The 144,179-nt window shown below is 38.9% G+C and overlaps 2 protein-coding genes across 2 annotated transcripts in view; both read left to right on the top strand.

The window, feature by feature from the left end:
• Window positions 1-35,177, top strand: part of HSCB (HscB mitochondrial iron-sulfur cluster cochaperone) — a 50,990-nt gene extending 15,813 nt beyond the window's left edge. The window contains exons 2-6 of the mRNA XM_053702078.1: window positions 2,125-2,221; window positions 11,188-11,277; window positions 12,495-12,642; window positions 25,215-25,262; window positions 33,288-35,177. Coding sequence (XP_053558053.1) covers window positions 2,125-2,221; window positions 11,188-11,277; window positions 12,495-12,642; window positions 25,215-25,262; window positions 33,288-33,376 — 472 coding nt within the window. The 3' untranslated portion in view covers window positions 33,377-35,177. The remainder of the gene's footprint in view (window positions 1-2,124; window positions 2,222-11,187; window positions 11,278-12,494; window positions 12,643-25,214; window positions 25,263-33,287) is intronic.
• A 37,897-nt stretch (window positions 35,178-73,074) lies between these two features.
• LRRC74B (leucine rich repeat containing 74B) lies at window positions 73,075-134,759 on the top strand. Its single transcript, XM_053699803.1, has 13 exons — window positions 73,075-73,245; window positions 76,219-76,393; window positions 79,857-79,999; window positions 83,964-84,096; window positions 87,337-87,543; window positions 100,050-100,159; window positions 108,457-108,572; window positions 112,639-112,717; window positions 113,880-113,975; window positions 120,168-120,284; window positions 132,765-132,893; window positions 133,464-133,549; window positions 134,618-134,759. The coding sequence occupies exons 1-13, from the start codon at window positions 73,075-73,077 to the stop codon at window positions 134,757-134,759; spliced, it is 1,704 nt and encodes a 567-aa protein (XP_053555778.1).
• The last annotated feature ends 9,420 nt before the right edge of the window (window positions 134,760-144,179 follow it).

Below are 144,179 nucleotides of genomic sequence, written 5' to 3'. Positions count from 1 at the left end.
ATTCCAATTCCTTATTTTATATGCTTTCGCACTTTTTTATCACCCCACTTCTTGGCTATTCGTTAAACTGAATTGTGGGTGTGGTGAGGGGTGTATTTATAGGCATTTTGAGGTTTGGGAAACTTTGCCCCTCCTGGTAGGAATGTATATCCCATACGTCACTAGCTCATGGACTCTTGCTAATATGAAAGAAATGAATTTATCAGGTAAGTTCTTACATAAATTATGTTTTTATTGGTTAAACAATTAAAATTGGGTAGAAATTAAAATCATGAAGAAGTGTTATCATATAAACCCTGCTAATAATAACTAAATAGGCCTATGTGTAATATCCTATGATTAGTAAGGGTTAATTAGATAACAGAAGCATTGATGAGGATGGAGGAAAAATGGTTCTGAGCGTCTAGGAATATTTCCTCAATTTATTCCTCTAATCTCATATCACCTCTATATGGTATAGTGGTACATTATCCATGCAATTCCATTTTGTCCATAAATGGAGGATAATGCAGTGCTGTGATATAGAATATAATAAAAAGCTAGAATGTCTTAATGGACCACTAAACTAGGAGGTGAAATTATTATATGCTTAGTCGTACACAGAGATTAGCAATCAGTTTTTGTGCTACTCCACCGTTATGGTTTTAACCATAATAGATAGCAGCCTTGCTTCCTATATATAACATTGATATGGGAGTAGTATGATGATTAGAAAGTGTTATGCTTTTACACATGTGTATAAACCCTTCCTGGGGTTCTTGCAACAGTTGACATCAGTCTCAAGTCATTATAAATAATGCCTACTATAACAGAGTAATAAGGGTAAATTCCCAATATTCTTACTCAGATATTAGGTTCACATTTAGTATTAGTGATTCTTTACAAAGTGTGCTGAGCTGAGGATAATACGTATTCCAAGTAATGTTCACTAGTCAGTCTCGAGTAATAATATTTCAATCTTGGTTAGCTACAGTGTGCAAAGTGTTCTGATACTTTATTGCAAATTGCTATATATGCTGATGAGCCCCGTAGGAGTGCTATTGGTCCGGCGTTGGTTAGTAATTTGCAGTTAGCGGTTCATCAACATAATATAGGTATAGTTGGTACTATTCGCTAGACTTTAGATTATCTTAAGTTACTTAGATTTATCAACAGTGTCTCTATATAGCACTTGAAAGATGCAATGTAGTTAGTAATACCTCAACAGTCTATAATAATAGTTAATACTGATGGCTGGACCTAAAGCTCTGTAAGGTTACCCAGAGTAATTTTCAGTGTAACTATATGGCATTTTTAAAATATGATGATAAAATATTAACTTCATAAATGGTATGTAGGCTTGACTAATAATTAGCGGTTAAGCTAAGCAGTAAATTTATTAGTGGAATATTGCTCCAAACTATAAAGTTAACAACTCCTTCCTTTATTAAAAAGGAGCCTTCATATGCTCCCTTAGCACCTCAGAAGGCTATAATAGTTAGGAGCGCTATTGATCCGGCGCTTATAACCTAGTGTTGGTTAGTAATTTGCAGTTAGCGGTTCATCAACATAATTTAGGTATAGTTGGTACTATTTGCTAGACTTTAGATTAAAACTTAGACTTATATCTCTATCTATATCCTCATCCTCTAGCATAGTGGTTTAGAGTGGCGTAGCAGCAAAGAGATTTTATAGATTTTTTGGCTCTAATGTCAGAGTCCCTTTAAAGTACCATTTTTATTATGCTTATGTAAGAGTAGTAGCAATCATTTCCTGTCTTTTTAGGGCAAATGCCACATTATCATTAGCAGGTAAGACACACGTTCACTTCAGCTTTAAGAAAATAAAATTGAACTTTTGTCTTTCAAAATAACTAATACATTTTAATATTCAATCTTTTTGCTGCAACTAATAAAATTTAGTTAGAATTTTTTTTCTTACCCTGAATACATTGCACCAATGTATTCAGGGTACATTGAGGGAATAAAGTCCAAAAATCTGCATAGTTCTGTAAAACATGAAGATTTGTGGTGTCTGAATTGCATATTAATTTGGCACATGGAAAAATCGTAGTTATCAAAAATAAAAAGTACTGTATTATATATAAATGTGTATAATGTGTTTACACTCACTTTGCCATTTCAGTGATAAATCCTTTACCATTGATATTCTGGATCTGCAGTTAAAATATCGGAATCTTCAGAGGTTACTTCATCCTGATTATTTTAGCCAAAAGTCCCAGGCAAGTAAAATGATATGAATTCTTATATAATCATCCTTCATATTTTGTTATAAGCTTTAGATACATCTTTAAAGGGACATGAAACACTTGGATGTACTTTTAGGAGTCAAACAGTGGTATTTGCATATAGATATATGGAGAATAATCCAGAAAGTTAGGAGCCATTGGCTCCCTGGCTTTTGGGATTGGCAAGCCCTGTTTTAAAATATTTAATTATGTGTAACAAAAAACCTTTGCAATATACTTTAACTATTATTTTATTCCCATTTCCTGTCATTTAATTTTAAAAAATTATGGCTTTCAAATTCCTGTTACAAGTGGAAGTGCAGACACTAGTTAAAGGGACAGTTTACTAAAAAATGTTCTCCCCTTTAATTTGTTCCCAATGACCCACTTTACCTGCTGGAGTGTATTAATTTGTTTACAAGTATTTCCATTACCCTTATACAGGCATTTGAAATAAAGGTATAAGCAAACTTGATGCGCTGTCTCAAAACAGCGCACCAAGTTTGCTTATACCTTTTTTTTCATTTATGCACCTGGATCACTTCAACATTGACACACTTATATAGACACTAAGTTTGGAACATAACCATGTTTTTTGTTCACTTTACCACTTCAACTTTGAACATATGTCTAGCTATTTGATAGTCAATTGAAAACCAATATTTGTATCATCGCAGCCAGCGTGTGACTAATATGTTAAGCACATAATTGAAGCACACGTTGTGAGCTTTCTTTTTTTTTTTTCCACCATCTGCGAACGTTCCTTTTTTCCTACATTTTGCATACACCATTTTTCATTTTCATATGTATTGAAATGAACCTTTATATCATCAGAGTCCACCTGTGAATTATTTTATAAGCACATGATAGAAGAATAAGTTGTGAATTTTCACCATCTGTGACCGCTCACTATTTGCCAACTGTCACTCCATTCATCAAGATTGTTTAATTTTTTATCTTCATTTTATAATATTTACTGAGCTGTTTTTATTAGTATTGTTAATTTCATGGATCCATGATATATATGTACTGTTTTTAACCACATGTAAAATAAATTGCTATTTAACTTTATTATTGTTACGCTTTGGTATATTTCTGACTACTTACCTAGTTGTCAACTATAGATTAGGCGTCAACACATCAGAGCCAGAGGTCTGTACTTAGCAGGCGCTTAGTGTATCCCTTTTGGAAACGCATTAAGGGAAAGAACAATTTTAAAGGCATACTTTCCCTGTAACACCTATAGTTGTACTCAGTTGGTCTCAGCAGAAAATATAAGATAAATGATACTAAGGTTACAACATGGATGCACCCATTAGATTATGGGCACTAAAATGTTATGCTTGTTTTTTTGATAGTTAAACAAAAAATATAAATTTAAGAATACATCTACATATTATTCTCTGTTAAATATTTGCTTTGAATAAACCTATCTAGGATTTATTTAGTGTTTAATATCCCTATTTCTCCAACATTGGTGTGTCCGGTCCACGGCGTCATCCTTACATGTGGGAATATCTCTTCCCCAACAGGAAATGGCAAAGAGTCCCAGCAAAGCTGGCCATATAGTCCCTCCTAGGCTCCGCCCACCCCAGTCATTCTCTTTGCCGTTGCACAGGCAACATCTCCACGGAGATGGTTAAGAGTATGTGGTGTTTAGTTGTAGTTTTTTTTATTCTACTATCAAGAGTTTATTTTAAAATGGTACTGGTATGTACTATTTACTCTGAAACAGAAAAAGATGAAGAATTCTGTTTGTGAGAGGAAGATGATTTTAGCAGACAGTAACTAAAATCCTTTGCTGTTTCCACATAGGACTGTTGAGATGAAGTAACTTCAGTTGGGGGAAACAGCAGACTTTTCTGCTTAAGGTATGACTAGCCATATTTCTAACAAGACTGTGTAATGCTGGAAGGCTGTCTTTTCCCCTCATGGGGACCGGTAAGCCATTTTCTTAGTCTCAAGCAGAATAAAGGGCTTAATATGGGCTATAAAACTGGTAAACACTTTTATGGGCAAAATCGATTGCTTTATTTGGGCATTTTATACATGTTTATGCTGGTATTTCACACTTATAAACTTGGGGAACGTTTTTTAATGTCAGGCACTATGTTAGACACCTTTTCCAGTCAGGAAGGGCCTTCCCAGTTGTAGGCTGAGCCTCATTTTCGCACCATTATTGCACAGTTGTTTTTGAGAGCAAGACATGCAGATGCATGTGTGAGGACCTGAAGATAGTTGGAAAAGTTCCTAGAAGGCGTCATTTGGTATCGTATTCCCCTCTGGGCTTGGTAAAGTCGCAGCAAAGGCTGTAGCTGGGACTGTAGAGGGGTTAAAACTGTAACCGGCTCCGGTTTCGTTATTTTAAGGGTTAAAGCTCTGAAAATTGGTGTGCAATACTTTTAATGCTTTAAGACACTGTGGTGAAATTTTGGTAAATTTTGAACAATTCCTTCATATTTTTTCACATATTCAGTAATAAAGTGTGCTCTGTTTAAAATTTAAAGAGACAGTAACGGTTTTGTTTTAAAACGGTTTTTGTGTTTTACTGACAAGTTTAAGCCTGTTTAACATGTCTGTGCCTTCAGATAAGCTATGTTCTATATGTATGAAAGTCAGTGTCTCCCCCTTCTAAATTATGTGATAAGTGTGCAAAAGCGTCCAAACAAAGTAAGGACAGTACTGTCACAGATAATGAGGTTGCCCAAGATGATTCATCAGATGAAGGGAGTAGACATGGTTCTACATCATCTCCTTCTGTGTCTACACCAGTTTTGCCCACGCAGGAGGCCCCTAGTACTTCTAGCGCGCCAATGCTTATTACCATGCAACAATTGACGGCTGTAATGGATAACTCCATAGCAAATATTTTATCCAAAATGCCTGCATATCAGAGAAAGCACGATTGCTCTGTTTTAAACACTGAAGAGCAGGAGGGCGCTGATGATAATTGTTCTGTCATACCCTCACACCAATCTGAAGGGGCCATGAGGGAGGTTTTGTCAGGGGAAATTTCAGATTCAGGAAAAATTTCCCAACAGGCTGAACCTGATGTTGTGACATTTAAATTAGAACATCTCCGCGCACTGCTTAAGGAGGTGTTATCTACTCTGGATGATTGTGACAACCTGGTCATTCCAGAAAAATTGTGCAAGATGGACAAGTTCCTAGAGGTTCCGGTGCACCCCGACGCTTTTCCTATACCCAAGCGGGTGGTGGACATAGTGAATAAGGAATGGGAGAAGCCCGGCGTACCTTTTGTTCCCCCTCCTATATTTAAGAAATTATTTCCTATGGTCGACCCCAGAAAGGACTTATGGCAGACAGTCCCTAAGGTCGAGGGGGCAGTTTCTACTCTAAACAAGCGCACTACTATTCCTATTGAGGATAATTGTGCTTTCAAAGATCCTATGGATAAAAAAATAGAGAGAGAGTTTGCTTAAAAAGATTTTTGTACAGCAAGGTTACCTTCTTCAACCCATTTCGTGCATTGTTCCTGTCACTACAGCAGCGTGGTTCTGGTTCGAGGAACTAGAAAAGTCGCTTAGTAGAGAGACTCCATATGAGGAGGTTATGGACAGAGTTCACGCACTTAAGTTGGCTAACTCTTTTATTTTAGAAGCTGCTTTGCAAATAGCTAGATTAGCGGCGAAAAATTCAGGGTTTGCAATTGTGGCGCGCAGAGCGCTTTGGCTAAAGTCTTGGTCAGCGGATGTATCATCCAAGACAAAATTGCTTAATATCCCCTTCAAGGGTAAAACTCTCTTTGGGCCAGAATTGAAAGAGATTATCTCAGACATCACTGGGGGAAAGGGCCATGCCCTCCCACAAGATAGGCCTTTCAAAGCCAAGAATAAGTCTAATTTTCGTTCCTTTCGTAATTTCAGGAACGGACCGGGCTCTAATTCTGCATCCTCTAAGCAAGAGGGTAATACTTCACAGACCAAACCAGCCTGGAAACCGATGCAAGGCTGGAACAAGGGTAAGCAGGCCAAGAAGCCTGCCGCTGCTAACAAAACAGCATGAAGGAGTAGCCCCCGATCCGGGACCGGATCTAGTGGGGGGCAGACTCTCTCTCTCTCTCTCTCTCTCTTTGCTCAGGCTTGGGCAAGAGATGTTCAGGATCCCTGGACGCTAGAAATAGTTTCTCAGGGTTATATTCTGGAATTCAAGGAACTACCCCCAAGGGGAAGGTTCCACATGTCTCACTTATCCTCAAACCAAATAAAGAGACAGGCATTCTTACATTGTGTAGAAGACCTGTTAAAGATGGGAGTGATACACCCAGTTCCAACGGCGGAACAAGGAATGGGATTTTACTCAAATCTGTTTGTAGTTCCCAAAAAAGAGGGAACTTTCAGACCAATCCTGGATTTAAAGATCCTAAACAAATTTCTCAGAGTACCATCGTTCAAGATGGAAACCATTCGAACGATTCTACCCACAATTCAGGAAGGTCAATTTATGACTACCGTGGATCTAAAGGATGCGTATCTACATATTCCTATCCACAAAGAACATCATCAGTTCCTAAGGTTCGCCTTTCTGGACAAACATTACCAGTTTGTGGCCCTCCCATTCGGGTTAGCCACTGCTCCAAGGATTTTCACAAAGGTACTCGGATCCCTTCTTGCGGTTCTAAGACCAAGGGGCATTGCAGTAGTACCGTACTTGGACGACATTCTAATACAATCGTCGTCTCTTTCAAAGGCAAAGGCTCACTCAGACATCGTTCTGGCCTTTCTCAGATCTCACGGATGGAAGGTGAACATAGAAAAAAGTTCCCTGTCTCCGTCGACAAGAGTTCCCTTCTTGGGAACAATAATAGATTCCTTAGAAATGAGGATTTTCTTGACAGAAGTCAGACAGTCAAAACTTCTAAACACTTGTCAAGTTCTTCATTCTATTCCTCGTCCTTCCGTAGCTCAGTGCATGGAAGTAGTAGGATTGATGGTTGCAGCAATGGACATAGTTCCTTTTGCGCGAATTCATCTAAGACCATTACAACTGTGCATGCTGAAACAGTGGAATGGGGACTATACAGACTTGTCTCCAGTGATTCAAGTAGATCAGAAGACCAGAGACTCACTCCGTTGGTGGCTAACCCAGGATCACCTATCCCAGGGAATGAGCTTCCGCGGTCCAGAGTGGGTCATCGTCACAACCGACGCCAGCCTAGTGGGCTGGGGCGCGGTCTGGGAATCCCTGAAAGCTCAGGGACTGTGGTCTCGGGAAGAGTCTCTTCTCCCGATAAACATTCTGGAACTAAGAGTGATATTCAATGCTCTCAGGGCTTGGCCTCAGCTAGCAAAGGCCAGATTCATAAGATTCCAATCAGACAACATGACGACTGTTGTGTATCTCAATCATCAGGGGGGAACAAGGAGTTCCCTGGCGATGAAAGAAGTGACCAAAATAATACAATGGGCGGAGAATCACTCCTGCCACCTATCTGCGATCCACATTCCAGGTGTGGAAAACTGGGAAGCGGATTATTTGAGTCGTCAGACATTCCATCCGGGGGAGTGGGAACTCCACCCGGAGATCTTTGCCCAGTTGACGCAACTATGGGGCATTCCAGATATGGATCTGATGGCGTCTCGTCAGAACTTCAAGGTTCCTTGCTACGGGTCCAGATCCAGGGATCCCAAGGCGACTCTAGTGGATGCACTAGTAGCGCCTTGGACCTTCAACCTAGCTTATGTGTTTCCACCGTTTCCTCTCATTCCCAGGCTGGTAGCCAGGATCAAACAGGAGAGGGCCTCGGTGATCTTGATAGCTCCTGCGTGGCCACGCAGGACTTGGTATGCAGACCTGGTGAATATGTCATCGGTTCCACCATGGAAGCTACCTTTGAGACAGGACCTGTCAGCCGTAAAGGACCAGCCCAGGATTCAACCCAACTGCTAGAGTGAAAAGTAAAAAACACACGCTAGCACACTGAGAAATATCCAGGACGTGACCCACACAGGATTGAAGAAAACAAATGTCCCTTTAAGCAGGTTAGCAAATAAACAGGGATTCCATCTTGTAGATCTGGATAAAACAAATGACCCTTTAAGCAGGTTAAACAGAGATTCCTTTAGCAGGTTTGGATAAAGCAAATGTCCCTTTAAGCAGGTTAGCAAATAAACAGTGATTCCCTCTTGTAGATCTGGATAAAACAAATTACCCTTCAAGCAGGTTAAACAGAGATTCCTTTTAGCAGGTTTGGAAAAAGCAAATATCCCTTTAAGCAGGTTAGAAAACAAACAGAGATTCCTTTTGCAGGTTTGGATAAAGTAAATGTCCCTTTAAGCAGGTTAATGAACAAACAGAAAGGTCTTCCTCTTATTAGATTTGAATAAAGCAAATGTCCCTTTATGCAGATTAGCAAACAAACAGATATTCCTTTTAGCAGGTTTAAATAAAGCAATTGTCCTTATATGCAGGTAGCAAACAAACAGGTATTCCTTATAGTAGGATTAAATAAAGCAATTGTCCTTATATGCAGGTTAGCAGACAAACAGATATTCCTTTTAGCAGATTTGTTATAGCAAATATCCCCAAATGCAGGTTAGCAAACAGAAAGAATATTCAGGCAAGGTGATACAGGCATAAACGAATTTACTCACTCAGGTCCGGTCCGGAAGGTAAGTAGGAGATAAGACAAACGGGCGCCAATTCAGATCTCCCGCCGAGATTTGAAGGCAGGGAGACTCTGACGTCAGGAGGAGAGTCAGATACCGCGTCACGTTGCTAGGCAACGTGACGTGATACAGAGTGGATCTGTGAGCCGCGGCGACACGGCAATGAGCGGATCCAATTCATGACAGGACCTTCTTGTTCAGGGTCCATTCGAACATCCAAATCTGGTCTCCCTCCAGCTGACGGCTTGGAGATTGAACGCTTGATTCTATCAAAGTGTGGGTTTTCAGATTCCGTGATAGATACTCTGGTTCAAGCCAGAAAACCGGTAACTAGAAAGATTTACCATAAAATATGGAAAAGATATATCTGCTGGTGTGAATCCAAGGGATTCCCATGGAATAAGATAAAGATTCCTAGGATTCTTTCCTTTCTACAAGAAGGTTTGGATAAAGGATTATCTGCGAGTTCTCTAAAGGGACAGATTTCTGCTTTATCTGTCCTACTACACAAACGACTGGCAGTTGTGCCAGATGTTCAAGCATTTGTTCAGGCTTTGGTTAGGATCAAGCCTGTTTACAGACCTTTGACTCCTCCCTGGAGTTTAAATCTAGTTCTTTCAGTTCTTCAAGGGGTTCCGTTTGAACCTTTACATTCCATAGATATTAAGTTGTTATCTTGGAAAGTTTTGTTTTTGGTTGCTATTTCTTCTGCTAGAAGAGTTTCTGAGTTATCTGCTCTGCAGTGTACTCCACCCTATCTGGTGTTCCATTCAGATAAGGTTGTTTTGCGTACTAAGCCTGGTTTTCTACCAAAGGTTGTTTCCAACAAAAATATTATTCAGGAGATAGTTGTACCTTCTTTGTGTCCGAATCCAGTTTCAAAGAAGGAACGTTTGCTACACAATTTAGATGTAGTCCGTGCTCTAAAATTCTACTTAGAAGCTACAAAAGAGTTCAGACAAACTTCTTCTCTGTTTGTCGTCTATTCTGGTAATAGGAGAGGTCAAAAAGCAACTTCTACCTCTCTTTCCTTTTGGCTTAAAACCATCATCCGATTGGTTTATGAGACTGCCGGACGGCAGCCTCCTGAAAGAATCACAGCTCACTCCACTAGGGCTGTAGCTTCCACATGGGCCTTCAAGAACGAGGCTTCTGTTGATCAGATATGTAAGGCAGCGACTTGGTCTTCACTGCACACTTTTGCCAAATTTTACAAATTTGATACTTTTGCTTCTTCGGAGGCTATTTTTGGGAGAAAGGTTTTGCAAGCCGTGGTGCCTTCCGTTTAGGTAACCTGATTTGCTCCCTCCCTTCATCCGTGTCCTAAAGCTTTGGTATTGGTTCCCACAAGTAAGGATGACGCCGTGGACCGGACACACCAATGTTGGAGAAAACAGAATTTATGCTTACCAGATAAATTACTTTCTCCAACGGTGTGTCCGGTCCACGGCCCGCCCTGGTTTTTTAATCAGGTCCGATGAATTATTTTCTCTAACTACAGTCACCACGACACCCTATGGTTTCTCCTATTTTTTCCTCCTGTCCGTCGGTCGAATGACTGGGGTGGGCGGAGCCTAGGAGGGACTATATGGCCAGCTTTGCTGGGACTCTTTGCCATTTCCTGTTGGGGAAAAGATATTCCCACAAGGATGACGCCGTGGACCGGACACACCGTTGGAGAAAGTAATTTATCAGGTAAGCATAAATTCTGTTTTTTTTCTTTTATTTTCTGTCAGCTGTTCCAGGAACTTACTATTGTGGGTGGCTTCTTATATGTCTGTAGTTCTTAGTATTTTTTTATTTTTATGTTTTCTTTTACAAAAGGGGTAATCAAAAGGATGAATTAAATATACAGGAGAATACAATTTGAAACAACTTTCTAATTTACTTCTATTATCTAATTTGTTTCATTCTTAGTATCATTTTTTTTAAGGAGCAGCAATGCACTACTGGTTTCTAACTGAACAAATGGGTGAGCCAATGACAATCAATATATATATATATATATATATATATATATATATATATATATATATATATATATATATATATATATATATATATATATATATATATATATATATATATATATATATATATATATATATATATATATTATAGAGAGATCCACAAATCGGCAGCTAGAACCTAGGTTTTTTTGCTCCTCTTTAGCTTGCCTCGATAATCCTTTCCTTTCATTGTATTCTTTATCTGAATCATGAAAGGAAAATTTTGGGGTTCCATGTCCCTTTAAGTATGAACTTCCATTCTAGTGATTTTTTTTTTTTTTAATTTTTTTTTTTTGTAACTAAAGATTTGCATTTTCTTTAGAGTGAACAAGAAATATCCGAAAATCAGTCTTCTTTAGTTAACAAAGCCTACAATACACTTCTATCACCTTTGAGCCGTGGGATATATTTGGTAAGTGTTTCCTGTATGGTTCAGTAGCTTAACATAACATTCATAAGGGCAGCCATTGTTGTAGAACTTTTGGACGATTTCAACAATTCTGTGTTTTTTTTTATTTTTCTGGTCCCCACTAGAGTTTGTTAAAGTGAATGTCAACTTTCACAAATGAAAGCCCTGTTTTTAAAAATACTATTAAAAACAGGGGCACTTTCATTCATGAAAGTTTACATTGAAGCCATTTTTTTTAAAATACTTAGCTTTTATTGTTAGCAATCGTCGAACACTGGAGCAGCGATTCCTCCGCCCCAAAGACGTCTCTTCTTCAGAAATGACTAATCCGGCTTCCTCCAATCACGGCGTGGCCTCAGGCAATGTTTGCTCTGGGGGGAAGCCAATATTGGAGGAAGCCGGATTCGTCATTTCTGACGTAAGAAGAGACGACCTGGGTGTGGGGGAATCGCTTCTCCGGTGTTCCACGCTTGCTAGGAATAAAAGGTAAGTATTTTAAAAGAAGGGCTTCAATGTAAACTTTCATGAATGAAAGTGCCCCTGTTTTAATAGTAATTTGACATTCACTTTAAGCCTTTCATACATCATTTTACTTCTAATTTAGTTATCTGCCTGCTATTTGCATATTTTAAAAATGTGGTTCTCCCAAAAACCAACTTTTTTTTTTTCTTTATGGCTTTTTAGAAGCTTTAACATTCATGTTAATATGGCAGTAAAGTCAAAATTAAACTTTTATTATTCAGGTAGAGCATGTAATTATAAACAACCTTACAGTTTTTCTGCTGTTATCTAGTTTGCTTAGTTGTCTTGGTATCCTTTGTTGAAAAGTATACATAAGTAGGCTTAGTAGCAAAAATGCACTACCAAAGAAATCCGTTTTTCTACTCATGATTTGTTGTGTGTACTGTTAAGCAAAGCTTTATCTCCATTATGTTGTGTATTGTTTTTTGTTTGATTTTTAAATTTGCTTATAATTGTCCATTATCACCTTCAATGTCTATCATTTGGTCTCCGGTCTTTTCTTGTTGTGAAGGTGTCCTAATGTTTACATGGCTTAAGACCGTTTTGGTTTAATCAAAGGGCAGAATTATTTCTTCCAATATATGTTCAAATTTTGTTAAAGATCTAGAAGCCAGGCTACTCATTTAAGATATAATATGTGTGTATGTGATGGTGTCCCTGTAACACAAGAGTAAGCCTTCAGTTTCTTCCTCCTACAGCTGAGTCTGAATGGCATTACCTTTAAGGATGGAGCTGAAAGTGGTGATGTGGACACTGAATTCCTTTTTGAAATATTGGAAATCAATGAAGATCTGAATGAAGTAAGCACAGACTCTGAAATCGAAGAAATTGGAAAAGATGTGCAAGGTAACATAATCCTTATGTTAAACATTTTAGTCCTGATGTTTAAGAAATGTAAGCTTGCCAAGAAACATAAATATATATGTGGAATGAATATACACGTCTCATGACCTGAATGTGAAAAAATTGTATTTCTGTGTTTTGCATTAAAATATCCAGCTTGGTGGCCATCTGTTTCACATCAGCAAAAGCCTATAGATCTTAGAATGGGCAGGATAGAACTCAATCCATATACCAACCATTACTTTAATATGAATTCTAAGTTTGCTGATAGTCTGATCAAATTCAAGAGTCCTTAGGAATATCATCCGATTACTTTTATTAAATTATTTTAATTGACAGATTACCAGTGTCTTCTAAGGCAAGACAATTTTGACTTTAAGCTTCTCTGCATGTCCTTGTGGGAAATATTCAGTATGGTTTTATGGAAAGTAGAAAAATCATAATTTACTTTTCTTATTGCCTCAATGTTTCCTTTTGAAAACAATTAACTGGGAAAACCTAGAATACATGCCCAAGTGAACTGCAACAAAATACATTTTTTCTTCTTAATATAAGGAGAGTCCACGACTTCATTCCTTACTGTTAGGAAATACTGAACCTGGCCACCAGGAGGAGGCAAAGACACCCCAGCCAAAAACTTAAATACCTCTCCCACTTCCCCTATCCCCCAGTCATTCTTTGCCTTTTGTCACATGAGGATGGCAGAGAAGTGTCAGAAGATTTCGGAGTTGTTCCTTAGGAGTGGTATCTGCCCTTCGATATAGGACTGGAGTTTTAAGTAGTCTTATCAGCCTCTCAGTGAGAGTATTGACAAAAGCTAAAATCTGGAGATGCAGGGAGAGTCTTTCTGCAAACCCATCCAGACTGCCTGCTAACCGCTCCTTAAGCATTCAGTGTTTACAAGTTTCACTGCCTGCTTTTCTTCGCTCAAGTCCATGTCAGGATCGATGCTACAAGACTGTCACACTTGAGAGGCTGTGTTTCTGTTCCACAGGATGGATTCTGGTAAGATCTTTTAAATTTTTTACATATGTTGACATATGTCACAGTGTGACTCCTTTTATCTTAATAGAATCATGGGTTAATATCTCCTGAGGGAGGTTATTGAACAGTGGGGATTAATCAAATGTGATGCTTTAATTTACACTGCTTTATGTGTGAGATTTCTTGGGCTCATAGACTGTTTGTTAGGTGGCTGGAACACACAGGTTTTACTTTCACTTTGAACGCTGCGCAGCTTGTAGCTTGGTGCGCTTTTTCTCATAGCAGGGGCGGTCCTGCCTTGTTCACCACGTGACCGAGAGTGGTCACACTTTCATTTCCTCTTTCCTGACCAAGCTAGCTGTCGAAGAAGACAGTTTTTTTTTTCTCTGTTTGTCTGGGTCTAGGAGGTGGTGAGTTCCCCAGCCATTGGGAGTATAAAGGTGCTGTTTTTGTGAGAAATAAAAAGATTGTTTTTTTCTGTGTCCTACTGTCATTAGCGCAAGCTATGGAGGGTTCTGATATTCTTGAGGGTTACTCCCTCTATTCCAAATAGTAATACCTGTTTATATTGTGAGGAGGCCTTGGTATGCCCTCTCTCTCAACTGTGTTCCACATGCATCAGCAAAGTTATTATGTCTAAGAAGGTTAACCCCTTTAGTACCACTGAGCCGTCCACCTCTGAGGACTTGCCGTCCCGTGAGGTGCATACCCATCAGTCATCTCCCTCTTTACATGCACCTTCCCGTGGCATGCCTGATCCTCCATCTGGAGGGAGCCTTTTACCATCAGACTTTACCGCGCAGTTAAAAACGGCAGTGTCTAAGGTTCTTAGTGCTTTACCTTGCCCTGTCAAGCGCAAGCTAAAGGTTAAACATAGCTCTCCGTTCCAGGGGTCTTCAAGTGATTTATCTGTTTTTCAATTATCTACGGATGGGTCACAGTCTGAGTCTTCAGAGGGTGAAATTTCTTGATCAGAGTCTGCTACCTCTAGGCCTCCTGCTGCGGAGGAACAAGCCTTTAGATTTAAGATTGAATACTTACCTTTTCTTCTAAAGGAGGTTCTGTCTACATAAGAGGTTCCAGGGGCCAAGCTGCCTGATTAACCTTTGATTCCTGTGCCGGTAGTGCTGTTAACTTTTCCTGTACCTGTAAAAATGGCGAACAATATTAAGAATGAGTAGGATAGAATTGTGTCTTCCTTTTAAAAAATGATTCCCGGTCTTGGACTCTTAATTGGAGTTGTGGGGTTCTGTCCCTAAGGTGGATGGTACTATATCCACACTGGCTAAGTGTACTACTATCCCACTTGAGTATCCCTACTGGTTCGACTCCTTATCTGATTTGATCGAGGTGGAGGGTCCCCTCGACGTTATCCAAGAAATAATTAATTAAGGCCTTGATAATTGCTAATTCTTTTATCTGTGATGCAAACATGCAGATCATTCGCCTAAATGCTAAGATTTCTGTTTTTTCAGTGCAGACCCGTCGGGCGCTCTGGCTGAAATCCTGGTCTGCGGATATGACTTCTAAGTCTAGACTCCTTTTGAGGGAAAAATGTTATTTGGTCCAGGCCTGGACTCCATTATCTCCACGGTTACAGGGGGCAAAGGTTCCTTCCTACCGGAGGATAAAAAGAACAAGTCTAAGGGACAAGGCTCTAATTTTTGTTCTGAGAAATCCCAACGATAGCAGTCCTCTTCTAAGCCCGAGCAAGCCAAGAGTACTTGGAAGCCGGCTCAATCCTGGAATAAATCCAAAGAGCAAGAAGCCCGCAGAGACCAAGTCGACATGAAGGGGAGGCCCCCGATCTGGTGCTGGATCGTGTAGGGGGCAGACTGTCGCTGTTTTCAGACGCTTGATTTAAGGACATGCAGGATCCATGTGTCCTGGAGGTCATAGCTCAGGGATACAAGATAGGTTCCAAATCTCAACCACCCAAGGGCAGATTTCTCCTTTCAAGCCTGTCTTCAAAGCCAGAAAAGAGGGAAGCCTTTCTGGGGTGCATGCAGGATCTGTCCTCCCTAGGGGTCATTGTCCCGGTTCCTATTGAAGAAAGAGGTTTGGGATACTATTCAAAACTGTTTGTGGTCCCAAAGAAGGAGGGAACTTTCTGCACGATTCTGGACCTGAAATGCTTAAACAAGTTTCTAAATGTCCCCTCGTTCAAGATGGTGACAATAAGGTCCATCCTTCCTCTAGTTCAGGAAGGACAGTTCATGACCACTATAGATCTGAAGGATGCTTACTTTCATTTACCAATACACAAGGATAACTACCAAGGTTTGCGTTCCTGGACCAACACTTCCAGTTTATTGCACTTCCGTTTGGTCTAGCTACTGCTCCAAGAATCTTTACGAAGGTTCTAGGGGCTCTTCTGGCCGTTGCCAGAACCCGGGGTATAGCAGTGGCTCCCTAATTGAATGATATTCTGGTACAAGCACCATCCTTTCGTCTGGCGGGGGACCATTCGGTATCCTTCAATCTCATGGATGGAAGATAAACTTAGAAAAGTGTTCTGATTCCAAGCACCAGGGTAGAATTCCTGGGTACTATAATAGACTCCATATCCATGAGGATATTTCTAACAGACCAGAAACCGCTTTAATTCATCAAAATTGACATTTCAGTGTTTTCTTCTTTTCTTTACCTTTTTAATCCTGAATGCCGCGCCAGTGATTACCCCGGCCGTCGGAAGCCTCTGCAGATGTCAAATGATGAATCGGGCTTCATCTAATCACAGCTTTCCCTTCCCCCCCCCCCCCGGGGGAAATCTTGGCCTGATGCAATGCTGTGTTTGAAGGAAGTTGGATTCGTCATTTTGGACCTGCGAAGACGGCTTGCGTCGGGCGGAGGAAGTGCTGGCGCGGCTGCCAGGATTAAAAGGTAAGTTTTTGAAGAAAACAGTGTAATGTCAATTTTGATGAATTAAAGTGCCCTTTTTTTTTTTTTTTTTTTTTTTTTTTTTTAATAGGTTTATTAAAAACCGGGCACTAATTCATCAAAATGGACCTTCACTTTAAGGCCATCTGTGGCTCAGTGTATGGAAGTAATTGGTCTCATGGTGTCCAGCATGGACATAATTCCCTTTGCTAGGTTCCGTCTCAGACCGTTACAGCTGTGCATGATGAGACAGTGGAACGGCGATCATTCGGATCTGTCTCAACAGATTTCCTTGGACAACCGGTCGAGAGAATCGCTCACTTGGTGGCTCTGTCCAGATAATCTGTCCCGAGGGACATCCTTTCTAAGACCATCCTGGGAGATTGTGACTACGGACGCAAGTCTATCTGGATGAGGAGCTGTTTGGGGTGCCAGGAAGGCACAGGGCCTGTGGTCTCAGGAGGAACGCTCCATCTCGGTCAACATTCTGGAACTTCGAGCAATCTTCAATGGTCTGAAGGCTTGGCCTCTTCTGGGTTCGTCCCGGTTTATTAGATTCCAATCTGACAATATAACCTTGGTGGCTTACATCAACCATCAGGGTGGAACAAGAAGCTCCCTAGCAATGAGGGAAGTATCTTGGATTCTGGAGTGGGCAGAAGCTCACAGCTGTTCGCTGTCAGCGATACACATTCCGGGTGTGGGCAACTGGGAAGTGGGTTTTCACAGCAGACAATCCTTTCATCTGGGGGAATGGTCTCTCCATCTCGAAGGGTTTGCAAAGATATGCTGCAGGTGGGGGACACTGGAGATAGACCTCATGGCGTCTTGTCGCAATACCAAGCTACCCAGATATGGGTCGAGGTCCAGGGATCCTCAGGGAGAGCTAATAGATGCATTAGCTGTGCCTTGGAGGTTCAATCTAATCTACCTTTTCCCGCTGTTACCACTCCTTCCTTGTGTAGTGGCCCGCATCAAGCAGGAGCAGGCATCAGTGATACTGATTGCTCCATCATGGCCGCGAAGGGTGTGGTTCGCGGATCTGGTGAGGATGTCATCTTCACCTCCATGGAAGTTACCTTGTCGCAGGGGTCTGCTGGAACAAGGTCCTTTTTGTTCATCAAAATCTAGATTCTCTGAGGCTGACTGCGTGGAGACTGAACGCTTAGTCCTAGCCAAGAGAGGTTTTTCATTCAAGCTCGTAAGCCGGTTATTCGTCGCATCTATCATAAGGTGTGGAGAACCTATTTATTCTGGTGTGAAGAGCGTGGATTCCCCTGGAATAAGTTAAGGTTGCCAAGATCCTACAGTTTCTCCAGGATGGACTGGAGAAGGGTATTTCTGCCAGTTCCCTGAGGGGACAGATTTTGGCCCTGTCTGTTTTACTGCACAAGAGGCTCTCAGAGCTTCCAGATGTACAGTCTTCTGTTAAGGCTCTGATTAGGATCAGGCCCATGTTCAGATCTAAGGCTGCTCCCTGGAGTTTTGTTTTTTTTTTTTATATTTTTATTCAAGGTTTGTTGCAAGGCATACATACATAGGTCTTAAGGTAATAACATAGTAGTATTAAAAGACAATTGTGAGACAATATGTTATATGAACATTAAACAGTCTTGGTGTAAGGATCTTCTAAAAAAAAAAAAGAGAGATAAAGAGCATACATAAATTAGCTGCCCAATGTACTATATACCTTAGGAGTGATACAAAAGGCCATTTTTGGACCTAGTCTATGAAAGTTCAGAAGTTAGAAGGTATTACCAGATAAAAAGATCACTTTTGGATCTTAATGACAAACCTTTTTTTATCTTTATATTAAGAGCTATAAAACATGCTTGAGTAAATACTTTTTAACGTATAGCTATGAGAAAACAAATAGCAACTTCCTTAAAACAAATTTAGGTATTTAGAGTGTAACAAATATACATAATGCAATGTAATATATATTATGATATTCACCTCCTTTAATGATAAATAGAATCTGAAATTAAAGAGATTATTGGAGCACCCTCTGTATAGAGACATAATAATAGTTTGGAGAAAACTATCTAAATCTGTTGGAACGAGGCAGAATATCTCAAAATGGTTGCCGATAATTGGCAATACACATTTCCCTTTAGGCAATATGGTGGACATTTTTAAAAAATGGTCACCAGAGAGACCACTGATAGTGAAAGACTTCTATGATTTCAAGTTTAAATAAAGTATATACATTTGATAGATTTCAAGAGATTTTTCTGGAAATACAAAAAAAACATATATTCTATTTTATACAAGCGAAAAGCTACATTCTTAAATTAATGAGTCTGGCTCCCCAGATGTGGGAACAACATCCGCTGGTTGATGTGGTAAAAGTGAGGAAGGGATTGTTATCCTTTATTTACAAATTTTTATTGTCTTTAGAAGAAACATCAGTAGTAGTAGATTTGACTTCCCAGTGGACAACAATGGTCGACTTACCTGATCTCGATACAATACTTTTAAAGAGTTTGAAGACTACTCAAAAGTTGTTTTCTTCATCTTATTATAGGGAAATTCAATTTAGAGTGATACACAGAGATTATTTAACCACATGGAGAGTGGCTAAGTGGAATAAGAATGTACTCAATCTCTGCTCCAAATGCCTCTCTCAGGATCCAGATCTGAATCATTTAGTTTGGGGTTGCCCTAAGTCAAACCAATTTTGGATGAAGGTGGAATATTTTCTCTCTAATATAGTAAAAAAAAATTCATCTAACAAGAGATTCTATCCTTTTCTTGAGATCTCACGTCTCTTGGGACAAAGATGTTAATTTTATATTAGTAGCAATAATAATTATTAGAACACTTTTTTTTAAATACTGGATTTCCTGTAAGACACCTCCCATTTCAGAAGTGAGGAAAGTATTACTAGACTCATCAATTAAAGCTGCTTACGAATTAAAACTAGGGGGGTCCTCAAGAGAAAAATTCTGTAGAAAATGGAAGGTCTTTGTGTGTTTCCAGGGAAATAATTTTGTACATTACATAGAACAAATTATTAATATTAAGCTAAATTAGAGAAGGGATTGGGGGACATGGGGCGGGGGAGAGAAATATAATAAATTTTTTCTTTTAGAATTTGAAATGAAATATTGAAGCTAGCACCTCAATAGAGACAACCAAGAACTGCGGTAAGAATATATGTTTAGGTGAAAGGCAATAGTGATCAGTCCTGCTGATCTAGATGGGCCTGTGGATTAATTTCTTTGATGTTATGTAGGAGTGGAAACTTAGGAAGTAGTTGTAAATATTAGATAAGTTGCGGTATAGACCAGACAAACCGCCTATTGAGTCCCTCTAAAATAAAGGGTACATTATCATGGGGGGGGGGGGGGGGAGGTGGTAATATAAATATATTAAATGAACCATAGCAAGAGTGTTCTATGTATTGGCCTCTAAGTATTCATGGGTTGCCATAACATCACTGATCTAGAACTAGGATATTGCGCATGCAGTCACCTGGCTCAACTTTTCACATTAAAGAACATTTGTTGATAACCAATGTTAAGAAAGATACAGCTCTGCCTATAGTGATGCTGAAAAAAACAAGTATTACAGTTAAGAGTGATCTGTAGTATAAGTATACATATCAGGATAAGGTAGGATAAAGGGAGTTGCTTATAGAGGAGGGTTGCAGCTAGAATTTGATGGGATACATCAGATTTATGTTTGTAAGATCGCATAAATACGGGAACAGTTATAAATATAATATTGGTAGTATGCCAGAAGCTTTACCATGGAATAAAATGAAAACATTGCTTGCACAAGCTGATTTGCATTTCGGTGTAAAGCTATATTTGAAATATTTCCACTGAGCCATACATTTGTAAAATATAGGCGTCACGCTGCCCCGGCCGCAGGCGGTAGTGCGCCATGCCTAATAGTTATACCAAAGCTCCAGGGATATATATGAAGGTCAATACTTGTCTTTTAAACTAAGGGATAAATAGGGGGATGATAATTTAGCTTAACTTAAGAAAATGTGATAGCGTCATATAACTTAAATCCTATATGCATCATAGCGAGTACAGATAACAGTAAAGGGCATGTAAATATAAGGCATTAAATATTTGTGAGAACAAGGGTTCATGAGACACTCAGATCCCAGAATTATCAATGCTATCCTAACATAATAACAATGTTAAGTGTAAACTCCATTAGCATTCCAGTGGGTGACACAGAACTGAGCCGTGACAGCGTGGTCTTTTCTCACTTATCATAGGTGATACATTTCCTGTGTACCAGCTAAATATAAAAGTTACATCTCTCTCAGTGTGCGATCAAAACACTAATGTATAACACAAAAACTTTAAGCAAACATAACTTTCGGCCCAACTTATATTGGACAGTCCAGAAACACTCAATCATGCTGCCATTATAGCCAATGTCACTCATAAATCCTCAGTAAGTGTAGTGAACTTGGTCAAATTCAGGTCTGTTCTTTAAATGTATTGTAGCATAACAGAAGTTATATACCCATAGCCAGGAATTGGAGCCTCACATCCTAGTCTACAGAAATATGATATATAGGCAAGGTTAAGCTGTGGATATGGCACAATCTGGGAAAACTAAGCAGTATCTTGTGGCTGATGATATGCTTAGAAACCTGCATATTTGATTTATGATAATGAATGGACATACACAGTTCTATATTACAACTAGTGGACGTTAAGAGTGCATAGGCAACAGACTGAAGGCAATCAGCATAATAGGGAAAGGCTCACTGTTCAGACACAGGCAAGCAAAACGTTGTATGGATCCAGTACATAAAATGTCTCTGCAGCTGTAAAAATTTCCCCTGCAATAAGCGCTAAAGCGATGTTCAGACTTGTGGCTAGAATACATCTTTATTCTTTGTGGCCAGAGGTGTTTCTTCTGCTGGGGACACTGCAGCGATCGCCAAATTAACCAATGCCTTTCCTAAGGTTAAGTGAGTTACTGGCCAGCCTGAAAGATAGCTCCATGAAAAGTTTCTGGGGGAGGGTGGCCACCAATCTCCTGCGCTGCATTGTACCTGTAAATCCACAGAGCTCCGGTTTCTGAAGGGAACCACCTACGACCACCTCGGGTAGTGGGATTGAATCAAAGCGGTGCTCTAGTGAAACGAATTGCCCCCTGTTAGCTGAACACCCGGCACTGGGTATATAGAGAGATTGCACAATAGGGCAGTCAACTACCATATCGCTTGTCAGTCCCCCCAGATCATCATGTATGGGCTCAACGGAATCCGCCTCCACATATTGCTGCGTGGTATCTAACTCGGCGGTCTGCATCGCGCCTGTTAGCCATGTTATAAGGCACTGCTCTAGGGCTTGAAAGCAGAGATCCAGCAGTCGTTTAACTTCCTCCTCCCATAAAGTGGCCGAATCCATAGCTCTGACAGAGTAGATTGCTCTCTCAGTATCCTCCTTACCTCCAGTAGGATGATCAAGCAGGGCCTGATAGACAGAGTAGGCCTCCATGGCGTAGACAGCTGTGTTGCATCTGATTGATCGCTAGGGCTAGTAAACCTCTTCAGAGTTAGTTCAAAATTCTTCCCAAGAGGCAGAGGTATCCTCCCATGTAAAGCATAGCCATAGTTGGTATGGTATAGCTCACATAACCAGACTTTCTATACAGATCTAGACGGAGCTCACAAGAATGCGTCTGCCATGATAGGTTGCTGGCTCCGCCCCCCGCCTCTCCCTGGAGTCTGAATCTTGTTCTTAAGGTTTTGCAGCGTGCTCCGTTTGTGCCTATGCATGAAATTTAAATTGTTGTTTTCCTGGAAGGTTCTTTTTCTACTGGCTATTGCTTCTCTGCACAGAGTATCTGAGATTGCCGCCTTGCAATGTGAGCCTCCTTATCTGGTGTTCCATGCTGATAAGGCTGTCCTTGTGGTTCCTTCCTTGTGTCCTAATCCTCCTTCTTTGAAGGAATGTTTGCTTCATAATTTGGACGTGGTTCGAGCTTTGAAGTTCTATCTTCAGGCTATTAAGGATTTTAGACAAACTCCTTCCTTGTTTGTTGCCTATTCTGGGAAGCGTAAGGAGCAGAAGGTCTCTGCGACTTCCTTGTCTTTTTGGTTAAGGAGCGTTATCCGCTTAGCTTATGAGACAGTGGGACATAAGCCTCCTCAGAAAATGACAGCTCATTCTACTAGAGCAATGGCTTCCTCTTCGGCCTTTTAGAACGAGTCCTCTATGGATCAGATTTGTAAGGCGGTGTCATGATCCAGCCTAGAATTGAACCTGGGACCTGTTTCTATTTCTGCTGCTGTTCTTTCCCAGCCTGTTACCTTACCTCTTTTCCACCAGATGGCTTGATCGCAGCCTAAGAATATTGGATTTTTCTGTTTGCTGCAACTTTGGCTCTCTGGCTCCACCTGCTTACCAGCTGAAACAAATCATTTAATCAGCAGCCTGCTATATCTGGGAGGTTTGCTTTAAGTTCTGGGCTTTGACATTGAGTGTTATACTCTGACAGACCCTCTGGTCCTGTTTCCAGAGTGAAATACAGATTTGTTTGGATTTCCTGGTGCCTGGTTTCTGCTTCATTTACAGACTGCTCTTCTTGATTTTCCCTTGGCACTGTGTTCTGTTTCTGGACTGATTTCCTGGCAATTGATCTTGGCTAGTTCTCTCCTAAGGACTGACTCGGGTACTTTTGCTTGCTTGTTACCTGATACTACAGAGTTCCAGTCTACAGCATATGCAAGTATCCTGTCTGTTATCACAAGGCCCTGCATTCCTGCCTGTTACTACAGAGTTCCAGTCTACAGCATATGCAAGTATCCTGTCTGTTATTACAAAGACCTGCATTCCTGCCTGTTACTACACAGTTCCAGTCTACAGCATATGCAAGTATCCTGCTTGTTATTACACAGTTCCAGTCTACAGCATATGCAAGTATCTTGCCTGTAATTACAAAGATCTGTATTCCTGCCGGATACTACAGCCTATAGACTTTGCCTTATCTAGTTTGCATATCTCTGCATTGCTAATTATCCTATCAATAAAACCATCACCTTTATTTTCTAAAACTTTGTACCTGTTTAATTATGCCAAAAAGGAAAGACTCACGCAGACAAAACACAACTTTAATCCAAGAACCTGAAACCTCTGCACAACAGCTTCCAACTCCTGAACCTGCACCCTTGCAGAGTATGACAGGCGACTACCTGGTCCTCCTTATACTTTTTCTAAATTTTACAAGTTTGATGTTTTTGCTTCTGCTGAAGCAGCCTTCGGGAGAGGCTTTGCAAGCTGTGGTGCCCTAAGATTAGGGTCTGCCTCTCTTTTTGTCCTTCCCGTTTTCATTCAGTGTCCTCTAGGGCTTGGGTATAATTTTCCCAAAAGTAAGTAATGAAGCCGTGGACTCTCCTTATATTAAGAAGGAAAACATAAATTATGCTTACCGTATAATTTAATTTCTTTCTGTATAAGGAGAGTCCACAGCCCCCACCCGTGTTCTCCAATGGGAGGCCCACTAAATTAAATTTTTCTTCTGGCACCTTTTATACCCTGATATTTCTTCTACTGTTCCTTCTTCCCTCGGCAGGAGAGGTATTTAAGCCTTTGGCTGGGGTGTCTTTGCCTCCTCCTGGTGGCCAGGTTCAGTATTTCCCAACAGTAAGGAATGAAGCCATGGACTCTCCTTATACAGAAGGAAATGAAATTATCTGGTAAGCATAATTTATGTTTTTAGCCTACCTTCTGGAGAACAGTATGCCATGCCTGCATGGCCCCATGTAAAATAAAAATGTATGCCATTATATAATGGCATACTGAGGATTATAAAGATAACTATTCTGATTTTAGTCCTATCAACCAGCAGGTTTGGAGAACTGCAGGTATACGCTAGGAACATGCCATCTTTTGTATTGGCAAGCTTAATCCTCAGAACAGTTCTATGTGAAGTATGTGTGGTCCATTACTAAGGGACTGCCCAGCCCCAAAATATCAACCAGTCCTGTTTTTCAGTATTAGATTTGTAAATTTAGCATCAGACATATGAGTTGATCACAATCTTTTAGAAAAGTTTTATCAAATGATTTATATACAGAGATACCTGTAGACTTTAATAGTGAGCTTCTTAAATCATTAGACTTTTCTGAAGGATTGTAATTTTAGCCTAATGCAGGCTATGTCTCTGTTTATTTAATTGCCACCTTCACCTCTAAGAACCATTTGTATAAAGTACAAATTGAGAACGAGGCAATCAAGAGGTAACACTGTGTAAGGGCAGAAAGACTGTAATTCTATGAACCTAGATGATAATGCCTATTTCTTTATAAAAAACCAATTGCAATTGTTCCTGGGCGCATAAACACCTCTTATACAAGCGCAATATCCTCAATGTAAATAGAAGTTTTAATTTCAAATAGTTATCAGAGAAATCTCTCTCTCTCCTTTCTCTCCTTTCTCTTCTTTCTCTCTTTCTCTTTCTTTCTCTCTTTCTCTTTCTCTTTCTTTCTCACAATATTAAATGTATAAGAGAATGTATTTTTATTTTCTGTGATGTGTGTCACCTCCATTAAACAACATTTCGTGCATGTGTTCTATGATTTTGGTACTTTATACTTATATTGTATATGAAACAAATCCGTGCACAACCCTGGGCATTCATTTATATGTGAAACATGCTGTAAGGAAAAAATATATATATTATTTTTTTCTTATTATTGTTTTATTATTATTGTTTTATTTTCACAGACAAACTTGATATATTGACAGAAGACGTAAGAAATGCCTTTCATGAAGGTACTATATTTGTTGTGATGTTGATTAACTACTAGAATGGTTTGAGTGCAAATCAAATATAACAAACTTCCAATATTAGTCACACATTTTTCCTATTCCATGCTCCTTGGTGTATGATTAGTTCTTTAATACTGAGATGTCAGTGACATTTAAAATATAGTAACAGTGATGTTCAGAATATTTCATGTAGCAGAGCCTTAAAGGGACAGTCTAGTCAAAATTTAAACTTTTATGATTCAGATAGGGCATGCAGTTTTAAACAACTTTCCAATTGACTTTTTGAAAAGCTAAACCTAGGAAGGCTCAAACTGATTTCTAAAACCGTTGAAAACCGCCTCTTAGCTCATAACATTTTAAAAGTGTTTCACAGTTATAGTAATAGTTCATGTGTATCATATACATAACATTGTGCTCACTCCTGTGAAATTATTTAGGAGTCTACACTGATTGGTTAACCTGTGTGTCTGTCAAAAGCACTGATATAAGGGGGCAGTCTGCAGAGGCTTAGATACAAGGTAATCACAGAGGTTAAAAGTGTATTAATATAACTGTGTTGGTTATGCAAAACTAGGGAATGGGTAATAAAGGGATTAGCTATCTTTTTAAACAATAAACATTCTGGTGTAGACTGTCCCCTTTTAAAGGACCAGTAAATACAGTAGATTTGCATAATCAACAAATATATGATCAAAAGACAATGCAGTAGCACTTAGTCTGAACTTCAAATGAGTAGTAGATTTTTTTTTTATTTTTTTTTTCTGACAAATTTCCACTCCCCCCTCTACCATGTGACAGCCATCAGCCAAACACAGATGCATGTACATTTATTCTGTGAATTCTTGCACATGCTTAGTATGAGCTGGTGACTCAAAAAGTGTAAATATAAATAAACTGTGCACCTTTTGTTAATGGAAGTAAATTGGAAAGTTGTTTAAAATTGCATGCTCTATCTAAATCATGAAAGTTTAATTTGACCTGAGTGTCCCTTTTCAATAGTCTAACTCCACCCACCCCATGTGCCAATCCAGTGTTGAGTCTGCAGCTGACAAGGCTAGCTATGGTTATTATGTTAGTATAAAGTGCACTGGTTTGCAGTTGTTATTAGCTTAAGCCAAATAGGGAAGTATATATGTTGCAGGGTTAGCCTTGAAAGGTCAGCCGTGTGCATTTCCAGCTTGAAAAATTATAAAATAAACTATTGTCAGAGCAAAATTACATGAAAATAAATATATAATGAAAGTATATTATAGTGTTGTTTTACTACACATTACTAAACATTGTATATAACATAATGCATTAAGAAGCCAGAAATACAAATACTTTGTTTAAAGCAAATAGTTGTTGAATAGTTGGTATTAAAGGGGCACTGTACTGTGTTTTTTTATTTCCCCTTGATGTATTTACATTGACTTGTTATACCATCTGCAGGGTATGAAATTTGTGTGGCAATTACTTTTATTTTTATATTTGAAATAGCTGGTTTTGCACATTTAAACCACTGCTATTTGTTCTGAGAGAGAGAAAAAAAAAAAAGAGAGAAAGAGAACTCAATGCCTCATTAAAGGGTTAGGAAAGTCAAAATGAGGTCTGCATGATTCAGACAGAACATGTCATTTTAAGACACTTTTCTCCTACATTGGTGTGTCCAGTCCACGGCTTCATCCTTACTTCTGGGATATTCTCCTCCCCTACAGGAAATGGCAAAGAGAGCACACCGCAAAAGCACCAGTAACTAAAATCCATTGCTGTTCCCACGCAGGACTGTTGAAACCAGAGAACTTCAGTTGGGGGGGAACAGTTTGCAGACTTATCTGCTCCAGGTATGACCAGTCTCTTTTCTAACAAGACATAGTAATGCTAGAAGACAGTTTTTCCCTTATGGGATCGGTAAGCCATTTTCTTAGACTCAGTAACAGAATTTAGGCTTATAAATTGGGCTCTATGCTGGTTGACACTATTGTGGGCTAAATCGATTTGTTTATATCATATTTATATGACATTTGGAGTGTTTTGTGAACTTTGAAACACTTTTGGGAACGTTTTATTTCGCCTGGCAGTTGTTTAGACGCCTAATCTAGTCAGAAAGGCCTCTTCACTCTGGTATGCAGAGGGAGGAGGTCTCATTTTCGCGCCTCAGTTGCGCAGTTACTTCTAAAGGCAGTGCATGTAGCTTCATGTGAGAGGGTCCTGTGGCTGAGAAACGGACTCAGGAAGGCTTATTTCTGTGGTGAATAACCCCTAAGGAAGGTAAAAGCTGCAGCAAAGTCTGTGGCATGGACTGTAGTGTGTTTAAACCGGTAAATTGAACTATTAGCTCCGGTTTGCTCATTTAAGGGTTTAGAGACTTGAAATTTGGTGTGCAAAATTGGGCTCTATGCTGGTTGACACTATTGTGGGCTAAATCGATTTGTTTATATCATATTTATATGACATTTGGAGTGTTTTGTGAACTTTGAAACACTTTTGGGAACGTTTTATTTCGCCTGGCAGTTGTTTAGACGCCTAATCTAGTCAGAAAGGCCTCTTCACTCTGGTATGCAGAGGGAGGAGGTCTCATTTTCGCGCCTCAGTTGCGCAGTTACTTCTAAAGGCAGTGCATGTAGCTTCATGTGAGAGGGTCCTGTGGCTGAGAAACGGACTCAGGAAGGCTTATTTCTGTGGTGAATAACCCCTAAGGAAGGTAAAAGCCGCAGCAAAGTCTGTGGCAGGGACTGTAGTGTGTTTGGTGTGCAATACTTTCAAAGCATTAAGACACTGGGGTGTAAATTTTATAAAGACCGGATATTTCCTTGATAGTTTTTCAAACATTGTGCTCTTTTTATTATTTAAAGAGACAGTAACGGTTTTGTTTAAAATCGTTTTTATTGCATTAATAGCCTGCCTAAATCTGTCTAACATGTCTGTACCTTCAGATAGCATATGTTCTGTGTGTATGGAAGCCAAGGTGGTTCCCCCTTTAAATGTATGTGCAAATTGTGCCATGGCGTCCAAACAAAGTAAGGACAGTACTGTCGCATTTAATAAGGTTGCCCAAGATGATTCTTCAAATTAAGGTAGTGGGGATAGCTCATCATCCTCTCCTTCTGTGTCAACACCAGTTTTGCCCGCGCAGGCGATACCTAGTACATCTAGCGCGCCAATGCTTGTTACTATGCAGAAATTAATAGCAGTAATGGATAATTCTATAGCAAATCTTTTATCCAAACTGCCAGCATTTCCCAGAAAGCGTGATTGCTCAGTTTTAAATACAGAGGATGAGCAAGTTGGCGCTTACAATAATTTATCTGTTATTCCCTCACATCAATCTGAATTGGCAGTGAGGGAGGGTCTCTCTGAGGGAGAAATTTCTGATTCAGGTAAAATTTCTCAGCAGGCAGAACCTGATATTGTGGCATTTAAATTTAAGCTAGAACATCTCCGCGCCCTGCTTAAGGAGGTGCTAGCTACTCTTGATGATTGTGACTCTTTGGTGATTCCAGAGAAGTTGTGCAAAATGGACAAATTCTTAGAGGTCCCTGTGCACACTGATGCTTTTCCAATACCTAAGAGGGTGGCGGACATAGTGACTAAGGAGTGGGAGAAGCCAGGTGTTCCTTTTGTTCCACCTCCTATATTTAAGAAAATGTTCCCCATTGTCCACCCCAGAAGGGACGCATGGCAAACGGTCCCTAAGGTAGAGGGGGCAGTTTCAACGTTAGCCAAGTGCACAACTATTCCTATTGCGGACAGTTGCGCTTTCAAAGATCCTATGGATAAAAAATTGGAAGGATTACTTAAAAAGATATTTGTTCAGCAAGGTTTCCTTCTTCAACCAATTTCGTGCATTATTCCTGTCACCACGGCGGCGTCTTTTTGGTTCGAGGAACTAGAAAATTCGCTCCAAAAGGAGACTCCATATGATGAAGTCATGGACAGAATTCACGCTCTAAAGTTGGCTAATTCCTTTATTTTGGATGCCGCTTTTCAATTGGCAAAATTAGCGGCGAAAAATTCAGGTTTTGCAATAGTGGCACGCAGGGCGCTTTGGCTAAAATCTTGGTCGGCGGATGTGTCGTCCAAAACAAAATTGCTTAATATTCCTTTCAAAGGTAAGAACCTTTTCGGGCCAGAATTGAAGGAGATTATTTCAGACATCACTGGGGGAAAGGGCCATGCCCTCCCACAGGATAGGCCTTTCAAGGCTAAGAACAAATCTAATTTTCGTTCCTTTCGCAATTTCAGGAACGGACCGGCTCCTAACTCTACAGCCTCTAGACAAGAGGGTAACACTTCCCAGCCTAAACCAGCATGGAAACCATTGCAAGGCTGGAACAAGGGTAAGCAGGCCAAGAAGCCTGCTGCTGCTACCAAGACAGCATGAAGGGGTAGCCCCCGATCCGGGACCGGATCTAGTAAGGGGCAGACTTTCTCTCTTTGCTCAGGCTTGCGCAAGAGATGTTCCGGATCCCTGGGCACTAGAAATAGTCTCTCAGGGGTATCTTCTAGAGTTCAAGGAACTTCCTCCAAGGGGAAGGTTCCACATGTCTCGCTTATCTTCAGACCAGATAAAGAGACAGGCATTCTTACATTGCGTAGGAGACCTATTAAAGATGGGAGTGATACACCCAGTTCCAACAGCGGAACAAGGTCTGGGTTTTTACTCAAACCTGTTTGTAGTTCCCAAAAAAGAGGGAACCTTCAGACCAATTCTGGATTTAAAAATTCTAAACAAATTCCTCAGAGTTCCATCATTCAAAATGGAAACCATTCGGAAGATTTTACCAACAATCCAGGAGGGTCAATATATGACTACCGTGGACTTAAAGGATGCGTACCTGCATATTCCTATCCACAAAGATCATCATCAGTTCCTGAGGTTCGCCTTTCTGGACAAACATTACCAGTTCGTGGCTCTTCCATTCGGTTTAGCCACTGCTCCCAGAATTTTCACAAAGGTACTAGGGTCCCTTCTAGCGGTTCTAAGGCCGAGGGGCATTGCTGTAGCACCTTACCTAGACGACATTCTAATCCAAGCGTCGTCCCTTTCCAAAGCAAGGGCTCATACAGACATTGTTTTAGCCTTTCTCAGGTCTCACGGGTGGAAGGTGAACATAGAAACAAGTTCCCTGTCCCCGTCCACAAGGGTTCCTTTTCTGGGAACAATAATAGATTCTGTAGAAATGAAGATTTTTCTGACAGAGGTCAGAAAGTTAAAACTTCTAAACGCTTGTCAAGTTCTTCAATCTATTCCTCAGCCTTCCATAGCTCAGTGCATGGAGGTAATAGGATTAATGGTTGCAGCAATGGACGTGGTTCCTTTTGCTCAAATTCATCCAAGACCATTGCAACTGTGCATGCTCAAACAGTGGAATGGGGATTATGCAGACTTGTCTCCCCAGATTCAAGTAGACCAGGTAACCAGAGACTCACTCCGTTGGTGGTTGACTCAGGATCACCTGTCTCAGGGAATGAGTTTCCGCAGACCAGAGTGGGTCATTGTCACGACCAACGCCAGTCTCTTAGGCTGGGGCGCGGTCTGGGACTCCCTGAAAGCTCAGGGTCTATGGTCTCGGGAAGAGTCTCTTCTCCCGATAAACATTTTGGAACTGAGAGCGATATTCAATGCGCTCCTGGCTTGGCCTCAACTAGCGAAGGCCAGATTCATAAGATTTCAGTCGGACAACATGACGACTGTAGCGTACATCAATCATCAAGGGGGAACAAAGAGTTCCTTGGCGATGAGAGAGGTATCCAAGATTATCAAATGGGCTGAGGATCACTCCTGCCATCTATCTGCAATTCACATCCCAGGAGTAGACAACTGGGAGGCGGACTATTTGAGTCGTTAGACTTTCCATCCGGGGCAGTTAACTCAACTATGGGGCATTCCAGATATGGATCTGATGGCGTCTCGTCAGAACTCAAAGGTTCCCCGCTACGGGTCCAGATCCAGGGATCTCAAGGCGACGCTAGTGGATGCATTGGTGGCGCCTTGGTCGTTCAATCTAGCTTATGTGTTTCCACCGTTCCCTCTCCTTCCCAGGCTTGTAGCCAGGATCAAACAGGAGAAGGCCTCGGTGATTCTAATAGCTCCTGCATGGCCACGCAGGACTTGGTATGCAGACCTGGTGAATATGTCATCAGCTCCACCATGGAAGCTACCTTTGAGACAAGATCTTCTAGTACAAGGTCCATTCGAACATCCAAATCTAGTCTCTCTGCAACTGACTGCTTGGAAATTGAACGCTTGATTTTATCTAAGCGTGGGTTTTCAGATTCGTTATAGATACTCTGGTTCAAGCCAGAAAACCTGTGACTAGTAAAATTTACCATAAGATATGGCAAAAATATATCCGTTGGTGCGAATCCAAGGGATTCTCTTGGAGTAAAATTAAAATTCCTAGGATACTTTCTTTTCTCCAAGAGGGTTTGGATAAAGGTTTGTCAGCTAGTTCTCTAAAAGGACAGATATCTGCTCTGTCTGTTTTGTTGCACAAACGTCTGGCAGCCGTGCCAGATGTACAGGCGTTTGTACAGGCGTTAATCAGAATCAAGCCTGTCTACAGACCTATGACTCCTCCATGGAGTCTAAACTTAGTTCTTTCAGTTCTTCAAGGGGTTCCGTTTGAACCCTTACATTCCATAGATATTAAGTTACTATCTTGGAAAGTTCTGTTTTTGGTTGCTATTTCTTCTGCTAGAAGAGTTTCTGAATTGTCTGCTTTGCAGTGTACTTCTCCCTATCTGGTATTCCATACAGATAAGGTAGTTTTACGTACCAAGCCTGGTTTTCTTCCAAAAGTGGTTTCCAACAGGAATATTAACCAGGAAATAGTTGTTCCTTCCCTGTGTCCGAATCCAGTTTCGAAGAAGGAACGTTTGTTACACAACCTAGATGTGGTCTGTGCTTTAAAATTCTATTTAGAAGCAACAAAGGATTTCAGACAGACATCATCCTTGTGTTTGTCGTTTATTCTGGTAAGAGGAGAGGGCAGAAAGCTACTGCTACCTCTTTCCTTTTGGCTGAATAGCATCATCTGATTGGCTTATGAGACTGCCGGACGGCAGCCTCCTGAACGAATTACAGCTCACTCTACTAGAGCTGTGGCTTCCACATGGGCCTTCAAGAACGAGGCTTCTGTTGATTAGATCTGTAAGGCAGCGACTTGGTCTTCTCTGCATACTTTTGCCAAATTTTACAAATTCGATACTTATGCTTCTTCGGAGGCTGTTTTTGGGAGAAAGTTTTTGCAAGCTGTGGTGCCTTCCGTTTAGGTTACCTGACTTGTTCCCTCCCTTCATCCGTGTCCTAAAGCTTTGGTATTGGTTCCCACAAGTAAGGATGAAGCCATGGACCGGACACACCAATGTAGTAGAAAACAGAATTTATGTTTACCTGATAAATTTCTTTCTCCTATGGTGTGTCCGGTCCACGGCCCGCCCTGGCTTTTAGTCAGGTTTAAAATTTTGATTTCTGTACACTACAGTCACCACGGCACCCTATGGTTTCTCCTTTTTCTCCTAACCGTCGGTCGAATGACTGGGGGCGGAGCCAGAGGGGGGGCTATATGGACAGCTTTTGCTGTGTGCTCTCTTTGCCATTTCCTGTAGGGGAGGAGAATATCCCACAAGTAAGGATGAAGCCGTGGACCGGACACACCGTAGGAGAAAGAAATTTATCAGGTAAACATAAATTCTGTTTTTAAATTCACTTGTTGATTGGTGGCTACACACATTTGCCTATTGTCCTAGGCTTACCAGATGTGTTCAGCTAGCTCCCAGTAGTGCAAAGCTGCTCTGGAGCTGACTTTAACTGTGTGTTTATCCCTTTGCAGGAGTTAAGCAGGTACTTATATGCAAGCAGAAGTGCTATAATGCTCTAAGATGGCATTTCATACACGTGCAGTAAATTATAACTACTTAGAGGCACGTTGCACTCTTCTCTGTAATCTGCTTTGCAAATCAAACACTATCTAGATCCATATTAGCTCTCATTTTTTTGTTTATATGTTTTAACCAGTTTTTTTTCTCATTTCCCCTTTTTAGGTGATTTTCAAGAAGCAAAATTTCTGTTAGAAAAAATGAAATACTATTCAAATATACTAGACCAAGTTAAGAAGAAAATATTACCTTAATCACCATGCTGCTTTAAAACTGCACCTGATGCAAGTTGGCCTTTGCACTATCAGATGGAAATTTTACTAGCTTGTAAATTCAACAAGTTGCAAAATCCCATGTTTCTGGTCACTTATTCAGCTTATCCTCCAAATTCCTATTTTCAAATGGTTGTGTATAATTTGTGTCCATTAAGAAAAACAAGAAAATACATTATATGCAAAACATTTGACAAATTTATGTAATGGTGGAAAATTGAAATCTGGTTGCCCAGCTTTAAATGGTGTCTACTGAATAGCCACAACAGCTATAGCAATCATTTTTAGTTCTTATGTTTTCCAATTGCAGAGGGCCACATGTGGACCATAGGTTGCCAGTTGGTTATACTTGCTATAAATAATGTTTTACATACAGGGCAGGAAATAGTTACTAGTCTCAGAGTAGTTAGACATTGCGGTGGATTAGTACAAAACTTTTTTTCCTACAGTTAATATTTAGTTGAGTAGTAACTTTATATATAGTTTTTATAGATCAAATTTGTAAAACAAACGTAAGGTGTTATACAATTTTATAGTAGTGTGAATTGTAATCAAGTGGAGACATGTTAGTGAAACTGGGCCAGTATAATGAGTACTAATCTGTAATGTATTCTTTTTCTGACTAGTTAAGAAATAAGCAGCTAATAGAAGAAAACTTAGAAATCTGTAATGAGCAGATAATGTATTAAGAGCATTGATTACCAAAAATGGTGGTACAAATTTCCCCATGCAATAATTTCTTTTGTACCTTAAAATATTAGATACCACATTTAGTTAAGTGGATCTCGGTCTCATATGTAGTGCTTGTAAGCAGAATATTGTAACCACATATAATAAGCTAGTGTGTAGTGCTTCATAAGTCTGTATTATCATAGATATCCAAGGAAAATAAAAACATTATATTAGTTATTTTACGCAAACAAGCAAAAAATTAAACTAAATTTAATCAAGCTTTCCTGGTGCCAAATACAGCCAATTTCAAGTCCTGGCACATCAATTATAAACTAGATGTGTACATGATATCTTTATATCAGTGGAGTACTTTCTGTTAATGAAGCAAATACAATGTGACAACACTCTCTTATAGGTAATGTACTAGTTTTTAAACCCTCATCAGAATGAGGGGAGGTAATAGCCCTTGAGTGAGGGAAATACTTCAACTGTGTAGCCTTCCAGTGCCTCTTTCTGCAAGTTGTAATAATTTTTGTGTACCTCATTCTAAATGTTTAACTTCATATATGCTTGGTTACATATTTTACAATAAATTACTACAATTTATATAGAGCTTGACTAATTGGACTTTTCACTATATTCAACATGTTTAAATCCCTAAAGTGTACCTGTATGTATCTAACTAAATACATAAGCAGGGGTGGAAAATATCACTGTAGTTTGTCAGTGAAGAAAAGTTGCTAGTCTACTCAATGTTAGACAGGCAAAATGCCTTTTTCCAGCCCTGTGTGTGTTTTTATTTTTATCTGTACAAACAAAATGTGCTACACTGAATGGTTCCAGATAAGTGCTGGAGATTTTACACAGCTGCTGCAAGAGTAGGTAATGGCAATTCAAGAGAACTGTGAAAGGTGATAATGAAAACTAATAGATTTTGTCTACAAATGATAGATTAAAAAAAATAAAATATATATATATATATATATATATATATATATATATATATATCATTTTTAAGTAGAGCTGCCTGCTGTTGCAGACTTGATTGTTCCTTCAAACAATATTTTTACATGTTATATATTGTAATATTAATAAAATAACTCTAAAAATACATGTGTTGGTCTTATTTTATAAAAATGCATTTTAGCAGATATGTTTTTTTTTCTGTGTGATTATTAACTTTAAGAAACAATTTCTATAAAATGAACTAGTGGCTGAAATTTATATATGCTTCATCACAGTTGCACCCTGGAATTTTCTCTTTTTGATACTCACTGTCATAAAGAAACCAATATGTCTTTTTTAACAAATCCATGTTTTCTCCCTTTGGGTAGCAAAAAATGACATTGAAATAGACACAGAAAAATAGTACCTTTCTCTTGTTAAGTGTATCCAGTCCACGGATCATCCATTACTTATGGGATATTCTCGTTCCCAACAGGAAGTTGCAAGAGTTCACCCACAGCAGAGCTGCTATATAGTTCCTCCCCTTAACTGCCATATCCAGTCATTCTCTTGCAACCCTCAACATAGATGGAGGTCGTGAGAGGACTGTGGTGTTTTATACTTAGTTTATTTCTTCAATCAAAAGTTTGTTATTTTTAAATGGCACCGGAGTGTGCTGTTTATCTCAGGCAGTATTTGGAAGAAGAATCTGCCTGCGTTTTTCTATGATCTTAGCAGAAGTAACTAAGATCCATTTGCTGTTCTCACACATTCTGAGGATTTAGGTACTTCAGGGGGGGAATGGCGTGCAGGTTTTCCTGCAAATAAGGTATGTGCAGTAAAATAATTTTCTAAGGAATGGAATTGACTAAGAAAATGCTGCTGATACCGAAGTAATGTAAGTAAAGCCTTAAATGCAGTGAAAGCGACTGGTATTAGGCTTATTAATAGAGATACATACTCTTATAAAAATGTGTTTTAAAACGTTTGCTGGCATGTTTAATCGTTTTTTGACATATGTTTGGTGATAAAACTTATTGGGGCCTAATTTTTCCACATGGCTGGCTTAAATTCTGCATAGAAACAGTTAACTGAGGCTTCCCACTGTTGTAATATGAGTGGGAGGGGCCTAATTTAGCGCTTTTTTGCGCAGTTAAAATTACAAAATGAATCATCCAGATTCCCTCAGCAGTCCCATGAATGCTACAGGACATCTCTAAAGGGCTAAAAAGACTTCCAAAATCGTTTATAGGGAAGGTAATCCACAGCTCAGCTGTGGCAGTTTTGTTGTGTCTATGTCGTTTTTTTTTTTATCTGTTTTTTGCATTAAGGGGTTAATCATCCATTTGCAAGTGGGTGCAATGCTCTGTTAACTTATAACATATACTGTAAAAATTTCGTTTTATTTACTGCCTTTTTTCACTGTTTTTCAAATTTTGACAAAATTTGTTTCTCTTAAAGGCACAGTAACGTTTTTTATATTTGCTTGTTAACTTGATTTAAAGTGTTTTCCAAGCTTACTAGTCTCATTATTAGTCTGTTCTAACATGTCTGACATAGAGGAAGCTCTGTGTTCATTATGTTTAAAAGCCATGGTGGAACCCCATCTTAGAATATGTACCAGATGTACTGATTTCATGTTAAGCAATAAAGATCATTTTTTGTCTTTAAAAACATTATCACCAGAGGATTCTGTCGAGGGGGAAGTTATGCCGACTAACTCTCCCCACGTGTCAGACCCTTTGACCCCCGCTTTAGGGACTCACGCTCAAATGGCGCCACGTACACCAAGGGCGCCCATAGCGTTTATTTTACCAGAGAATTCTGTCAAGGGGAAAGTTATGCCGACTAACTCTCCCCATGTGTCAGACTCTTCGACTCCCGCTCCAGGGACTCGAGCTCAAATGGCGCCTAGTACATCAAGGGCGCTTATAGCGTTTATTTTACAGACATGGCGAAAGTTATGAATAATACTCTGGCAGCGGTATTAGTCAGACTACCTGAAATTAAAGGAAGCGAGATAGCTCTGGGAGTAGATACAGAGCATACAGATGCGTCAAGAACCATGTCTGATACTGCCTCACAATATGCAGAAGCTGAGGGGAGCTTCAGTCTGTGGGTGATATTTTTGACTCAGGGGAAATGATTTAACCTGATTCCGATATTTCTACATTTAAAATTTATGCTTAAGATCCTCCACTTGTTACTCAGGGAGGTTTTAGCAGCTCTGAATGACTGTGTTACAATCACAGTGCTAGAGAAATTGTGTAGACTGAATAGATACTATGCAGTGCCGGTGTGTACTGATGTTTTTTCCAATACCTAAAGAGGTTTACAGAAATTATTAATAAGGAATGGGATAGACCAGGTGTGCCGTTCTCTTCCCCTCCTATTTTTAGAAAAATGTTTCTAACAGATGCCACCACACGGGACTTATGGCAGACGGTCCCTAAGGTGGAGAGAAGAGTTTCTACTCTAGCTAAGCGTACCACTATCCCTGTCGAGGACAGTTGTGCTTTTTTTTTTTTTAGATCCAATGGATAAAAAATTACAGGGTTACCTTAGGAAAATGTTTATTCAACAAGGTTTTATCCTGCAACCCTTGCATGCATTGCTCCTGTCACGGCGTTCTGGTTGGAGTCTCTGGATGAGGCTTTACAGTTAGCGACTCCATTGGATGAATATACTTGTCAAGCTAAGAGCACTTAAGCTAGCCAATTCCTTTGTTTCTGATGCCTTTGTTCATTTGACTAAACTAACGGCTAAGAATTCTATTTTTACTATACTGGCGCGCAGAGCGCTATGGCTTATCTCATGGTCAGCTGTCGTGACTTTAATAAATAAGCTATTTAACTTCCCTTCAGGGGACAGACCCTATTAGGGCCTGGTTTGAAGGAGATCATTGCTAATATCACTGGAGGAAAAGGTCTTGCCCTTCCTCAGGACAGGTCCAAATCAAGGGCCAAAACAGTCTAATTTTCGTGCCTTTCGAAACTTCAAGGCAGGTGTGGCATCAACTTCCTCTTAGGCAAATCAAGAGGGTACTTTTGCTCAGTCCATGACGGTCTAGAGACAACCGGACCTGGAACAAAGATAAGCAGGCCAAGGAGCCTGCTGCTGCTGCATCTTAGACAGCATGAAGGAAAGGTCCCCTATACGGTAACGGATCCTGTAGGGGGCAGAATTTCTTTTTTCGCCCAGGCGGGGGCAAGAGATGCCTAGGATTCCTGGGCATTGGAAATTATATCCCAGAGATATCTTCTGGATTTCAAAGCTTCCCCTCCGAAATAGGGGAGATTTTACCTTTCACATTTATCTGCACACCAGATAAAGAAAGAGGCATTCTTACATTGTGTACGAGACCCATCCAGTTCCAAGACAGGAACAGGGTCAGAGTTTTTCTCAAATCTGTTCGTGGTTCTCAAGGAGAGGGAACCTTCAGACCTATTTTGAATTTAAAAATCTTAAATAAATTCCTTAGAATTCCATCATTTAAGATGGTAACTATTCGTACCATCTTAACTAGGATCCAGGAGAGTCAATAGAAGACTACAATGGATTTGAAGGATACTTATCCTCACATAACGATGCATAAGGATCACCATCGTTTCAGGTTTGCCTTTCTAGACAGGCATTACCAGTTTGTTGCTCTTTCCTTTGGGTTAACTACAGCCCCAAGAATCTTTAGAAGTGGCCCGTTATTTAGGCGTCGAACTTCAAATTGCCAAGTCTCATACGGATGTAGTACTGGCATTTCTGAGATCGCAGGGGTGGAAAGTGAACAAGGAAGGAGTTCTCTATCCCCAATCTCAAGGGTTTCCTTCCTAGGGACTCTGATAGATTCTGCGGAAATGAAAATTTACCTGACGGAGTCCAGGTTGTCAAAGCTTATAAATTAATGCCGTGTTCTTCATTCCATCCACGCCCTTCGGTGGCTCGGTACATGAATGTAATCGGCCTAATGGTAGCGGCAAGGGACACAGTACCGTTTGCACACCTACATTTCAGACCGCTGCAACTATAGAAAGTGTATTTATAAGTAGCGCCTTACTTACACCCTGTTAGCTGTTTAATGGAATAATCTCACAAATATTCTGAAGTTGAGGAAAAAGGGAAAATATAAACAGCGCTTCACCTATATATAAATATAGGATAGCTAGGGATGTTTATCAATTGGTCAATAAATAATAATGAAATAGATGTGAATACATATGAGTAAAATATCTTAATATTTAATTTCTCAAAACAATACATACATATGCATACTATTAGTATATATAAAAACAATCAAAATAAAATCAGAATAAAAACATTTATAGATGGATCGTTCATAGGAAGAAAAAAATTTGTAAATAACTTCCTAGGTAGATACACAGAGGAGAGGACGTCTCCACCTCCTCAAACAAAATTCCCAAAGAGCAATGTGTTATACTTGGAAATAGTAGCGTTCCACCTTTATCTAGTTGCAAGTCACTTCTTTGTAGTATACTTTACAATGTTGCAAAAAAATGTTGCAAAAAATCTTCAGAGGGCAGTGTGCTATGCTTAAGATTAATGGCACTCCACCTTTACTAAGTTGCAAGTCTCTTATTCTGTTACAATGTGCTTTGCAATGTTGCAATGTGTATTGCTCGCTTCTTGGTGTTTTTGCAACTATGCATGCTCAGTCAATGGAACGGGGATTACACAGATTGTCCCCTTCTTAAATCTGGACCAAGAGGCCAGAGATTCTCTTCTCTGGTGGCTATCTCGGGTCCATCTGTCCAAGGGTATGACCTTCCGCAGGTCAGATGGGACAGTTGTTACAACAGATGCCAACCTTTTAGGTTGGGATACAGTCTGGGACTCCCTGAAGATTCAGGGATAGTAGACTCAGGAGGAGACCCTCCTTCTAATAAATATTCTGGAATTGGGAGCGATATTCCATACTCTTCAGGCTTGGCCTCAGTTAGCAACGCTGAGGTACATCAGATTCAGTCGAACAATATCACGACTGTGGCTTACATCAGTCATCAAGGGGGAACAGAAGTTCCCTAGCGATGTTAGAGATCTTTAAATAATTCACTGGACAGAGACTCTCTCTTGTCTATCAACTCTCCATATCCCAGGTGTTGAGAACTGGGAGGTGGATTTTCAAAGTCGTCAGACTTTTCTCCCGGGGAAGTGGGGAATTCCCTCCAGAGGTCTTTGCACAAGATCAAGCAGGAGACTGCTTTGGTGTTTTTAACAGCGCCTGCGTGGCCACGCAGGACCTGGTATGCAGATCTGGTGGACATGTCATTCTTTCCATCATGGTCTCTGCTTCTGAGACAGGACACTCTACCTCAGGGTCCTTTCAACCATCTATATTAAACTTCTCTGAGATGGACTGCCTGGAGACTGAATGCTTGATATCGAAACATGGCTTCTCCGAGTCAGTCATTGATTCCTTAGTTCAGGCATGAAAGCCTGTCACTAGCAAAATTTAACATAGATATAGCATAAATATTTTATTGATATTAATTTAAGGGTTACTCATGGAGTAAAGTCCGGATTCCCAGGATACTATCTTTTCTCTAAGATGATTTTGAGAAAAGGGTTGTCAGCTAGTTCCTTAAAATGACAGATTCCTACTCTGTCTATTCTTTTGCACAAGCGTCTGGCAGATTCTCCAGACGTTCAGGCATTTTGTCAGACTTTGGTTAGAACCAAGCCTGTGTCTAAACCTATTGCTCCGCCATGGAGCTTAAACCTGATTATTGAGTTTCTTCAAGGAGTTCCGTGTGAACCTTTTCATTCTATAGATATCAAACCTTTTATCATGGAATGTTCCTTTTTGGTAGATATTTCCTCGGCTTGTAGAGTCTCCGAGTTATCTGCTTCACAATGTGATTCTCCTTATCTGGTCCTCCGTACGGATAAGGTAGTCCTGTGTATCAAGACTGGGTTTTTTACCTAAGGTGGTATCCAACAAGATTATCACTCAAGAGAATGTTGTTCCATTCTTGTATTGTAATTCTTCTTCAAAGATGGAACGTCTTTTACACAATTTGGACGTGGTTCGTGCTTTAAAGTTTTACTTACAAGCTACTTAGATTTTCATCAAACATTTACTTGGTTTGTTCTCTCTGGACAGAGGAGAGGTCAAAAGACTTCAGCAACCTCTTTCTTTTTGGTTAAAAGCATAATTCGTTTAGCTTAGGAGACTGCTGGACAGCAGCCTCCTGAAGGGATTACAGCTCATTCTACTAGAGCTGTGGCTTTCACTTGGGCCTTTTTTAAAATGAGGCTTCTGTTGAACAGATTGACGGCGTCTTGGTCTGCACTTCATACTTTGCTTCTTTGGAGGCTATTTTTGGGAGAAAGGATTTTTTTTTTCAGGCAGTGGTCTCTTCCGTTTAAGTTCCTGCCTTGTCCCTCCCTTCATACGTGTACTTTAGCTTTGGTATTGGTATCCCATAAGTAATGGATGATCCGTGGACTGGATACACTTAACAAGAGAAAACATAATTTATGCTTACCTGATAAATTTATTTCTCTTGTAGTGTATCCAGTCCACGGCCCGCCCTGTCATTTTAAGGCAGGTAATTTTTTCATTTAAACTACAGTCACCACTGCACCCTATGGTTTTTCCTTTCTCTGCATGTTTTCGGTCGAATGACTGGATATGGCAGTTAAGGGGAGGAGCTATATAGCAGCTCTGCTGTGGGTGAACTCTTGCAACTTCCTGTTGGGAAGGAGAATATCCCATAAGTAATGGATGATCCATGGACTGGATACACTACAAGAGAAATAAATTTATCAGGTAAGCATAAATTATGTTTTTTTATACTGATAAGCCTGACTGCTGTATGAAATGCATAAGTGAATGCAGGAGCTTGTACCAAGTACACAAGCGCTTCATCTATTTGTCAACAACGCTGGCAATCAGACACAGAGAGTACTTTCATATCCGTGTTTGAAATATCTACTGTTTCTCAACCAAAAGTTAACTGTGGAGATCATATGAAAGTTTTTTTGTTGTTTTTTTTTTACTACTTGTGAGCTGCTTAAAGGGCCATGAAACCCTTTTTTTTTTCCTGATTCAGATGGAGCATACAATTTTAAACAACTTTCTACTTCTATTATCAAATTTTGTTTCATTCTTTGTATGCTTTGTTATAGGAACAGCAATGCACTACAGTGAGCTAGCTGAACATATCAGTAAAGCCAACTACACGTCATGCATGTGCAACTGCCAATTAGCAGACAGCTTCCAGTAGTATATTGCGGCTCCTGAGCCTATGATACAAAGAGAACAAAGCTCATTAGATAATAGAAGCAAATTGGAAAGTTTTTTGAAATTGCATGATCTATGTGATTCATGGAAGTATAGTTTTTACTTTACTGTTCCTTTAACCCCTTACGCCAAATGGACGTAGGTACTACATCACAGAGTACTTTGCCCAGCGTACCCTGTTGACGTAGTATTCACAAATTGTATCAGGTGGCGCAAAAAATGCTAATTCCCAATGTATGTATTTTCCAACTAATTGCCAATACAAACGTAAATGGCTAATCTCAGGGGTCACTGCCAAAGAAATGTGTGTAACAGTTAATTCAAAATACATTTAAAAGGTGATTTCATTTAAAAATATATTGAAAGGTGACTACCCTATAGCTGGTAAATCTACAGATATTACAGTACAAATTACAATTCAAAATAAATATGTTTATTAAATACAAGTTATATGACCTTTAAAAATAAATAATAAATAAATGACTCCGGTGTCAGAATTAATACATAAATAATCCCCTGGAATGATGATGTTTAAAATCGTTTATTAAACCTACAGATTTAAAATTTAGATAAAAATAATACGCCTCAATGTAAAAGTGTGTGTGTGTATATATATATATATATATATATATATATATATGTATATATATATATATATGTCCTAAAAGTCAACACAATACAGTAAAACAGGTGATTCCAGTAGAACAAAAATATAGCAACTTATATAGATACTACGTTACTATGACTCCAAAAGTAAAAATGAGCTGGATTACAGCTTGAATCATAAAAAATGGGCGTACAACTTAGTTACAATACATCCGTGTACGAGTGCATAGTGTGGTGCTCGTATGTGCAATCTTGAGCAGTAATGCCCAAAATGGTACCTGTATTTCCTGGTTAATAGTAGTTCCGTGTTTTGAGAGTATGCACAGTGCACTGCGGTTTACCGGAACCGTCTCCGATCCTCAATATGATTTGCCAATAGTGGCCTCAGATGAGCTGTTATCCGTTTCTCCTTTACTTGATGCGCACTGAAATGGCGGTCTTAGATCTCCGGATGGAGTACTCGTTTGTCAGCCTTAAGTCGATCTCCGGCTAGCCTCTGATCCTTCCTTTGAGTGCTCTTACATTCAGCCTCCGTTGGTCTCCAGCTCACCTCCGATCTTTCCTTTGAGTGCTCTTATGTTCAGCCTCCGTTATTTGGATAGAGTGCTTGTACTAAGCCTCTGGTCCCGCAGAGTAAGGGTTATCTCTGCTATCCTTGTGATCCAGTATGTCAGGTGATCAGGTGTCTACGCGTTTCGGCTTGGAAGCCTTTTTCAAGATACCTGATAGACTCGATTCTTTGCTTTTTATAGCCCTTAGATGTACGCCCATCAATCTTTAACTACATCAGTACTTAATTAAATCCTCCTCTTTGTTTCATTTATGGATATAGCTGTTTTCAATATCTTCCTCAATGCTTTTTCTCTTAGTGTCTCAAGTATTTAACCTTATTGCAAGATTGATTCGTAAAGTTATCATTCAGATTAGTTGCTGTAACACTTCTTACGAACTATATAAAATGTGCAAAAGAGTTAAATATGTACTCATTATTTTATATAGAACTCTAATAAACATATTAATGCTAAAAGAATAAAATCACATTTTTTTTTTTATATAAGAATGGTCTGTGTTATTTTGATCAAATAGTACGAACGTCTGGGATTTTAAAAAGTCTATAATTTTAAAATTGTATAAAAATATTAATAGAAAATAGTAATAATTCTGTATATATAGAGAGAGACAAATATGTATATGGGTTATACCCTAAACAGTGGAGGTTATTAATAAGACTAATAAATGAGCAGATATCAGATTGCGCTGCAAATTAGTTGGCAATATTTCTATATAAATAACTTGACTTCAATAAGCATTGAGAAATCTAAAATAAGTATATTTAAATATATGCAATTGATGTATACCTCTTGTAAGTAGGTCTAATAAAGGTTATAAGGTAGGTCTAAAATAACCAGTATCTAATAACCACTGCATGCAATCACAAGATAGTGGGAAACCATATTTTAACTGATTATGGAATTTAAATCTAATTCACTGTTAAGTCCCTCGGGGTGTAAAGTCCCTAATTTATAGATTAATTCAGCTTCTTGGTGCAATAGTCTTTTCTCCATGTTACCTCTTCTCCCATCTTCTTTAATTTTCTTAATACCCCAATATGTCATATCTTTAGGATTACCTCTATGTTTTTCCAAAAAGTGTCTGTACAATCTGGTGTCTTCTCTCTTGTTCTATTCATATATGTTCCCTAATTCTATTTTTCAATTTTCTGCTCGTTTGACCTAAATATTGCAATTTACATGTACATTGTAATAAATATGACATTATGACCAGTACATCTGATGACCTCTTTAATTTTGAAAACCATGTTTGTAGTTGTGGATATTACTGATTTTGACTTTTTGCTGAAATTACACGATTTACAATCATGACATGGGAAGTATCCTTCAATCTTTTCTCCATTTAGATCTCGATTTAGGTTAGTATTTTTAGGCTTGTATTCACTAGGTGCAAGAATATTCTTAAGATTTTTTGCTTTCCTAAAAATTATATTTGGTTGATAATTAATTTTTTTCCAATAATTGTATCGCTTCTAACCAGGTGCCAATGTTTCTTGATAATGTTTTGAATCTGTTTGTTCTGAGTAGAAAATGTAGTAATAAATGCAATGTCAAAGGGGTCTTGTTCTTCCTTATTATTAGGATATTTAGGTTTATTTTGTAATAGATCTTTCCTCTCACTTTATTTTTAATATCTATTATATTGGTTTGATTATAGCCTTTATCCACAAACCTATTCTGCAGTATTTCTGATTGTTTATCATAATCTGTGATTTTAGAGCATTCCCTTGGGAATGTTTCTTTTCCATTTCTCATGGTGGCAGCTCCTGAAATCTATATAATAATTAGCATCCACGTTTTAAAAAAACGTAGTAGTTGTAATTGTATTATTTGAATTTCTATATCAAGAAAGTTAATAATGCTTCTGCTATACTCATGCGTAAACTTAAGACCTAGTTTATTGTTTAAATCTTCCATAAATAGTTCAAACTAGTCTCCTTTCCAGACTATGAACACATCGTCAATGAAACGAATTAGCATTTTTTGCTCAACCTGATACAATTTGTGAATTCTCTTTTTTTAACTGTTTCCTTGGGAAGAAACGTTTTTTAGGTGTGCAATATTCCCAGCTGCCAAGGATAATATTATATCTTATTTCTTTTACCTGTTGACGTAGTACCTACATCCAACAAAGAGGCGTACGCTGCAGTTCCAGCTGTCTATGGTTACACCTGGACAATGATCAGCTTTAATCTCTCTTTTGCTGGACATCGTCTTGTACCTTGAAAGTCAATATAGTAGCAGTGTGCAAGTGCAGCATGACACATCTTTTCTCTATAAGTCTTTTGCTTCCAATGATCTTGTAGAGGCAGATCATATTCCAATGTAGTTACTTGGATTATCTTAATCTGTTCATTGATGTGGTCTTTAACCAGCTTGCGACCTACTGGAGTAACTATGCCAGCATTCTTTGCCATCAGTGTAGAATCAAGCAGGATTACTTGAGATATTCCCAAGACATTTTGTTTCTGAATAATAGGTCTGGGATAAGGTTTCCATACCTTGCGGCAGTCCATTAGTCTGTATTCCAACTGGCTGGAAGTTGTGTTGAACAGCTCTCTTTGTTCTAGAGATTATAGGTTTATTATCTCTAGAACAAGTAAATGCGGTTATCCAGTAACTTTCGGGAGTAATCGGATGACTCCAGAAACCATTGGATAAATCTAGTGTACTTTTATATCTTTGTCTGTTCAATCCATGTAAGATGGATGGAGAATGTGCATTCTGAGCTGCCACAGGAGGTGTCACTCTTTTTACTTCCCTAATCTAGTACCATGCGCCAAGTACCCATCAGGTTTTGGCACTGGGTAGACGGCTGTATTCATCTGACTGAACTGTTCCTTTAAGATGCTTTGTTTCAATAAGTCATCTATTATGATCTGTATGGAATAGCAGCATAATTAATTTTATACTGTGCTTGCTTTTTAGGTGCAACAGTACCTGTAGCTATATGGTGACATATCTTTTAACGATAGCCTGACTGATTTTCCCATGTTTGAAAAATGTTAAAAATTTTCTGTAAACATATTTCTAAGGATCTAACATTACTAACAACTGTCTGTGCAAGTTGCTGTTTAATTAAAGCATCTACATCTATGCGAATAGTTAAAGCAAGTTCTTCAACTGGCTTAAGTGTTATAAAATGTGCCACATCCTTATATGCAATGAGAAAATGTGAGTCTAATTTGGGATGTTCCACTAATTCTGTGTGTTCTCTTTTGCCATTGATCTTAACTTTAGTATTATATAAGGGGTAAGATCCCTCACTTTCTAAGGTGTGTATTGTAACATTGTCTAGGGATTCCTCTAAAAGGATGTTAGGTTGTACTAAAGAAATTTCGGCTTGTGTATCTAAGTAACCAGTGTAAGTCTTACCCTTATATTCTACTTTTAGTATGGTATCATTCATCATTAAGCAATTCCTCTGGTACAGAAACCATAGATTTCTTTACATTTCCTACCTTCTTAGTAGTGGCAGGAGTAGTGGAGGTAGCTCCACGTTCCTCAGGATAACTTACCTTTTTTGGGGGTTTAACCTGTGCCTTATCTACCATTACCAAATCCACATCTCTCTGGAGTATGGGTAAATGGTCTTAATGTCCTACGAGAAGGTTAGTCAGGATATTGTTCTACTGTACCCGCATATTGTGGGGTGTATGTTGGGGCTCTCTGTTTATATTCACCAGTAGAAGTTGGGACCTGCGGGTACCTGGATGAAGATGTGTAACGATCCCTCGGGATATAACCATATCATGGTTATTCTCTGTGAATCTCAATCCTAATGAGTAAGCAGCAACAATTCCACTACTTCTATTCACAATTCCTAAGGTGTCAGCTAAAGAGGCAAGAGTTACTTTGCCATGCGTCTTCTGATACATAGTACTAATGACTGTATTCCAGTCTCTGGCTTCTGTTAGGGATATAGATAACCCTGGGGGTAAAATAGCATTAAAGGGACAGTCTAGTATAAATTAAACTTTCATTATTCAGATAGGACTTTTAATTTTAATCAACCTTCCAATTTACTTTTATCTTGGTATTCTTAGTTTAAACTAAACATAGGTAGGCTCATATGCTAATTTCTAAGCCTTTGAGGTCTGCCTCATCACATGCTTTTTAAATCTCTTTTCAACACAAAGAGACAGAAAGTACACGTGGGTCATATAGATAACACTGTGTTCAGGCACAGGGGGTTATTTAAGATTTAGCACAAAGCAATGCTAAATTTAAGACAATAGATAATAAACAGTCACAGTCATGTGATCAGGGGGGCTTTTAGAAGGTTCCTAGATACAAGGTAATCACAGAGGTAAAAAGTATATCAATATAACTGTGTTGGTTATGCAAAACTGGGGAATGAGTAATAAAGAGATTATCTATTGTTTAAAACAATAACAATTCTATGGTAGACTGTCCCTTTAATCAGTGCTCTTTTCTGCACTGGATTAGGAGTTGGATAAACTCAACTCCATCTAAAGCATATGTTCTATCATTTAACCAAAGGGCTATTGCTTTTTGTGTTTTGTGGTATCTGACCTATTATAGCTTTTATGTTAGACATAGGTATACATACTGACTGTAGGGTTGGGGTTTGCACTCCTCCAGCTCCTGTTCCTCTAGCTAGTACTTGTGTTAGTACCTGACTAAGCATTCTAATTTCTGCAAACAAATTATTTCTCTCATTTACTACATTAGCAGCCTGTGCTGACAATTCATCATCTGTTACAGGGCTATACAGAAAAGATTGTGGGGTTCCCCATCTTTCTGGTCTAGTAAATGGGCCATGTCTCTGAGTATTCCTTGGGATATCAGGGGCTCTCCCTAAGACCTATTGTGCATCGTCATAGGTTATATTAACTATCCTATGTATTATAGGATCAAAATCTACAGCTCTAAACTGAAATGTGGGTCTATCTAAGACCTCTCCATTAGCATCCTGTAAGGTTACTAATATAAAACTATACCTTGCTCCAGCTCCCCATGGACCATATTGGATCTCAAGGGTCACAACCTCAGCATGATTAACATCTCTCCCATTCTGTTCTCTAAACAGTTCGTTAAGCCTCATAAGACTATGAAATTGAGGATTAGCCATGATATTTTTAATACCTTCTCTTACGTATAAGAGGACCTAAGTATATATTTTAAAAAAAAATTACTCTCTCTCTCGTCCCTGTTCGGGTGCCAATTGCAATGGGTTATATGCCCTTCCTCCCTTATAGGGTCTTAGAGAATGGTTATTCTGTATTCTTAATATCAGGGCACCAAACTCCAATATTATATAAGTAGAATGGCCTCACTTCCTATATAACTTATATAAGAAATAGTGAGTACAATAATTAGAAAGGATGGAGAGAGAGTAAGTAAACTATAATATGTATATTTATTATGCAGTAAGCAAAATACAGAAATAAAGACTATGGTTAGAAATCTCATTTACAATTATATAAAACAGTTGTTCATTACAAATCCTTATACATACAGAGTATTTACTAAATTAGATGCTTGCAATAGTAATATATAATTTACATACCAATTCAACAGTCTTGACAAGTCTTTGTTATCAGGTGTAGGCTGAATGAAAAGTCTAAAATCCCTAATCTTTGTCAGGGGGCTTTATATATGCTTATTACAGCCGACAAAAGACCATGTTTGGCCATCATCTTCCTGTTATCCAAAATCACTATATATTATTAATAGTACAATGGATCATTACTCATGACCTATGATTAATGTAAGTGTCTGGCAAAAATATATAATAATCTTTAACATCTGCTGATTAGTAGTCTAAGTAAGATTATCACCAGTGTGCAGAAAAGGTTATGTGATTTGACATCTGCTTCCTGCAACCTTGTGGTTATGAGTTGGAGAGATAGAAAGAGGAAGTATACTCTATGTTCATGCGTATGCCAACTTTTGGAAGTGGAACTTTCACCTACTTACAATTTAGGAAAATAACTAACAAATAAATGTTCTTTTAATTTGAACAAAATGGCTTGTTATGAAAGCATATGTGCATACTGCTGCTGGAGGCGAAGAAGCCATCTGCCTTCATATGGTAATGTATTACTGATAGTGCTCCCATTACCATATGAAGCCAGATAGTCGACACAGAAATTGTCATTGGGAGAGTTAATGAGCTGTCTGGGACGGTAAGGGGGAATCCTACACCACAGAAAAAAATGAATTTTAAAAAGCCCTAAAACTGTCTGCCAGTTACAATGATGATGGTGAAGGGTGTGGGGCAGGGAGAGAGCTGTTTGGGAGGTGTCAGGGTAATACCTATATAACAACACTATTACCTTTACCAGCTAATTAATCCTCCCTTTCACTGACAGGAATTTCAGAAGTTTGGTGTGCAGCTGCAATTAGTGGCCTTCTAATTACCAAAAACAATGCCAAAGCCATGCATGTCTATTTCTGAACGAAGGGGATCCCACAGAAGAATTTACAACCATTTGTGTTATAACTGCACAAGCGGTATGTAACAATGAGAAACCCAATGTTTGTGAAAAAGTTAATGTTTGTTTTTTTTGGCAGCATAATTGGTGGCATGAAATATACCAAACTGGGCCTAAATCAATACCTTAGGTTGTCTATTACAAATATATATATATAGTTTTGATAGGTAAATAAAAAAACAAGGCTTTATTTCTGTTTAAATGGAAGTGCTAAAAATTCTCTGGGCAAGTTTTTCTCTGAAATTAATGTTCCTGAAGGGTTTGAAGCGGCAGTCTACCCCGAAATTTTTATTGTTTAAAAAAGATAATCCCTTCATTGCTTATTCTCCAGTTTTGCATAATTATCACAGTTATCTTGTATCTAGGCATCTGCAGACTGCCCCCTTATCTCAGTTATTTTCGACAGACTTGCATTTTAGCCAATAACAGAAATGATTCCAGCCTCCAAATTAATAAAAAAAAACTTTATTTCTTTTGCATGATGTACAGAGTCCACGGATTCATCCTAACTTGTGGGATATTGTCCTTCCTGACAGGAAGTAGCAAAGAGAGCACCACAGCAGAGCTGTCTATATAGCTCCCCCCAGGGCCGCCACTAGAAATTTTGGGGCCCCTGACTTAACCATTGATCAGGGCCCCCCCCCCCCCCCCATTTGACATGTGAAATTTTTGACCAAGCGACTAAAACGTATATGCACTTTATTCTTAAGTGTCTATTTAAACTTGGAAATGTTGTAAAGGTAGTAACATACACACACTCACACATAAGGATTCACATATAGACACTCTAGCAGACATGCAAAGAAACACACTCAGCACTTGTTTACATTAAACCTGACAAGTAATGAGGTAGACTACAGTTTTGTAAAAAAAGGAGATTTAAAAAGCAAAATATGGAGTTCTGGTTATTTTTTTGTAAAGGAAGATGCCAACTAAATGATGACAACAGCATGCAGTGGCTGAAAGGAAGGGCCCTGAACTGTCTAAACAATAATTTAAAGGTTAAATGGTGGATTAGGTGACTTCCGGAAAGGTCTCATTAGTCTCAAAGTCTGTAGAAAGATGTGAATAATCAGTAGTAAGGTAAAATGTCCTAAAAAGGAACAGACAATGGGCACACACACACACACAAACTCAAACTTGCACATACACCCAAGGAAACACCGACAGAGACAGCCTCAGAAAACACACAAAGACATACACACACACACAGAAAACACAGAAATACATACTGTACATACACACACCCTCACTGAGACATCCACAGAATACACACACCCTCCCAGAGACAACCACAGAAAACACAGACATACATACATACACACACACACACACTCACAGAGACATTCACATAAAACAGACATACACACCCACCCTCACAGAGGCATCCAGAGAAAATACACAAAGACAAACATATAAACACCCTAACAGAGACACCCATAGAAAAAGCTCAAAGACATATGCACACACCCTCACAGACATCCACAGAAAATGCACAAAGACACACACCCACCCTCACAGAGAGACCCACAGAGAAAAAAAATACATAAAAACCAAAGCACAAAGACATAAACACAGAAACCCACAGAAACACTCACAGGAGGGAACATTTATACACCTTGCATCCCCTAAATCAACAGAATGTGTAACATGCATGATAAAAAAAATGCAGAAATTAAGAGATCACTTTTTAAAGAATCATAATTGTAATTGTGCGAACAAAAATAATTCTGTGAATTCAAAATTGAACATTAATGATCTGGGTAGATTGCTAGATGAAGAAAAGTACTTTTAAAAGCTTGACATATATTTGTTTGTTTGTTTTTTCCCCAACCAAACCAACACTTCAAATATAGTGTACAAATGTTCCCATCTGTCAGCTGTACTTTTTTTGAAAATGCTGTACTCTATATGGTCTTGGTGGAAACATAAGCTGTGGTACTCATATCCTATCTAAGCTAATTTCATTTATAACTATTCCATATTCTATATTTTATAAATACACATCATAAACTTAAATAAATAATGATTTGGAGATAGATTTATTATTTTATTTTATATCTAAATGTATTATCTATGAAGAACATATTTAATGTGTAATTCTTCTTTGAAATAGTATATTTTAGTCTAATCATGATTTTATAACTCCACACTCATACCATTAGATCTGGTTAAATGCAGTATTTAGGCTTGTTGGTATGTATTTCAAAATTAAGTCAGCTGTAGTGTAAACTGAACAGTTTTAAGTTAACCTGTCTTATTTTAAACACTGAGCAATCTTAGTCTGAGAGTATAACATTTTATGCAGATGTAAAAATCTTAGATAAAATGCCTCCTTGCATCTGGAAAGTCCTTGCATAAAGGGGCAGTACACTGGAATGTGTTATATATATATATATATAATGCATATCTGCCAAAAGGGCACCTACCATTTGTGTATTGAGGAGGAAGCATTTCTGCATGGTTTTAAATATAGAATTTCTACAGCATTGTCAAATAATCATAAATACACTGCTGCTAAAAAAATGTGTTTTTATGGACCCCTGGCCCCACCATACAACTACTACCACACTGAAGTTACAATCCAAAATTGCACAAAGAAATAAAAAACATTTGCTAAGTAAGTCCTACCTCCTCTGCAAATGAAAGTGATCTGCCGTCTTACCCAGACACACACTGTACAAACAAAGTGCCAAGTCTGTCTCACACTGTGCATAGTGGCTTAGTGCACACTCAGAAATCCTCTCAAATGCTAATACTTTACTCCTTGTAATAACATTTCCCATGCTCAATTAGCACTCTGCTGTAGTACCCACTGGTGGATACCAAAATTTAAAAAAAAAAAAAAATGGCGGCCCTGGCTCCCCCCTTAACTCCACCCCCCAGTCATTCTCTTTGCTGGCTCTAAGCAGGAATAGTAAAGAGAAGAGGTGTTAAACTGTTAGTTTTATTTTATCTTCAATCAAGTTTGTTGTTTTTAAAGGGACAGTCTAGGCCAAAATAAACTTTCATGATTCAGATAGAGCATGTAATTTTAAACAATTTTCCAATTTACTTTTATCACCAATTTTGCTTTGTTCTTTTGGTATTCTTAGTTGAAAGCTTAACCTAGGAGGTTCATATGCTAATTTCTTAGACCTTGAAGCCCACCTCTTTCAGATTGCATTTTAACAGTTTTTCACCACTAGAGGGTGTTAGTTCACGTATTTCATATAGATTACACTGTGCTCGTGCACGAGAAGTTATCTGTGAGCAGGCACTGATTGGCTAGACTGCAAGTCTGTCAAAATAACTGAAAAAAGGGGCAGTTTGCAGAGGCTTAGATACAAGATAATCACAGAGGTTAAAAGTATATTATTATAACTGTGCTGGTTATGCAAAACTGGGAAATGGGTGTAATGCTGCTGAGCTAGATGGTTATGGATCACAACTGCAGAGTAAAATCAAATAATATATTTGTATCACTTTGGCAATGGACTATTGTACAGCATAGACCAGGCTGCTTACAGTGAAGAAATTTAATCTCAAATAATTAAATTGCAGAATAAGGTTTAACTTCTTATAATGAAAAGAAAGTCTGAGTTGCTGTTATAGGTCACAACAAAACAATAACCTTTGGTTAGGGTATGGAGGAGAAACAAATAGCAAACCAATACTTATTTGTTGGAGGTTAAAGTTCATTCAGCTCATTTAAAGTAAGAAACAAGTTGATAAGCCACAGTGCGAGTGAGTTGTCACAAATGCAGTTAGCATAAACAGAATGGAGTCCGCAATAGTTAACTCAGTCCACAAGGTTGCTTGTCAGGATTGAGGTAAGTAAAACGATAATGTATAGTACTAGACAGCGTTAACTTGAACACAGCAGTTGTATGTTGTTTAAGGCTTACCCCCAGCCAGTCGTAGATGTCAAACTGAAGTGGAGCGGCTTATCTAGCTTCCGGCTGTATGTTCCGTAGCAAGCTGTGTGAGCTGCGGTTGCGCTCAGTTGCGGCAGATGGGGGGAGGAGACCGGGAAGACTGGAGCACTTCAGAGCCTTAGTGATTGCGAGACTTGCACAGGAAAAGTGAAACAAGCATACAGCAGCTGCAGGTAGGAGAGTTATAGCATAAACGCTGAATAATAAAAAGTCTCTTAATTGTTGAAAAGGTGCGGTTGTAACCGTGATGGCAGAGCTTGGTTTGTAATCACTCCCAGGGAGCAGACACGCTCCGGTTTAGATAGAAAGTTGGAGTAGCTTGATATGAGAAGCACAACAATTAGGTATGTCAGGCCTCAGATGCAGCCTAAAGTTTTAATAATTAAGCACCTGTCTGCAGTCAGGTGATGCCTTAAGTACAGGTAAGCCTGTGTCAGGGAAAAGGTGAAAACAAAAACACGGAGTGGAATCCTTACATACGTCCCCCTTCAAGCAAGCCGATCCTCGGCTTGATGTCTGGGTCTAAGAGGATAACGTCTGTGGAATCGGGAGATCAGTCTAGGAGCATCAATATGAGTATAGGGCTCCCAAGTATCATCTTCAGGTGAGTAGCCCTTCCATCTCACCAGATATTGCAAAACCCCTCTATGTCGTCTAGAATCCAGGAGGTCGTGGATCTCATAAACATCTGAATCCAAGGGTATCGAAACAGGAGGTAAAATGGGTTTCACTGCAGGATCATTTGAAGCTGGTTTAAGGAGGGACACGTGAAAGGTGGGATGGATTGGAATCGAACTAGGTAAATCAAGAGTTACTGCGTTTGGGTTAACCACCTTAGTGATAGTGAATGGCCCAATGTACAATCCTGCTAATTTTTTTGTTGGGAACTGGCATTTTTATGTTTTTTGTCGAAAGCCAAACTTTATTGCCAATAGCATAAGGTGGTGATGGTCGTCTGCGTAAATCGTAGTATTTCTTTTGTGAAGTTTGAGCCTGTTGAATATTTCTTCTAAGGAAGTGGAAGTTCTCAGCGAGCTTTTGGAGTAGATCATCTACAGAAGGAGAATTTGGGTTATCCGGATTTTCCAAGAAGAATCAAGGATGATATGCGTAGTTGGCGAAGAAGGGAGAGACTTTGGTGGATGAGTTAACCGAGTTATTGTATGCAAATTCTGCAAGATATAAGTATTGTGACCAGTCGGTTTGATGGTATGAGCAGTAACAGCGTAAGTACTGCTCTAACCATTGGTTTAATTTCTCCGTTTGGCCATTTGTTTGCGGATGGAAGGCAGTACTTAAACGATGGTCAAATTTTAGTTGTTCGGAGAGATTCTTCCAAAACTTAGAGGTAAACTGTGTACCCCTATCGGTTGTTATGATAGATGGAATACCATGGTAACGGACGATATAATTTAAGAAGAGCTGTGCAGTTTCACTGGAAGTGGGGAGTTTGTTAAATGGAATGAAATGGGCCATTTTGGTCAGAATGTCTGTAAAAACTAGGATGGTGTTGAAACCAGAACTTACGGGCAGCTCGACTATAAAGTCCATGCCTAGATGTAGCCAAGGTCTGGTGGGTATTTGTATTGGAAGAAGTTGTCCATATGGTTTAGCCCTTTCTTTTTTGGATGTGATGCAGATGGTGCAGTTGGATATATAGTTCTTAACAGAAGTTTCCAAATTTGGCCACCAATAGGAACGACTGAGAAGTTCTTTAGTTTTGCTGATACCGGGATGTCCCAGAAGAGGTGGATCATTATGTTGTTTAATCAGAGCTAACCTGAGGTTCTCGGGGATGTATAAACGATTGTCCTGATAGTAGAGATTGTTTCTACGTGAGAGTTGAAGGTGGGGTAGCTGTGGATCAGTCCGTAAAGCTGTCCGTACCTGTGTCTTGAAAGTAGAAAGAAGTCCCAGGAATCTATCCGGAGGAATGATAGAAGTGGATTCCTGAGTATTTGGAGGTCTAGGGTCTTTTCTGGACAGTGCATCGGCCTTTCCATTTTTAGAACCGGGCCTATAGACTATTTGATAGTTGAACCTACTGAAGTATAGGCTCCATCTAACCTGACGACTAGAGAGAGTTTTATTCTTCTGGAGAAACTCGAGATTACGATGGTCGGTGAAGATGGTGATTGGTAAGAGGGTGCCCTCCAAGAGATGCCTCCAATGCTCGAAAGCACGTTTTATGGCCAAGAGTTCTTTTTCACCAACAGCATAATTCATCTCAGGAGGTGATAATATTTTTGAATAGAAGGCCACTGGATGAAGAGGGTCATTCATGCTTCGTCTTTGGGAAAGGACAGCTCCGAGGGCATAATCCGAGGAATCCACCTCTAGAACAAATTGGAGAGAAGGGTCAGGAAATTGAAGAATTGGAGCAGAGCAGAAGGAGTTTTTTTAGAGAGGTAAACGCTTCAGTTGCCTTGCTGTTCCAAATAAATGGTATGCTGGAGCTGGTAAGAGCAGCAAGAGGTTTAGCTATTTGAGAACATTTTTTAATAAATTTCCTATAATAGTTGCTAAAACCGAGGAATCGTTGTAGCTCTTTCCTGTTTTTTGGTTGTGGCCAATTTTTTACGGAATCAACTTTATTAGCCTGCATTTGGATACCATTTGGACCGATGGAGTAACCTAAGAAATCTATTTCTTTTGTGTGGAAAACACACTTCTCGAGTTTTGCATATAGCCTATGCACTTGGAGTCTGGAGAGTATCCAACTTACGTGTTTAATATGGTCTTCTAAGGTGTTTGAGTACACTAGAATGTCGTCCAAGTACACGACCACACAAGTATCCAGTAGATCGTGAAATATATCATTGATAAAGTACTGGAACGTGGCCGGGGCATTTGTTAACCCGAACGGCATTACTAGGTACTCAAAAAGACCGTATCTGGTCCTGAAAGCAGTTAACCACTCATCCCCTTCTCTAATGCGGACTAAGTTGTAGGCCCCTCTTAAGTCCAACTTAGTGAATATTTTGGCATGTTGGAGACGTTCAATGAGTTCGGGGATGAGTGGTAGGGGATACCTATTTTTTACAGTGATTTTGTTAAGTTCCCTGAAATCGATAATTGGACGGAGGGAGTTGTCTTTGTTTCTTACAAAGAAGAAACCTGCAGCAGCTGGAGAGACTGATGGACGAATAAAGCCTTTTTTTAAGTTTTCATCTAAATATGTCTTTAGATGGTCAAGTTCAGGTTGACAAAGAGGGTAAAGATGACCATAGGGAGGAGTGGTACCAGGTTTGAGCTCGATAGGACAGTCATATGACCGATGTGGAGGCAGTGTCTCCGCTTCTTTCTTACTAAATACCTCTGCAAATTTTTTATATACTTCAGGAATCTGTGGTGTTTCTATTATCTGAAGCAGGGTGGAATGATTCAGACAAGTTTGGTGGCAGTAAGCTGAATCAAAAGTTAAACCTAAATGACTCCAGTTGATCACGGGTTCGTGTAACCTGAGCCATTGTAAGCCTAACACAATGGGAAAGAGAGGTGAGGAAATAACATCAAACGATATGTATTCTTGATGAGATCCTATAGTGGATACGAGAATAGGAATTGTGTGCTGGGTAATGGGGCCAGAGGAAATTTCAGAGCCATCTACAACCCTAATAGAGACAGGAGACAATTTAGTGATGAGTGGAATTTTATTCTTTAATACAATAGATATATCAATGTAATTTCCTTGGGCTCCGGTATCAATTATAGCTTCTTTCGTCATGCGATTGTTGTCCCACTGTAACGAGAGAGTTAAAGTACAGTGAATTGGTTTATCATGTACAATCAACGAGGTCAGTTGTAAGAGGGACTTACTATTTTTGTTTTTACGTAGAGAAGGACATTCACGAATAGCATGGTTAGGACTACTACAGTACATGCAGAGACCCTTTGATTTTCTTCTAAATCTTTCTTCTGAAGTCAGTGGTCCTCGCATAAAGCCTATATCCATAGGTTCGGGAACACTTGAAGAAGAACTAGTTGATGAAGGATGGAGGGCTCTCTTGTAAGCAGAGTCCCCAGGTTGGCGTTCAGACTTCCTTTCGCGGAGTCGTCTATCAATTTGCATGGAGAGCTTCATGAGGCCATCTAAGGTGTCAGGGAGATCTGTACGGGCAAGCTCGTCTTTAACTGCCTCTGAGAGCCCAAGACGAAATTGGTTCCTTAAGGCAATCACGTTCCATTGAGAATCAATGGCATGTTGTTTGAACTCCGTTATGTAGACTTCAACGGCACGGTTGCCTTGTTTTAGTTTACGCATCTTACTTTCTGCAGTCAGTTGTAAGTTAGAGTCTGAGTAAAGTTCATCCATGACAGCTAAGAAGGACTGTAAGGAAGATAGAATAGGATCGTTGTCTTCAAATAGGGTGTCAGCCCAGATACGGGGTTCACCCCTTAGGTAGGAGATCATAGAAAGGACTTTAACCTTATCATTAGGATAGGTGTGAGGTTTTAAATTGAAGGTGAGGAGGCATGCATTCCTATATTGGCGATATAGACTCCTATCTCCATTGAACAAATCAGGTGCTGCAATCTGTGGTTCAACTATAGATTCAGCACTTTTTCCTTTAAGGGGAGTGGTGTCTTTTATAATCTTTCTTAAAGTCTCATTTTCGACCTTTAGATCCCTAAGGCCTTGAGTGAGTTCATCCACTCTCTTGGAGAGATTGTAAACGAATTGGGGCAACTCTGCTGGATCCATTTTTTATTGGCTTAATTATTCTGTAATGCTGCTGAGCTAGATGGTTATGGATCACAACTGCAGAGTAAAATCAAATAATATATTTGTATCACTTTGGCAATGGACTATTGTACAGCATAGACCAGGCTGCTTACAGTGAAGAAATTTAATCTCAAATAATTAAATTGCAGAATAAGGTTTAACTTCTTATAATGAAAAGAAAGTCTGAGTTGCTGTTATAGGTCACAACAAAACAATAACCTTTGGTTAGGGTATGGAGGAGAAACAAATAGCAAACCAATACTTATTTGTTGGAGGTTAAAGTTCATTCAGCTCATTTAAAGTAAGAAACAAGTTGATAAGCCACAGTGCGAGTGAGTTGTCACAAATGCAGTTAGCATAAACTGAATGGAGTCCGCAATAGTTAACTCAGTCCACAAGGTTGCTTGTCAGGATTGCGGTAAGTAAAACGATAATGTATAGTACTAGACAGCGTTAACTTGAACACAGCAGTTGTATGTTGTTTAAGGCTTACCCCCAGCCAGCCGTAGATGTCAAACTGAAGTGGAGCGGCTTATCTAGCTTCCTGCTGTATGTTCCGTAGCAAGCTGTGTGAGCTGCGGTTGCGCTCAGTTGCGGCAGATGGGGGGAGGAGACCGGGAAGACTGGAGCACTTCAGAGCCTTAGTGATTGCGAGACTTGCACAGGAAAAGTGAAACAAGCATACAGCAGCTGCAGGTAGGAGAGTTATAGCATAAACGCTGAATAATAAAAAGTCTCTTAATTGTTGAAAAGGTGCGGTTGTAACCGTGATGGCAGAGCTTGGTTTGTAATCACTCCCAGGGAGCAGACACGCTCCGGTTTAGCTAGAAAGTTGGAGTAGCTTGATATGAGAAGCACAACAATTAGGTATGTCAGGCCTCAGATGCAGCCTAAAGTTTTAATAATTAAGCACCTGTCTGCAGTCAGGTGATGCCTTAAGTACAGGTAAGCCTGAGTCAGGTGTCAGGGAAAAGGTGAAAACAAAAACACGGAGTGGAATCCTTACAATGGGTAATAAAGGGATTATCTATCTTTTAAAACAATAAAAATTCTGGTGTAGACTGTCCCTTTAAATGGTACCGGTGTTGTACTATTTACTCTCAGGCAGGACATAGATGAAGATTTCTGCCTGGAGGATGATGATCTTAGCATTTGTAACTAAGGTCCACTGCTGTTCCCACAGAAGCTGAGGAGTACAGGAAAACTTCAGTGTGAGGAACGGTTTCTTGCTATACAGCAATGAGGTATGTTCAGTCATATTTTCTGCAGAGACTGTGTTAACTCAGAAAGGCTGACAGTGTCCCCAGTAAGCAGTAATCCTAGTGTTATCAGAGGTTTTTACTAGCTTGCACAAAGGGTTCATTTTTTAGTGGGCACTCAGTTTATTTGAATTTGGGACAAACGTTTTTGTGTCTGGGAACATTTGTTTGAGGGTTCTTTGGGGTTGTTTATAACCCACATGGCTTTCAGGCAGGGTTTGTTAGTTTTGTGTAGGCCCCAGCAACATCGAGTGAGGTGGGCGGGGCCTGCATTTACAAGCATCAAGCAACTTCTCCTGAGGTCCTGAGAGTCTTCTGAGGGACTAATTGAAGCTTTAAACCCCATATTATCGCTTCCTAAAGGCAGGTAGGGCCACAGCAGAGCTGTGGCAAGGTGCTTTAGGAGGTTTTAACCGGTTTTAGACAATTATCAATCCGTTTTTTTCATTTGGGGGTTTATTGCTTATTAACTTGTGGTGCAATCCTTCTAAAGCTTAGTGGGTACACTGTTAAATTTCAGAAAAATTGAAGCAATTTTAACCTGTTTTGCAGTTCTAGTTCTCCCCAAGTGTCACAAGCAGTAACGCCCGCACAAGCGACGCCAAGTACTTCTAGTGCGTCTAATTCTTTCACCTTGCAAGATATGGCCTCAGTTATGAATACTACCCTCACAGAGGTTTTATCTAAGCTGCCTGGGTTGCAAGGGAAGCGCAGTAGCTCTGGGTTAAGAACAAATGTTGAACCTTCTGACGCTTTAGTAGCCGTATCCGATATTCCCTCACAATGTTCTGAAGTAGGGATGAGGGATTTGCTGTCTGAGGGAGAGATTTCTGATTCAGGAAAGATGTTCTCTCAGACAGATTCAGATATGACGGCATTTAAATTTAAGCTAGAGCACCTCCGCTTATTGGTCAGGGAGGTTTTAGCTACTCTGGATGATTGTGACCCTATTGTAGTTCCAGAGAAATTGTGTAAAATGGACAAATATTTAGAGGTTCCTGTTTACCCTGATGTGTTTCCGGTCCCTAAGAGGATTTTAGACATTGTTACTAAGGAGTGGGATAAACCAGGTATTCCGTTCTCTCCCCCTCCTGTTTTTAAGAAAATGTTTCCCATTTCTGACATCATAAAGGACTCATGGCAGACGGTCCCTAAGATGAAGGGAGCTATTTCTACCCTGGCTAAGCGTACAACTATACCTATTGAAGACAGTTGTGCTTTCATTGATCCTATGGATAAAAAATTAGAGGGTCTCCTAAAGAAAAGTTTTGTTCATCAAGGTTTTCTTCTTCAACCTATAGCATGCATTGTTCCTGTAACCACTGCAGCTGCCTTTTGGTTTGAGGCTCTAGAAGAGGCTCTTCAGATGGAGACCCCACTAGATGATATTTTGGACAGAATTAAGGCTCTTAAGTTGGCTAATTCTTTTATTACAGACGCCGCTTTTCATCTTGCTAAATTAGCGGCTAAGAATTCAGGTTTTGACATTTTAGCGCATAGAGCGTTATGGCATAAGTCCTGGTCAGCTGATGTGTCCTCTAAATCTAAGCTTTTGTCCATCCCTTTCAAAGGTAAGACCCTATTTGGGTCTGCATTGAAAGAGATAATTTCAGACATTACTGGAGGGAAGGGTCATACCCTCCCTCAGGATAAGTTAAATAAGACAAGGACCAAACAAAATAATTTTCGTTCCTTTCGAAACTTTAAGAGTGGTCCCTCTACCTCTTCCCCTGCTGCAAATCAAGAGGGGAACTTTGCTCAATCCAAGCCAACCTGGAGACCTAATCAGGCTTGGAACAAGGGTAAACAGGCCAAAAAGCCTGCTGCTGCCACTAAGTCAGCATGAAGGGGTATCCCCCGATCCGGGACCGGATCTAGTAGGGGCAGACTCTCTCTCTTTGCTCAGGCCTGGGCAAGAGACGTTCAGGATTCCTGGGCAGTAGAAATTGTAACCCAGGGATACCTTTTAGATTTCAAGGATTGCCCTCCAAGGGGGAGGTTCCATCTTTCTCAATTGTCTGTAAACCTGACAAAAAGAGAGGCGTTCTTACGCTGTGTAGAAGACCTTTTTACCATGGGAGTGATCTGCCCAGTTCCAAAAGCAGAACAGGGGCAGGGGTTCTACTCCAATCTGTTTATAGTTCCCAAAAAGGAGGGAACCTTCAGACCAATTCTGGATCTCAAGATCCTAAACCAATTCCTAAGAGTTCCATCTTTCAAGATGGAGACCATTTGGACTATCTTACCATTAATCCAGGAGGGTCAATATATGACCACCGTGGACTTAAAGGATGCGTATCTGCACATTCCTATCCACAAAGATCATCACCAGTTCCTAAGGTTCGCCTTTCTGGACAAGCATTATCAGTTTGTGGCTCTTCCTTTCGGGTTGGCCATGGCGCCGCAAATCTTCACAAAGGTGCTAGGGTCCCTTCTGGCGGTTCTAAGGCCACGGGGCATAGCAGTGGCGCCTTATCTAGACGACATTCTAATTCAAACGTCGTCCTTCCAACTAGCCAAGTCTCACACGGACTTAGTGGTCTCACAGGTGGAAAGTGAACGTAAAAAAGAGTTCTCTTTCCCCCCTCACAAGAGTTTCATTTCTAGGAACTCTGATAGACTCGGTGGACATGAAAATATTTCTGATGGAGGTCAGGAAATCAAAGATTTTGTCCACCTGCCGTGATCTTCATTCCATTCCTCGGCCATCAGTGGCTCAGTGTATGGAGGTAATCGGACTAATGGTAGCGGCAATGGACATAGTTCAATTTCCTTGCTTGTATCTCAGACCACTGCAACTATGCATGCTCAATTAGTGGAATGGGGATTATGTGGATTTATCTCCTCAGATAAATCTGGATCAAGAGACCAGAGACTCTCTTCTTTGGTGGTTGTCACAGGATCATCTGTCCCAGGGAATGTGTTTCCGCAGGCCAGAATGGGTTATAGTGACGACAGACGCCAGTCTTCTGGGCTGGGGTGCAGTCTGGAATTCTCTGAAAGCTCAGGGTTTGTGGAGGCTCTCTTACCGATAAATATTCTGGAATTAAGAGCGATATTCAATGCTCTCCAGGCATGGCCTCAGTTGGCTTCGGCAAGATTCATCAGGTTTCAGTCGGACAACATCACGACTGTGGCTTATATAAATCATCAGGGCAGGACAAAGAGTTCCTTAGGGATGATAGAGGTCTCAAGAATAATCCAATGGGCAGAGGCTCACTCTTGCCATCTGTCAGCGATCTATATCCCAGGTGTAGAGAACTGGGAGGCAGAATTTCTAAGTCGTCAGACTTTTCATCCGGGGGAGTGGGACCTCCATCCGGAGGTGTTTGCTCAGCTGGTTCGGCTATGGGGCACACCAGAGTTGGATCTGATGGCGTCTCGTCAGAACGCCAAACTTCCTTGTTACGGCTCCAGATCAAGGGATCCTCAGGCAGTACTGATAGATGCTCTAGCAGTACCCTGGTCGTTCAACCTGGCTGATGTGTTTCCACCTTTCCCTCTCCTTCCACGTCTGATTGCCAGAATCAAACAGGAGAGAACATCAGTGATTTTGATAGCACCTGCGTGGCCACGCAGGACTTGGTATGCAGACCTGGTGGACATGTCATCCCTTCCACCATGGTCTCTGCCATTGAGACAAGACCTTCTGATTCAAGGTCCATTCAAGCATCCAAATCTAATTTCTCTGCAACTGACTGCTTGGAGTTTGAACGCTTGATTCTATCAAAGCGGGGTTTCTCTGAGTCAGTCATAAATACCTTGATTCAGACTCGAAAGCCTGTTACCAGGAAAATTTATCATAACATATGGCGTAAATATCTTTTTTGGTGCAAATCCAAAGGCTTCTCCTGGAGTAAAATCAGGATTCCTAGGATTTTGTCTTTTCTCCAAGAGGGATTGGAGAAATTATTATCTGCTAGTTCCCTAAAGGGACAGATATCTGCTCTGTCTATTTTGTTGCACAAGCATCTGGCAGATGTTCCAGACGTTCGGGCTTTTTGTCAGGCTTTAGTTAGAATTAAGCCTGTGTTTAAACCTATTGCTCCGCCATGGAGTCTAAATTTAGTTCTTAGAGTTCTTCAGGGGGTTCCGTTTGAACCCATACATTCCATAGATATTAAGCTTTAATCTTGGAAAGTTTTGTTCCTAGTTGCTATCTCTTCAGCTCGAAGAGTTTCTGAACCATCTGCATTACAATGTGACTCTCCTTATCTTGTGTTCCATTCTGATAAGGTGGTTTTGCGTACCAAGCCTGGGTTCCTATCTAAGGTTGTTACTAACAGGAATATCAATCAAGAAATTGTTGTTCCTTCTCTGTGTCCTAATCCTTCTTGTAAGAAGGAACGTCTGTTGCACAACTTGGACGTGGTTCGTGCTTTGAAATTTTATTTGCAGGCAACCAAAGATTTTTGTCAAACATCTTCTTTGTTTGTTGTCTATTTTGGAAAGCGTAGGGGTCAAAAGGCTACGGCGACTTCTCTTTCCTTTTGGCTGAAAAGCATCATCTGTTTGTCTTATGAGACTGCTGGACAGCAGCCTCCTGAAAGGATTACAGCTCATTCTACTAGAGCGGTAGCTTCCACATGGGCTTTTAAAAATGATGCTTCTGTTGAACAGATTTGTAAGGCTGCGACTTGGTCGTCGCTTCATACCTTTTCAAGATTTTATAAATTTGATACTTTTGCTTCTTCGGAAGGCTATTTTTGGGAGAAAGGTTTTGCAAACAGTGGTGCCTTCCGTTTAGGTTCCTGTCTTGTCCCTCCCTTCATCCGTGTCCTAAAGCTTTGGTATTGGTATCCCACAAGTTAGGATGAATCCGTGGTCTCGGTACATCATGCAAAAGAAAACAAAATGTATGCTTACCTGATAAATTTCTTTCTTTTGCGATGTATCGAGTCCACGGCCCGCCCTGTCTATTCAAGACAGATAGTATTTTTTTATGTAAACTTTAGTCACCTCTGCACCTTATAGTTTCTCCTTTTCTTCCTTGGCCTTCGGTCGAATGACTGGGGGGTGGAGTTAAGGGGGGAGCTATATAGACAGCTCTGCTGTGGTGCTCTCTTTGCTACTTCCTGTCAGGAAGGACAATATCCCACAAGTTAGGATGAATCCGTGGACTCGGTACATCGCAAAAGAAAGAAATTTATCAGGTAAGCATAAATTTTGTTTCTTTCATGTAGGGTCCAAAGAGCAAAAAACATATGTTTCAGGCCTGCATTAGGCCCTTAGGGCTAGATTTATTAAAGCTAAGGCGTACAGGGGCACGTATACGCGCCCCTGTACGCCTCAGCTCGCCTGTGGTGGGGCGAAATTACCCGTATTCGCCATTGCACATGAGCGCAATTTTGCGCTCGCGTGCAATCCTGCCCCCTGCCCGCACACAGCCAATCACGCGCATGCAGGAGCTGTCAATCTCCTCAGTCTGACTAGACTGAGGAGATTGAATTTCGCCACCTTAGAGGTGGCGAAGAGGTCAGGGAAGCGGTGGTCTGGTGACCGCTGCTTGATAAATAACGGCGAGCAAGTTCTTTTGAGAACTTGCAGCCGTAGAGGTTTAATAAATCTAGCCCTAAGTCATCTATACTTGATTATACACAGGTTTGTGACTTTTATACTTATGCACAATAGTGACATCTTGTGGATGTAAATCATACTGCATCCATTATATTTTCAAAACAATAAGGAGTATTTGTAAAAGCCTCAGCGCTGGGAGTATTCACACAGAGCAGCTGAAAATAATTTTAAGGAATCCCCAATTCCTTAATAAAATAATATTAACAAGGGTGATCACACTGACTACAATAAAATTGCAGCCAAGTGATAGAATACAGCTGCGCTGTCAAGAAGACAGCTTAATGTGTGTAGTATACTAATTGCTAAATATTCCTCATTGAGTACAACTATACTTATATAGCTGAATATATATTTTTAATACAATAAAACCTATTTTTAAACACAATAAAATCGTGGATAGATTATTTCATAAAAAACATAACAAGATACATTCAAATTGACATAACAAACATTCCTGAAAAGATCAATAGTTAAGACACCTTAAGGCAAAAAAAACATTAAAACCAAAACAAGTGATGCTTTTAGTAAAAGTCTTTGATGAAATAAAAAGTCTTTGGTAAAATAAGAACAATAATGGCTCCAATGGAAGATTTATGTATTAGAATATATAGAGCAAGCCGTTTTTAGTAAAGCAGAGGAGAAGCGTTTTTAGCAGGGTTAGCAATTTCCTTTTTTCCAAAGCTGCAGGGTTGACCGGAAGCCAATGATGATTCCCTGTGTTTGATGTCAGTCCAGGCGGCAACTCTTGAGCAGTCCTGTACCTTCGTGGAGGGATCCGGTAAACCAACTCAGAGCAAAGTTGCGGCACTCAATTCAATAGGGCTACGGAAGCCCAAATGGTCCAAAAAAGTTCAGTAAAAGAGTAACGCGTTTCGGCTGTACACAGCCTTTCTCAAACTCAATACTGCTGAGCGGTGTAAGGATGATATTTATACGCTCATCTTAAAGCGGTATCCATACTTATTAGCCCTAATACACCAAAGTTAATTCACACGATGCCTAACATGTTAAAAGCCCATATAGCAAACTCTGAAAGTACTTATAAATTTTTTTGACTTACACTAAAAGTTGACTCACATAATGCCTAACATATATTAAAAACATATGCAGCAAGCAATATGTCAAAAACATATGCAGCAAACTTCAAGCTATAAATATAAGCTATTTACTTTAAATTACATTATATAGCATTAACACATATATAACAGATTTCAAGCAATACTTATAAATATTTCTAAAAAGCAATGGTACATTTCACATCAAAGGTTAATTTACATCATGCCTAACAGATGATAAAAACATATGCAGCAAACTTCAAGAAATAAATTATTAACTTTAGATAGCGATAGTACCACTTAATAATACCTACTCTTATTGGTATATATCTCAAGCTAAAATACTCTTGATACCATATTGGAAAATATTATGTTAAATGGAATGAAGTGGAGGAAATTAATTGGAATAGAATAGAAACAAGAGGACCTAAATGTATTAAAATTTCTTTAAATTAAAATATCTACTATTCATAAAACAGAGAGAGAAAAAAATCTCTATCCCTTGGATATTTAACTAAAATGTAGAGCTTTAAACTACTAAAATAACTTAATTATATATATATATATATATATATATATATATATATATATATATATATATATATATATATATATATATATATATATATATATATACACACACACCGGGAGGGTATTTTTATATATACTTACCCTAACTGTATACTCCTCAGATTTTAATTGTAATTAGGGTTTCTTTCTATCATACCTAAAAAAAATTAAAACCAGATTTCTAAAATAGTGTAAAATTATACATAGAGAAAACATCAACTAACTCTCAACTATTAGTACATATCCTTGATCAATATTTTAAATGGCAATTCAAGTCTAGTTCTATTTTTTAGGTATGATAGAAAGAAACCCTAATTTAAATTAAAATCTGAGGAGTATACAGTTAGGGTAAGTATATATAAAAATACCCTCCCGGTGTGTATATATATATATATATATATATATATATATATATATATATATATTTTTTATTAAGTTATTTTAGTAGTTTAAAGCTCTACATTTTAGTTAAATATCCAAGGGATAGAGATTTTTTCTCTCTGTTTTATGAACAGTAGATATTTTAATTTAAAGAAATTTTAATGCATTTAGGTCCTCTTGTTTCTATTCCATTCCATTTAATTTCCTCCACTTCATTCCATTTAACATAATATTTTCCAATATGGTATGGTATTTTAGCTTGAGATATATAGCAATAAGAGTAGGTATTATTAAGTGGTAATATCGCTATCTAAAGTTAATAATTTATTTCTTGAAGTTTGCTGCATATGTTTTTATCATATGTTAGGCATGATGTAAATTAACCTTTGATGTGAAATGTACCATTGCTTTTTAGAAATATTTATAAGTATTGCTTGAAATCTGTTATATATGTGGTAATGCTATATAATGTTATTTAAAGTAAATAGCTTATATTTATAGCTTGAAGTTTGCTGCATATGTTTTTGACATATTGCTTGCTGCATATGTTTTTAATATATGTTAGGCATTATGTGAGTCAACTTTTAGTGTAAGTCAAAAAAATTTATAAGTACTTTCAGAGTTTGCTATATGGGCTTTTATCATGTGTTAGGCATCGTGTGAATTAACTTTGGTGTATTAGGGCTAATAAGTATGGATACCGCTTTAAGATGAGCGTATAAATATCATCCTTACACCGCACAGCAGTATTGAGTTTGAGAAAGGCTGTGTACAGCCGAAACACGTTACTCTTTTACTGAACTTTTTTGGACCATTTGGGCTTTGCTCTGAGTTGGTTTACCGGATCCCTCCACGAAGGTACAGGACTGCTCAAGAGTTGCCGCCCGGACTGACATCAAACACAGGGAATCATCATTGGTTTCCGGTCTTTGTCAACCCTGCAGCTTTGGAAAAAAGGAAATTGCTAACCCTGCTAACAACGCTTGTGTTTGCCTAAAAACGCTTCTCCTCTGCTTTACTAAAAACGGCTTGCTCTATATATTCTAATACATAAATCTTCCATTGGAGCCATTATTGTTCTTATTTTACCAAAGACTTTTTATTTCATCAAAGACTTTTACTAAAAGCATTACTTGTTTTGGTTTTAATGTTTTTTTTTGCCTTAAGGTGTCTTAACTATTGATCTTTTCAGGAATGTTTGTTATGTCAATTTGAATGTATCCTGTTATGTTTTTTATGAAATAATCTATCCATGATTTTATTGTGTTTAAAAATAGGTTTTATTGTATTAAAAATATATATTCAGCTATATAAGTATAGTTGTACTCATTGAGGAATATTTAGCAATTAGTATACTACACACATTAAGCTGTCTTCTTGACAGCGCAGCTGTATTCTATCACTTGGCTGCAATTTTATTGTAGTCAGTGTGATCATCCATTATATTTTCTCAAATGATCCCATGAGAATAATCTAATTGTTTAGTTACATTTAAAACACATAAAACCTATATATACAATTAAGAGGAGATTATAGCACTAACAACAAGATCACTTAAAGCTAAAGAAACAATAATTTTAGTAAATTGCAAAGCATCAGAGAGAACCTTTTGAATTGGAATTTAAAGAAACAGACTCCAATCATAATCCTTATTTAGACCTTTAGGAGTAAGGGCCCCAAGCTTATAAATCCAGAACATTTCTCTATTTTTTAGATGTTCTCTATCACCTCCCCTTCTAGATCTATCCACCTGTTCTATAATTTGGAATCTCAAATGACTTATGTTGTGTCCCATAGAGAGGAAGTGAGAGGATACTGGGGCATCTTTATTCTTACATCTGATATTAGATTTATGTTCCGTTATCCTCTCCCTTACCTCTCGTCAGGTCTTGCCTATATAAATAAGGCCACATGGACACTTGATTAGATAAATAAAAAAGGTAGCTCTACACGTTAGGTATTTTATTTGAAACTTTTTCCCATTTATTGGGTGAGGAAAATATTCACCTTTTATCATCGAACTGCAGTTGCTGCAATTAAGGCATGGGTAACATCCACTTCTTTTTGTGCCTATAGTTCTCTGAATGCTTTTCTTGCCACTGCCTATGTCAGTATGTACAAGTTTTAATACTTTGGTTTCTCCTGTAAGCTACCATTGGACCTATTTTGAATTCACTAACCTGAAGATTACACTCCCTCAGAATGTGCCAGCGTTTTTTTTCAGCATTCCTGTAATTTTCCGGCTCCACATATTAAACTGGGTCACAAATATCATCTTTCCTTTCTGATATTTATCTTTCCTGATTTGTTTATTTTCATTAGTTACTATATTAAGTTGTTCTGAAATTAATGTTGGAGGATAATTCCTGGTGATTAATTTATTTACCATTTCTTCTAACCTGTGTTGACATTTGTTGCTGTCAGAGACTGTACGTTTTACCCTTGTGAACTGGCTTTTTGGAATGGCCTTAAATACATTATCAGGGTGGCAGCTGCCATTTTTTAATAGATTATTTCTGTCAGTACTTTTTATGTGAAGATCTGTTTTTTTAAAAAAAAAAAAAAAACCCTCAATGTACACATATGTATCCAAATACTCCTATACCAATTTCACTCATATTTAAAGTGAATTTAAGTCCTCTGACTAAATCATTCAAATCCTGAACAAATGCCAATAGGCTACCAACGTCGCCCCCCCCCATACACCAAACACCTTGTCTATGTACGTCCACCAGGAGGCACCATAGAGTTGGAACAAACCATGAGGGTACACAAAGTATTCCTCAAAGCTGTTCATGAATATGTTGGCGTATGTGGGGGCGACGGAGCCCATGGCCGTCCCTTGTTTCTGTAAATAATATGTATCCATAAATAAAAAATAATTCTGATATGTTATTGTAAGCAAATCAATGAAAACACAAATCTCTCCCTCAGTATAATTACTGTCTGATCTCAAAATATTTTCCACTGCTGCAATACCACTGGTGTGTTTAATGGAAGTGTACAAACTAGACACATCAAGTGTGAAAAGGATACATTTCTCACCAACATATCCAAGATCTTTAAGTTTTAACAAAAAAATCATTTGTGTCTTTCACATAAGAGCGAGTTTTTTAATTAATGGTTGTAATACCCTGTCCAAAAAAATTAGCAATAGACGAAAAAACAGATCCTATGCCAGCCACAATTGGGCGCCCTGGAGGTTTTTCTTTGGCTTTATGTATCTTAGGTAATATGTATAGTACTGGCCTTATTGGCGTCCTTGCACTTTTCTGTGATTATCTCCTTTTGAACTGCTCATTTTAAAATCCTTTCTAGGATCCGAGCGTTTAAAAAACACTAGGATTTACCATCACTAAAAGTAAACTGGACTTTGTCATCAGTTTGTAAAAACGGGTGCTAAACTTACCCTTTCTGTGCGGCGGCCTCCTCGCTAAACTCAGCAGTTCCGGACACCCACAACAAAGCACTCTTTTCTCTATGAGGTGACGTTTCCACCTCTAAACCAATAGCCATGCTAGCATACAGAACACTGTCTTGTGACTAGCATGGCTATTGGTTTAGAGGTGGAGACATCACCTCATTGAGATAAGAGCGCTGTGCCATGTGCGGCTGGAGCTGCTGAGTTTAGCGAGGAGGCAGCGGCACAGAAAGGGTGAGTTTAGCACCCTTTTTTACAAACTGATGACTTTATTTTTAGTGATTGTAAATCCTAGCGTTTTTTTTTTTTTTAAATGCTCAGATTTGCTCTTACTTTAAAGGGACAGTTTACTCAAAAATCTTCTCCCCTTTAATTGTTTCCCAATGATCCACTTTACCTGCTGGAGTGTATTAAATTGTTTACAAGTATTTCCTTTACCCTTTTATTGGCATTTGAAATAGTTTAGCCTGTGGTATCCCCACCTATTCTAAAAGTTTCTGGCCTTAGGTCAAAGCTATAGATAAGATGTGTAAACACAGCCAGCAGAATAAATTACACTCCTAGTGGGGCATAGAAGAGATAGGTAATAAAATGTTAATTTATCATTGTTCTCTCTAAGTATTGGTCTTTGGTTTACAGACAGATATAAGATAAAGAAGCATGTATATGTACACAGTGTGATAAAGTAATAAGATCTGATTTTCCTAACACAGTGACAGTGGCAAGCTCTTTTGTAGTCAGACAAGTCTGGATTGGCTCTTCCAAATAAGGAAAGTGGTGGTGTTGTTTGAAATGCTCGGATTTACACCATCACTTTAGAGGGACACTCAAGTCAAAATTAAACTTTCATGATTCAGATAAAGCAGACAATTTTAAACACTGTTACAATTTACTTTAGTAACAAAATGTTTATATTTACACTTTTTGAGTCACCAGCCCCTACTGAGCATGTGCAAGAATTCACAAAATATACATAAATGCATTTTTTTTAATTTCTGATGGCTGTCACATGATAGGGGAGAAGTGGAAATAGACATAACCTTGACATATTGAAGTTAAAAAAAAATATACTACTCATTTAAGTTAGACTTAGTGCTTTTGCATTGTCTTGTTATCACACATGTGTTGATTATGCAAATCTACTGTATTTACCAATCCTGTAAGCATGTGAAGCCTGCTGCCATTTGTTCTTTCAGTTTTAAAAACTAGAAAATACACAATTTTGAGACTTAAAGGGAAACTAAACCCAATTTTTTTTCTTTCATTATTCAGATAGAGCATGCAATTTTAAGCAACTTTCTAATTTACGTCTATTATCAATTTTTCTTTGTTCTCTTGCATTTTTATTTAAAAGCAGGAATTTAAAACGTAGGAGCCGGACGATTTTGGGTTCAGCACCATGGATAGCGTTTGCTTATTCGTGGCTGACATTTAGCCACCAATAAGCAAGCATAACCCAGGTTCTGAACCAAAAATGAGCCAGCTCCTATGCTTTATATTCCTGCTTTTTAAATAAAGATAGCAAGAGAACAAAGAGAATTTGATAATAGGAGTAAATTAGAAAGTTGCTTAAAAAAGAAAAAAAATGGGTTTAGTATTCCTTTAAATTACAAATAAAGGAGGCAAAATAAATAATAAAAATACACTGCGAAGTTTTACTATGCATAATACAAATTGTGTAAATTGGCAAAATGTTACTTTCATACCACTCTGACAATATATACTTTTTAATATAAATTTGTAAAACCTATATATATATCGTGTGTGTATGTGTGCATATGTATTTTTTTAGGCACATTTATTTACAAACACAAAATTAATATACACACTTTGAGGTATCAGGGACTTAATTCTAAAGGGGGCTGCAGTGCTACATCAATAAAATAATGCTTATATTTTATACTGTTTTAATTCTAGGATACGAAGCCCTAACATAAACTGTTTCTGGTTTATCTGTATAGCAACAACTCCTTGACAACGACACAACAAGTTTGTGTAATCTAACTTTTCTGCCCCGCCTACATTTGGTTGGTGGAGTTTACAGTCTGGAACATGTTAATTGGTCTTTGCTAATGTCACTCAAAAAATACACTATGAGGTTTGGTTGCACAGCAGATTTACAAATCTGATTCTGCTTTTGCTAATACCGTCTCTTACAATTAGTTTGCATTAGCGTTTTCTTAGCATGCTTCTGCTATTGATTTGATCTTGTTAGACATTGTGATATCAGTGTAACATTTTAATTAAAGTTATAGTTAAAATGGTTCTAAGCAAAAGATTTTCTAAGGACATTACCTCCGTGCTACCCTCAGTAGAGGAGGTAAATGATGCAGAAATTGAGGAAGATAGTAGTGAAACCAGTCATGGGATCGCTAGCAGACCACCCAGCAGACCTTTAGCAAGCCGGAGCCGCGGGAGCGTTGATAATAAAGTAAGACATGTTGTTAGTGTGTTTTTTATAACGGTCTCTTATCTCCTTACTTTAGTGCATTAGATAAGAACGGTGTTTTTTTTTTTTATCTCCAGGTGTAATCACTGTAGTATGAAACTTTTATTTTGTTTGTGACATCTGAAGAACTGCTGCTTGGTAACGTTCTGGAGGTCTAAATTGTGTTAACAGAAATACAGAAATGTAAAATAATTGTCTGTTTTGATGACTGTACCAATGAAGACTAAAGGATGTTAAAAAAGTTTGTTAATTATATGTTATAAACTTATTTATATACACATCCTATTATTTTACTGTATGTTCAAACGCCTAATCAGGTACTTACATTAAAGAAAAAAAAGATAATATAAGTAAATTAGAAAGTTGTTTAAAATTGCATGCTCTAGCTGAATCGTGAAAGGAAAAATTTGGCGTTCATATCCCTTTAATGTTTATCTTCCTTTTTTTATTGTGGCCAATTAGAAACAGGACAGATATAAACAAACTGTTGCACATAGCAACCAATCACTGTGCACAGTGTGCAGAATGTAGAAGTGTCAGGGTTCTGGTTTCTATGGAATACAGCTTCTTTTTGGTAGTGGAAACACTTCAGTTTACAGAGTTTAAAAGGCCATTATAGTGATAAAATTATATGCTCTAATTCTTAGAGCATGTCGTTTTATCATTAGCAGTGCTGACAAGGGGTTAAACACATAGACAAATATTGAGTGCTCAGCATCTCCCGAGCAGAAACTGTCGCTGATCCAATCAGCAGTGCTAGTTGCACGACCCAGCTTTGCAACTGGTGCTATTGACTGGATCAGCGTCAATTTCCGCTGAGGACCAGCTGTGCTACTTTATCTATGTGTTTAATGCCTTCAAAAGGGGCGTTGCAGCGTCACTAGTGATACAATTGCGTGCCCTAATAAATTAATGTCTTTAAATTACAGAAGAAGCAAACAACATAAATGAGACTGCACTGGAAACTTTTAAAATAATGCATGGTTAAACATTTTATGAGAAATTAAATTTTGAGTTAAACCCCTTAACTGCATATGACGACACGCACATTGTATTTACTGCGGATGACGACCACCAGTGTTCCCTCTAAGGCTAGTTGTGCTTGCAGCCCACCTTTGAAACAGTTAATAAGGGAACCACACCTTGCAGTCTGCATTGTGTAGTGTTCGCTAATTGCTCTAATTAGCTGTTTTACTACTGGGCTGCACACAAAACTGGCCTTAGAGGAAACACTGACAACCACAGTCGTCATGCAGGGGAGGTGCTCTTGGAGCTCATCGTGCCCCCCCCCTCACATTCCCACTGGTGGTCTAGTGTGCAGCATCATTCAGGGATTCCAGTGATGTCATCACACCCTGGAAACCCGGAAGTGTCTCAGAAGGGCTTAAAGAAGCTGGATGGAGGGGTTAGTGTTCAAAGCCCTGAATCTCAGTTCCATTAAAGTGAAAGTAAAATTATAAATCCTAGCATTTTACAAATGCTAGGATTGACTTTTGAAACAAGTAAAGGGGACTTTCATTCATGAAATATAAGATACTTCATGTAGAAAGATCCTTTATTTGTTTTAACCGATCAACGTTTTTAGCTGCTGCAGCAGCCGACGGCTACAAACTTTTTTTAGCCGTGCAGTAAATCCGGCTTGGCGCCCATAGGAGCCGGATTTACCGCACGGCTATTGGCTAAGAGGTGAAAACTTCACCTCCTAGCAAAAAAATGTTTTGGCCGTGGTCTGCCGTAGCACCTAAAAACGGTGATCGGTTAAAACAAATAAAGGAGCTTTCTACATGAAGTATCTTATATTTCATGAATGAAAGTCCCCTTTACTTGTTTCAAAAGTCAATCCTAGCGTTTGAAAAACGCTAGGATTTACTTTCACTTTAATGGAACTGAGATTCAGGGCTTTGAACACTAACCCCTCCATCCAGCTTCTTTAAGCCCTTCTGAGACACTTCCGAGTTTCCAGGGTGTGATGACATCACCGGAATCCCTGAATAATGCTGCACACTAGACCACCAGTGGGAGTGTGAGAGGGGCACGATGAGCTCCAAGAGCACCTCCCCTGCATGACGATTGTGGTTGTCAGTGTTTCCTCTAAGGCCAGATTTGTGTGCAGCCCAGCAGTAAAACAGCTAATTAGAGCAATTAGCAAACACTACACAATACAGACTGCAAGGTGTGGTTCCCTTATTAACTGTTTCAAAGGTGGTAAAGCGCTAGGATTTACTTTCACTTTAAGCACTAGAAACCTCCAAGACTCACAGTTTGAAATGTAATTTCATGCTTACAAATGATTTGTGTCTTGGGGGGTTTAAGTATAAACACATTTTCTTTTTCTTTCTTTTTTAATAATTAAGAAATTCAAATGTGTTAAAACACAACATATAAATCTCCCTCTAACAGGCCATCCGAAAGGCCTCAAGACCCCAAGATGGCTTATTTTAAAGCCCGATACCCCCTCTTAAAAATAAAGCCTTTTTAAAAGTTTTTATAGCAGGTGATTACTGTGGCAATGGTGATCACCTGATGTGAATAAATATTGTTGGCTTGTTTCTTGTTAGGCGTTTGGGTGTTCATCCACACACCTCATGTTCATCTCATGCTAGTTTAAAGGGAAATACAATTTTGAACAACTTTCCAGTTTATATCTAGTATCTCATTTGCTTCATTCTCTTTTTTGAAAGGAGCAGCAATGCACTCCTGGGAACTAGCTGAACACAGGTGAGCCAATGACAAGAGGCATATATGTGCAGCCACTAATCAACAGCTAGCTCCCAGTAGTTCATTGCTGCTTCTGACCATACCTATGTATGGTTTTCAATAAAGGATACCTAGAGAATGAAGCAAATGTGATAAGTAAATTGATCAGCTTTTTAAAATGACACACTCTACATGGATCACAATTTTTGCTTTACTGTCCTTTTTAAGCAGCTCCTATTTAACCCTTTATTATTGTAGGTAGTTGTGAGATCAGCCAGAGCAAGATCAAGAAATGGAGATGATGCAGAAATCATTGAACCTGAAGATACTGACTCAAAAGAAGAGCCAGCAAAGGAGACTTCACATGAAGAGGAAAGTTTTGTTGAAACCAAAGACCATGAGGAAGACTGGGACACTGATTTAGAAATAGAAGGTTGGCAAATAGATATATATTCTTATTTGTAAACAGCTGATTCACAGGTGACATTATCCACGGATGTCACAAGGTTGAAAGATTTATAACATAACAAATCAGAAAGGAGCAATACAAAATAGGTGTGGGTTTAGCTAAAAGCTTACAACATAGAGACGCTATATAGGGAGAGTTGCCATATAAGTGACTTCTGTTGCTAATGTTTTTATAGGGTTTGTTTTCCCTTGTTTTGCACTATAAAAGGTTTGGTATACAGACTCGTATGAAAGGAAACATTACTCTCTTTTTGTGAGACAAAACATGAGGAAAACGCATTATGTTTGTTGATTGGATTGCAATAAAAAATCAATGATCTCAGCAAAAATGATGGGAAAGAGCTAGTTTGGATTTAAAGTTTGTGAGACAGAATATAGGGAATTATGTTGCAGTCAGTGTTTAATGTACAGGCGCTCCAAGTGCATTTAAAGTGAATGTAAATTTTAATGCTCAAGTGCCCCGTTTTTAAAACTTTGATTAAAGGGACACTGAACCCAAATTTTTTCTTTTGTGATTCAGATAGAGCAGGCAATTTTAAGCAACTTTCTAATTTACTCTTATTATCAAATATTCTTCATTCTCTTGTTATTTTTATTTGAAAAGCAAGAATGTAAGTTTAGATGCCGGCCCATTTTTTATGAACAACCTGGGATGTCCTTGCTGATTGGTGGATACATTCATCCACCAATAAACAAATGCTGTCCAGGTTCTGAACTTTATTTTTTAAATAAAGATAGCAAGAGAATGAAGAAAAATTGATAATGGGGTAAATTAGAAAGTTGCTTAAAATTGCATGCTCTATCTGAATCACGAAAGAAAAAAAATTGGGTTCAGTATCCCTTTAAAAACAGGGGCACTTTAATTCATCAAAATTTACATTTCACTCGTGTTGTGAAAAAAACTTACCTTTTAATCTTCACAGCAGATCCAGCTTCCTCCAGTCGTCGCAAGCCACTTCTAATGTCAGAAATAATGAATAGGTCATCCACCAATTATGGCTTCCCCCCCGGGAAATCAGTGTCTGATTTAACGCTGTGATTGGAGGAAGCCGGATTCCTCATTTTAGACCCAGGAAGAGGCTTTGCAACAGGTGGAGGAAGCTGGAGCTGCTGTCAAGATTAAAAGGTAATTTTTTTTTTCACAACACGTGTAAAAACAGGGGCACTTTAATTTATCAAAATTTACATTTCAATCGAATTTTTAAAAACCGGGCACTTTAGCATCAATATTTCCATTCACTTTAAAGCTATAGGAATGTAATGGAAGTTTGACGTAGAAAGTTATGGAGTTGTACATGACGTCTTCAACATAGGAAATGTCCAGGAGTGGGAAGAGTTGATGCTGGAAGATTAGAGAAAAGGTCCATGAATTGAACCATTGCAGACAACGTTCAACATACGTGACACTGCAGTGTTATAGAGGCCTTTTTAAGTTATGGCCGGGACATTGAATGGATATGAAGCCCAATATTTTTCTTTTGTGATTCAGAAAAAACATACAATTTTAAGCAATTTTCCAATTGACTTCTATTATCACATTTACTTTGTTCTCATGGTATCCTTGGTTGAAAGGCATACCTAGGTAGGCACAGGAGCAGCAATGAAAAGGTAGACACAAGAAGAGAGGCGCACAAATGTGTGTATCGGTTTGAATAAGGTCAGCACACACTACTAATGCTTTGTACACAGGGTACTCACACTTTGGCGCAGCACACCAGTGTGCTTGTGGAAGCAGGCTGGCAATCAGAGCTGACCAGCTAGCTCTCTCTGGCTCTTCTTCGATATACAGCGGCCCTCCAATAGGTAGACTATCTGGTAGTGGTTTGCTTGTATTAAATCTCCAGGCTCAAGTTTTGTTAAAACAAACTTAAAACTTTTATTACATAATATTCACAAGCAAAAAGGATTTGTACAAGTGTTAACCTGTACAAATCCTTTTTGCTTGTGAATATTATGTAATAAAAGTTTAAAGTTTGTTTTAACAAAACTTGAGCCTGGAGATTTAATACAAGCAAACCACTACCAGATAGTCTACCTATTGGAGGGCCGCTGTATATCGAAGAAGAGCCAGAGAGAGCTAGCTGGTCAGCTCTGATTGCCAGCCTGCTTCCACAAGCACACTGGTGTGCTGCGCCAAAGTGTGAGTACCCTGTGTACAAAGCATTAGTAGTGTGTGCTGACCTTATTCAAACCGATACACACATTTGTGCGCCTCTCTTCTTGTGTCTACCTTTTCAGAAGTACTTTTTGCACATTGGGATTGGTTTGGAGAGTGCAGCCGGGTGAAATGGATTTCCTGCAGTGAATCATTCCTGGGGCCCATATGGATTACTAGTACCCAAAGGAACTTCTCAGACATCTTCAAACTTATATATGGACACTGAATCAATCATCATTTAATGAGGTTCCCCTTTCCAATTCTATCTTATAAAATACCGTCTTGTCATATACCATTGCTCTAGCAGATATATTGTTTTTACCTTGGTTTTTCAATACGTACATTTTTCTTTTTTCATTGCATATATGTATGAGCGCCCTCTGGTGACCTAGGTCATTTTTTAACAGGAGCAGCAATGCACTACTAGGCAATAGCTGCTGATTGGTTGCTGCACATATATGCCTCTTCTCATTGGCTTACCTGATGTGTTCAGCTAGCTCCCAGAAGTGAATTGTTACTCCTTCAATAAAGGAAACCAATATATCTGAATCATGAAAGAAGAATTTTGTGATTCATGTAAAATAATAATATAAAAGCCAGATTGTAGCATTGTTATGGAAGTAATCCATTTGTGATATTACAGAATGAATAAAGAAAAACAAAATGACAAAGGATAGACATGTAAAAAGCCTTGACATTTCCAGTATTCATTTGTATCCTTTTTTTCTATATGTGGTTTGTCAGTATAAATACTATTATACAATTTTCGCAAATGGTATCTTTTATATCATGCAGTCCTTAAAGGGACACTGAACCCATATTGTTTCTTTCATGATTCAGATAGAGCATGCAATATTAAGCAACTTTCTAATTTACTCCTATTATCAATTTTTCTTTGTTCTCTTGCTATCTTTATTTTAAAAGCAGGAATGTAAAACGTAGCAGCCGGCCCATTTTAGGTTCAGCACCATGGATAGCGTTTGCTCATTGGAGGCTTACATTTACCCACCAATAAGAAAACATATCCCAGGTTCTCAACCAAAAATGGGCCGGCTTCTATGCATCACATTCCTGCTTTTTAAATAAAAATAGCAAGAGAACGTAGAAAAATTGATAATAGGAGTAAATTAGAAAGTTGCTTAAAATTGCATGCTCTATCTGAACCATGTAAAAAAAATGGGTTTAGTGTCCCTTTAATTATTTAATATAGATTACCCTTACAGGGGCATTAAAGTCATTCCATTTTGTTAATAAATATATTCTATTTTAGATACAAAGGAATCTTACGATGCGACTGGAAAAGCCAAATATTTATCGGTATGTGAGCTGTATGGTGTAATACCCATTTCACATTACATGCAGCACATGCAGGATTCTGAGTTTATAATGGACCATCGTGGCTTGGGTATACAGGTAACAATGCACATATATACTGAATATGACCTTGCATTCATAGCAGATCTCTTTTTTTTTTTATTTTTTTTATTTGGCATCTTATTAATTATACTGCCTAAATCACCCCTGGTTAACATGTACATACTACATTTAGCTCTTGTATCTAATATGTACTGTAATTCTGTTCACTAAACAAACCATCGAAATGTCTTACCTTGCTTACTTGCAATATTTTGCATGGTCCATTTAATTAAAGGGACAGTAAATATTAAACTTTCATGATTTACATAAAGAATGCAATTTTAATCAACTTTCCAATTCACTTCTATTATCTCATTTGCTCTGTTCTCTTGGTATCCTTTGTTGAAAAGAATACCTATGTAGGCTATATTGTTATGATTGCTATATCGTTAATTAACTCTGCCTGTCTGACTACTCTGCTTGCTTAACCCCTCAAGTACTGGATTGCCTAATGAACTATGCCTGTCTGACTACTCTACTTGCTTAACCCCTAAAGTACTGGATTGCATGACTGCTTATAAACTCTGCCTGTCTGACCACTCTGCTTGCTTAACCCATCAAGTACTGGATTGCCATACTGTTGCTGAGCATTGCCTGTCTGTCCACTCTACTTGTTTATACCTTGAACCTTTTGGACTGCCTTACTATTGCCAAACTCTGCCTGCCTGACCATTCTAGTGGTTTACCCTTGAACTGCCTAACCGCTGATTCCCTGCCTATTGCCGCCAAAGATTATTCTGCTTATAGTGAGTACCGCTTACCTCATCTTGCAAACTTTCTCTGCTCTGGGATATTCCCTATCATTCCGGCTTGACGCCGGGATATGAAGACTACTGGCCAAGTTCGGTCTGATAGTGGAATATCCCACGAGCATTACAATCTCAATAATGAAACTTTGAGTTCCATGTCCCATTAAGTTGTTTTACTGTTTAGTTTTCTTTAATATGTTGTATTTGGCTTTTCTACATTTTACAAGCAACATATACCTCAATAGTAACCTCTTTCATCATGCTTATGTTAGTAGTTTTAACAGTACCTGCAAATATGCATAAAGGCAAATACATAGGTAATAACAGATCACAATTAAAACACATTAAACCTTAAAGGGACACTAAACCCCAAAAAATTCTCTCATGATTCAAGTAGAGAATACAATTTTAAACAACATTCCAATTTACTTGTCTTATCTAATTTGCTTCATTCCTTAGATATTGTTTGCTGAAGAAATAGCAATTCACATGTGAGCCAATCACATGAGGCATCTATGTGCAGCAACCAATCAGCAGCCACTGAGCCTATCTAGATATGCTTTTCAGCAAAGTATATCAAGAGAATTAAGCAAATTAGATAACAGAAGTAAATTTGAAAGTTGTTTAAAATTGTACTCTCTTTCTAAATGTTGAAAGAAAAAATTTAGGTTTCATGTCCCTTTAATCGCCATAGAATATTTTATCTTTTCTATGGGACAGTTCTCCAGTGAATGTCTTATTTAGGAAGTAGATATTTTATAATATATAATATATATCACGTACACATGTTGTTGGCCAGTACACAGGAAGTGACACATGTTGTAACCCCTGCAGTTTCATGTTTCAGTGTAACTGTGTGTGAAGCTCTTCTGCTGGTAACAGAGACGTGCGCTGTGCCACTGCATGGTGCGTCACCTGCATGAATCCTGCTGCCTGTAAGAGACAGCACCCATAGATTTTAACTCTGGGTGGAAGGGGAGGAAAGAAGAAGTCTGTGTTTCCACCCAGATTGACTCAGCAGAAGTGACAATGACTACTGTACAAGGGCATGCCAAGTGGGGAGGAGTGTGGTGTAGCACTTGCTGGCAGCTGAGTGCACTGATAGCCTTATGAAAGGCAGACCTGCTGGCTATTCAGTTGCCATTACACCTGGCACTTGTTGAGCCCTGAAGGACACCATGTTTTTATACCAGAAAAAAACTTCAGCACTCTAATATGTTATTTAACTGTTTTGCTAACTGATGATTGGTTAGATTTCTGAGCAGAAATGTCAGGTGAAAATGTCTTAGTTCTTATAAATAAGGCAATATATTCATCCACAAAGCATTTAGCATTTACAGAGAGAGAGAAAGAGAGAGACACTATCACACACAGAGGGTTAGAGAGAAAGAGAGAGAGACACACAATCACACACAGAGGGTTAGAGAGAGAGAGAGAAAGAGAGAGACACAATCACACACAGAGGGTTAGAGAGAGAGACACAATCACACACAGAGGGTTAGAGAGAGAGAAAGAGACACACAATCACACACAGAGGGTGAGAGAGAGAAAGAGAGAGACACAATCACACACAGAGGGTGAGAGAGAAAGAGAGAGAGACAATCACACACAGAGGGTTAGAGAGAGAGAAAGAGAGAGAGACACAATCACACACAGAGGGTGAGAGAGAGAGAGAGAGAGAGAGACAATCATACACAGAAGGTTAGAGAGAGAGAGAAAGAGAGACACAATCACACACAGAGGGTTAGAGAGAGAGACAATCATACACAGAAGGTTAGAGAGAGAGAGAGAGAAAGAGAGACACAATCACACACAGAGGGTTAGAGGGAGAGACACAATCACACAAAGAGGGTTAGAGAGAGAGACAAAATCACACACAGAGGGTTAGAGAGACACATAATGGATGAGAGTCAGAGGGGGAGAAAGAGAGACAGAGAGAGAAAGAGACCATGGGGGAGAACAACACATAAAGAGAGAGATGGATAGAGAGAGAGAGACACACACACAAGGGGGGGGGGGAAGAGGGACCACTGCATTTTTAAGTAATAAAACAGCAGAGCTACAGAGAATTCAGAAAATTAGACTATAAGTGTGAAGTACAGAGGCAAGCTGCTAAGTTAGTGGGTGTAAATTTTGAGTAAACAAAATACAAAAACGATCCTTTGCTGTAAAAGAGTAAAAAAACACTAAACCACATTCATTAAATGATAATTTTCACTAACAGAATCCCTTTCAGTAAAATCTTACTTTAATAAGATGTGGCTGAAACACTGCTCTCTCTGCCTCTCTTCCTGCTCTGTAAGGATTCAGGAAGTGACAGTGGCACATTCCACTGCACTTAGAGGGGAAGAACAGAACTCTCTTTTTCACTTTAGCAAAGCTAGAAGGTTCACAGGACAGCAACAAAATATATGAAAGTTGTTTTTTTCCGTTTTTGTTTTGTTTTATATGATTTAACATCCAGCCCCAACACTATGTTCCACTTACTAATGCCTCTCACTGGATTGGTTCAGCCCAAATAGGACTGCCTCAAATAAGCAGTTAATGGGCCATGCAATGATCTTAACCACTTGCATCCAGTAGGTGGTGCAGCATGTTGTGTAATGGTGGGCAGACCTGCTTGTGCCTCTCCATTGCACAACATATAGCTGTGAGAGAAAAAAAAATGCTGGGGGAAAAATAATTACAATTTTTTTTTTTTTTTAAAGCCAATAAAAAAAAATATATATTTTTGCCCATATGAGAGGTGAAGCACTGCCTCGCCTGCCTCTAGTGACTGCACATCACTGTGACACATGTGAACTAGCACAGTCTAACTGTGAAAAACTTTCAAAATGCTCTGAGCTAGGAGGCGGTTTTCAACTGTTTAGAAATCAGTTTGAGCCTAGCTAGGTTTAGCTTTTCAAAAATACCAACAAGGGAACAAAGCAAATTTGATGATAAAAGTAAATTGGAAAGTTATTTAAAATTGCATGCCCTATATGAATCATGAAAGTTTAGTTTTGGCTTTACTGTCCCTTTAATTCATAAATCCAATTTGCTTCAATGGTTATTATTATTTTAATTATTAAATCTAAATCATTTACTTTCCAGGAGTTTAATACTTTGTCAATGGTTTGGAATTTTAGAATTTGGTGAATCTGATTATGACAACAATTAATATATTTTAGGACTAAATTGTGCTTTTTACATTATCTCATTTTTTTTTTTAGTCCACTAAAGCTTTGGCTATTTCTTTGGCTACAAATACTTCAATAGTGAACCTGAGTCTTAATGATAATGCACTGGACGGAGACTGTGCTTCAGCTTTAGCAGATATGCTGAAGGAAAATTGCTTCATAACAGGTTTGGTAATTTTCTGTCTTACATGCATTTCTGGGCTAATTTGTTCAAAGTGACATCTAGACAAGGAACCAAACATCAGTTTTAACAAATTGGTTGGAGTAAATAGAGATAAGTGGACAGTTAATGGTCAATGGGCCATCTGTTAACCATGCTTATAATATTTATTTAATTTGGGTTTGCCTTATTTACTATGCTGTCAAAAATGTATTGAAGTCTTTAAAGGGACAGTCAACACCAGAATTAAAAAGAAAGATAATCCCTTTATTACCCATTCCCCAGTTTTTCATATCCAACACAGTTATAATAATACACGTTTTACCTCTGTAATTATCTTGTATCTAAGCCTCTGCTGACTTCCCCCTTATTTCAGTTCTTTTGACAGACATGCAGTTTAGCCAATCAGTGCTCACTCCTAGGTCACTTTACGTGCATGAGCTCAATGTTATCTATATGAAACATGTGAACTAATGCCCTCTAGGGGTCAAAATGTAATCAGATTAGAGGCAGTCTTCAAGGTCTAAGAAATTAACATATGAACCTCCTAGGTTTAGCTTTCAACTAAGAATACCAAGAGAACAAAGCAAAATTGGTGATAAAAGTAAATTGGGAAGTTGTTTAAAATTGCATGCCCTATTTAAATCATGAAAGTTTTATTTGGACTTGACTGTCCCTTTAAGGTACACCCAACAAACAATACATAAAATAGTGACTGATGATGATGAAGAGAGGATTCTTAAAAATGCCATTCCTATAATGATCATTGGACAGTTTTTTTGGGTTTTATAAATACGTTCTCATATCTCTGATGTGAGCGATTTAGATGGGATCCTTCAGAGTGCTCATCCCCATGTAGAAGTGTTTTGTGGTGCATTTTGGGCAGGTTACAAAGTAGCGGTCTACTCATTGTTAGCTAACCATTCTTTTTATAGTAATTTCTTGACAACAGAGGGACATTAGCACAGTAAAATATATTGACACTCTATATGTAACATTGAAATCAATTTAAAGAGGGTTCCCTTCTTCTGTAAATAATGGCTTGTTTTATAGCATTAAGTACCAACATCTTAATCTAGTATACTCAAAGACCTACGAGCTCATTGAGACTTTGTGCCTGTCAGCAGCATTATAGCTAGGGATGGGCAAATGTGCTGAAAGTGTAATTCATTTGTCAGAACGAATAGTCCTGTGTGCATTCTTTTCTGGACAATTGAATGTTGATAAGAATGAAAATCCATTAAAATTCGGTAATCAAATGTTATTTCCGGTTTTCAAATGTTACTTTCGTTTTCAAATGTTCATAATTTGATTGAAAATCCTTATTCAAAATTTTGAATTTAACATTCAATTTAACAAGTGCTATTCAGAAGTTCAATAGTTCATGTGGTAGGGAATTTAATAAATTGATACATAATAGATACAAATATATTAATTAGATTTTTTCTATTTCGAATATTGCACCATTTGAATATTACATTTAAAGAGAGCATTACAATTACTATTACAAATATATTGATATAGATTTTTTGAATTAGAATATTGCATAATTTGAATAGAATTATTAGACACATTTGGATAGAATATTACATCTAAAGAAAGCATTAGAAATACTATTACATTAAACAAATGTTAGAATGTTGTCAAACACTTGAAATTCGAAACAAACAAATGTGTTAAAGGGCCAGTAAAACCAAAATCTTTCTTTCATGATGCAGATAGAGAATAGAAATTTAAACAACATTACAATTTACTTCTATTATTTATTTTGCTTCATTTTTTAGATATCCTTAGTTGAAGAAAAAGCAATGCACATGGTAAGCCAATCACACAAGGCTTCTATGTGCAGCAACCAATCAGCAGCTACTGAGCATATCTAGATATGCTTTTCAGCAAAGAATATCAAGATAATAAAACAAATTAGATAATATAAGTAAATTAGAAAGATGTTTAAAATTGCATTCTCTTTCTAAATCATGAAAGAAAAAATGTGGGTGTCATGTCCCTTTAACATGTTTCATTTTTCAAATGTTGCAACACATTCACCCATCCCTAATTATAGCGCATTATAATGTGCTGTTGAATTCTTCCTCGTTAGTCCTGAACTCTGGCAAAACAAAGAGCATTTGGTACTAATCTTTCACCTTTAAGGGAAAATGCAGAGGACATTTTTGGTACATCCTCTTCAATCAGTTAATACATTTCTGTGATACAGAATTTATTCCACATCAATGTTTAATGACTAAATTAATCAATATTTATGTATATCTGACTTCCAGTAATCCATGGTTGTTTTCCTGGTACTTGAAATCAGCATTGAAGAGTAGTAAACAAGACTGCAGGTCTTTTTTTTAAACAAAACAGGGAATAAGCACTCAGCCTTATTTCAGTTTATATTCATGGTTTTGAAAATACTCTATAAACATGTTATAGAAAAATTTGAGATTTAAGGGTATATTTTAGGTGAATGCTCTGCCGATCATTGGTATTCTGTGAGTTCTAAAATGGAAGGTAGCTGACTCTAATACTCTCTATGAATTTATATTAGAATATTATTGTGGATTTAGTGAACAATTGACAAAATCATTTACATTTATGAAAATGTCATATTTTTTAGTACCAAATATAATGTTACTTGCTGGTACAGCAAATATCTTTTCTACATTCCCCTAATATTGGAAGTGCAATATACACAATAAACAACAACAAAAGATACTTTTAAAGGGACAGTCTAGGCCAAGATAAACTTTCATGATTCAGATAGAGCATGTAATTTTAAACAATTTTCCAATTTACTTTTATCACCAATTTTGCTTTCTTCTCTTGGTATTCTTAGTTGAAAGCTTAACCTAGGAGGTTCATATGCTAATTTCTTAGACCTTGAGGGCCACCTCTTTCAGCTTGCATTTTAACAGTTTTTCACCACTAGAGGGTGTTAGTTCACGTATTTCATATAGATAACACTGTGCTGGTGCACGAGAAGTTATCTGGGAGCAGGCACTGATTGGCTAGACTGCAAGTCTGTCAAAAGAACTGAAAAAAGGGGCAGTTTGCAGAGGCTTAGATACAAGATAATCACAGAGGTTAAAAGTGTATTATTATAACTGTGTTGGTTATGCAAAACTGAGAAATGGGTAATAAAGGGATTATCTATCTTTTAAAACAATAAAAATTCTGGTGTAGACTGTCCCTTTAAATAATAAAACATTTTCACAAAATGTAAAATGTACTTCTTTGTATTTTTAGAGCTGCACTTGGCAAATAACAAGCTTTCACTAAATGGAGCCAAAGTCATAACGCGTATGCTTCTTGAGAACACCACACTTCGGAAGTTGAACCTCTCAGGAAATCAGTTTAATGACCAAACAGCATCACATTTTGCTGATGTTCTTATAAATAACCAGAAGTTGGAATACTTAGATCTCAGTCACAATGTGTTTGCTGATGGATCAGGTATGTTGCTGTTGTAAACGTTTTTAAACATATTTTTGTGTTTGTTTAACAAATCAGATACAAAATAGGGAAACATAAAGAACGTAACTGAATAATTGAATTACTACTAAATTCTAATAATGCACCTTAGGAACCTGCACTGTATCCAATAAAAACAAATAGTAACACATTTAGAGTTGTATGTGAGATATTTGAACCGCACAAGACTTGGTTTACTTATAAATTATTAATTTATATCTAAGTATCAACACAAAAATGAATTAATTCAGAAAAGTCTTGAAATATATCCACACAAGAGGCACTCAAAAAAATAAATAATAAATACCAAGAAATTTATTCCAAAAATCTGTGTTTATAAAGCTGTAATGTTTCAGTATCTACCTACACCAAAAACAATCAATTGTGAAGGTTCAGAACTTTAAACCATGAAGATGATTGTAGAGAATGGAATATACGTCCTTGTTTGCATTATATAGCTAAATTGGCAAAGGACTGTGCAGTAATGTGATTGATTTATGTGATCTTCCATCTTATTATTTTTTTTTAAATTGAACTAATTTTTACAAGTTTACTTATTGTTATTGCAAGCATTATAAAGTGAGGTTATGTACTGCATTGAACCAATCATTTGCGTTTTTTAGTTCAAATTTTACCTTTGAATGTATAGTGACCCAGTAGAAAAGCAGTAGCTGAGTTCATTGTACCAGACCAAAACTTGAGTGCTCATTTAGATTGTGAGAGGTTTAGGGCACATGATTAGAATCACAAACTAATGTATAATATGATTTTATTAATATATACTTTCATGGCAAATTAACACCTAGTTTAAGAGTTTTGCGTTAGAGGCTATGCGTTGCTAACAAGCAGTTTTCTCTCACCGCTCACTTACCTGCAGCGCTGGTATTACTGGTTTTTAGAAACCCGGCGTTAAAAGACAAAAAGTGAGCGTTGAGCAAAATTTTGCTCCTTACCGCACTCCAATACCAGCGCTGCTTAAATCAGCGGTAAGCTGGTTGTACGTGCTCGTGCACGATTTCCCCATAGGAATCAAGGGGGAGAGCCGGCTGAGAAAAAGTCTAACACCTGCAAAAAAGCAGCGTACACCTCAGTTACGCAGCCCCATTGATTCCTATGGGGAAACTAAAGTTATGTTTATACCTAACACCCTAACATGAACCCCGAGTACAAACACCCCTAATCTTATACTTATTAACTCCTAATATGCCGTCCCTGACACCTGCATTATATTTTTTAACCCCAAATCTGCCGCTCCAGACACCGCCGCCACCTACATTATACTTATGAACCCCTAATCTGCTGCCCCCAACATCACCGACACCTACATTATATTTATTAACCCCTAATCTGCCGCCCCCAACGTTGTTGCCACTATAATAAACATATTAAACCCTAAACCACCGCACTTCCGCCTCGCAAACATTAGTTAAATATTATTAACCCCTAATCTGCCGTCCCTAACATCACCGCCACCTACCTACATTTATTAACCCCTAATCTGCCACCCCCAACGTCACCGCCACTATACTAAATGTATTAACACCTAAGTCTAACCCTAACACCCCCTAACTTAAATATAATTACAATAAATCTAAATAAAAATGACTATCATTACCTAAATAATTCCTATTTAAAACTAAATACTTACCTATAAAATAAACCCTAAGCTAGCTACAATATAACTAATAGTTACATTGTAGCTATCTTAGGGTTTATTTTTATTTTACAGGCAAGATTGTATTTATTTTAACTAGGTAGAATAGTTATTAAATAGTTATTAACTATTTAATAACTACCTAGCTAAAATAAATACAAAAGTACCTGTAAAATAAAACCTAACCTAAGTTACAATAACACATAGCACTACACTATAATTAAATAAATTAACTAAATTAACAACAATTAACCCCATAATGACCGAGGACGTGCAGGGTACGTCCTCTAAAAAAAGGCAGTTAACGCCTGAGGACGTACCCTGCACGTCCTCAGTCTGGAAAGCAGCTGGAAGCGATCCTGCTCGCTTCCAGCTGCTTTCCGGTTATTGCAGTGATGCCTCGACATCGAGGCATCCTGCAATAACACTTTCTGGCCATCCGATGCAGAGAGAGCCACTCTGTGGCCCTCTCTGCACCGGACATCGATGGCCGGTATCGTTGGTGGGTGGGAGCCGACTTGGGAGGCGGGTGGGCGGCCATCGGTGTGATCTGGAAGGTGGAGGGGGGCGGGATCGGGGGCGGAGCCTTCGGGGGCGCGCACGGGCGCGCGCGCGTGCACGGTGGGTGGCGGGCGGGCGCGTGCACGGGGCGGGAGCGGGTGGGAACCGCTACACTACAGAAAAAAAGTAAGAGTAAAGTGTATTAAAAAATGAAAATAAACATTTTAAAAAAAAAAGCATTTAAGCGATCTGGAAGGGGTGGGGGGTTGGTATTGGGGGGGGGGAAGCTACACTACAGAAAAAGGAAAATTTTTTAATAAAAACACATATTTTCACTAAAATGGGTACTGGCAGACAGCTGCCAGTACCCAATATGGCGCACATTAAGTCAGAGGGGGAGGGTTAGAGAGCTGTTGGGTGGGGGATCAGTGAGGTTGGGGGCTAAGGGGGATCCTACACAGAAGCATATGTAAATATGCTAAAACAAAATGCACAAAAATGCACAAATTTTCCTTTTATTTTAGTACTGGCAGAGTTTCTGCCAGTACTTAAGATGGCGGGGACATTTGTGGGGTAGGGGAGGGAAGAGAGATGTTTGGGAGGGATCAGGGGGTCTGATGTTTCAGGTGGGAGGCTGATCTCTACACTAAAGCTAAAATTAACCCTGCAAGCTCCCTACAAGCTACCTAATTAACCCCTTCACTGCTAGCCATAATACACGTGTGATGCGCAGCGCCATTTAGCAGCATTCTAATTACCAAAAAGCAACGCCAAAGTCATATATGTCTGCTATTTCTGAACAAAGGGGATCCCAGAGAAGCATTTACAACCATTTGTGCCATAATTGCACAAGCTGTTTGTAAATGATTTCAGTGACAAACCTAAAATTGTGAAAAATGTAATGTTTTTTTTAATTTGATCGCATTTGGCGGTGAAATGGTGGCATGAAATATACCAAAATGGGCCTAGATCAATACTTGGGGTTGTCTACTACACTACACTAAAGCTAAAAATACCCCAAAAAGCTCCTTACATGCTCCCTAATTAACCCCTTCACTGCTGGGCATAATACACGTGTGGTGCGCAGTGGCATTTAGCGGCCTTCTAATTACCAAAAAGCAATGCCAAAGCCATATATGTCTGCTATTTCTGAACAAAGGGGATCCCAGAGAAGAATTTACAACCATTTATGCCATAATTGCACAAGCAGTTTGTAAATAATTTCAGTGAGAAACTGAAAGTTTGTGAAAAAATTTGTGAAAAAGTGAACAATTTTTTGTATTTGATCGCATTTGGCGGTGAAATGGTGGCATGAAATATACCAAAATGGGCCTAGATCAATACTTTGGGATGTCTTCTAAAAAAAAATATATATATGTCAATGGATATTCAGGGATTCCTGAAAGATATCAGTGTCCCAATGTAACTAGCGCTAATTTTGAAAAAAATATGTTTTGAAAATAGCAAAGTGCTACTTGTATTTATGGCCCTATAAGTTACAAAAAAAGCAAAGAAGATGTAAACATTGGGTATTTCTAAACTCAGGACAAAATTTAGAAACTATTTAGCATGGGTGTTTTTTGGTGGTTGTAGATATGTAACAGATTTTGGGGTTCAAAGTTAGAAAAAGTGTGTTTTTTTCCATTTTTCCTCATATTTTATAATTTTTTTTATAGTAAATGATAAGATATGATGAAAATAATGGTATTTTTAGAAAGTCCATTTAATGGCGAGAAAAACGGTATATAATATGTGTGGGTACAGTAAATGAGTAAGAGGAAAATTTCAGCTAAACACAAACACTGCAGAAATGTAAAAATAGCCTTGGTCCCAAACGGACAGAAAATGGAAAAGTGCTCTGGTCACTAAGGGGTTAAATAAATTAAATTAAATTAGCTAAAGTACAAAAAACCCCCCACTAAATTACAGCCAATAGAATGCAAGCTCAATCCTATTGGCTAATTGGATCAGCCAATAGGATAGAACTTCAATCCTATTGGCTGATTGCATCAGCCAATAGGATTTTTTCTACCTTAATTTAGATTGGCTGATATAATTATATCAGCCAATCGGAATCTAAGGGACGCCATCTTGAATGACGTCACTTAAAGGAACCGTCATTCAGTAAGAAGACTTCGTTTGAAGAGGATGCTCCGCGTCGGATGTCTTGAAGATGGGGTTAATATTATTTAACTAGTGTTTGCAAGGCGGGAGTGCGGCGGTTTAGGGGTTAATATGTTTATTATAGTTGCGGCGATGTCCGGAGAGGCAGGTTAGGGGTTAAAAAAATTATTTTAGTGTTTGCGATGCGGGAGGGCCTCGGTTTAGGGGTTAATAGGTAGTTTATGGGTGTTAGTGTACTTTTTAGCACTTTAGTTATGAGTTTTATGTTACAGCGTTGTACCATAAAACTCTTAACTACTGACTTTTAAATGCGTTAGGGATCTTGGAGGTAGAGGGTGTACCGCTCACTCTTTGGCCTCCCAGGACAGACTCGTAATATCAGCTCTATGGAAGTCCCATAGAAAAAAGGGTTTACGAAGTTTACGTAAGTCGTTTTGCAGTAAGGCCAAAAAATTGTGCGGGGACCCTAAACCTGCAAGACTCGGAATAGCAGCGGTAGTGAGAAAGTAACGCAAAACTCGTAATCTAGGTGTAATAGTTTACAAATAGGTGACCACCGTTACCTCATATGTAATGTGCACATGCAATGCCGGCAGATGTCATGCCACATTTGTTTTATTTTGTTTGTTAAAGCAATTAATACATCCATTGAAAATATAGCAATGCTAATCAAACATTAATACCTTCATTCTTACAAATTAAGGTGTTTTTTCCTTATTGCAAGATTTAAATACAATAAGGAACTAACATGCAGATATGTAGATTTAACTGTAACACCCAAATGTTTTTTTTTAATTGAATTTTTAATTTGAAAGACAAAGTATACAAAGCAATAAAAACTAATGTGCCATATTTTCATGATAAAATGCCCCTTTACAAATATACAGATACATAGCAGAAGGCTATAGTTCCACATATCTAAGGGATGGCTCAACATGTGAACCCAGTATCTAGTATATTACTGCATAGTAGCCTGCTTTTATACTATTATTAGCATACATAAATTACAAAACACACAACGTGACTTTAACCTTATCTCCTCAGAGTGTGAATTCAGATATTAGAGCTACTATTTATATTTTTAATAACAAAATACAAATACAGGTTACACAGTGGCAAATAAAAAAAAAACAGAAGACATACAAAAGAACAAGAATAAATGCAAAGATACAGTTCTTTAAAATAAAATAGGACATATACTAAACAAAATATCTACACTTTGCATATATTATACAACTTCAGTAGTTATGTGTAAGAACTCCCTTAAGATGTTTCTCCTTCTGCCCAGGCAAGTTCTGATCAATTTTTCTTTAACATTAAATAATATTTCAGAGTCTCCCTTTGTCTTGTCAAGACCACAGCCATTGTGTTAATTTACCATCACCTAAACACTCCTTGCAAGTCCTTAACCCACAGTACCAAGAGATACCATCCACCAGGAGAAGGGGGGAGGGAAGGGGGATCTTTAGATCAATGCATTCTTTAGCAATCACAGGTGTTACACAAAGAAAGAACATTTCAGATTAACCCTGGCAATGCTGAGCCACCATACCGCCTCTTCTGCATGGCTATTCTAGGTATTACTACTCCTCATGAGTGTATCATGACACAGAATTCTTTTAATATTTAACTTATCGTCTCACTCATGAGAATGTATATTATGGATGACTAGTTTATGGGAGATATAATAATGGAGAGGGTAATGTCCATTTAAGTTTATATATATATATATATATATATATATATATATATATATATATATATATATATATATATATATATATATATATGAGAACACAAATAGTAAACCTTATCCAGCAACCCCACATTAAGCCTAAATAAATAAGTTGATAAGAGCTGCCAGAGTCTCAAAAACACTCACGGATGTCAGAATTATTACACACTAATTTATTAAGATGTCAAACAATGTACAAAAAAGAAAAATAAATAAATAAGCATAACCACATGATTAATGGTCTAAGGTAAATAGCATATACACTTAATTCATTACCCAAGCAAGCAATCAAGGATCCCCAATAATAAAACAACTTGTCAGTAAGTCCACTGATTAGAAGGCAGTTCCAAAATATAAGTCCTTTGATATGGACAACAGTTAGAGATCAAAATGCCCAAACAGGGTGGGTCCTCCTGAAAATAACTTTTCGCTCCCTATGCAACAGGATAGATTAGGATAGATTAGATTTTTGGAGTGTTGTGCAGCTCATAATAGCTTGGCGCCTTTTTTCATAGCAGGGGAAGTCCTGTCTTACGTAGCATGTGACCGGGTGCGGTTTCTTTTATTTCCTAAGATCCTGCTGCAGACATCACTCCTGAAGAGAGCGTTTTCACTGTTAGCTGTCTGGGTCTAGGAAGTGGTGAGTGACCCAGCCATTGGGAGTATTAAGGTGCTGTTTTTTTTAAATAAAACCGTTTCTTTTTAATTGTACTTCTGTGGGTATATGCAAAGCTATAGAGGTCTCTGATACTACATTAGAAGGTTCCGCTCCTTCTGTACTGATTAATTATTCCTATTTATATTGTGAGGAGTCTGTGGTTTGCCCGACCTGCTCAATTTTGTTCCATTTGCCTAAACACTGTTCTAAAGTCTAAGATGGGAGACAAGCCTGATAATACTCATAGCGCTATTTGCCCTTCTGAGCCATCTACTTCTCAGGTCTCTGGGTCCCAATAAATTACTACCCTCTCTACATTACCCGATCCACATTCAGTTCCCCGCAGCTCAACTAATCCTCCATCTGGAGGGGGCTTTTCTCCAGCGGACTTTACCGCGCAGTTACAATCGGCGGTGTCTGCGGCCCTGAGTGCCTTACCTCGCTCTAACAAATGCAAGAGAAAGAATAAACATAGTTCTCCTGACCTAGAGTCATCTAAATATTTGTCGGATTTAGCTACTATATCCCAGCTATCCGAGGATGAGTTAATCTCTATAGATTCAGAGGGTGAACTTTCTGAGTCGGAGACTTCAGTTACTAAACCTCCTTCAGCGGAGGAACCCTCCTTTAGATTTAAAATAGAGCATCTGCGTTTTTTTATAAAAGGAGGTTATGTCTACTCTAGAGGTTCCAGAGGCTACACTCCCTGAGGAACCTAGGATCCCTAAATTAGACAGGGTTTACGAAGATAGGAAGGTCTCTTTGACTTTTCCTGTGCCAGTTAAGATGGCAAAAATTATTAGTAACAAATGGGAAAGAGTAGGAACTTCTTTTTCCCCCCTCGTCTACTTTTAAATAATTTTTCCCGGTACCTGACTCTCAATTAGATTTGTGGGGCTCTATCCCGAAGGTGGATGGCTCTATCTCCATGCTGGCTAAGCATACTACTATCCCTCTAGAGGATAGTTCTTTGTTTAGAGAGCCTATGGATAAAAAAATTGAAACTTTTCTGAGGTAGGTGTTTCAACATACAGGGTTTTTATTTCAACCGGCAGCAGCTGTAGCCACGGTTGCTGGAGCAACTACCTACTGGTGCGACACTCTGTCAGAGCTCATTGAGGTGGAGACTCCCCTCGAGGGTATTCAGGAGAGAATTAAGGCACTGAGAATTGCTAACTCCTTCATCTGTGACGCGAATATGCAGATTATTTGCATAAATGCAAAGGGTGCTGGCTTTGCAGTTCTCGCCCGCCTGGTTAAAGTCTTGGTCTGCAGATATGACTTCTAAATTCAGACTCCTTTCTCTTCCCTTCAAGGGGAAGATTTTATTCGGTCCAGGGCTGGACTCCATTATCTCTACGGTTACCGGAGGGAAAGGTGCCTTCCTACCGCAAGATAAGACGAATAGGCCTAAGGGACGGCAACTGTCTAATTTTTGTTCCTTTCGTGCTGACAAGTCGCAACAACAGCAGTCCTCTTCCAAGTCCGAGCAGCCCAAGAGTACTTGGAAATCCGTTCACTCCTGGAATAAGTCTAAACAGACTAAGAAGCAGCCGAGAACAAATCAGCATGAAGGGGCGGCCCCCGATCCGGGATTGGATTGAGTAGGGGGCAGACTGTCTCTTTTTTCAGACGCTTGGTTCCAGGATGTGCAGGATCCTTGTGTCCTGGAGGTTGTATCCCAAGGATACAAGATAGGATTCAAGTCTCATCCACCCAGGGGCAGATTCCTACTCTCCAGTTTTTTGACAAGACCAGAAAAGAGAACTGCCTACTTAGGTTGCATACAGGATCTCTTCTCTCTAGGAGTAATTGTCCCGGTTTTTACAGCAGAAAGAGGGCTGGGGTTTTATTCAAACCTTTTCATGTTTCAAAAGAAGGAGGGAACTTTCCATCTAATTCTGAACCTAAAGTGCTTAAACAAGTTTCTTAGTGTTCCTTTTTTCAAGATAGAAACAATACGGTCAACCCTGCCTCTGGTTCAGGAAGGACAGTTTATGATCACAATAGACCTGAAGGATGCATACCTTCACGTCCCGATTCACAGGGAACATTTTCAGTTCCTGAGGTTTGCTTTTCTGGATCAGCACTTCCAGTTTATAGCTCTTCCGTTTGGCCTAGCTACTGCTCCACGGATATTTACAAAGGTTCTGGGGGCTCTTCTAGCCGTTGCCAGAACACGAGGAATTGCAGTAGCGCCTTACCTGGATGATGTCTTGGTACAGGCACCATCTTTTCGTCTAGCGGAAGAACATTCGGAGTCCCTTCTCAGTCTTCTTCGATCACAAGAATGGAAGATAACCTTTTTAAAAGAGTTCTCTTACTCCAAGTACAAGGGTGAATTTCCTGGGAACTATAATAGACTTCATATCCATGAGAATATTCCTCACAGATCAAAGATGTTGCAAGCTAACCTCTGCATGTCTTACCTTCCATGCCTCCTCAAGACCCTCAGTGGCTCAGTGTATGGAGGTAATCGGACTCATGGTGTCCTGCATGGACATCATTCCTTTTGCCAGACTTCATCTCAGACCCTTACAACTATGTATGCTGAGACAAGTGAACGGCGACCATTACGATCTGTCTCAACAGATTGGGCTGGACAGCCTGTCGAGAGACTCGCTCTCCTGGTGGCTCTGTCCAGATCATCTGTCCCAAGGCACATGCTTTTTTTGAGACTGTCCTGGGAGATTACTACTACAGACGCAAGTCTTTCCGACTCGGGAGACGTTTGGGGTGCCACGAAGGCACAAGGTCTGTGGACTCAGGAGTCCTCCCTTCCGATCAATATTTTAGAACTCCGGGCAATCTTCAATGCCTTGAAGGCTTGGCCCCTTCTGGGTTGGTCCCAGTTTATCAGATTCCAATCAGACAATACAATCTGGGTTGCCTATAGCAACCATCAAGGGGGAACGAGAAGTTCCTTGGCGATGAGAGAAGTATCTCAGATACTAGAGTAGGTGGAGACTCACAAATGTACGCTGTCAGAGATCCACATTCCGGGTGTGGACAACTGGGAAGCGGACTTCCTCAGCAGGCAATCCTTTCACCCAGGGGAATGGTCTCTTCACCAGGAGGTGTTTGCAGAGATATGCAGTGAGTTGGGGACGCGGGAGATAGATCTCATGGCATCCCATCTCAATACCAAGATACCCACGTATGGGTCGAGGTCGATGGGATCCTCAGGCAGAATTGATAGATGCCCTATCAGTACCATGGAGGTTCAGACTTATATATCTTTTTCCTCCATTACCGCTTCTCCCTCGTGTGGTGGCTCGCATCAAGCAGGAGCGAGCATCTGATTGCTCCTTCGTGGCCGCAAAGGACGTGGTTTGCGGATCTGGTGGGGATGTCCTCATCTCCTCAGTGGAGGTTACCTTGTCAGAGAGATCTGCTGATACAGGGTCCCTTCATTCATCGAAATCTAGATTTTCTGAGGCTGACTGCATGGAGATTGAACGCTTAGTCTTAGCCAAAAGAGGGTTCTCTGAGAGTGTTGTCAACACTCTGGTTCAAGCTTGTAAGCCAGTTACTCATCGTAGCTACCATAAGGTGTGGAGGACTTCTACTGGTGTGAGGAGCGTGGCTTTTCCTGCCATATGGTTAAGGTTGCCAGAATTTTAGCCTTCCTCCAAGATGGACTGGAGAAGGGCCTATCTGCTAGTTCCCTGAAGCGACAGATATCGGCCCTGTTGGTGTTACAGCACAAAAGGTTGGCTGAGCTTCCGGATGTGCAGTTCTTTGTTAAGGCTCTGGCTAGGATCACACCGTGTTTAGATCTGGGGCTCCGCCTTGGAGCCTCAATCTTGTTCTTAGTGTTTTGCAGCCGGCTCTGTTTGAGCCTATGCATACTGTTGACATTAATTTGTTATCTTGGAAGTTTTTTTTTTGTTGGCTTTTGCCTCTGCGCGCAGAGTTTCTGAGATTTCTGCTTTGCAATGTGATCCCCCTTATCTGGTTTTTCATGCTGAAAAGGCGGTTTTACGCACTAAACTAGGGTTCCTCCCTAAAGTGGTGTAGAATCGTAAGATTAATCAAGAAATTGTTGTTCCTTCCTTGTGTCCTAATCCTTCTTCAGCGAAAAGAATGTTTGCTTCACAATCTAGATGTGCTTCGTGCCTTGAAGTTCTATCTTCAGGCTACTAAGGAATTCCTCTTTGTTTGTCATCAATACGGGGAAGTGTAAGGGGCAGAAGGCTACTATGACTTCTCTTTCTTTCTGGTCGAGGAGTGTCTTCCACTTAGCTTATGAGACAGCGGGACAACAGCCTCCTGAGAGGATAACGGCTCATTCCACTAGAGCAGTGGCTTCTTCTTGGGCTTTTAAGAACGAAGCCTCAATGTATCAGATTTGTAAGGTGGCTACCTGGTCCTCCTTATACACTTTTTTAAAATTTTACAAGTTTGATGTTATGCTTCTGCTGAAGAAGCTTTCAGGAGAAGAGTTTTGCAGGCTGTGTTGCCCTCAGAATAGGGCCCGTCTCTTTTTTCTGTTCCCTCCCGTTATTCATTCAGTGTCCTCTGGAGCTTGGGTATAGTTTTCCCAACAGTAAGGAATGAAGTCGTGGACTCTCCCTGCCTTATAGGCAGGAAAACATAATTTATGTTAATAGATACATTTCTTTCTTTCCTGGCAGGGAGAGTCCACGACCCCGCTTGTAATTTATTTTTTTGATGGGCGTCTCCCTTTTTATATAATTTCTTCTGGCACCTTTTATACTCTGATGTTTCTCCTACTTTTGCTTGTTCCCTCGGCAGAATGATTGGGGATAGGGGAAAGGGGAGGGATATTTAAGCCTTTGGCTGGGGTGTCTTTGCCTCCTCCTGGTGGCCAGGTGCTGTATTTCCCAACAGTAAGGAATGAAGTCATGGACTTCCCTGCCAGGAAGGAAAGGAATGTATCTGGTAAGCTTAAACTATGTTTTTATATTACAATCTAAAAGTGTTTACTATCTCCTTAAAGGGATACATTCATTTTTTCTTTGCATAAATGTTTTGTAGATGATCTATTTATATAGCCCATAAACTTTGTTTTTTAAGTTTTTTTTTTTATAGGTTTGCTTATTTTTTAATAACATTGCTCTGATTTTCAAACTCCTAACCAAGCCCCAAAGTTTTAGGAGAATACCGTCAGATACCTACTCCAGCTTGCTCCTGTTTGTGTAAAGGGTCTTTTCATATGCAAAAGAAGGGGGAGGGGGAGTGTCTTATTTCCCACTTGCAGTGGGCTTTCCAGCTACCTTTTCAACAGAGCTAAACTGAGAGCTTCTAAGTAAGTTTTAAAACAGTTTTATACTGGATTTTTATATCAATATCTGTGCATCTTATTCTTTATAATAGTGTCTATTAGATGCAGTTATATGAAAACCGGTGTATACGGTCCCTTTAAGCTTTCTCTTTAAAATATTCAACTCATACACATATATTTACTAGGTTTATTTAGCACTATTTTATGAATCAAGAGGGGCCTGGTATTTGATCTTTGCCTAAAGCCTCACAAAATATAAAGCTACCTCTGCAACAGACCACAAAGAATCCTTATGACTTCTAGATGTGGAAACAGAATCTTAAAGCCATACATAAGAATAAATATAGTATACTAAAAGCTGAGTATAATTATATTTGCACAATAGTTCATTTTATGGGGTGGGGTTGTCTTCCATGCATTCAAAATTAGCACAAAAATAGTGTGGAGTGTAGGTAGCAACAGAGCTCTCAATGATGTCACCTGTGTAATTATGGATACCAAGGACAGTTAATTTTTCTCCCACTACACCTTTCTACAGAATAATATTTGTTTCCATAATTATATCTAGGGGAGATTCTTGGGAATGCAATTGCAGAAAATACTGGACTTTTGGAGCTCAATCTCAGCTGGAACCATTTCCGTGGAAAGGCAGGCATTGCCATTGCAAAGGGCTTAGGGGTAAGAAGCAATATATATTGATGACAAATACATTTCTTAAAACACAGAATTTACCATTCTTAATATATTAATTTATCCATGTCTACAAAGTATCCTAACCATTACACTTTACAGTACCAAAACTAAAATGAAACTGCCATTAAATGACACCTCAATAGCCACATTTATTCAGAAGCCAATTGACAGAATCAGGCTTTACACCTGACTTAGTGTGGGGTATAAGTCTTTATTCTATTTGTTGGAATCTCTTCTTACTTTAACCCACTTTAATGTGACATTAAAAACTTTGCAAAATACTTTTGTTATTTATTTTGTCCTATTTTCCTGTAATTTATCCTAGATTTAAAAGCCTGTTCTTATCTCATATTCCCTGTGGAAGCCAATTAGTAACAGTAATAAATCAGCTCAAATGACTATTGCACAATATTTAAAGTCCCTTTAACATTGTTATATTCAACAGCCATTATTAGCACACTTTAGTTATTATTTTATATCTGTCCCTTAATAGAAGAGATTATATTAGGGGAGACAGGTATCACCATAAAGGCACCTATTACTTTACAGAAACTAAAACCTTATGCTTATTTTTTCAATATTTGTTTAATCAATATTTATTTAAAATATAATTTTAAACAATACATTTACATAATATTCTCAGTCTTTCCTTTGTTATGAAAACATTTTTTTGTCCCCTGAAATGTCCCAGGAAATTTGGAGGGCTGCAGCTGAGCTGGGGCATGTGTGACACAAGTTAATAGGGAGGAGCTGCCGGTGAGGCTGTGCATGCAGTAAGTACTCTACTTGATCACTCAGAGCAGTTAAGGGCAGAGACTTCTTGCTGAACCTTCTCTGAGTAATCAATGGTTTAACTGTCAAAAATCAAAAGAAAAAACACAAACATCTCCTCCACACTAGGTAAGGAGCTGTGCTGATTTGTTGTAAAAGAAGGGAATTGCTTGGCTACTAATGTAGATAATTCATTGTTTACATCTTTTTATTATTTAGTCTGACAGTAATCTTCATATTTTAGCACTCTGTATCGTCTGCAGCTTACTGATTTTAGCATGAGTTTTAAACATACACTACTTTCTACACACAGTGCTAAAATCTAAAAATTGCTGTCAGACTAAATAATACAAAAATACATTTGGCCCCAACAGCTCACCCAATCCAGTGCTGTGCATAATCACACAGTAAGGTCAGCAGCACTGGGTGTTTGCTGTGTCTCTCCAGTTTATAGCAATTTGATACACTGCAGTCAAGCTCCTCCCCTGCATCTCTGCCCTCAGAGTGTCATTAGGAGTCCAGACCAGCTTAGGATGCATTGCTGCTGGCTATTAGGACAGTGGATCTAAGGTAGTTTTGTGTCACTTAAGTTCTGTGTGTCTTTAAAGTGATGGTAAACTATCAGTTCTGTATAACTATCAGTTCTGTATAACATTATAATAATAGTGAAGCTTTTTAAATCGTACCTCTGTTCCTCCGCCTGCCTATTTTCATACCCTTTTTTTGTGTGTGTGTGTCACATTCTTACATCCTCCAATCATAACCCAGCTGGCATCCTTTGATATTACACATATGCCCCTTACTCGGATAGCGCATGCACTAAGTATTTTGCACAGGTGTAAGAGCTTGGTGCTGTAATCTATAATATAAGCTATGGATGTCTTAATTATACTATTACTATCAAATGGGTGTGTTTTGATCGCAGAACTGATTGGGCAAAGCATTTGAACAGTAGGTTCTCAATACTCTGGTAACCTCCTTGCTTGCTCTGCTGCAAAGTGTCCCTGGATTTTTTTCTTGAAATGTTGGCAACTATGTGTATGTGCTATAGATGACACTTTGCGTCATAAGTGCACTATATTGGTTAAAATCATCAACATTTTCTAGTGCAGATAAAAAACATAATTTATGTAAGAACTTACCTGATAAATTCATTTCTTTCATATTAGCAAGAGTCCATGAGCTAGTGACGTATGGGATATACATTCCTACCAGGAGGGGCAAAGTTTCCCAAACCTCAAAATGCCTATAAATACACCCCTCACCACACCCACAATTCAGTTTAACGAATAGCCAAGAAGTGGGGTGATAAAAAAGTGCAAAAGCATATAAAATAAGGAATTGGAATAATTGTGCTTTATACAAAAATCATAACCACCACAAAAAAAGGGCGGGCCTCATGGACTCTTGCTAATATGAAAGAAATGAATTTATCAGGTAAGTTCTTACATAAATTATGTTTTCTTTCATGTAATTAGCAAGAGTCCATGAGCTAGTGACATATGGGATAATGATTACCCAAGATGTGGATCTTTCCACACAAGAGTCACTAGAGAGGGAGGGATAAAATAAAGACAGCCATTTCCTGCTGAAAATAATCCACACCCAAAATAAAGTTTAATGAAAAACATAAGCAGAAGATTCAAACTGAAACCGCTGCCTGAAGTACTTTTCTACCAAAAACTGCTTCAGATGAAGAAAATACATCAAAATGGTAGAATTTAGTAAAAGTATGCAAAGAGGACCAAGTTGCTGCTTTGCAAATCTGATCAATCGAAGCTTCATTCCTAAACGCCCAGGAAGTAGAAACTGACCTAGTAGAATGAGCTGTAATCCTTTGAGGCGGAGATTTACCCGACTCAACATAGACAAGATGAATTAAAGATTTCAACCAAGATGCCAAAGAAATGGCAGAAGCTATCTGGCCTTTTCTAGAACCAGAAAAGATAACAAATAAACTAGAAGTCTTTCGGAAAGACTTAGTAGCTTCAACATAATATTTCAAAGCTCTAACAACATCCAAAGAATGCAACAATTTCTCCTTAGAATTCTAAGGATTAGGACATAATGAAGGAACCACAATTTCTCTACTAATGTTGTTGGAATTCACAACTTTAGGTAAAAAATCAAAAGAAGTTCGCAACACTGCCTTATCCTGATGAAAAATCAGAAAAGGAGACTCACAAGAAAGAGCAGATAATTCAGAAACTCTTCTGGCAGAAGAGATTGCCAAAAGGAACAAAACTTTCCAAGAAAGTAATTTAATGTCCAATGAATGCATAGGTTCAAACGGAGGAGCTTGAAGAGCCCCCAGAACCAAATTCAAACTCCAAGGAGGAGAAATTGACTTAATGACAGGTTTTATACGAACCAAAGCTTGTACAAAACAATGAATATCAGGAAGAATAGCAATCTTTCTGTGAAAAAGGACAGAAAGAGCAGAGATTTGACCTTTCAAGGAACTTGCGGACAAACCCTTATCTAAACCATCCTGAAGAAACTGTAAAATTCTCGGTATTCTAAAAGAATGCCAAGAAAAATGATGAGAAAGACACCAAGAAATATAAGTCTTCCAGACTCTATAATATATCTCTCTAGATACAGATTTACGCGCCTGTAACATAGTATTAATCACAGAGTCAGAGAAACCTCTTTGACCAAGAATCAAGCGTTCAATCTCCATACCTTTAAATTTAAGGATTTCAGATCCTGATGGAAAAAAGGACCTTGCGACAGAAGGTCTGGTCTTAACGGAAGAGTCCACGGTTGGCAAGAGGCCATCCGGACCAGATCCGCATACCAAAACCTGTGAGGCCATGCCGGAGCTACCAGCAGAACAAACGAGCATTCCTTCAGAATCTTGGAGATTACTCTTGGAAGAAGAACTAGAGGCGGAAAGATATAGACAGGATGATACTTCCAAGGAAGTGATAATGCATCCACTGCCTCCGCCTGAGGATCCCGGGATCTGGACAGATACCTGGGAAGTTTCTTGTTTAGATGAGACGCCATCAGATCTATTTCTGGAAGTTCCCACATTTGAACAATCTGAAGAAATACCTCTGGGTGAAGAGACCATTCGCCCGGATGCAACGTTTGGCGACTGAGATAATCCGCTTCCCAATTGTCTATACCTGGGATATGAACCGCAGAGATTAGACAGGAGCTGGATTCCGCCCAAACCAGAATTCGAGATACTTCTTTCATAGCCAGAGGACTGTGAGTCCCTCCTTGATGATTGATGTATGCCACAGTTGTGACATTGTCTGTCTGAAAACAAATGAACGATTCTCTCTTCAGAAGAGGCCAAGACTGAAGAGCTCTGAAAATTGCACGGAGTTCCAAAATATTGATCGGTAATCTCACCTCCTGAGATTCCCAAACTCCTTGTGCCGTCAGAGATCCCCACACAGCTCCCCAACCCGTGAGACTTGCATCTGTTGAAATTACAGTCCAGGTCGGAAGCACAAAAGAAGCCCCCTGAATTAAACGATGGTGATCTGTCCACCACGTTAGAGAGTGTCGTACAATCGGTTTTAAAGATATTATTTGAGATATCTTTGTGTAATCCTTGCACCATTGATTCAGCATACAGAGCTGTAGAGGTCGCATGTGAAAACGAGCAAAGGGGATCGCGTCCGATGCAGCAGTCATAAGACCTAGAATTTCCATGCATAAGGCTACCGAAGGGAATGATTGTGACTGAAGGTTTCGACAAGCTGAAATCAATTTTAGACGTCTCTTGTCTGTTAAAGACAGAGTCATGGACACTGAATCTATCTGGAAACCCAGAAAGGTCACCCTTGTCTGAGGAATCAATGAACTTTTTGGTAAATTGATCCTCCAACCATGATCTTGAAGAAACAACACAAGTCGATTCGTATGAGATTCTGCTAAATGTAAAGACTGAGCAAGTACCAAGATATCGTCCAAATAAGGAAATACCACAATACCCTGTTCTCTGATTACAGACAGAAGGGCACCGAGAACCTTTGTAAAAATTCTTGGAGCTGTAGCTAGGCCAAACGGCAGAGCCACAAACTGGTAATGCTTGTCCAGAAAAGAGAATCTCAGGAACTGATAATGATCTGGATGAATCGGAATATGCAGATATGCATCCTGTAAATCTATCGTGGACATATAATGCCCTTGCTGAACAAAAGGCAAGATAGTCCTTACAGTTACCATTTTGAACGTAGGTATCCTTACATAACGATTCAATATTTTTAGATCCAGAACTGGTCTGAAGGAATTCTCCTTCTTTGGTACAATGAAGAGATTTGAATAAAACCCCATCCCCTGTTCCGGAACTGGAACTGGCATAATTACTCCAGCCAACTCTAGATCTGAAACACAATTCAGAAATGCTTGAGCTTTCACTGGATTTACTGGGACACGGGAAAGAAAAAATCTCTTTGCAGGAGGTCTCATCTTGAAACCAATTCTGTACCCTTCTGAAACAATATTCTGAATCCAAAGATTGTGAACAGAATTGAACCAAATTTCTTTGAAAAAACGTAACCTGCCCCCTACCAGCTGAGCTGGAATGAGGGCCGCACCTTCATGTGGACTTAGAAGCAGGCTTTGCCTTTCTAGCAGGCTTGGATTTATTCCAGACTGGAGATGGTTTCCAAACTGAAACTGCTCCTGAGGATGAAGGATCAGGCTTTTGTTCTTTGTTGAAACGAAAGGAACGAAAACGATTATTAGCCCTGTTTTTACCCTTAGATTTTTTATCCTGTGGTAAAAAAGTTCCTTTCCCACCAGTAACAGTTGAGATAATAGAATCCAACTGAGAACCAAATAATTTGTTACCCTGGAAAGAAATGGAAAGTAGAGTTGATTTAGAAGCCATATCAGCATTAAAAGTCTTAAGCCATAAAGCTCTTCTAGCTAAAATAGCTAGAGACATAAACCTTACATCAACTCTAATAATATCAAAAATGGCATCACAGATAAAATAATTAGCATGCTGAAGAAGAATAATAATATTATGAGAATCATGATCTGTTACTTGTTGCGCTAAAGTTTCCAACCAAAAAGTTGAAGCTGCAGCAACATCAGCCAATGATATAGCAGATCTAAGAAGATTACCTGAACACAGATAAGCTTTTCTTAGAAAAGATTCAATTTTCCTATCTAAAGGATCCTTAAATGAAGTACCATCTGACGTAGGAATAGTAGTACGTTTAGCAAGGGTAGAAATAGCCCCATCAACTCTAGGGATTTTGTCCCAAAATTCTAATCTGTCAGACGGCACAGGATATAATCGCTTAAAACGTTTAGAAGGAGTAAATGAATTACCCAATTTATCCCATTCTTTGGAAATTACTTCAGAAATAGCATTAGGAACAGGAAAAACTTCTGGAATAACCACAGGAGATTTAAATACCTTATCTAAACGTTTAGAATTAGTATCAAGAGGACCAGAATCCTCTATTTCTAAAGCAATTAGTACTTCTTTAAGTAAAGAACGAATAAATTCCATTTTAAATAAATATGAAGATTTATCAGCATCAATCTCTGAGACAGAATCCTCTGAACCAGAAGAATCATCAGAATCAGAATGATGATGTTCATTTAAAAATTCATCTGTAGGGAGAGAAGTTTTAAAAGATTTTTTATGTTTACTAGAAGGAGAAATAACAGACATAGCCTTCTTGATGGATTCAGAAACAAAATCTCTTATGTTATCAGGAACATTCTGCACCTTAGATGTTGAAGGAACTGCAACAGGCAATGGTACTTTACTAAAGGAAATATTATCTGCATTAACAAGTTTGTCATGACAATTAATACAAACAACAGCCGGAGGAATAGCTACCAAAAGTTTACAGCAGATACACTTAGCTTTGGTAGGTCCAGCACTAGACAGCGATTTTCCTGAAGTATCTTCTGACTCAGATGCAACGTGAGACATCTTGCAATATGTAAGAGAAAAAAAAAAACAACATATAAAGCAAAATTGATCAAATTCCTTAAATGACAGTTTCAGGAATGGGAAAAATGCCAAAGAACAAGCTTCTAGCAACCAGAAGCAATGAAAAATGAGACTTAAATAATGTGGAGACAAAAGCGACGCCCATATTTTTTTAGCGCCAAATAAGACGCCCACATTATTTGGCGCCTAAATGCTTTTGGCGCCAAAAATGACGCCACTTCCGGAACGCCGACATTTTTGGCGCAAAATAACGTCAAAAAATGACGCAACTTCCGGCGACACGTATGACGCCGGAAACGGAAAAGATTTTTTGTGCCAAAAAAGTCTGCGCCAAGAATGACGCAATAAAATGAAGCATTTTCAGCCCCCGTGAGCCTAACAGCCCACAAGGAAAAAAGAGTCAAATTTTTGAAGGTAAGAAAAAATGAATAATTCAAATGCATTATCCCAAATATGAAACTGACTGTCTGAAAATAAGGAATGTTGAACATTCTGAGTCAAGGCAAATAAATGTTTGAATACATATATTTAGAACTTTATAAACAAAGTGCCCAACCATAGCTTAGAGTGTCACAGAAAATAAGATTTACTTACCCCAGGACACTCATCTACATGTTTATAGAAAGCCAAACCAGTACTGAAACGAGAATCAGCAGAGGTAATGGTATATATAAGAGTATATCGTCAATCTGAAAAGGGAGGTAAGAGATGAATCTCTACGACCGATAACAGAGAACCTATGAAATAGACCCCGTAGAAGGAGATCACTGCATTCAAATAGGCAATACTCTCCTCACATCCCTCTGACATTCACTGCACGCTGAGAGGAAAACCGGGCTCCAACCTGCTGCGGAGCGCATATCAACGTAGAATCTAGCACAAACTTACTTCACCACCTCCATAGGAGGCAAAGTTTGTAAAACTGAATTGTGGGTGTGGTGAGGGGTGTATTTATAGGCATTTTGAGGTTTGGGAAACTTTGCCCCTCCTGGTAGGAATGTATATCCCATACGTCACTAGCTCATGGACTCTTGCTAATTACATGAAAGAAAAAGTTAAAGGGCCACTAAACCCAAAATCTTTCTTTCATGATTCAGATAGAGAATAGAAATTTAAACAACATTACAATTTACTTCTATTATTTATTTTGCTTCATTTTTTAGATATCCTTAGTTGAAGAAAAAGCAATGCACATGGTGAGCCAATCACACGAGGCTTCTATGTGCAGCAACCAATCAGCAGCTGCTGAGCATATCTAGATATGCTTTTCAGCAAAGAATATCAAGAGAATAAAACAAATTAGATAATATAAGTAAATTAGAAAGATGTTTAAAATTGCATTCTCTTTCTAAATCATGAAAGAAAAAATGTGGCTGGCATGTCCCTTTAACTATGCTAGTCTTTCTTGTGTGTATTTTCATTTCTAAACTCAGTTTAAAAAACTAAATTATTACACAGTATATTTCCACATTCATTGTTATAAGAGAGGCTGTCTTGTGTGAGAGAATAAAAAAACCTCTCCAGGCTTGTTTTTATGTTTTGTTTCTTTTTTTGTTTTTTGTTTTTTTAGGCAAACATATTTCTTAAAGTGCTTGATCTCTCATATAACGGATTTAGCAATGATGGTGCAAGTGCCTTGGGAGATGCTTTAAAGGTTAATAATGTACTGGAAGAATTACATCTTGGGTAAAAACATGAATTACTTTACATACTCAATGTAGCTTGGGATACGTTAACCCCTTAATGACCACAGCACTTTTCCATTTTCTGTCCGTTTGGGACCAAGGCTATTTTTACATTTTTGCGGTGTTTGTGTTTAGCTGTAATTTTCTTCTTACTCATTTACTGTACCCACACATATTATATACCGTTTTTCTCGCCACTAAATGGACTTTCTAAAGATACCATTATTTTCATCATATCTTATAATTTACTATAAAAAAAAATATAAAATATGAGGAAAAATTGAAAAAAACACACTTTTTCTAACTTTGACCCCCAAAATCTGTTACATATCTACAACCACCAAAAAACACCCATGCTAAATAGTTTCAAAATTTTGTCCTGAGTTTAGAAATACCCAATGTTTACATGTTCTTTGCTTTTTGTGCAAGTTATAGGGCCATAAATACAAGTAGCACTTTGCTATTTCCAAACCACTTTTTTCCAAAATTAGCGCTAGTTACATTAGAACACTAATATCTTTCAGGAATCCCTGAATATCCCTTGACATGTATATATTTTTTTTTAGTAGACATCCCAAAGTATTGATCTAGGACAATTTTGGTATATTTCATACCACCATTTCACCGCCAAATGCGATCAAATACAAAAAATCGTTCACTTTTTCACAAATTTTTTCACAAACTTTTGGTTTCTCACTGAAATTATTTACAAACAACTTGTGCAATTATGGCATACATGGTTGTAAATTCTTCTCTGGGATCCCCTTTGTTCAGAAATAGCAGACATATATGGCTTTGGCGTTGCTTTTTGGTAATTAGAAGGCCGCTAAATGCCACTGCGCACCACAAGTGTATTATGCCCAGCAGTTAAGGGGTTAATTAGGGAGCTTTTAGGGAGCTTGTAGGGTTAATTTTAGCTTTAGTGTAGTATAGTAGACAACCCCAAGTATTGATCTAGGCACATTTTGGTATATTTCATGCCACCATTTCACCGCCAAATGCGATCAAATTGAAAAAAAAGTTAAATTTTTCACAATTTTAGGTTTCTCACTGAAATAATTTACAAACAGCTTGTGCAATTATGGCACAAATGGTTGTAAATACTTGTCTGGGATCCCCTTTGTTCAGAAATAGCAGACATATATGACTTTGGCGTTGCTTTCTGGTAATTAGAAGGCCGCTAAATCCTGCTGCGCCTCACACGTGTATTATGGCTAGCAGTGAAGGGGTTAATTAGGGAGTTTGTAGGGAGCTTGCAGGGTTAATTTTAGCTTTAGTGTAGAGATCAGCCTCCCACCTAACACATCCCACCCCCTGATCCCTCCCAAACAGCTCCCTTCCCTCCCCCACCCCACAATTGTCCCCGCCATCTTAAGTACTGGCAGAAAGTCTGCCAGTACTAAAATAAAAGGGTTTTTTAAAAAAAATAAAAAATTTTTTTAGCATATTTACATATGCTAGGGTGTAGGATCCCCCCCCTTAGCCCCCAACCTCCCTGATCCCCCCCAAAACCGCTCTCTAACCCTCCCCTCTGCCTCATTGGGGGCCATCTTGGGTACTGGCAGCTGTCTGCCAGTACCCAGTTTGCAAAAAAAAGTGCTTTTTTTATTTTTTTGGGGCTTTTTTCTGTAGTGTAGCTTCCCCCCCCCACACAGACAAACCCCCACCACCTTGCTGATCTTTTTTTTTTTTAAAGATTTCGATATTTATACATTTTTTATTAAATCATTTTCTGTAGTGTAGCGGTTCCCACCCGCTCCCTCCCCGTGCACGCGCCCGCCCCCGCCCTCCCGTGCACGCGCCCGCCCCCGCCCTCCCGTGCACGCGCGCGCGTCCGTGCGCGCCCCTGCTCGTCCCCCGCCCACGATCCCGCCCCCCCTGCACATAACCAGGGCCATCGATGGCCGCCACCCGCCTCCCGGTCCGGCTCCCACCCACCAACGCAGGTAGCCACCGATCTCCGGTGCAGAGAGGGCCACAGAGTGGCTCTCTCTGCACCGGATGGCTACCAAAGGTTATTGCAGGATGCCTCCATATCGAGGCATCACTGCAATAACCGGAAAGCAGCTGGAAGCGAGCAGGATCGCTTCCAGCTGCTTTCCAAACCGAGGACGTGCAGGGTACGTTCTCAGGCATTAACTGCCTTTTTTTTGAGGACGTACCCTGCACGTCCTCGGTCGTTAAGGGGTTAATAACATGACTGTTATTAGTATGTATGAGACAAAAAGGCTTTCTAATTTGTGTACAACAACTAAGTCCATAGTATTATGATAACCATGATATTTAAAAGCTGTGGCATGTGCTTATTATGACACCATTGTTTGTTTGTTTTTTGCATTTTTTTTTAAATTATAAAGCAATCCATTAGATATATCTGACAAGTAGCTCAAATAAATTAAAGGAAAACTGACTAGCTGCGAGAACAAAACAGACCACAAGGTGGAGCAATCAGGAACATTTTAAAAATGAAATGTAGGGAAACAAAACAACCAGAAATCCTCAGTAAATCTGCTTAACCTCCCTATTTTTTAAAAAAAAAAAAAAAAACACCCATGTCTTGCATTGGTTAATTGGTTAAAAGCTCATCCATATTATACAGTATCCTATTAAGAGCAAGAGGTGGCGGTAAACCATACATAAAGACAAGTTATTATTTATTTATGTATTTGTTTGGTATTATAATATGTTTTATTGTAGTATATTGATATCTCTCCGTTTCCTTCCTTCTTTTTTATGAATTGACTTTTTTTTTACCTGGTACCCTATTTTGTTTTATGTTTGGTCACTGCACTCATATAGCAAATTTCTCTAAACTTTTCAATCTAGTGATATTTTTCAATTGGTCTGGTAACAGTGTTCTCTAAGAACATAAACATAAGATAGGAAAAATGTAAGTTTTTACATTCAGCCTTCATTAAATAAAAAAAGGAAAATCAAAGTCACTAGTTATAATATTTATAAGCTTATATATACTACTTAACCCTTTCGCTGCTAAGCCTTTTTTCACCCTAGTGCTGAGACAATTTTGAGCTTTTTCTGCTACCTACATTTAAACCCTATTGTAAGTCAAATTTCAGTGAGTGACCCATACAAATTATACCGGTATATTGTTTTTTTCAGCAGGCCAGCAGATTCACAACATACCATTATTATATTTATAATTCATGGCATGTATGATAGCTGTGGCAAAAAACTGGAAACACATTTTTGCGTAGATTTTAGTAAATAGTATTAAAAATGTCCCAGTGACCACTGCTGTTACTGTGATCGCCTTACTAAATTGTCATCAAGTGTAGCAACCTGTAAAATACTGGCTTATGGGGGTTACAGTATAGATTAGAGAAGCCCCATTGTGCATTACAGAAATAAAAGCCCTTTTTTTTTTGCAAGGTGTTCAAGGTGTACCACTTTTTTAGTGTGCTTATAATGTTATATGCTCAAGCAAATCTGCTTTCTTGTACTGATCTAAGATCAGGGCAGGGGATTATCTTTCAAATGAGGGGTCTTGGAGGTTTGTAGCTGCTAAGGGAGCTGTGATTGAGGGGTTTGAAGAACTTCCCCCCCATCCAGCTCCCTTGCAGCTACCGGTGCATCGTGGTTCAGCCCCCTTTGTAATACCACCAGCTGTCCCATGAATCCCGGGAGTGCTGCCCACGAGGCCACCAACGATTCCCGGCCTGTAGTGTGTTGGATCGCCGAAAACAGCATTTTCAATAATATGTCTAAATTGACATATTTTGATTTCCCTCTTGGTACAGGTGTCCCAGTCCTTATCATCATATTGCATTTTTATAGTTCATCTTGTGTAGCTGTCAGCCAAGTCTACTCTATTGTTTCAGGATTTTCTCGCACCTGTAAACAGTTTATTCTGGCACACATTGCATGTTGTTAATTTAGGTATACTGCATTAGCTATCCATTGTATTATTTTGTATTATTAATCCCTTAATATATATGCACCATGGCACTGTATGTTAAGTTGTGGCACAGTATACATAATTAATGTAGAGCATGTGTTTATGATGCTGGTGTGAACATATTTACACAAAATTATCATTTATTTTTAAGAAACAATCGTATTTCCCTAGAAGGAGTTGTACGTTTTTCATTATGTATGAAAGAAAATAAGACACTGAGAATCCTGAGGGTAAGTACAATATACAATCATTTCTATATAGCATAACAAGTTGACAGGCGTCATCTATAATGATCTGTTATCTCACCCTGGTATTAACACTGAACCTAAATATTTTCTTTCATGATTCAGATAGAGCATGACATTTTAAGCAACTTTCTAATTTACTCCTATTATCAATTTTTTTTCATTCTCTTGGTATCTTTATTTGAAATGCAAGAATGTAAGTTTAGATGCCGGCCCATTTTTGGTGAACAAACTGGGTTGTTCTTGCTGATTGGTGGATAAATTCATCCACCAATAAAAAAGTGCTGTCCAGAGTACTGAACCCAAAAAAAAAGCTTAGATGCCTTCTTTTTCAAATAAAGATAGCAAGAGAACAAATAAAAATTGATAATAGGAGTAAATTAGAAAGTTGCTTACAATTGCATGCACTATCTGAATCAAGAAAGAAAAAATTTGGGTTCAGTGTCCCTTTAACTTCTGTTATAGACGTTTAGGATTGTGATACCTTCAGTGTAATATTTTTGTCCTAATTTTAAAAATCTTTTAAAATGTTTTAAAATTTTAGGGATTCTTTAACCATTTACGAGAAATGTCCATTTCCTTGTGATTTTTAGATGGCTATGAGTCATGTTCATTCCACCAATACTTTGCATTGACAAAGTTCAACAGCAGCATTTAAATCCCTCAAGAGCATTGCCAATGTGCCATGGCTGGCTAAAACACACTTGATTACAGCATATTAAAAGATACTTATGTTATAAAGTGTATTTTACCCAGCACTTTGACTATTCATTGGGTAATCTAAAAAAATCTCTGTATGGACTAATACAATTTTTATAAAGTTTTACACGGTTCGTTGGTGCATTATAATGGAAAAGAATGTCATAAAATAGGAGCCTATAACTACCTGAGTTGAATAGAATGTTTTTGCACAGCTAACTCTAATAGATTGGAATTTGGAATTGGGGGTTTTCTTACTTTTCTGGCTTCCTCTGTGTTTGTCTGTTAAAAAGCATGGCCCCTGTTTTCTATTTCTAATATATAACTGCATTTCTCACTGTCTTATTGCACTCTAATATGTTTTTCTATAAATATTGTTTTGTGCTCAAAAGCAGAAAAATTTAAAAAAAATCACAAAAAATCATCACACTAACAATTTCATTACTAGATGAATAGAAATCCAATTCTAAGTGAAGGCTGCTTTGCGATTCTGAAGGCCATACAAGCAAACCCTGAGTCGGCTATGGAATTCCTGGATTTTTCTGTGAGTCTTGTGACCATTTAAAAATTGATTTCAATGTCGATTTAAAGCTGTTTCACAGTAACAAGTACATTGGCAAATTCCATCAAGTTTGTAATTAGCATTTTACTTGTCTTTCATGCTACTTTAGTCCTTAAAGAGATGTAAAAGTCAAAATTAAGCTTTCACAATTTAAATAGAGCATGATATTTTAAACAAACTATTGTCATATTTACTTTGTTCTCTTGGTATTCGTTTCTGAAGAGCATACCTAAGTGAGCACAGGAACGTGCTTGTGTCATGTCAGCAGTGTTTGCATTTTTAAAAATATTGTTATAAACTCCACTGCCATATAGGGTTTAGGACACATGAATGTTCCTGAGCCTGCCTATGTTTGCTCTTCAAACAAAAAATATCAAGAGAACAAAGTAGAAGGAAATTTAAAAGTTATTTAAAAATTGCACGCTCTATGTGAATCATGAAAGTTTCATTTGGACTTTCATATCTCTATAATTCTTAGTTCGATTTGTTATAAGTATTTAAAGCAGTGCTTTCCAAACTGTGTGTGATAACACGTTAGTTTGTTGGCGGCAGTGTGTAGGTGTGTCCCTGCTTCAGGAATCGGCACAAACTTATAATTTTCTTTTTAAAATTTTATTTTGGTTTCTGACTTTTCGTCTGCCTGCTATGCATATCACGTGGTTGACACGTGATTGATACCTAGTGGGTCACAGATCTTAACCTATAGGCACATCTCAGCCGGAACTGAAACTATTCCCATTAGTGACTTTGGCGGCACATTGGCTCCTGACTGCTCGTGTAGTCTCCTCAATCGGCTCATGACTGCACGTGTAGTCAGTGAGTGGGACAGCAGTGTGTTTGCAGCGCGGGCAGTAGTCAGTCAGACTCGCAGAGCTCTGAGGGCAGCAGCTTAAACGCTGAACTGAAGTCAGAAGTCAAAGTGTTGGGGTTTTTTTGCAGACTCTACAGCGTTCCACCTTTCCAAGGTTTAAGCGCAGCAGGTCTAAGATTGTGAGTGGCATTTTTACCCTATGTATGTTAATAATTATGTGGGAGCACTGGAGCTGTTTGATTCATAAAAAGGCTTGAAATTAAATGTAAAATTCTAAGAAAGCTTCTCAGATTCAAATGGAATAACCATAAAGAATTCTGTTGTCAATTTAATTTCCATTCCTTTGTCTTATGATTATCCTTTACTTTAGAGAACAGAATCTATTGGTATGGTATTATTGTATAATCACATAGACTTTATTAAGTAACTGTCACCCTTCAATGTTCTTCCTATCACAAATTATTAGTAATATAGTGAAGGGATTCCTTCAATTGCTCTTCTGGCTTTTAGAGTTTTGGGCGATTTGTTTGCTTGCACCCCTTGGGGAGAGGGAAATATGGGCAGCCACAGGACAGAACATGAGAAAAATTGGTTTAATTGTCCCTTTGAATAATGTGGTGCATTTATCCTGATCTGGCACTGACTGGAGTGGAAGGAGACATTGCTTCTTCTGTAACACATACAACTGACATAATTAAGAAGCTGATGTCTATAAATCACAAGAACGGCTGCTATGACGACATGACTACTTAACTGCCAATAGCAATAGTTATACAGGAAACATATCTTATGTCTAACAGGGAATGCCACATTTAACAGTTTAAGCTTATTTAAAGATGATGGTTTACTTCAAGCTGTGTTCCATTTTAAAGGGACATGAACCCCAATATTTTTCTTTCATGATTCAGATAGAATATATAATTTTAAAGTAACTTTCCGATGTACTTTTGTTATTAATTTTGCTTAATTCGTTTTGGTATCCTTTGTTGAAAGCAGTAATGCACTACTTGGAGCTAATTGAACATACTGGGGGATATTTATCAAAGCCTCAACTATGCTGCATTCGCCGGCACCAATACGCTCGCCTAATATCGCGGCCGCGGACCTGAATACGCTCTCCATATTTATAAAAACCGACGTCAAAAAGCAGCGCAAGTACGGGGCGATGAGCATCGGACTGTTGTTAACTAACAGTCATCGATCTCGCTGCTCTTCAGCTTTTTACCAACTTTATTTATACCCTGTCACTAAATGCCGCCACTATACTAAAATGTTTAACCCCTACCTATCCCGCCGCTCCCGGACCCCGCTGCAACTGTAATAAAGTTATTAACCCTTATCCCGCTGCTCAAATCCTATTGGCTGATTGGAACAGCCAATAGGATTTTAGCAGCTCTAATCCTATTGGCTGATTGGAACCTTTCAGCCAATAGGAATGCAAGGGACGCTATCTTGGATGACGTCACTTGCATTCAAGTTCCAGTTTACGGCGGCGACTGTATTGAAGAGGAGCTCCGCGCCGGATGTCTTCAGGATGGACCCGCTCCGTGCCGGATGGATGAAGATAGAAGAGGCCGCATGGATGAAGACTTTGCCGGATGGATGAAGATGGAAGAGGCCACCCAGATGAAGACTTCTTGCCAGCTGGATGGATCCTTCAAGCGGAACTTCAAAAACTCTAAGTGGATTGTCGGGGGTTAGTGTAGGGTTTTTTGGGTGTGTTTTATTTTTAGAGTAGGGTCTGGGCAGGTAAGAGCCAAATGCCCTTTTAAGGGCAATGCCCATACAAATGGGGAGCTTAGGTTTTTTTTAGATAGGGTTTTTATTTGGGGGGTTTGGTTGTGTGGGTGGTGGGTTTTACTGTTGGGGGGTTGTTTGTATTTTTTGTTTTTTTACAGGTAAAAGAGCTGATTTCTTTTAAGGGCCATTGGTAGTTTATTGTAGGCTAGGTTTTTTTTTGGGGGGGGGGGGCTTTTTTATTTTGATAGGGCTATTAGATTAGGTGTAATTCGTTTTTATTTTTGATACTGTGATTTTGTTTTGTTTTTCGTAATTTAGTGTTTTTTATTTTTTGTAACTTAGCGTTTATTTTTTTTTTGTAATTTAGTCATTTTTAATAGTAGATTTAAATAATTTGAGTAGGGTTAGAGTTTTTTAATATGTTATATAGTTAATTTAATTGCTAGTTTAATGTAATTGTAGTATAATAGTTAGGGTAGGTTAATTAATAGTTTAATATAGTTTATTTTAATTCTACAGGTAAGTTTTTATTATAAGATAGGGATGTTGTAATTTTAATGTAAAGTTAGCGGGTTGTTAGGTTTAGGGGTTAATAGCTTAATTTAGTTTATGGCGATGTGGGGGGCTGGCGGTTTAGGGGTTAAAGGGACAGTCAAGTCCAAAAAAAACGTTCATGTTTTAAATAGGGAATGCAATTTTCAACAACTTCCCAATTTACTTTTATCACCAATTTTGCTTTGTTCTCTTGGTATTCTTAGTTGAAAGCTAAAACTAGGAGGTTCATATGCTAATTTCTTAGACCTTGAAGACTGCCTCTAATCTGAATACATTTTGACCACTAGAGGGCATTAGTTCACATGTTTCATATAGATAACATTGAGCTCATGCACGTAAAGTGACCTAGGAGTGAGCACTGATTGGCTAAACTGCATGTCTGTCAAAAGAACTGAAATAAGGGGGCAGTCAGCAGAAGCTTAGATACAAGGTAATCACAGAGGTAAAAAGTATATTAATATAACTGTGTTGGTTGTGCAAAACTGGGGAATGGGTAATAAAGGGATTATCTTTCTTTTTAAACAACAAAAATTCTGGTGTTGACTGTCCCTTTAATAGGTTTAGTTAATGTTAGTGATGTGGGAGGCCAGAGGTTTAGGGGTTAATAACTTTATTTAGGTTGCGGCGGGGTCTGGGAGCGGTGGGATAGGGGTTAATACTTTTATTTATATGCAGCGGTGTCGGAGAGCGGCGGAATAGGGGTTAATAAATTTTATTTAGGTTGCGGCGATGTCGGGGCGGCAGATTAGGGGTGTTTAGACTCGGGTCTTATGTTCGGTGTAAACATTACTGGTTTTCTACCATAGAAATCAATGGGATATCTGGCAGCATCGAACATAAACTTTCGGTGCTTTCAGACTCCCATTGATTCCTATGGCATCTGCGGCCACCAGGGTGGTGGATTGAAAACCAGGTACGCTGGGCCGGAATAGCCGCAAGCATACTGGTTAACGATTTGATAACTTTGAAAAAGTGTCAAATAGTGCTGAATGTGTATTCGGAACATCTGTAATGACGTAAGCATCGATCTGTGTTTGATTGAGACCAGCAGATCGTATGTTACATCACAGATTTCAACTTTTACCGGTCTGTAGGGTTTGATAACTAGGTTGAATCAAGCTCGCCACAATTGCGCTGCGGAATTCCAGCATATTTGCGGTTGACGGCTTGATAAATATCCCTCACTGAGTGAGCCAATGACAAAAGGCATACATGTGCAGCTACCAGTCAGAAGCTAGCTCCCTGTAGTGCATTGCTGCTCCTGATATATGGATAGGAAGTGGAAGCTTAAAAATGCTTGATGATGAAATGCGAGTGTCTTTATCTAATATTCCACAAAATATGTGTTTATCCCATCAACCTCATACATCCCATTAAAAGGGTAAGTAGTTATTGATGTTATTAAACTTTTGTTTAATTCTTGCACATACTTACATACTGTTACTTGTAAATACATTTTGTTATAATATCATTTATGTGTGTCTCCTGTTTGCTAGTACAACTGAATTACTGTGTCACAAAATAATGTAGGTTCAAAAAAGTGTGTAACCAACATGAAAAGTTTGGAAAGCTCTGATTTAAAGGGGCATTCCAGACAAAACAGAAATGAACATCAGTGCATTTTAAATTTGAACAGAAGCAAGTTTAACAAGTGCATTTAAAAAATTATTCTATTCAAATTTGAAACACGCTAAAATGCATTTCAGCCTGGCTGGCATGTACTTCCAGTGCGGGTCTAGTTACATCGTTCCATGATTAACGTGTCCAGCTTTCATCTACTTAAATAGATATGAATTACATGGATTACATGTAAATATTTCCTTTAAGAATGTATGGCACATTTTTTTTTATTAATTTCACCAGATAACAGATTCATATTTAACAGTTAATAAAAGGGACACTGAACCCAAATTTTTACTTTCGTAAATTCAGATAGAGCACGCAATTTTAAGCAACTTTCTAATTTACTCCTATTTTCAATTTTTCTTCGTTCTCTTGCTATTTTTATTTGAAAAAGAAGTCATCTAAGCTAAGGAGCCAGACAATTTTTGGTTTAGACCCTGGACAGCACTTGTTTATTGGTGGGTGAATTTATCCACCAATCAACAAGAACAACTCAGATTGTTCACCAAAAATGGGCCAGCAGCTAAACTTACATTGTTGCTTTTCAAAGAAAGATATCAAGAGAATGAAGAAAATTTGATAATAGGAGTAAATTAGAAAGTTGCTTAAAATTGCATGCATCTGAATCACAAAAGAAAAGAATTGGGTTCAGTGTCCCTTTAAGAAAGCTGTACTGAGATAATGGTTAAGTTGCTGGAAATCAACCAAAATCAATCAAAAGTGAATGGGATTATAAATTAGAGGTTCATGAGATGATGCTGGCTTTGTGGCGCAAACAGATATAAATTAGATTCTATAACCCTAACTAACATTATCCCCTGCGCTAGCATGTTGGAACAACTTTGTTTTTTTTGTTTGTTTGTTTTTTTTTCTTTTCCCTCTCTCTCTTCCCTTCCTACTTTCTTTCCTTATTAACTAGTGAGACCTACAATCTTTTGTCTCAGTTAAATATGTGAACCTTTGTATTTGCTTATATTAATATATGTCCAATATTTGAAAAATTTAAAAAATTGTTGAACATTGCGAGAAAGTTTGTTAAAACTTGTAATATCGATTTCAGGTCCATACTTTCTCTTTTACATGTGATTACTGATGGAATAGGCAATATTGGCTTGTTTGGTTTATGCCATGGTGAAATGTAATCTTATGGATTTTACCAGTTTATATACAGTTGTACACCATGATTATTATATATTTACATTTTTTCCTGCGATTGAGTAATTGCAGAGATGCATGTTTATAAGACCGCTGACCATTTCTTCTTTACGATGAACAAAATGTTTTATAATGTTTTGAAATTTCTTTAAATTTGACATAACATTCTACCAGAGACAATTTATTCATCGCAGGCCCATGTTTCTATGTTAGATAAATTATTTTTAATAAGAAAAAAAATATGTGCATGTAAGTACAATGACTTTACCTTTTACATTTTATTCTTATAGGATATTTTTGTAAACCAAGAGTTTGATGCTTTGTATGACGCAGTGAAGACGACTATGCCAAATCTGTCTCTTAAACATGGGGGGAATTCTGAAATTTTTAAAAAGCAGTCTTTAAAGGTAAAGTTACTGATTGTATCGAATTAGTATTGGATGTGGTAGTGTGTTACAAAACATCGTCAAATACTAGATTTTGTCCTATGGAAAATTATACCAGCGGCAAAATGTCATTACACAAAGGAATTAACATGAGACAAGTTTAGTTAACATGATACCTCTTAGTTGGACAGGCAGACCTCCGTGTCCTGAAGGCTTGCATGCTAACACTACTCAGCCATTAAAAGTTATAGCCTGCTTTATTAAATGAACATTATAATTAAAGGGATAGGAAAGTTAAAATTAAACTTGCATGATTCAGATAGAGCATGTCATTTTAAAACACTTTTAAATTCACTTTTAAATTCATTTCTATTTTCAAATGTGATTTGTTCTGTTGGTATCCCTTGTTGAAAAAGAATATGCACATATCCTACACTAGTGGCAGCTGCTGCTAATTGGTGCCTGCACACATTTGTCTCTTGTAATTGGCTAACTAGATGTGTTCATGTTGCTGTCAGTAGTGCAATGCTGTCCCTTTCGCAAAGGATAACAAAAGAACTAAGCTAATTTGATCATGGAAGTAAATTGGAAAGTTGTTTAAAATTGTATGTTCTATCCAAATCATGAAATACAATTTTGGGGTTTCCTGTCCCTTTAAGAAGTAAGATGTCAACACAATGTGCATGAGACAGGACAATGATAAATGTAAGCTTTGTTTAGACTGTCAATTTTAGCTTCCACTGGACCAGTGCCAACTGTTGGTAAATACAATAAATGTATTTATGCATCAAAATAAAGTGTGCCCTTGATTTGTTTTGAATGTGATATATTAGGTAAACAGGTACAAAAGTAACACAGATTATTCATTATCTCTAGTAACTAACACATTTTATATCTGGTGGGTTTTTTTTTCATAAGGCAGGGAGAGTCCACAACTTCATTCCTTACTGTTGGGAAATACAACACCTTGCCACCAGGAGGAGGCAAAGACACCCCAGCCAAAGGCTTAAAGGGACAGTATGCAATAAAATAGTTTTTCCATTAATCTGTTTCCAATTACTTTTTACCCAACCGAAGAGTATAAAATGTATGAGATTTGCTTTTTTAAGGCTTATTTGTGTACAGTATATGAATTAGTTAATTTGGTGTTTTGAAGCCACAACCTAATAAAATGGGTTGAGCTTGTAGGTATAATCAGATCTCATTACTGTATCACATTGTGTACATAAACCTGCTTCTTTAACTTATATCTGTCTATAAACAAATCACCAATACTCAGAGAGAACAATGGAAAATTAACATTTTATTACCTTATCTCTTCTATAACCCACTGGGAGTGTAATTTCTTCTACTGGCTGTGTTTACACAGCTTTGCCTGGAGGCCAAAAACTTTCAGAATAGGTGGGGATACCACAGTCTAAATCAACTATTTCAGTTGCCAATATAAGGGTAATATAAATACTTGTAAATAATTTAATACACTCCAGCAGGTACAGTGGATCATTTGGAACAAATTAAAGGGGAGAACATTTTTTGAGTAAACTGTCCCTTTAAATATCCCTCCCACTTCCCCTATCCCCCAGTCATTCTTTGCCTTTCGTCACTAGAGGAGGTTGGCAGAGGAGGATGTCAGAGAAGTGTCAGAAGATTCGGATAGTCCTTAATGGGTATGTTCCCTTCAAGAGAGGACTGGAGTTTTAAGTAATCATATAAGCCTCTCAGTGAGAGTATTGATGAAAGTTAGAGTATGGAGATGCAGGGAAAGTTTTTCTGCAAAGCCATCCAGACTGTCTATCTAACAACTCCTGAGCAATCAGTGTTAACGAGTTACACTGCTTGCTTTTCCAAACTCAGGTCCCTGTCAGAGCATCGCTACGAGGCTGTCGCACTTAAGAGGCTGTATCTGTTCCACAACACGGATCATGGAGGGTAAGTCTGTGTTATTTTCATATAGCAGGGACTCCTTATATAGGGTCACAGTGTGACTCCACTATACCTCAGTAGGATTGAGGGTTAATATCTCCTCAGTGGGAGTTTATTGGGAACAGTTTGGGGAGTTTATATACTGCTTTAACATTTGTTAAGAACGTTTTCAGGGTTTGTTTAGACTGTGTACTTTTGGCTGGAACAGGCAGGTTTCACTCCTAATAGCTTCGCACACTTTTTCATAGCAGGGGAGGTCCTGCCTTGTGCACCATGTGACCGGGTGCAACTTCTTTCACTTCCTTACGATCCTGCTGCAGACAGCACTCCTAAGGGGCGTTTCTTGACAACTTGTCTGGGTCTAGAGGGTGGTGAATGCCCCAGCCATTGGTTTTGTAAAGGTGCTTTCCTATATTTAAAACGTTTATTTTTTTATCGTTTTTCTCTTTCTACATTCTGGGTGTGGACAACTGAGAAGCAGACTTCTTCAGCAGGCAATCTTTTCACCCGGGGGAATGGTCTTCCTACCCCGAGGTCTTTGCAGAGATATGCAGCAGATGGGGGATGCCGGAGATAGACCTCATGGCCTCCCGTCTCAATGCCAAACTACCCAAGTACGTGTCAAGATTGTCACGCCGCGCTGCTCTAGCCGTTGCTAGGGACTCAGTGTCTCCTTCTCTGCTCGTTGCCAGGGGCTGTGTCGGTTCCAGATGTGTGCGGCGCTGACGTCATCGCCGCACGCTCCTCTCAAATGCCGGTTCTGGATTCCTGTGGCGCCAATCCTGCGCCCATGTAAGTCCCTCTATAACGATCTATCACTGCCCAAGTATAGGTGTTACTTTGTGTGCTCCTGGGTGTGATAGATCGTTACTTTAGTACTGCCTTTATGTGTTTGAACCCAGCCGGTCTGAATACTCTGCCTGCTATACCCCTGAATTGCTGGACTGATATACTGCTGCTGATCCCTGCCTGTCTGACTGCTCTGCTTATTAACCCCTCTTTTTCTGAATTGCCTCTTTGTTGCGGAACCCTACTTGCCTGATGATTCTAGTGGTGTGCCCTTGGACTGCTTTACTGTTGCCGAACCCTGCCTGCCTGACCATTCTATTGGTGTGCCCTTGGACTGCTTTACTGTTGCCGAACCCTGCCTGCCTGACCATTCTAGTGGTGTGCCCTTGGACTGCTCTTCCATTGCCGCTGGGAACTGTCCTGCCTGTAGTGAGTGCCGCCCTCCTCATCTTACTAACTTTCTCTGCTCTGGGATATTCCCTATCATTCCGGCTCAACGCCGGGATAACAAGACTACTGGCCGAGTTCGGTCTGATAGAGGAGTATCCCACGAGCATTACAGAGATCCAGGGATCCTCAAGCTGTTTTAATAGATGCCCTAGCGGTTCCATGGAGGTTCAGACTCATATATCTCTTTCCTCCATTACCTCTTCTCCCTCGTGTGGTGGCCCGCATCAAACAAGAGCAAGCATTGGTGATTCTAATTGCTCCATCCTGGCCACGAAGGACTTGGTTCGCGGATCTGGTGGGGATGTCCTCATCTCCTCCATGGAGATTACCTTGTTTCAGGGACCTGCTGATACAGGGTCCCTTCCTTCATCCAAATCTAGATTCTCTGAGGCTGACTGCGTGGAGATTGAATGCTTAGTCTTAGCCAGGAGAGGTTTCTCTGAGAGTGTCATTGACACTTTGATTCAAGCTCGTAAGCCAGTTACTCGACGCATCTACCATAAGCTGTGGCAGACTTACCTGCACTGGTGTGAGGAGCTTCGTTTTTTCTTGGCAAAGGGTTAAAGTTGCCAGGATTTTATCTTTTCTCCAGGATGGACTGGAGAAGGGTCTAGTTCCCTGAAGGGACAGATATTGGCCCTGTCGGTGTTGCTGCACAAGAGATTAGCTGAACTTCCGGATGTGCAGTCCTTCATTAAGTCTCTGACTAGAATCAGACCTGTGTTTAGAAAGATGGCTCCGCCATGGAATCTCAATCTTGTTCTTCGTGTGTTGCAGCAGGCTACGTTTGTTGACTTTAAACTGTTATCTTGGAAGGTTTTGTTTCTATTGGCTATTAGCTCTGCTTTCAGAGTCTCAGAGATTTCTGCCTTGCAATGTGACCCCCTTACCTTGTTTTTCATGCCGATAATGTGGTTTTACATACTAAGTTAGGTTTCCTTCCTAAGGTGGTGTTGGATCGCAACATTAATCAAGAGATTGTTGTTCCATCCTTGTGTCCCAATCCTTCTTCGTCGAAGGAACATCTGCTTCACAATCTAGATGTGGTTCGTGCCTTGAAGTTCTACCTTCAGGCTACTAAGGAGTTCAGACAATCTTCTTCTTTGTTTGCCATCATTGCGGGTAAGCGTAGGGGTCAGAAGGCCACTATGTCTTTCTGGTGGAGAAGTGTCATCCGCCTAGCTTATGAGACGGCGGGACAACAGCCTCCTGAGAGGATTATGGCTCATTCCACTAGAGCAGTAGCTTCTTCCTGGGCTTTTAAGAATGAAGCCTCAATGGATCAGATTTGTAAGCTACCTGGTCCTCCTTACATACTTTTTCTAAATTTTACAAGTTTGATGTGTTTGCTTCGGCTGAAGCAGCATTTGGGAGAAAGGTTTTGCAGGCTGTGGTGCCCTCAGACTTGGGCAGGGATAGGCACAGACAAAGGCTGTGGCGGACATTTTCCAAAGTACAGACCTTAGTGAAGGACACCAAGGTACATTTGAAATAAAAAACATTTTATAGTGCTTGGTGTTATTATACTGATGCAGATACCACTGATCCTATAACCAGCCCTCCTCTGGCTATACCCATGAGCCAGTGTTACTACTGTGTCATTATATAGTGCTGGGTGTTATTATACTGATGCAGATACCACTGATCCTTTTAGCAGCCCTTGTCTGGCTATACCCATGTGCCAGTGTCACTACTGTGTCATTATATAGCGCTGGATGTTATTATACTGATGCAGATACCACTGATCCTATAACCAGCCCTTGTCTGGCTATACGCATGTGCCAGTGTCACTACTGTGTCATTATATAGAGCTGGGTGTAATTATACAGATGCAGATACACATCCAGTATTTCACTCAGGCTTTATTTATTCCATAACTTATCACCCAATATTGCTAGCAGTCTCTTGACAAGCCACTAACTTTATTCTCACTACATATTTTTTTATTCCTATTATTTAATCAGAAATACTGAGGTTATGGTGGACACTGCAAGGGTTAGTCACGGACACCAGTGTACGTGTACGGACACCTTGCCTATCCCTTGACTAGGGTCCGCCTCTTTTATGTTCCCTCCCGTTATTCCTTCAGTGTCCTCTGGAGCTTGGGTATTGTTTTTCCAACAGTAAGGAATGAAGTCCCTGCCTTATGGAAAGAAAACAAAATTTATGCTTACCAGATAAATTCCTTTCTTTCCTGGCAGGGAGAGTCCACGACCCCGTCCGTAAGTTATTCTTTGTTTGTGCGGCTCCCTTTTTGTTTTTCTTCTGGCACCTTTATACCTTGATGTTTCTATTACTTTTCCTCGGCCAAATGACTGGGGGGGTTAGGGGAAATGGGAGGGATATTTAAGTCTTTGGCTGGGTGTCTTTGCCTCCTCCTGGCGGCCAGGTGTTGTATTTCCCAACAGTAAGGAATGAAGTCGTGGACTCTCCCTGCCAGGAAAGAAAGGAATTTATCTGGTAAGCATAATTGGTTTTTTTTTGGTTTTTTTATGTGAACAAGCCATTGGTTTCACTTTTTTTGTCAGACCTATACATTATGATTGTCCACAGTCCTCCATAACATATGGTATATAATTCCCGCCATTTGGAGAAGGTCAAGAACCCAAATCAGAGCTTAAAATCCATCCTATCTCCCATCTCATACTCTTAGTTTTGTTCATGGCCTCGTAGGAGTTGGTTGATAATATAGGTGTTTCCAGCTACTTGCTCCTTAGTCTCCCCCCGAGGTACACAGGTATTTCCTATTGTATCCTCTGCAGTACCCGATACCTGCACTGGATGGGCCCTCTACTGGATACTGCTGTAGCTGCATTGACAAGGATTTGACATTCCTGGTAAACCAGTGGAGAAGCATAGCGTAAGGTAAGTGACTTTACACAGTACACACACAGCCCAGAGGCTATTTGTAGGTACTCTGACAGAGGTACAGCATAGCCAGGAGACACTTTTTTCTTTTTTCCCTATCAGGAACATAGCCATGTAACACTGTTGCTGTTCACAGCCCTCTGGCAGCTCTGGGGAAATATTTATGGCACTTTTTAGAAAATAGGTGCCTGGCCCTTTAAGAAAACTGCTAATTGCTCAGTGCAGTTAGCTGTTCAATGACGGAAACTCTGGTTTGGCAGGGGAGCATGTTTTTATGGGGGGAAAGTATTTTTTATGCTTAGTACACATAATATAATTTTATTACACTCAAAATGGCTTTGAAGCCTTCTCTGAGACACTGGCTTCTCTGCCGATGGTAGCCCCGCCCTGCCCCCTCAGCTTCCTATTACTTCAGGAGATGTTACTAGGCAGAAAACAGCTTATGAAATTATAGGGTAGTAATTTCTAAAGTTCTTAAAGGGACATGAAACACATTGATTGGTGGCTGCATATATATATACTGATTGTCATTGGCTCACCCATGTGTTCAGTCAGCAACCAGTAGTGCATCGCTGCTCATTCAACAAAGCATACCAAGAGAACAAAGAAAAATTGATACTAGGTGTAAATTAGAAAGTTGCTTAACATTGCATGCTCTATCTGAATCATGAAATAACAAATTTGGGTTTCATATCACTTTAATTAGTAATGGATTTTCTAAACACTTCCCTTTACTGGAGCTGCCATGGAATTACTTGGGGTAGAGTCTGGAGCCTGGGAGCATATAATGCAGTTTCAAAAATAAAAGTGTTAAAGGTGTTCTTAAGCTTAGTGTAGAGTTTTCTCTACCAATTTTATTGTTTATGTGTATGTCTGGTGTTTATACATACTCTGCCATTACACATTATGGAACAAACTCTGTGAGAGTTATTTACCTCAAATTGAGCGTGCAATTCAGCCACAGCCTTTCCCTTCTTCTAAGGAATTATGTACTGTCTATGTTGCTCAGGACCTGCTCATTTTACCCCTGAGTATAAGAATAGCTAGCTAGGCTATGACCGCATATTTTGTGGCTATTATTGTTGAGCATACTCAATATGCTGATAAAGCACTACATGCTGTATATACACAGAGGGGTAATTACTGATTCTTAAGGGTTCAGATTTGATAACATCCTATATGCAGTTGTGTTTGCAAAGACCTTTAGGAGGTTGTACACCTTAGCACATTCTTATGTGATCTACAGTGTACCCTATTTACTAGATGTGCAATTATATATTGTATTGAACATAATGACATATGTTGCCGTTATTTATTATTACTTCTTTATAAATCAATAAAGCATTGCACTTCCATCATAGCCAGGGGATGTAAACAGATTTTTTTTTTTAATGTCAGTCTGCATTTTATATACTGTTTTATACATTTTATGCTCTTTGAAATATTATTTGCAGTAATGTACTTCCTGTATGGTTATGTACACTATTATGATATGCAAATCTATAGAAGCTGTTTATGTTTATTGCATGTTCAGCAGCACACATAATAATTTTACATAGGCAGAAGTTTTTGTCTCTGCAGAAATGCAAGACATTATGGGCTAGATTACAAGTGGAGCGCTAATTTATCACGCAACCATAAACCAGCAAATTCCCTCTTTTACGGGCGCGCGATAAATAATCAGCCATTACAAGTGGCTGGTTAGTGCTACTGCAAGCTTGCACCAGCAATAAGCACTCCTAAAATTAACCAGAGATCAGATCTCTGGTTAATTTTTAAAAAGTGCCCCAAAATAACATATGGATCACTTTCAGTTCCTGAGGTTTGCATATCTGCAAAACACTGCCAGTTTGCCACTCTGTGTAAGATACAATCTTGGCGGTGATCAGAATTCAGGGCATTTCAGTTGTACCGTATCTGTACGACATACTAATGCAAGCCTATTCACTGTCACTAGCTATTTCTCATACTCCCACGCTTCTGTTTTCCTTCAAGACCATGGTTGGAGTATCAATGTATCCAAAAGCTCATTATATCCTGCTATAAGGGTAGCATTTATAGGAGTCAAAATAAACTCAATCCTTATGCATCTAGTTGCTGACAGAACTTCTCAAAATAAAGATTCAGAGGGTGTGTCTCGTACAAAGGGCTCCATTTCCATCAGTAACTCAGTGCATGGAGGTGGTGGGTCTTATGGTAGCTGCTTTAGATGCAGTTCATTTTACCCCTCTTCATTTGAGACCCCTTTAATTGTCTATGCTACCGCAGTGAGCAAATAATTATCTACATTTGGAACAACAGATTGCTTTGGATTTCTACGTCAGACAATCTTTTTCTTGGGGACACAAATTCTTTCTTTGACCCTTGGGACATCCTTCCTTAGTCAGTCTTGGGCAATTGTGCAAACGGACACCAGCCTCTCAGGTTGGGGGGGGGGGGGCATTGGGTTTCTCGAAGAGCGCAAGGAGTTTGGTCTCCTCTAGAGGCAAAGTTACCAATTAATATTTTGGAACTTTGTGCGATTCTTCGGGCTGGCCCCTATTGAAGGAGGAAAAGTTTATCTGTTTCCAGTAGGACAATATTACAGCGGTGGCCTACATAAATCATCAAGGGGGGTATTTGAAGTCCACTGGCCATGCAGGAAGTGTCTCAGACTCTGTCTTAGGCAAAGAGGAATCATTGCTCCCTATCGGCAATTCACATACCAGGTGTGAGCAACTGAGAAGTGGATTATCTCAGCAGTCAATCGGTCCATCCAAGAGAAAGATCTCTCCTTTAGGACATTTTTGATCATTGTGCAAGATCAAAATATCCAATGCTCACATAATATACGCCTTGGTATGTCCATGGGAGGTTTATCTAGCATACCTGTTTCCTTTGTTGTTATTCTTCGGATCAAACAGGAGTCAACGTCAGTAATATTAATTGCTCCATCCTGGCCCCACAGGATACGGTATGTGGATATATTGCAGATGTCCTTATCTCTTCATTGGATTCTTTTTTCTATCAGGATCTCAAATCTCCAAATTTAATGGTGTGGAGGTTGAGTGCCTAGTTTTGAGCCATATAGGTTTCCCAGATTCTGTCATTGAAACTGTGATGCAGACCAGAAAGCCTGTAACACAAAAGATTTATCACAATATTTGGAATGCATATTTTGAGTGGTGTTCTTCCAGAAGGTTTTCTTGGTATTCCTTTAGGATTCCTAGAATCCTTCAGTTTTTGCAAGATGGCCTTGACAAGGGTTTGTCTGCTAGTTTCCTCAAATTTCTGCTTTATCTTTATTCTTTTTCATAGCAAGTTGCTGAACTTGCTGAGGTTCAGACGTTGTCCAGGCATTAGTTAGAATTAGGCTAGGTGTAAAACCTATTTCTCCACCCTGGAATTTGAATCTAGTTCTCTCTGTATTACAAGGTCCTCCGTTTGAACAAGGCAACCCATTGATATCTACTGTCATCTTGGAAAGTACTTTTCCTATTAGCAATCTCTTCAGCAAGGAGAGTTTGTGAGTTGTCAACCTTGTGTTGTGATTCACAATTTCTAATTATTCACAAGGATAACGCTGTACTTTGTACTAAATATGATTTTCTTCATAAGATAGTTTCTAAGGAAAATACCAATCAAGTTCCTTCATGTGTTCATATCCTGTAAGGACCGGCTATAACATAATCTTGATAGAATTTCAAAGCCCTGATTACATCTCCAAGCTACTAAAGATTTCAGAGAAACGTCTAGTTTGTTTGTTCACTACTCTGGAACTCGTATGGGGCAGACAGCTACCAAGGTAACGTTAGCCTCTTGGCTCAAACAGGTGATTCACAAGGCTTACTTGGTGGTGGGAAAGTCGCCTACTAAGCATATTACAGATCTTTCTACAAACACATTTGCAACATTGTGGATTTTTTTATATTATTCATCTTTGGAGCAGATTTGCAAAGCTGCAACATGGTCTTTTTTCATACTTTTTTCAAATGTTATCACTTTGATATTTTTGCTTCTTCACAAGCAGCATTTGGCAAGAAAGTCCTTCAGGCCACAGTGTCAGCTAAATAGGAACTGTCAGAAAAATGTTCCCATCCTTTCCATAACATAGACCATCTGCTTGGGTATTAATCTCATATGTTATGGAGAACTGTGGACCATCATCATTTTACGAAAGAAAACAAAATTTATGCTTGTCTGATAAATTCCTTTCTTTCAGAATGATGAAGGTCCACAGGCCCCAGCCTTTTCAATTTTTTGGCGACCGTTCTAATGACACCTCTACAGACCCTGCTTTTTCCTACTTATGTTTCCTATTCTCTACTCGGCTATACGTTGAACTAAGAGAGATATCAGAGGTGGGAGGGATTTTAAGCTCTGATATGGCTTCTTGACCTCCTCCCAGTGGCGGGAAATATATCCCATATGTTGCGGAGGACTGTAGACCATCATTCTGAAATAAAATAATTTATAAGATATTTTTTTTTTTTTATTATGGATGTTTTTCTTTGCTTACCCTTAGAAGAAATATAGGGAAAATCCTGTACTCAGTCCAGCTGGTATTAACAGAAGTTTTATTTTTTTAGCCAGTAGTTGCACTGCAAAGGTTTCCAAGTAAAAGTTACAACTATTACTTTTTGTACCAATATAGACAATATCCTATGCACTCCCAAACTTTTTGACTTTTTTGGCTTGGTAAAAATCTTTACACCAGCCTCAAGTCAGCCTAAATCTCAATGTGGACAGATCAAAATCGAAGAACCTTAGAAACCCCCAACCACATTAAACTATCTCTATAATCCCCTACAATAAATATAATAAACACTCTCTGACTCCCCTCACAGCACCCCCCCCCATAACACCTAATGAATTCCTTTCTTCACTCCTCAATACAGTCCTCCCTAACATTCCAGTGACCCCTTCACCTAAAGGTCCCCCCCTCAGGACACTAAAATACAGCATTCTAAATGAAAAAAAAATCAAGAACAAAGTCCTTCCGATATGGCATCCCAAGATGCCATATCGTAACCCCGATCCTAACATCATCTACGTTCATCCTCTGACTAGCAGGAACATGGTCCTTTGCAAACCTTTTCATCATCATTGCTCTTTGCCTTCTTTTTGGTTGTCATTGAGTAAACAATCAGGATTGCTTTACAAAGTAAATAAATAAAGCTGAACCAAAAACTAGGCATTGAGTGATAGAGATTAAAGGGGCAGTCTACTCCAGAATTTGTATAGTTTAAAAAGAAAGATAATCCCTTTATTACCTGTTCCCCAGTTTTGCATAACCAACACTATTATATTAATACACTTTTTACCTCTGTGATTACCTTGTATCTAAGCCTCTCCAGACTGCCCCCTTATTTCAGTTCTTTCGACAGACTTGCATTTAAGATAATCGGTGCTAACTCATAAATAACTCCACAGGAGTATGCACAATGTTATCTATATGTCACACATGAACTAGCACTGACTAGGGCTTAGAAATTAGCATATGGGCCTACCTAGGTTTAGATTTAAACAAAGAATACCAAGAGAACAAAGGAAATTTGATGATTAAAGTAAATTGGAAAGTTGTTTAAAATTGCATTCCCTATCTGTATCATGAAAGTTTAATTTTCACTAGACTGTCCCTTTTAGAAGAGGCTGAAGGTAGATGACAAATGTTTATTGGGGTTTTTTGGGGTTAAGCATTTAGAAGAGGCTTTTAGGTGGTAAGTGGACCCATGGGTGTTAGGGGGACTCATGCAGGCAACCCGATTGTTTGGCAGTATTGCCATGGAGGTGTTGTATAGTGGGCCCCGGTCAAGTAGAAGTTGTTGCATTTGGGTCCGAGTCACTGTTAATGTTAATTGCGGTGGAGACCATTTATGGTTATGGTTAATTGTAGTGTATTGGGTAGGGTTTATTGTGGTTAGAAACCAGCTTGTAATTAGTTGAGGATGGGAATTGATTTTTGGTTAACGTTAACTGTGTTAGGGACTAGTCACAGATAGGGTTAACTGCAGTGGCAGGCTGTATCAGGTGAGGTTTATGTCAGTTGGTAGCCAAGTTGCAGTTAGGTTTTAGTGTGGTTGTGGGCTGGGTTACCGTATGGTTTGTTTTAGTGGGGAAAGGTCAAGGTTAGATTAATTTCAGGTCTTGGTTAGGTTTATAAAGCAGTAACACTTTTACCTATATGATATAAGTACCACTTTATGAATGTAGACTTGTAAAAATAACATAAGATTAGAAACTTATCTGGAATAAAAGTATGGTTTAAAGACTTAGGGTAATATTGAAGCAAACAAGAAATACTTTGTAGCATAAATAAAGGAAACATTCCAGAATCCAGAGGAAGTACACGCTGCCAATGACAAGAAGTTGGGCTACCAGGGCACCAGTATGTCAGTATTCTTAACTGGTTGATAATGTGTTATTACAGTATTCAGTTGTCTGATGGCACCTCTACACAGACCCATCGTTTAAAACCTTTCTTTCCATCAGGGAGATCCAGTGAAAAAAATCAAGCAATTCATTAAGGAAAATAAGCTTCAGCTGTCTGAGTTTTTGGAGAAGATGTATAAAGATAAAAATGTTCCTATGACCCATGAGGTGTTTAACGAAGATCTGATGGCAAGTTATTAAAATATGATTGCTGTCTTTATTGTTGGACGAAAATCTATCACAGAGAATAGTTTTAACTTGAAATTAAACAAATGATAGCATGTTTCTCTCTTGAGTTCCCCTGATGTTAATCAGCAGACAGACCAAATTTAACTCTGTACCTGACACGCATGTGACTGGAGTACTCTATGATGCTTTTGTATGCGGACTGTCAGCAGATCTGCCTCCCGGGGAAAAAAGCAGACCACTTAGCTTGTCTCTTCATATTTCACAACTTGTATGCAAGAAAGTAGTTTGTTATACATATAAAAGGTTTGCTTTAACGATTTTTATTTTAACAAATGTGTGAAAGTACAAAGACTGTTAGAGCCACAGAATTAGGCCTTAAAGACTTTTTTGAATATTAGTTTATTAATGCTTTATTTCCATAACATAACAAATTAACATAATCTGAACATTGTAATTTGTGCTACAGAACAATACATTTATTTTGTTCTTTATGTTCATGTTCAGACATTTTTACTTGAAAAACAGTAGTTGCAGTACATTATAATGAATTTTTTTTTTTCCACTCTACAGAACATTGGAATTATTTTACCAAAGGATGAACAACAGCTACTAGCTGATTTACTTGACAAGGAAAAAAAAGGCACAATTCATTTTAGGTAACCAATCTTTCCGAATAACACTAAAAGTGTATGAGTACATTTCAATTTTGAACAAAAGGATTTTTGCAGTCTACTCATATTAGCTATCACTGTCTCAGTGGAATAGACAAAAAAACTATTTGTGCTCTGTGCACCTTCATTCAAACACCACGCCTTTTCAGAGCATCAAAAGGTGCTTATATGACACAAACTGACACAATATTTACCACTGATGGCTCTCTGAGCAGCGATGATGTTTGAATAAGGATATTTCCAGTTAATTTCAACATTCATTTAAACAGCTTTAAGATTTCCATTTTTCATGCAACACATATTTTAACATGTTGAATGGCTGCTTTATTATATGGATGGTATATTTCTTTCTTGTGACACGGTGAGTCCACGGAATCATCAATTACTGTTGGGAATATCACTCCTGGCCAGCAGGAGGAGGCAAAGATTAACACAGAAAAAGAGATAAAAGAAGGCGCCAACATAGTGCGATTACCAGTGGGATGGGACACGCAGAGCAAGTAATACCATATACTCACAGGATATCAGACACTTGAAAAGTGTCACAAGTGCCTCCTGGACCCTCAGAGTCGTCCAGCTAACTCCCACTCCACTGTGGTAGTAAGATTCTCCTCGTCTTTGCCGAATATGGTGGCTCCGCTGATGGTCTCGGCTGCAGGCTGTGTTTCAAAGGGACAGACTTCAGATCCACTCAGATCAGGATATACAGATACGGTCCGTGCTCTCCGGATAGGAGTCAAACAGCAAGGCTAATTAGAAGTGGATGATGTGGTGGCAAAATCATATATTACCAATGGTAATGAAAATGAAAGTTCGTGGCTACAATCTTAAAATGAATAAGACTTTAATGGCACTATTGCCAAAGACGAGGAGAATCTTACTACCACAGTGGAGTGGGAGTTAGCTGGACGACTCTGAGGGTCCAGGAGGCACTTGTGACACTTTTCAAGTGTCTGATATCCTGTGAGTATATGGTATTACTTGCTCTGCGTGTCCCATCCCACTGGTAATCGCACTATGTTGGCGCCTTCTTTTATCTCTTTTTCTATTTAGTCTCTTCCCCTGGGTTACCAACAGGGATCGTTTGAAGAAGTTGTTTGCCTCCTGTGATTTGGATATCACGCCTACTACATTTGTATCCATTAGAACTTCGTTTTTGGGACTATATCACTATATCATTGTGTCTATATTATGACCATTACTTTGTATATTAATGTCAGTACCCCTTTTCGATAAGGAGTATTATTGTTAAGACATCATCAATTTCTGGTCCCATATGGTTCCAGTTTTGTCACTATATTTTATGTTTGTATTTTTATACATTTTTATTTTTATTTGTAGAAGTTATTTGACCGTTGGCGCACTAATTATATTTTTTATATTAAAGATTAACACAGCAAAGCTGATAAGTATCACTTCCCTTCCCACAACCCCTAGTCATTCTCTTTGCCTTTGTGTAAGGAGGAGGTGAAGTTTAGGTGTCTGTTTAAGATTTCTTCTATCAAGATTTTTTTTATTTTGGAAGCCTGAGCAGGCTTGCTTTGATCTTCCCTGACAATTTGGTTCTAGCTGTATTCCACGTTAGTCTCTTCAGGAGTGCTGTGGTAGCTTTTAAGCAGTTAGGAACTTGTGGGGTGGGCCTCACTGCGTTTTCCTAACAGATTGCTGCCCTGCAACAGAATGCCAGAGTAGGCTTACTCTGTTCCTTCTTCTTACCCACAGGTCTCTGTGAGGAGTGGCTTCCTCTTATACCAAGTGAGATGTCTCCCTGTCGGACATGCAAGGGTGCAGGTAAGTGCCATTTTATTTCTTAGGAATAAGAACTCTGGCACTTTAGCAGTATATAGACTGCACCTTATTGGGACTATGTTTCCTGGAAGTCAGGTTACCACAGACAGGATAGCAGGGCACTGTGTGAACAGTCCTAGGACGTCAGAGTCCTAGTTAAAAAGAGAGATGCACTATTCTCTGTAAGGGTTTATTCAGTAGGTGTTTAAAACTTATTGGTGGCTCAGTCGGTTAAACTGCTTGTATGCAGTTACTATTTTGAATGATGCCATTTTGTCTTGTTAGGGACCTTACAGTCCGTATACAGATGCTGTGACGTCACGGGGGGCGGGACCCCTTTCTCCTGTTTAAGCACGCGCTTTTACAGGAGCCTTTTACTCAGGAAGTTAACGGCTTCTGTGTTATGCTCCCTCATTAGGACCACTTGTTTTCTGAGAGTCGCTTCAGTGGCAGTGGGGATCAGGTACGCACCGCAGCTTAGCGCTGTTGTGTAGAAGGTGCAGAGACTTAAAGGGACATGAAACCCAATTTTTTTCTTTCGTGATTTAGAAAGAGCATGTCATTTTAAACAACTTTCTAATTTACTTCTATTATCTAATTTGCTTCATTCTCTTGATATCACTTGCTGAAAAGCATATCTAGATATGCTCAGTAGCTGCTGATTGGTTGCTGCACATAAAGGCCTTGTGTGATTGGCTCACACATGTGCATTGCTATTTCTTCAACAAAGGCTAGCTAAAGAATTGAGCAAATTAGATAATAGAAGTAAATTGGAAAGTTGTTTAAAATTGCATGCCCTATCTGAATCATGAAAGTTTAATTTTGACTAGACTGTCCCTTTAAATAAAATACATTTTAATTTTTTTATTTTTTGGTTTGTGAAATTTTTGCCAATAAGGGTTTGTCTGGGTATTAAACTTACTGCTTCCTATTGGGTCTGTTGGATCCAATTCTCTACTAGATTTGTGGCCTGTATGCAGAACACTGGATGTTTACTCTGGCCTATGGGGTGTAGAGTGTGGTGTCTAATTAGCTGTGCTACCCATCACTTCAAAACTGGAAACAATGGGGAATGGTGCCAGAGGGTTGCAAAGATCACTCAAAGGGATTTAAAACTAGGCCTTATAAATCTTGTAAATCTGGAGGTAAGAGTTATGTAGTCAATTCTGCAATGCTCGTTACTGTTCTTTTAAGAGAAAGCAGGAGCCACCTAGTAACATACCTAGACAACCAAATCTCCCAGACTTAACCCCAATCTCCTGTACCCGTGTATAAGATAAGAAATGCTTATGTATAGTTTTGGGTACTGTCATGGCCAGACCTGAAGGAACAAACAGATAAAAAAAACATAATTTATGCTTACCTGATAAATTCCTTTCTTCTGTTGTGTGATCAGTCCACGGGTCATCATTACTTCTGGGATATAACTCCTCCCCAACAGGAAATGCAAGAGGATTCACCCAGCAGAGCTGCATATAGCTCCTCCCCTCTACGTCACTCCCAGTCATTCGACCAAGAATCAACGAGAAAGGAGAAACCAAGGGTGAAGTGGTGACTGGAGTATAATTTAAAAGATATTTACCTGCCTTAAAACAGGGCGGGCCGTGGACTGATCACACAACAGAAGAAAGGAATTTATCAGGTAAGCATAAATTATGTTTTCTTCTGTTATGTGTGATCAGTCCACGGGTCATCATTACTTCTGGGATACCAATACCAAAGCAAAAGTACACGGATGACGGGAGGGATAGGCAGGCTCATTATACAGAAGGAACCACTGCCTGAAGAACCTTTCTCCCAAAAATAGCCTCCGAAGAAGCAAAAGTGTCAAATTTGTAAAATTTGGAAAAAGTATGAAGCGAAGACCAAGTTGCAGCCTTGCAAATCTGTTCAACAGAGGCCTCATTCTTAAAGGCCCAAGTGGAAGCCACAGCTCTAGTAGAATGAGCTGTAATTCTTTCAGGAGGCTGCTGTCCAGCAGTCTCATAGGCTAAACGAATTATGCTACGAAGCCAGAAGGAGAGAGAGGTAGCCGAAGCCTTATGACCTCTCCTCTGACCAGAGTACACGACAAACAGGGAAGACGTTTGTCGAAAATCCTTAGTTGCCTGCAAGTAGAACTTGAGGGCACGAACTACATCCAGATTGTGTAGAAGACGTTCCTTCTTTGAAGAAGGATTTGGACACAAGGATGGAACAACAATCTCTTGATTGATATTCCTGTTAGTGACTACCTTAGGTAAGAACCCAGGTTTAGTACGCAGAACTACCTTGTCTGAGTGAAAAATCAGATAAGGAGAATCACAATGTAAGGCTGATAACTCAGAGACTCTTCGAGCCGAGGAAATAGCCATTAAAAACAGAACTTTCCAAGATAACAATTTTATATCAATGGAATGAAGGGGTTCAAACGGAACACCCTGTAAAACGTTAAGAACTAAGTTTAAACTCCATGGCGGAGCAACAGTTTTAAACACAGGCTTGATCCTAGCTAAAGCCTGACAAAAGGCCTGGACGTCTGGATTTTCTGACAGACGCCTGTGTAACAAGATGGACAGAGCTGAGATCTGTCCCTTTAATGAGCTAGCCGATAAACCCTTTTCTAAACCTTCTTGTAGAAAGGACAATATCCTAGGAATCCTAACCTTACTCCAGGAGTAACCTTTGGATTCGCACCAGTATAGGTATTTACGCCATATCTTATGGTAAATCCTTCTGGTAACAGGCTTCCTAGCCTGTATCAGGGTATCAATAACCGACTCAGAAAAACCACGTTTTGATAAAATCAAGCGTTCAATTTCCAAGCAGTCAGCTTCAGAGAAGTTAGATTTTGATGTTTGAATGGACCCTGTATCAGAAGGTCCTGTCTTAGAGGTAGAGACCAAGGCGGACAGGATGACATGTCCACTAGATCTGCATACCAAGTCCTGCGTGGCCATGCAGGCGCTATTAGAATCACTGATGCTCTCTCCTGTTTGATTTTGGCAATCAATCGAGGAAGCAGCGGGAAGGGTGGAAACACATAAGCCATCCCGAAGTTCCAAGGTGCTGTCAAGGCATCTATCAGAACCGCTCCCGGATCCCTGGATCTGGACCCGTAGCGAGGAAGTTTGGCGTTCTGGCGAGACGCCATGAGATCTATCTCTGGTTTGCCCCAACGTCGAAGTATTTGGGCAAAGACCTCCGGATGAAGTTCCCACTCCCCCGGATGAAAAGTCTGGCGACTCAAGAAATCCGCCTCCCAGTTCTCCACTCCCGGGATGTGGATTGCTGACAGGTGGCAAGAGTGAGACTCTGCCCAGCGAATTATCTTTGATACTTCCATCATTGCTAGGGAGCTTCTTGTCCCTCCTTGATGGTTGATGTAAGCTACAGTCGTGATGTTGTCCGACTGAAACCTGATGAACCCCCGAGTTTTTAACTGGGGCCAAGCCAGAAGGGCATGGAGAACTGCTCTTAATTCCAGAATGTTTATTGGCAGGAGACTTTCCTCCTGATTCCATTGTCCCTGAGCCTTCAGAGAATTCCAGACAGCGCCCCAACCTAGTAGGCTGGCGTCTGTTGTTACAATTGTCCAGTCCGGCCTGCTGAATGGCATCCCCCTGGACAGATGTGGCCGAGAAAGCCACCATAGAAGAGAGTTTCTGGTCTCTTGATCCAGATTCAGAGTAGGGGACAAGTCTGAGTAATCCCCATTCCACTGACTCAGCATGCACAATTGCAGCGGTCTGAGATGTAGACGTGCAAAGGGTACTATGTCCATTGCTGCTACCATTAAGCCGATCACCTCCATGCATTGAGCTACTGACGGGAGTTGAATGGAATGAAGGACACGGCATGCATTTAGAAGCTTTGTTAATCTGTCTTCTGTCAGATAAATCTTCATTTCTACAGAATCTATAAGAGTCCCCAAGAATGGAACTCTTGTGAGAGGAAAAAGAGAACTCTTCTTTTCGTTCACTTTCCATCCATGCGACCTTAGAAATGCCAGAACTAACACTGTATGAGACTTGGCGGTTTGAAAGCTTGAAGCTTGTATCAGAATGTCGTCTAGGTACGGAGCTACCGAAATTCCTCGCGGTCTTAGTACCGCCAGAAGGGCACCCAGAACCTTTGTGAAGATTCTTGGAGCCGTAGCCAATCCGAATGGAAGAGCTACAAACTGGTAATGCCTGTCTAAGAAGGCAAACCTTAGATACCGGTAATGATCTTTGTGAATCGGTATGTGAAGGTAAGCATCCTTTAAATCCACTGTGGTCATGTACTGACCCTCTTGGATCATGGGTAAGATTGTCCGAATAGTTTCCATTTTGAACGATGGAACTCTTAGGAATTTGTTTAGGATCTTTAAATCCAAGATTGGCCTGAAAGTTCCCTCTTTTTTGGGAACCACAAACAGGTTTGAGTAAAACCCTTGTCCTTGTTCCGACCGCGGAACCGGATGGATCACTCCCATTAATAACAGATCTTGTACACAGCGTAGAAACGCTTCTTTCTTTATCTGGTTTGTTGACAACCTTGACAGATGAAATCTCCCTCTTGGGGGAGAGAATTTGAAGTCTAGAAGGTATCCCTGAGATATGATCTCTAGCGCCCAGGGATCCTGAACATCTCTTGCCCAAGCCTGGGCGAAGAGAGAGAGTCTGCCCCCCACTAGATCCGGTCCCGGATCGGGGGCCCTCGGTTCATGCTGTCTTTGGGGCAGCAGCAGGTTTCCTGGCCTGCTTGCCCTTGTTCCAGGACTGGTTAGGTTTCCAGCCTTGTCTGTAACGAGCAACAGCTCCTTCCTGTTTTGGTGCAGTGGAAGTTGATGCTGCTCCTGCTTTGAAATTCCGAAAGGGACGAAAATTAGACTGTCTAGCCTTAGCTTTGGCTTTGTCTTGAGGCAGGGCGTAGCCCTTACCTCCTGTAATGTCAGCGATAATTTCTTTCAAACCGGGCCCAAATAAAGTTTGCCCCTTGAAAGGTATATTAAGTAATTTGGACTTAGAAGTTACATCAGCTGACCAGGATTTTAGCCACAGCGCCCTACGTGCCTGAATGGCGAATCCTGAGTTCTTAGCCGTAAGTTTGGTTAAATGTACTACGGCCTCCGAAATGAATGAATTAGCTAGTTTAAGGACTCTAAGCCTGTCCGTAATGTCGTCCAGCGTAGCTGAACTAAGGTTCTCTTCCAGAGACTCAATCCAAAATGCTGCCGCAGCCGTAATCGGCGCGATGCATGCAAGGGGTTGCAATATAAAACCTTGTTGAACAAACATTTTCTTAAGGTAACCCTCTAATTTTTTATCCATTGGATCTGAAAAAGCACAGCTATCCTCCACCGGGATAGTGGTACGCTTAGCTAAAGTAGAAACTGCTCCCTCCACCTTAGGGACCGTTTGCCATAAGTCCCGTGTGGTGGCGTCTATTGGAAACATCTTTCTAAATATTGGAGGGGGTGAGAACGGCACACCGGGTCTATCCCACTCCTTAGTAACAATTTCAGTTAGTCTCTTAGGTATAGGAAAAACGTCAGTACTCGCCGGTACCGCAAAGTATTTATCCAACCTACACAATTTTTCTGGTATTGCAACAGTGTTACAATCATTAAGAGCCGCTAAAACCTCCCCTAGTAATACACGGAGGTTCTCCAATTTAAATTTAAAATTTGAAATATCTGAATCCAATCTGTTTGGATCAGAACCATCACCCACAGAATGAAGCTCTCCGTCCTCATGTTCTGCAAGCTGTGACGCAGTATCAGACATGGCCCTAGTATTATCAGCGCACTCTGTTCTCACCCCAGAGTGATCACGCTTGCCTCTTAGTTCTGGTAATTTAGCCAAAACTTCAGTCATAACAGTAGCCATATCTTGTAATGTTATCTGTAATGGCCGCCCAGATGTACTAGGCGCCATAATATCACGCACCTCCCGGGCGGGAGATGCAGGTACTGACACGTGAGGCGAGTTAGTCGGCATAACTCTCCCCTCGCTGTTTGGTGAAATTTGTTCAATTTGTACAGATTGGCTTTTATTTAAAGTAGCATCAATACAGTTAGTACATAAATTTCTATTGGGCTCCACCTTGGCATTGGAACAAATGACACAGATATCTTCCTCTGAATCAGACATGTTTAACACACTAGCAATAAACTTGCAACTTGGTTACAATCTTATTTAACAAAAACGTACTGTGCCTCAAAGAGCACTAAACGATTAAATGACAGTTGAAATAATGAACTGAAAGACAGTTATAGCATCAATCCTTAAAAACAACACAACTTTTAGCAAAGGTTTGTTCCCATTAGTAAAGTAACAATAATTAAATTTGAAACATAAAAATTACAGAGCAACGTTTTTAATCACAGTCAATATATAAGTCTCACAGCTCTGCTGAGAGAATCTACCTCCCTCCAAAGAAGTTTGAAGACCCCTGAGATCTGTTAGAGATGAACCGGATCATGCAGGAAATACAAGAGTAACTGACTGGAATTTTTTGATGCGTAGCAAAGAGCGCCAAAAATGGCCCCTCCCCCTCACACACAGCAGTGAGAGAGAAACGAAACTGTCACAATTAAAACAAGCAACTGCCAAGTGGAAAAATAATGCCCAAATATTTATTCACTCAGTACCTCAGAAAATGCAAACGATTCTACATTCCGGCAAAAACGTTTAACATAATAAATACCTATTAAAAGGTTTAATGTACTTTTAACAGAGTAATTCCGGTGAAATACCATCCCCAGAATACTGAAGTGTAGAGTATACATACATGTCATTATAACGGTATGGCAGGATTTTCTCATCAATTCCATTCAGAAAATAAAAACTGCTACATACCTCAATGCAGATTCATCTGCCCGCTGTCCCCTGATCTGAAGCTTTTACCTCCCTCAGATGGCCGAGAAACAGCAATATGATCTTAACTACTCCGGTTAAAATCATAGTAAAAACTCTGGTAGATTCTTCTTCAAACTCTGCCAGAGAGGCAATAACACGCTCCGGTGCTATTGTAAAATAACAAACTTTTGATTGAAGTTATAAAAACTAAGTATAATCACCATAGTCCTCTCACACATCCTATCTAGTTGCTGGGTGCAAGAGAATGACTGGGAGTGACGTAGAGGGGAGGAGCTATATGCAGCTCTGCTGGGTGAATCCTCTTGCATTTCCTGTTGGGGAGGAGTTATATCCCAGAAGTAATGATGACCCGTGGACTGATCACACATAACAGAAGAAAAACACATCAGATTTCCTTTTCTCTCCCCATATCCCTCTTACTTTATCTTGCACTGTTAAAGGGACATTAAACACTAAACAAATGCTAGGTGGAATGATGCATTCAAAGAAAAGATTAGACCGAGTATTCCATGTAAATGTATTTTTTTTTAAATTTAATTAGTTGTTTAAATATTGACAAAATAAGTATAACGTTTTAGTGTCTATAAAAAAAATGGGAGCGGCCATGTTGTAACTTAGGTTACCTTCTCTGCTGTGGCCAATTAGGGACAGTTATAAATAGGTCATTAGAGTGTGCAGCAAATAGCTGTGAGGAATATAACAGTGTCCTGCACTTTCATTTTTAACAGGAACTGAAAAGCTCACAATTTCAGAATGGAATTACAGGAAAGGGGGACAAAATAAATAATGAAAAAACTATATTGCAGACTATATATATATATATATATATATATATATATATATATATATATATATATATATATATATATATATATATATATATATATATATACGATTTATCATTTTATATTACCATCTCAAAGTGCTAAATTTCCCTTTAATAAGATATGAACCATTAGTATATGAATGCAAATTGTTAATCAAATGCTCTTAACCTGGTATCTTTTCAGTGTATCCATGACATGTATTTAGGACTTTCTCTTTAAAACCATGTTTGCCTTACTGGACACTTGAATGACGGCTACTTTAAGAGTTAATTAGCTTAGTAAATTTTTTGTTATTTTTGGATGTCTAACATTATCTCATTGTATTGCCATTGATTACCTGTTTTGCTAATATATTTATGTATGTATATGTTTTTACACTTTCAAGGGTCAGATTATGAGTGGAGCGTTAACAGTTACGCTTGAGCAATATTGGGTTTATCGCAGCTGTTTGCACGCATCAGATATTGCAATCGTATTACAAGTTGAAACACATACAGTATATACTTATATAGACATATATATATTTGTAGTCAAGTAGATGACAACATGTAAAATCATAATTATGCAATATTTATATTTAAATTGATGGTAAACTGTCCCCTTTGTAAACATCAGATACAGAAATTTAGGGATATTTTAGTTGGAGTTGTTATGAAGATGCACTATAACTTACTTTTTAATGTAGATCTGAAATTCAAATTCCCTGCGCTTTACCACCAATTTTTCTGTGAGCTAAAGATTTGAACTGTTCTCCAATCAGCGCTCTCCCCTTTGGGTCATTTTGTTCTAGACTAGAGCACTGATTGGACAACAATAAAAACTGTTAGATCACAGAAAATGTACTTTTGAAGTGTGTGGCGGAGCGCGGGTTATTTGAATTTTATATCTATATTAAAAAATAAGTTATAGCGCATCTTCATTACAGTAAAGGGGAGAGTTTACCATCACTTTAATAAAGTGTTACACTGTGTATTTACTGTAAATATTTCACATTACAATGTTCTGTACATAGCAGAATATGTTCTAAGTATTTTTAAATAGATATTCCTATATATATATATATTTATATGTATATATCTGTACCTATATATAATCATGTAAATATATAGGTATAGATATAGTATGAAAATACCATGAGATATACAGTATCTCACA

Source organism: Bombina bombina, chromosome 2 (genome assembly GCF_027579735.1).
Source record: "Bombina bombina isolate aBomBom1 chromosome 2, aBomBom1.pri, whole genome shotgun sequence".
Lineage (NCBI taxonomy): Eukaryota > Metazoa > Chordata > Amphibia > Anura > Bombinatoridae > Bombina > Bombina bombina.
Note: the sequence above shows the minus strand (reverse complement) of the source record. Positions and strands in the feature narration are given on the sequence as shown.

What these genes read in the sequence shown, in the direction of transcription:
- LRRC74B (XM_053699803.1), top strand. Translation starts at nt 73,075, where the DNA reads ATGGTTCTAAGCAAAAGATTTTCTAAGGACATTACCTCCGTGCTACCC. An exon ending in GCGGGAGCGTTGATAATAAA is followed by an intron (nt 73,246 to 76,218) that starts GTAAGACATGTT and finishes TTATTATTGTAG; the next exon opens with GTAGTTGTGAGATCAGCCAG. An exon ending in TGGAATTCCTGGATTTTTCT is followed by an intron (nt 113,976 to 120,167) that starts GTGAGTCTTGTG and finishes TTATTCTTATAG; the next exon opens with GATATTTTTGTAAACCAAGA.